The 144,179-nt window shown below is 36.7% G+C and overlaps 1 protein-coding gene across 1 annotated transcript; it reads left to right on the top strand.

Moving 5' to 3' along the window:
• The first annotated feature begins 42,171 nt into the window (after positions 1 to 42,171).
• Positions 42,172 to 98,182, top strand: GNAT3 (G protein subunit alpha transducin 3). Its single transcript, XM_050785228.1, has 8 exons — positions 42,172 to 42,289; positions 61,705 to 61,747; positions 67,768 to 67,909; positions 77,883 to 78,040; positions 82,498 to 82,626; positions 94,211 to 94,340; positions 94,530 to 94,683; positions 97,939 to 98,182. Exons 1-8 carry the CDS (start codon positions 42,172 to 42,174, stop codon positions 98,127 to 98,129), a joined length of 1,065 nt encoding a protein of 354 aa, XP_050641185.1. The 3' UTR covers positions 98,130 to 98,182.
• Positions 98,183 to 144,179: the final 45,997 nt, after the last annotated feature.

Raw genomic sequence — 144,179 nt, 5'->3', positions numbered from 1 at the left:
GAAACAAATGAGAACAAAGATACAACATACCAGAATCTCTGGGACACAGCCAAGGCAGTGTTAAGAGGGAAATTTATAGCACTAAATGCCCATATCAAAAAGTTAGAAAGATCTCAAGTTAACAATCTAATATCACAACTAAAAGAACTAGAGAACCATGAACAAACAAATCCCAAAGCTAGCAGGAGACAAAAAATAACCAAAATCAGAGTTAAATTGAAGAATATAGAGACACAATAAACACCACTCAACAGATCAATGAATCCAGGGGCTGCTTTTTTGGTGCAAAAATTAATAAAATAGACTGCTAACTAGACTAACAAAAGAAGAAAATAGAGAAGATTCAAATAAGCACAATCAGAAACAACAAGGGGGATATTACCACTCACCCCATGGAAATACAAACAGCCATCAGAGAATATTACGAACACCTCTGTGTATATAAACTAGGAAATTTAGAAGAAATAGATAAATTCCTGGATATATCCATCCTTCTAAGATGGAACCAGGAAGAAACTGAATCCTTGAACAGAACAATAAAGTACTATGAATAAATAACCTACCAACCAAAAAAAGCTGAGGACCAGACAGATTCACAGCTAATAAATTCAGATGTGCAAAGAAGAGATGATACCAGTTTTACGGAAACTATTCCCAAAAATTGAGGAGGAAGGACTTCTCCCTAACTCATTCTGTGAGGCCAGCATCATCCTGAAACCAAGAGCTGGCAGAGATACAACAAAGAAAGAAAATTTCAGGCTAATATCCTTGATGAACATCATTGTAAAAATCCTCATCAAAATGCTTCAAACTGAATCCAGCTGCACATCAAAAAGCTTATCTACCACAATCAAGTAGGCTTTATCCCTGGGATGTAAGGTTGGTTCAACATACATAAATCAATAAATGTGATTCATCACAGAAATAGAACTGAAGACAAAAACCACCTGATTGTCTCAATCGATGTGGAAAAGGCTTTTGATAAAAGTCAACAGCTATTCATGTTAAAAACTCTCAATAAACTTGGTATTAAAGGAACATACCTCAAAATAATAAGAGCAATATATGACAAAGCCACAGCCAACATTATACTGAAGGGGCAAAAACTGGAAGCATTCCCCTTGAAAACTGTCACAAGACAAGTATGTCCTCTCTCACCACTCCTATTCAGCATAGTGTTGGAAGTTCTGGCCAGGGCAATCAGGCAACAAAAAAAAGACATCCAAATAGGAAGAGAGGAAGTCAAACCATCTCTGTTTGCAGATGACATGATCCTATATCTAGAAAAGCCCATAGTCTCAGCCCAAAAGCTTCTTAAGCTGATAAGCAACTTCAGCAATATCTCAGGATACAAAATAAATGTGCAAAAATCATTAGCATTTCTATACACCAAAAACAGTCAAGCTGACAGGCATATCAGGAATGAACTCCCAGTCACAACTGCCACACACACAGAAAAACAAAATAAAATACCTAGAAAAACTAGGGAGGTGAAAGATCTCTACGCCTATTAAACTACCATTGGCATTCTCCACAGAACTAGAAAAAGCTATTTTAACATTCATATGGAGAATAAAAAGCCTGAATAGCCAAAGCAATCCTAAGCAAAAAGAACAAAGTTGGAGGCATCATGCTACCCAGCTTCAAACTATACTACAGGTCTACAGTAACCAAAACAGCATGGTACTGGTACAAAACAGGCACACACTCCTAAAGCTATTGAAATAGAAATAAAATAAAATAATGAAAGGAAAAAAAAGAATTAGTGAAGCTAAATAAAAACATTAGTAAACAGGCCAGGTGCGGTGGCTCATGCCTATAATCCCAGCACTTTGGGAGGCCGAGGGAGGTGGATCATGAGGTCAAGAGATTGAGACCATCCTGGCCAACCTGGTGAAACCCCATCTCTACTAAAAATACAAAAAATTGGCCAGGTGTGGTGGCAGGCGCCTGTAGTCCCAGCTACTCGGGAGGCTGAGGTGGGAGAATCACTTGAACCCAGGAGGCGAAGGTTGCAGCAAGCCAAGATTGCACCACTGCACTCCAGCCTGGCAACAGAACAAGATTCTGTCTCAAAAAACAAACAAACAAACAACAACAACAAAATCAGTCAACAGCAAAAGCAAAAACATAACACTATTAGAAAATATTTTTCGACATGAGAAACAAGTGAAAAAAATGGAAAGAAAAATAAAAAATTTTTACAAATTTTTGATAATTTTCTAGAGAATTGATAAATTTCTAGAGAATTGAAAAAAATTTGGCAGTTAGCATTATTCCCTAGCAGATTACTTTGTTATCCAAAAAGTATCTATTGAGATTTGAATATGAATTTTCAGCCAAGTGGAATCAACATTTATATATCCTCAAACTCCAAAGCCACATAGATCACATGTTTCAACATGTGCATGTCATAGGACTCTGAGTCACATGCAGAGAATTGGTCATAAAATTTGGTAAATTGAGCAAAATGAAAAGTTTTTATTGGAGATGTGGAAATTGAACAGAAGAGACATGGATGGATAGGAAAAACAGTGTTTAGATAAATTACTAAGTTATATAAGAATACATTTGGTCTCATAAATCAAAGTTACCATGGAAGAAGTATTGAAAGTTGAATTAGAACTTTATTTTTGTAGTCCCAGTTACTCGGGACGCTGAGGCAGGAGAATGGCGTAAACCCGGGAGGCGGAGCTTGCAGTGAGCTGAGATCCGGCCACTGCACTCCAGCCTGGGCGACAGAGCGAGACTCCGTCTCAAAAAAAAAAAAAAAAAAAAGAACTTTATTTTTGTACTTTTGTTTGCATGAAAACTATTCCTAAGTTCTACAAAATGCTTATTTCAAACTAAGTGTTCAGTCACCCTGAAGAACTAATTGACTCCTTGAATTAGTCCCAAGTTAGCCATACTGTCAGCTTGACCTGACGAAATTATTCAAGGATTTGTGACCCAGAGTTGGTGACAGCAGTAAAAACAGATCTCTTACTATATTATGGAACCATATTGATTTTTGGATGTCTTATACATTATAAATATAAGTTATATGTCCTGATAGATTATTTAGCATATTTAAAGCATTAAACTATTGAAAGTCAGCATTTTAGAGTAGTATTTTGAGAAATATCAATACCAGTAGCCCCCATTTCCATAGCAACTCAGTCCTTATATGAGAAATTGTTACTGAATTATTCTTGCTGGAAAAACTTATTATCAGGAAAGGTTATCTCTGGGCCAGTGGGATGAAGGCTAATTCTAAGAGAACAGGAAGAGAAACAGAAGGTCTTTCTATATTCCTAATTGAAAGGCAGGAAGTAGCAGAGTGACTTTTCCACTTGATTTTTATCCCAGTAATTACATGTTTACAATTGTTCAGCTGTTCGTTAAAGATGCAGAAAGTTCTCTTGACCTAGAGAGCAAATATTTCTATACCATCGAAGATGAAAATTAATACTCAAACGGGGTTTTTAAAAATCTCTCCCTGATTTGTGGGGTTTTGCCTACAAATTACACCTTTCTGCCTGGTTTTACTTTTACAAAGTTCATGTGATGCATCAAGCAGTGAAATGAAATACTTTTCTGTCAGCTGTCCTGGGGAGGAATGAGGCCTTTCTCCTCAATAGTAATCATGTGTTGCTTGATTCTGAGCACCAGATTCACTAAAAATGCTTTAGTGTTTCATTTCTTCGATATAAATTTACACAGTAGCTTAAAGAAGTCTTAAAAAGATATAAATCTTTTAAGAGCCATTTGAGGTATTCCCAACCTCTCTTAAAATTGCAAACTAAATTAAGAAGGGGTTTTGAGACTACATGAAGCAAGCACTGTGCTATGCCTATGAAGCTGTAGCGGGAAAACTTTCTGGTTTTCACTATGAGAGACCGAATGGCTTTACTTTAAAAGAGTATCCTTCTTCCTGTAAGCTTGCAGATGAAAGACACAATAGTAAGGAGAATGGAGCAGGAGAGTCAGAAAGCAACAAACCTGAAACAAGTGAGACTTGAAAAGAGGAGCGGCATCCACTAATCACAAAATGGAATGAAACATCCCATGTGTGGATGGGATGTGCTTCAGACAAGTGCTTCATGTGTGAAGATGTAGTGTCTTCCTCACATTCATGTTGTACATATGCTAGGAGATGGTATGTGGGGTGGAGAATACTAAAGCAAAAGGAGACAGATTACAAACTTGGACTTTGGAGTTAGAGAGACATGATTTCTAATTTTGGCTCCTCTACTTACTTCGTAAAATTGAGCAAGTTACTTAAACTGCTTAGCTTCAATTTCCTCAGTATTTAAATGTTAAGAATTACCTACCTCATAGGACAACTCTATTAAGTAATATATTGATGTGTAATTTTAAGTAATATTTAATGCATAGAAATTACTAGTCAGTACCATTCAAAATGCTTTATTTCACACAACAAAATAATGAGGAAAATACCTCTATTATCCCCTTTGTATATGAGAAAACTCTAAGTTGAGGATAGCGTATCCAAAGTTCTTAGCATAGTAACTTATACACAAGTGGTCTCAATAAATAAGAACAATTGCTACTTAAAATAATGTCTATGTATTTTACATTATATAGGGAAGAAAAGTTTCTTAAACGATGCAATAATCTAATTGCTGAAATTATTTGGAAAGAGAATGTGACCAGTGACAAAACATTTGGATAGAATGAAAGTATCTCAACAAATAATTGAGGAAAACAATAATTGTATCTGCCTTAAGACTTATTGAACTAGGAATTGATGTAAATTGATCAAGTCTTCGTTGGAAAAAAAAACAAAAAACAAACAGAGACTCAAAAGAGATTACTCACTAAAAGAATAGAATCATAGAAAGGTAAAACTTCCTTCTCTTACATTTAGCATAGTTTTTCCCCTCTAAGATTAAAGAATGAAAACCTTTGTTTTTAATTTTGATGTCAATAAAATGTAGAACCATTAAGTATAAACACTATAGGGAGTAAATATCTAGACAATACCATTTCACACATAATCAGAATGGAGCAATAGATATTTAATGATTTTTGCTTTTTTTTTTTAACAAATCAAAGAAATGAGTCAACTTTTTGAGATATATAGATTTTCAGAAGTCCTTCTTTCTTTTTCTCCCAGGAAGCAAGAGAAACGGCTCAGAAAAATTAGTGGGCTTCTTACAATTCTCTGGCAACTTCCCTTTCCAACTTAACATCCTCGTAATTGTTCAGAAAATATTCTGAAATGCAAATCCCAGTTTTTGATATCTAAACAATGCTCTGCGAATTTCAATCTTCTGTGTGTAATTAATTTTTTCTTCTGGGTTACATTGCAGGTGAAATGTCAAACAGTTCTTTTTTTTGACACAGCTGTTGTACTCTAAAGTTGAATTGTGAATCCTATGATTAGCCTTAGAGAAGTATTTAGCCATTTGGCTGTCCTGTGCTTGGTAAAAATACTTACCAAGTTGCTCATAGGAGTCAGCATGATTTAAATTTTGCCATTAAAGGCAGGTATCTGGAATCTGACTATCACTGGGGAAATGGAGGAGGATATCACTCCCATTGTACAAGGAAGACAAAAAGTGTTTATTTCCTTTCATGTTGATTAAATTTCAAAGGGAAAGGTTAAAATGGAGAATATGAAAAACAGAACTTTGGTCCCATATGTTCTCATTGCCTTGTCCTATAAATTTGAAAACACTGTGTGAACTGGCAGCCTCCAAGACTTCCAATAGCAGGAACTGATATAATCTAAAATTAGATGTTAATGGGGAAAGTTTCTGGGGTTATTCAAAAATGTCCTTTTGTTTGTTTCCTTTTGTGTCACTAAGCAAATGTTATAAATCGCAAGTCAGAGGTTGTGGGATGCTTCCAAAAGACATCTCCCTCTTATACTGAGCACAGATTCCAGGATAATTATGGACAACGAATAGGAGTTCATTATGAAAGAGAAGAAGACTCATCACAGTAAACTAGTTGTGTTAAAGAAACAAGTGAACAGAGAGAATTACCACTTAAGAAAATGAAAATGAGGTTTTGTACAATGATAAGGGGTAAATAGTAACAAACATTAATAGTTGGGAAGCTAATGAAAAAATATGACATTTACCAATTTAAGAATAAGAATGAGAGAAAGCTAAAACTAAGAACCTTAGTGAGTAATTGCTTCTGGACAAAATCCCTAGCCTTCAGTCATAAACTCAAACCTGACTTGTCACTAATTCAATAACACCTCTCCCAAAACTACCACTCATCCTTGTAGAAAAATATACTCTCTGCAGTTCCTCTGCATAGAATATGTATTTCTGTTTCATGTTTATATTATTTGGCTTTATACTAAACAAAGTGGACAAATGCCATTCAATTATGCATATTACAAATAATTATTGGTCACATTCTATTTAGCAGGAAAATGTACCATGGTCTTGGTAAATGCAAGTGCAATGGTACTGCCACGGAGGGTTTTACTAGCTAGTGGGGGAGATGGATAATAAATAAAACAAGAAATTTATGAAGAAAGGGCTTATACGTCTATTAATTTGACAAACTGGCATGGCATTTCAGATAGAATTAGGAGACTTAAGAATGCAAAAATGTATGATTGGGAGAGAAGGGGACAGAGCAGGCTGGTGAGGAGATGGTGCTGGATAGGAAAGCCAAGACCTGATATGAGGGGCCTGAATGCCAGGTCAAGGAATTACACTTGATTTTCTAGGGCAGAATCTCAATTGGTAGGGATTCAGAAATCTCTATTTTAACAAGCTCTCGGGATGATTCGTATGCTAAACTACCCAGCCTAATCAAATAAAATGACCCTTTGGTCATTATCAGAGATTATTATAGATTATTTTCCTAAAATGATACAGCACTATTATTGTCTTCACATTCTTAGAATTATTTGTTGTTAAAGTTATATCAGTGATTTTTAAATTGAAACAAGAAACTGTCATTTTCATATCTCAAACATTAAAATATCAGTACCTAACATGTTTCAAGCTAGTTACTAAACTTTTACACGTATTTAAGGAAAATAACATCACATATTATAGGGCTTTCATACCCCGGACCTTAATTATTTAACATGTGAGCTTTATCACAAACCTGTCAAAAATTAGGTCTTAATGAATCAATGTATTTAGTGCCCATTCATGTATCTTACTAACATTAGCTGAGTGCCCAATACAGGGGTCAGGTCTAGTTCTGGACTCTAGAGATACCACAATGAAGGTGGCAAAATCTCTGTGATCAGAGAGCTTATGTTAATGGCCTGAAAGATCTTTTTAAAGTGATCTTCCACTAGATGTGAAGTAGGAAAACATGGATTCTAATTTTGTCTTGGCCCTAAATTTAATGATTTATTTGAGAAAAAATCCAGATTTTCAATCCATGATATAAAAACGTTTATATGTACTTTTACATAATCTCTATCTCCTAGGCATAAAATTTCAAGCTTCTATTTTTCTGCATATTTCATAAACTTCCAGGCTTTTCTCAGATATTTATACCATTAATTTTAATACCTTACTTCACAATATCTTTACTTCCATTTTGTTCATTCTCCTTATAGCATAGTTCTTATAGTTCTATTTTATTTATTTCTTTTATCACTTTTGTCAATTTTTACAAATTGTCAGATAAAATCATATGTGTTTATCCTGTACAACTGTTTCAAGGTGTATATACATTGTGGAATGAGTAAATCCAGCTAATTAATATACAAATTCATTCACGTAGTTGTAATTTTTGTAGTAAGAACACTTATCCACTCTCTTAGCATTTTTCAAGAATTCTATATATTACTAATCACCATATTGTGATACATAATAGTATCACTATATTGTACAATAGAGCTCTTGAACTTACTCCTCCCATCTAACTGTACTTTTATATCCTTCGACCAGCATCTTCCCAGACCCCTTTCCTCAACTGCCGCAGACCCTGGTAACACCATTCTACCCTCTGCTTATATGACATCAACTTTTTCAGATTCTACATATGAGTAAGATAATGTGGTATTTGCCTTTTGGGCCTTGCTTATTTCACTTAACATTATATCCTCCAGGTTTCATATTTTAAAATGTGTAACCCTGACAAGTATATTTACTGTATTAGTCCATTTTCACATTGCTGATAAAGACATACCTGAGACTGGGCAATTTACAAAAGAAAGAGGTTTATTGGACTTACAGTTCTACGTAGCTAGGGAGGTCACACAATCATTGCCAAAGGCAAGAAGGACCAAGTCACATCTTACATGGATGGAGGCAGGCAAAGACAGAGCCTATGCAGAGAAACTTCTGTTTTTAAAAACATCAGATTTCATGAGACCCAAACACTATCACAAGAACAGCATGGGAAAGACCCACCCTCATGATTCAATCACCTCTCATTGGGTCCCTCACACAACACATGGGAATTATGGGAGCTACAAGATGAGATTTGGGTAGGGACACAGAGCCAAACCGTATGATTTCACCTCTGGCCCCTCCCAAATCTCATATCTTCACGTTTCAAAGCCAATCATGCCTTCCCAACAGTCCTCCAAAGTCTCAACTCGTTTCAGCATTAACTCAAAAGTCCACAGTCCAAAATTTCATATGAGATAAGGCAAGTCCCTTCCGCCTATGAGCCTGTAAAATCAAAAGCAGCTTAGTTACTTTCTAGATAGATACAATAGGGGTACAGGCATTGAGTAAACACAGCCATTCCAGATGGGAGAAATTGACCAAAACAAAGGGCTACAGGCCCCCTGCAAGTATGAAATACAGCAGGGCAGTAAAATCTTAAAGCTCCAAAATGATTTCCTTTGACTCCATGTCTCACATCCAGGTCACGCTAATGCAAAAGGTAGGATCTCAAAGTCTTGGACAGTTCCAGCCATGTGGCTTTGCAGGGTACAGCCTCCCTCCCAGCTGCCTTCCCAAGCAGATGTTGAGTGTCTGTGGCTTTTCCAGGCCCATGGTGCAAGCTGTCAGTGGGTCTACCATTCTTGGGTCAGGAGGATAGTGGCCCTCTTCCTACAGCTCTACTAGGCACTGCCCCAGTAGGGACTCTGTGTGAGGCCTCCCACTCCACCTTGCCCTTCTGCACTGCCTTAGCAGAGATTCTCCATGAGGACCCCACCCCTATAGTAAACTTCTACCTGAGCATTTAGGCATTTTCCTGGTTCTTCTGAAATCTAGGCAGAGGTTCCCAAACCTCAATTCTTGACTTCTGTGCACTCGCAGGCTCAATACCACGTGGAAGTTGCCAAAGCTTGAGGCTTACACCCTCTGAAACCACAGCCCGAGCTCCACATTGGCCCCTTTCAGCCATGGCTGGAACAGCAGGCATGCAGAGCACCAAGTCCCTAGGCTGTACACAACGCAGAGACATTTCCCCCATTGTCTTAAGGATTAATGTTTCGCTCCTCATTACTCATGCAAATTTTTGCAGCTGGCTTGAATTTCTCCCCAGAAAATGGGATTTTCTTTTCTGTTGCATTGTCAGGTAGCAAATTCTCCAAACTTTTATGCTTTGTTTCCCTTTTGAAACTTACTGCCTTTACGAGCACCCAAGTCACCTCTTGAATGCATTGCTGCTTAGAAATTTTTCCACCAAATTCCCTAAATCAGCTCTCCCAAGTTGAAAGTCCCACAAATCCCTAGGGCAGGCACAAATTGTCACCAGTTTCTTTGCTAAGACATAACATGAGTCACCTTTGTTCCAGTTGCCAACAAGTTCATCATCTCCATCTGAGACCACCTCAGTCTGGACCTTATTGTTCATATCACTATCAGCATTTTTGTCAAAGCCATTCACCAAGTCTCTAGGAAGTTCCAAATATTCCCACATTTTCCTCTCTTTTTCTGAACCCTCCGAACTGTTCCAACCACTGCCTATTACCCAGTTCCAAATTTGCTTCCACATTTTTGGGCATCTTTTCAGCCACGCCCCACTCTACTGGTGCCAATTTACTGTATTAGTCCATTTTCACGGTGCTAATAAAGACATACCTGAGACTGGGCAATTTACAAAAGAAAGAGGTTTATTAGACTTACAGTTCCACATGGCTGGGGAGGCCTCACAATCATGGTGGAAGGCAAGGAGGACTAAGTCACATCTTACATGGATGGCAGCAGGCGAAGAGAGAGGTTGTGCAGAGAAACTCCTGTTTTTAAAACCACCATCAGATCTCATGAGACCCATTCACTATCACAAGAAGAGAATGGGAAAGACCTGCCCCCATGATTCAATCATCTCCCACTGGGTCCCTCCCACAACAGGTGGGGATTATGAGAGCTCAAGATGAGATTTGAGTGGGGACACAGAGCCAAACCATATCAATTACCTATTATTTCATTCCTTCTTCTTATAACGGAATTTGTAGACCTTCTATGAGACAGAAAGCGAAATAAAGCATTCCTCAATTGTTTAAGGCTTACAATTTCTGGATGTTCCTTCTTGAAAGTCTTATAGGAGCAGATGAAGAATCATAAGAAACTGTACTCTACTCTCTATGAAAAATATTTCCTTTACTTAAACAAATTGTGTTTTCTTTCAGCATAATATTTCCAAAGTACAAAGGAAATGAGAAAAAAAGAGAGAAAAAGAAAACAATGTTGGTTTCAAATATTTATGAGAGCGTACTAGTTTTGAAACTAGACCAATTGTTCCATAGAATGATGTTTATAATTTCTTGGAGTAAACATAGAAATTAATCCTCCCAGTCTTAAAACTTGAGAGTTACACTGGTCTTACCTGAGTTACCTTCTCAGGAAACCAGCCATCAGGCCTCCCAGATTATATCACGGAGCTGAAACTTACCAGATCACTGCACCTAGACAAAGAGAGGCCAGACTCCTCACTCAACATGACTGTACCACCTGCTGCCTGTTGACCAATTTCTCTGCCTTGTCAATCTCTAATTTCCATTTTCTCACACATGGATTCATGTCTTCCCTGCTATATAAACCTCTAATTTTAGTCAGTGAGGGAGACGGATTTGAGACTGACCTCCCATCTTCTCAGCCACAGCACCCAGTTAAAGCCTTCTTCCCTGGCAATACTCATTGTCTCAGTGATTGGCTTTCTGTGTGGTGAGCAGCAGGACCTAGACCAAATCCCCAGTGTTTTGGTAACTTTTTTTTTTTTTTACCTAGTCGTCAATTTAAGGCATTTAAATTAGCAAGTATTATTAAGTTATAAATTAAAATACTGTTAAGAATATTTTTTAAAATTTAAAATACAGTGAAGAATAAGCAAATAGCTAATTACTGTGACTGTTTTCTTAAAATCACAGGCAATAATATAAGAGAGGGCAAAGTAGGAAATTATCTATAGCAATAAATATGCTCATGCATTCATTTATTTTCTCACTGATATGGACCTTTAGTTAGGAATGCAGTCAGATAGCCAGTAAATATGTTTTAAGGATCTCCTATGCCTTAGGGACTCTGGAGGAGATAAATGTTTAAAAAATATTTTAAATCTTTTTTAAGACTATGTCAGCATGGGCATGGTGGCTCGCTGTTTTAATTCCAGCACTTTGGGAGGCCAAGGCAGGTAGATCACTTGAGCCCAGGAGTTCGTGACCATCCTGGGCAACATGGCTGGGTAACCCCATCTCTACAAAAAGTATAAAAATTAGCCGGTCGTGGTGTAGTCCCAGCTACTAGGGAGGCTGAGGTGGGAGGATCACTGGAGCCCAGGAGGTCAAGGCTGCAGTGAGCTATGAGGGTGCCACTACATTCCAACCTAGGTGACAGAGCAAGACCCTGTATAAAAAAAAAAAAGTTAAAATTAAAATTAAACATGTTTTCTGTTCAGAAGGATCTTCCAGGTAAGTGGCCTGACTTCCATAGTTTGTTATTTGAGAAGTAGGAAAGAAAGAAGACTCTTGGAAGCCAGTGGGAGGGAGAAGGAAGTACAGAAAGGGTAGGTCCTAACAGAAATTACAGCCTTAGGAAGATGTAATGGGTTTCAAAAAATTTATAACCCCAAACCCCCAAATTGCCTGTTCCATACAGTTTTCTATGGATTTTAGCTAAATGAAATCAAGAATAACTTCATACCCAGAAAGGCTTTCCCAAGAGTGTAGAAAAAGCTGACTGTGACTCTTCACTTTGTGTTTGTCTTGAAATTCCTTTTGGCTGGTTGTCAAAGATGAGTCAATAGGCAAAAGCCTTAAGGAAATCAGGCTATAGGCAAATTGCAGATTTCATCAAGGAAAGAAAATGTTTTACAGATACTTATCAGTCCAATAATGCCCAAGTATTGTGCTCTGCATGCCCATTGCCTAATAAGAGAATAAAATGCAAGAAAATTTATGGTCAGGAGTATTCAAAAGGATATAAATGAACAACTTGGGATTTCTCTGCAAAAATTTCAAGCAAATGTTAGCAAAAACAGAATCATTTTTATTCTTATCTGTCTACAACTATTTATATAAGAATGACTAAATCACTGATTGAGGGTGAATTAGCTTAAGGTTTTGGAATCCTTTGGTGTCCTAAACAAAACTGAATTTTTAACTAAATATTATCTTTCATGTGATTCCTTTGCATTTTTCTCTTAGAGATCTAATACTAGTCTGCACCGTAAGGGTTTTTTACGCCTTTGAAGAAAAGCGAAAGAGCATGTTCATAAATACTTTTTGCATTTGTTTACAAAGATAGTTTCAACCATGTTTAAGGGCCCCAGAGTTGATGAATTGAGGACAGTTAAAACTAAATATAGTCATGTTAAAGAAGTAACTGGACAGAGGAATAAAAACAAATAAAATAACATAGCAGATCCAAGGTGGATTGATTCAGTCAGAAACTCATCAGTCATATAATTCTGAAGCTACTGTGATGTCCCTTCAAAAAAGAAGACCTCAAATTAACCTTTATACAAAAAAGCCTCCCGGAAAGTGTGATTAATCTTCCCATGTGAGATTTTTGGTGCCTCCCTTATGGTCTACTTGGATTAATGTGGATGTGATTTGCTTGATGGAATTGGTCAGCAGATTATCTGTACTTTATAGTTGGCATATCATGGCTTATTTGTTGAGATCTTGGAAAACACTTTTTTTAAGGGCAGTTCATTTATTGAGCATGTAGTATCTTTCACAGATAAATACTTTGTTAACCTATATTAAAACATTTATTATTTAAAATTTATTTATTTCTGTTGCTTGTTTATTTTTATTAATTATTACCTTATTGATTACTCACAACAATCTTGTGAATTTATCTGAGTATTTTGAACCATCTGTTTATTGGGAAATCGATTTTAAATCTTTAAAACCACTCAAAAGAACAGATTTTCTATGACTTTCAGAAATCTCTTTTACAACTATATAATGTTTTAAAGTATTCTCATCAATTCATATGTCCATTCATTACTCTAATAAGTCTTATTGAAGGCCTTGATGTGCCAGGTACTATGAAAGTTTTTTAAAAAAACAGAATCACTCTACCCAGGAAGTCCTCAGTTCAATTCAGGAGACATATAATCTTACCCAAGCAGTGTGGTAATAATTTCAGTGGAATAGAGTGGCTTCTACCACCATTTACTTTTTATCGATTAGAGAGTTGAATTATTGGAAGATGCTGAAATAAGTGAATGAAATCAGGAGTAAGAATGAGGAATATATATATATATATAAATTGATACAATATAATTCTGTGTGTGTGTGTATATATATGTGTGTGTATATATATGTGTATATATATATGTGTGTATATATATACACACACATACACACACACACACACACACCACATCGCTTTCATCATAGGAAAGAAGATGTATTTCCAAATCGTGGGAAGAAAAATAGCTTTCCTTGACCCTTTCTGACTGTCCCTTGAGTAGTAATTCCTATGGAACAAGAAAGACAGTGATTGATTTCAGCTGTGCTAATAGCTTTTGGCCTGTGACTGAAGCCTGTCTCTTCCTTTCCTTTCTATTTACAGCTTTAAAATAGCTCAACAATGTGACACTGTTCTTTAAAATTCTGAGAAATAAAAAGTGAAAAGAGGGTAGTAACATAGAGAAACCAATAACATAGAGAAACCAAACACACACATTTATTTAATGAGTTAACTTTGTAAAAGTGCCCAAATAGCTAATTTTTAGAAGTATAGCTAATGTGGGAATGTGAGACACTGGGACAAGTTTGTGGAGAAATTTGAAATCACTTACATTCTATCAGCTATCTATCAATCTGCCTATTCTACTCATTAGCAGAATTGGTCCTGCCTTGAGAATATTGCCTACAGAAGAAGAAAGTCAAGGCTAAACTAGAAAAGAGTTGAGCAATAGTAGGAGATGATTCATATTGTCATTTAACACAATGCTATAATCTGCATTCTCAGTAGTTAAAAGCATTAACAATAAAATTCTGAAAGTAAGACTTTGTCTTTACCTGTGAGAAATAATCTAGAGAATACTAGCACATCAGTTAGGAAGACAAGTCCACAAATATCTGGAAAAAACTGGTAATAAAGAAATATTTCAAAAAATAAAAAAGGTTTTAGAATTTGACTAGCACTAATCTAAAACATAAAACCTGAAATAAATATAGTAACTTGCAAGCAATTTACAAACTGTCATCAAAGCCTCCTGTGAGAAAGATTTCCATTTTCACTAATGCATATACATAAAAAGACTATATCCTTTTATATGGGTTTATTCTAGATGATCACTGGAAATTTAAATAAATAATCACTTCTTTTGAGAAAATAGTTAAATAATGCAAAAGATAAATTACTTAGTTTTATAGAAGAATTTCATTAATGGCAATAGGTTGGATATGCAAATATTATGAAACACCCAATTATTTACTTTTGTTCACATAACTGTATATAAACGCATTTCTGATGTAATTACACTTAAATACACATAATTTCTTATTTACTTTTTAATTATTCCCCAATACTCTATCATCAGCATTCTGTCCTCCTCATTCTAAGAATACTCTCCATGTAATTGTATTCACGTATAATATGTCTTAATCCATTCTGGTTGCTATAAAAAAAAAAACCACCAAAACCTGGTAGATTTATAAAGAGCAAACATCTAATCCTCACAGTTCTGGAAGCTGGGGACCCCAAAATCAGGGCACAGGCGGATTTGATGTCTGGTAAGGTCACTTCCTCGTAAAAGAAGGCTTCTTGCTGTGTCTTCACCTGGTAATAGGGGCAAAGAATCACCCTGGAGCCTCTTTTGTAAAGGCACTAAGGCCATTCATGAAGGCTCCGCCCTCATGACCTAAATACCTCCCAAGGCTCCAACTCCAAATACTCTTGCTTTGGGGATTAGGTTTCAACATATACAATTTGGGGTACATAAATATTTAGACTATAGCAGTGAGCAAGAAATAAATCATTATTTCAAGTCACTGAGTTTTGACATTGTTTGTTAATGCAAGTATGACTTGTTCTATTTTGACAGAGGCAGAGCCATACAATTCTATTAAATCAATAATTTCAAGAGAAAAACATTCCAAAAAGTTAATGTTCATATCTTAGGGCCATGTCTAACCACATTCAAAGCAACAACTTTATTTTTTCAAGAGAGCAAAAAGAATACTCATTTCAACACAGAAACCACTCATTCTTTCAAAAAAAATTTGAATGTCTCTGATATGTCAGGCATTATATCAAGATCCACCACTACAATGGTGAATAATATTTAACATTTCTAGTCCTTTTGGAGCCTAAGTTTGAAGAGTTAAAAATTAAATTACTCAGTTTTATGTATTCATGAATGTTATTAGCATGGTAAGCCAAGAGTTTTAGGGGAAAACATAAGAGAATATTTGACCTAGTCTAGGGTAGAAGAGAGGGTTTTAAATTTTTTATTTTAAGAGGATAAGACGTCAAAGCCGCCACTTGAAAGATTAGAAAGGGCTGTCTAAATTGGGGGAGTTTAAGGCAGTGAGGAAGTACAAGGCATAGGGAACAGTTTGTCCAGCATCCTAGAGTGCAGACAAAAAATGTATATCTGTGAGGCTAAGATGCTTAATGTGTCTAGAGAGGGAGTGTGGTGTTAGAATTTCCTGTTAGTGTCACAACAGGATACTTATGGAGAATTCTAACAAGGTCTCAGCCAACCCTACAAGAAGCTCTGGGATGGTGACCTGAAAAGAGACTAGAAGTTATGCAAGAGCTGGATAATGCAGTAAGTAGTAAGACAAACTGCTGCTGGCTGAATTGAGAAGCCAAGTCAAGCAAGTTTTCAATGTGGCAGCCTGCATGAATGATGTGTGTGTGTGTCTTCCCCAAGGTATGTGTCTGAACACGTGCAGTTAACTTATGATATTCTTCACTTGTGAGTTACTTGGAAAACTGTTAATGCAAGCAAAACCATAGATGTGCTTTTCTCCAAGGACACTGAAGGAGTGTCGTAGTGAAGGAAGATGATGAGAAGAGTGTAACAATAAATAAGATCAATTGGTTTCAGAAGAAAATGAGTGGTAGGAAGGCCACTTCTCAGTAAACTGGACATTTACTGTTGTCAGTTATGACACCAGTTTATTATTCTGCCCAATTGCTCCTATTTCGTGTCCTCCTTTCCATATCTTTACATGCCTCTAAGTCTTTACAGCCTTCTGCTCTAATTTTTAGTAAGACTTGCTTTTAGAAAGTGATCTTTAACCCATTCACTGCCAAGTGGAAACTATAATAACAACACAAATGACTTTGGTTTCTGGAATACAACGTTCATTGGGAAATTTATCTAAGGTTATTTAAAAGTTTATATTTCTCAATACCTTAATGTTTTTTGTGCGTGGAAGAAATGGTGATCCTTTGATCAGACAATCTAATAATCTTCCGTCCTCAAAATTATTGTAAATCACAAGTGTGTCCATGTGGCTTTGGTGAAATCACTGTGTGTTAAATACTCCATGTGAATCAATAATAATATATTTTAAACATATTGAACAGGAACTATAAGAAAATATGAAACCAGTTAATATGTTACTATAGTAAGTCAGGGATGAACTGTCTGAACAAAAGCAGGAGAAATATGAATGGAAATGAGCCTTAGACTGTAGAGAAATTATAGAGTTAAAAATAGAAAGATGGTTTCCTCGAATGTGGGAATGAAGTGAAAATGAATGATACATTGGGCAGTTGAGTCAAAGATAGTACTATTTAACTCATAAAATGCAGTGTGAACATGTTTGGTGGAGGTGGTAGTGGTGGGGTGGTGGTTGTCTGCTTTGGACATACTTGGCTTAAAGTGTGTTTCTGATGTGGTTCTCTGGGAAGCTGACTATAAAACAGGTTAACATGAGGGAAGCTTAGGTTCAGCACCTGTGGGGGGAGTGACAGCAGCAGAATTACACAGAGAAGGGCTGCAAATGGGCTTCAGTGCAGTAGTAACAAAGTCTCAGCCAACTCCACAGGGAGCTCTGAAGCTGGGATGGGCCTTCAGATTTATCCCAATTTGAGGCACCAGTCATTGGATGTAGGCTATCCCTCATAGGAGCATGTGACCACGGGTAAGGTAGATATTTTTAGCTAAGAGAAATTTCTAGAGAGAAATGACAGCTCTCTGCTGTTAGCATTCTAGCAACTAGGGGGTAGGGGAGGTAAGTCCAGTCTTGTTTGGCTGGGCACAGCATCGTGTAACAGGATACTGATGGGAAAGTCTAACAAACCTGTCATTAGGCTACTCAATATAAAAGAACTGTGTTGGAGATATAATCATTGTTAATTATTTAGGCAGGTGCTATCAGGACAACTCTTTTTGGCACAGGACAAGGAAGAATACAACTTTGAACAACTGCCATGTGCCTGTTCACTCACTTGCAACAACAGATTTTGACATCATCATGTGTAGATAAGAAAACTTAAGCCCAACAAGTTCTGTCTGACTTTCTATGACACCATTTTGCTTACTAAGAAAGCTTTGATAACTTCCATTTTCAGGGATAGAATAGGTCTGAGTTACGGTGTTCTGTCTGGTGGAAGAGTTTGGATGAAGTGTATTTTGAAAATGGGAAGTTCTGGGAAGCCTCTGAGTTTTAAGAAAGAATGTGCCAAGAGAGGAGAAGAAAAGAACTCTTAAAATGAGGTAGAATGATGCAAATAACAATTTCGCTCACTTCACATTAGGGTAACTCTCTCTTTAGAGGGATTGGTTTTAGGTAAAATAAAAGCCAATTATGATGCAGTAATGTCAGCTGCCCATTCTAAGCAAACTCCATGGAGGATAACAAAGACTTTCTCTACATTCTCCCAGTGGTTTGCTGTTGCCCATTATAGGAAAAGGTTGAGTTTGCACTACTTCTTGAAGCTAAAACAAAGGAAGGTCAATCTGATTCTTCCATATTTTGCATCTGACTCAAATTGTTTGAGTCAACAAATAACAAAATATAAATTTAATTGACTGCTAGATCCATGCACACGTAGAAGGAATGTTCTATTTCACATTGCACAAATTTTCAATTTTAAAATAAATACACTCTGATATCCTGAAAATGCATGAGATTTATTTTGATATTTCACATTTTAGGACAAAGAGCATGTTTTGATAAATAATTCAAAAGTCCTGGGAGATTTTGCCTAGAACAACAAAGAACATAACAGAAATGTGATAAGATACAGGACAAGGAGGGTGTATTAAAGTCATATAACAGAAAGATGAGAATGTCAACCTCCAAAACCATGGGGATTTTTAAAGGGGGCATAGGAAAATATACTTAGCCGTATTAAGGAGACTGAATGGGAAAAGTGACAGCAGCTGGCTAGAAGCACTATTACCATGATCTAAATAGAGTTCATCATGGTTCAAACCTGAAGATGAAGAGTTCCATATTTATTTACTTTGCAATTTGGTGTCATCCTAGCCTTAATTCTCTCCCCATACTTCTAAAACACACTTCATTTTTAAAATAAAGTAATGATCTCTCCCTTGAGTATTAGTCATGAATTTTCAAATGCCTATTATACGTTTTCTTATGGAGATCCTGCCATCATATCAAATCAAACAAATAAGTGTTAGTCTTATTATTTTGTATTTCGAATGTGTTTCCCTTCACCTCCAATCTTGTTCGTTTATATTAACATTATCCCAATTTAGAATAAAAAAGAGGCCTTACTATTTTATTATATTACAATACCATAGCAAACTCACCAGCATGATTACTTTTGTTTTACAGATGAGCTGAGTATATGATTAAATCCACAAAACCAGGGAAGACATAATTTGAGCCCAAAACTCTCTGACTCCAAAAATAGTGCTCCTTTCACAGCACCAAATTTTCATTCCATGTTCTTTTCCCATGAAGCATCTATTATTATCTTTTTCTTGATATTATTTCTAGTATTTGGACATTTTAAAATTACTTTCCCATATTCAGTTCAGTACCCTAATTCTCATCCTTATTTTCTAATGTTTTAAATATTGTAATAGAACTCTTACTTGATTCTTCATTTCTATTTTCTTTTCTGTCTACCTATGTAGTATGGCACTGGTATATTTTTTTTCTTAAAATGCTGCTTCTACTTGGCCATTCCCTTACTCAAAAATATCTATTAGCTCCTTCCAACCTGTACCATAATCCCTTACTTTGGAATTTGATGCCAGCCACAATCCTATTTGAATTCACTTTTTAAATATGTATTTGTCTTTTATTGCTCTTATACACACACAGTTCTCAAATCAAACTGACCTCTTCATGGTAATTCACCACACTGTCTCTCAATCTCACCTATGTCTGTGGAAATTCCTGCCTCCAGATCTCAGGACATGCAGTTTTCTTCAACTGGAAAAATCATAAATGTTACTCTATATTGGTCTTCCAGGAACCATGCAAGGAGTTTCTAACATTCAAAAGAGCTTTGTAAGTCTCTAATTTTATAAGGAAGGAAAATAAACTTTCACAAGATTACATAATAACCAAGAAAATAGTCTATCCAGGGATGGGTACAGAGGAAAGACCACGTGAGGACACAGCAAGAAAGCAGCTCTCTGCAAGCCATGGAGAGAGGCCTCGGAAGAAATCAAAGCTCCCAACACCTTGAACTTGGATGTCCAGGCTCCAGAACTGTAAGAAAATCAGTCCCCGTTGTTTCAGCTACCCAGTCTGTGGTATTTTGTTATGGCAACTCCAGCAAACTAATATATGCCAGTGTTTTCGGGGGTTTTTTTTGTTTGTTTGTTTGTTTTTTGACAGAGACTCACTCAGTAGCCCAGGCTGTAGTGCAGTGGCGTGATCTCCACTCACTGCAAGCTCCGCCTCCCGGGTACACGTCATTCTCCTGCCTCAGCCTCCGGAGTAGCTGGGATTACAGGTGCCTGCCACCACGCCCGGCTAATTTTTTGTATTTTTAGTAGAAACGGGGTCTCACCGCGTTAGCCAGGATGGTCTCGATCTCCTGACCTTGTGATCCGCCCATCTCAGCCTCCCAAAGTGCTGGGATTACAGGCGTGAGCCACCGTGCCCTACCTTATTTTTGTTTATGTTAAAGTCAATATTAATTGAAGTTGACAGATTAAATTTACCTAAAACAATTTAATTTCCACCAAATATTTTAAGAGCATTCATTTATCCATATCATAACCAGTAACTGAACTTATTAATCCTGCTTTTTGGCAAATGTGGTTGTCCTGCAATTCAAACATCCTCAGTATTGCTGGTAGAAGTATGAACTATGTCTCCTCACAATATTCTCTCCATCTTATTACCTAAGGAAATTCATGAAAGAATCAAACATAAATGGCTATGGACTGACTTACTCCCTTTGTGCTGCTATAACAAAATACCACAGACTGGGGAACTATAAATAAAAGAAATGTATTTTCTCACAACTCTGAAGACTGGCAAGACCAAGATCAAGGTGCCAGTAGGTTTGGTTGTTTGGTGAGGGCTGTGTCCTTTAGAGGGAGGAACATTGTGTCCTTACTTGGCAGAAGGTGGAAGGAAAAGTGAAAGGTGCATGAAGCCTCTTTTATAAGGGCCTTAATCCCGTTTACCAGAGAGGAGCCCTCACTGCCTAATCAGCTCTGTATTGTTGGGAAAAAGCTGAATGTTGGGGAAAAATACTAAGGCAGGGCTTGCATGTCTGACATAGTATCCTCTGGAATGTGTCTGGACTTGCTGACTCCTTGCTTCTAGCCCTCCTAGGCACCTAGATTCATTGTATTCCCGTTATCTCAAGTAGCAGAACATGTTCCATAGAAATGCTAACCCATCGCAACTGTAGATCATGCACCTACCCTTTTGACCCCTACATCCTCATCACCTGTTTCTTTGTTGGATTACCAATAAATAGTGTGGGCTCCCAGAGCTAGGGGCCTTCACAGCCTCCACAATTGCGATGGCCCCCTGGTCCCACTTTACTTCTCAAACTGTCTTTTTCTCAATCCTTTGACTCTGCCAGACGTCGTTGCCCCCACAACCTGGTGTTAGGTCTGATCACCCCAACACTGTATTATTCTATTTTCATGCTACTGATAAAGACACACCCAAGACTGGGCAATTTACAAAAGAAAGAGGTTTATTGGACTCACAGTTCCACATGACTGGGGAGGCCTCTCAATCATGGTAGAAGACAAGGGGGAATAAGTCACATTTTATGTGGATGGCAGTAGGCAAAGAGAGAGCTTATGCAGGGAGACTCCAGCTTTTAAAACTGTGAGATCTCATGAGACCCACTCACTATCACGAGACTAGCATGGGAAAGACCCACCCCCATGATTCAGTAGTCTCCCACCACATCCCTCCCAAAACAAGTGGGAATTATGGGAGCTACAAGATGAGATTTGGGTGGAGACACAGAGCAAAATCATATCATTCTGCCCTGGCCCCTCCCAAATCTCATATATTCACATTTCAACACCAATCATGCCTTCCCAGCAGTCCCCCAAAGTCTCAACTCATTTCAGCATTAACTCAAAAGTCCACAGTCCAGAATCTTATCTGAGACAAGGTAAATCCCTTCTGCCTATGAGCCTGTACAATCAAAAGTAAGTTAGTTATTTCCTAGATACAGTGAGGGTACAGGCATTGGGTAAAGACAGCCATTCCAAATGGGAGAAATTGGCCAAAACAAAGAGGCTACAGGCCCCCTGCCAGTCCAAAATTCAGCAGGGCAGTCACATCTTAATGCTCCAAAGTGATCTCATTTGACTCCATGTCTGACATCCAGGTCACACTGATGCAAGAAATGGGTTCCCATGGTCTTGGGCAGCTCTGCCCCTGTGGCTTGCAGGGTACAGCCTCCTTCCCAGCTGCTTTCATGGGCTGGCATTGAGTGTCTTCAGTTCTTCCAGGCACATGGCACAAGCTGCCAGTGAATCTACCACTCTGGGGTCTGGAGGACGGTGGTCCTCTTCTCACAGCTCCACTAGGCAGTGCCCTAGTAGGGACTTTGTGTGGGGTCTCTGACCCCACATTTCCCTTCTGTACTGCCCTAGCAGAGGTTCTCCATGAGGGCCCTGCCCGTGCAGCAAACTTCTTCCTGGGCATCCAGGCGTTTTCATACATCTTCTGAAATATGAGTGGAGGTTCCCAAACCTCAATTCTTGACTTCTGTCTTGCACTGGCAGGCTCAACACCACATGGAAGCTGCCAAAGTTTGGGGCTTGCACCCTCTGAAGCCATGACCCAAGCTCTGTGTTGGCCCCTTTCAGCCACTGCTGGAACAGCTGAGACACAGGGCACCAAGTCCCTAGGCTGCCCACAGTATGGAGACCCTACCCTGAGTCCGGCCCCCAAAACCACATTTTTTCTCTAGGCCTCTGGGCCTATGATAGAAGGGGCTGCTGTGAAGACCTCTAACATTCCCTGGAGACCTTTTCCTCATTGTCTTGGGGATTAACATTTGGCTCCTTGTTACTTATGCAAATTTCTGCAGCCAGCTTGGATTTCTCCTCAGAAAATGGAATTTTCTTTTCTATTGCATTGTCAGGCTACACATTTTCCAAACTTTTATACTCTGCTTCCCTTATAAAACTGAATGCCTTTAGGAGCACCCAAGTCACCTCTTGAATGCATTGCTGCTTAGAAATTTCTTATACTAGATACTCTAAATCATCCCTTTCAAGTTCAAAGTTCCACAAATATCTAGGGCCAGGGCAAAATGCCACCAGTCTCTTTGCTAAGACATAACAAGAGTCACCTTTACTCCAGTTCCCAACAAGTTTCTCATCTCCATCTGAAACTACCTCAGCCTGGACTTTATTGGCCATATCACTATCAACATTTTGGGCAAAGCCATTCAACAAGTCTCTAGGAAGTTCCAAACTTTCCTACATTTCCTTGTCTTTTTCTGAGCCCCCCAAACCCTTCCAACCTCTGCCTGTTACCTAGTTACAAAGTCGCTTCCACATTTTTGAGTGTCTTTTCAGCAACACCCCGCTCTGCTGGTACCAACTTACTGTATTAGTCCATTTTCACACTGCTGATAAAGACATACCTGAGACCTGGTAATTTACAAAACAAAGAAGTTTAATTGGACTCACAATTCCACATGGCTGGGGAGGCCTCACAGTGACAGTAGAAGGCAAGGAGAAACAAGTCACATCTTACGTGGATGGCAGCAAGCAAACAGAGAGTTTTTACAGGGAGACTCCAGTTTTTAAAACATTGGATCTCATGAGACCCATCAACAATTACGAGAACAGCATGGGAAAGACCCAACTCCTTGATTCAATCTTCTCCCACTGGGTCCCTCCCACAACACATGGGAATTATGGGAGCTACAAAATGAGATCTGGATGGGGACACTAAGCCAAACCATATCAACCTCATAAAGAGCCTGCCTGTTAATACTATCCCATTGGTCAAACCTGAATTCAGGTGGTGACACATTTGAACCATAGCATGGTGTGTGTATTCACTAAGCCACTTATAACTAATGATGTAACCAGGAGTACAATTCAGATTTTTTTGGTTCCAAACTCTACAGTTTATCAATTAGTATGGGTGATAAATGGATATATACATAATTTAAATAAATCAAAATAAGTTTCTTAAACAGATATATTGTTGAGTTTTGAGTCACTCAATTCTGGAGACTAAGAAGTCCTACAATCTGTTGCCTGCAAGGAGGAGATCCAGAAAAACTGGTGATGTAGTTTGTAGGCATGAGAACCAGAAAGCTAGCGGTGTAGATTCTAGACAGAGTCAAGAAAAGATTGATGTTCCAACTCAAACAGTAGGCCAAGATCCCCTTTCTCCTCCTATCAATTCTGTGCTTTGCCATGATGGAACTGTTACACAAGCAAGTTTTTTAATCTCCTGCAAACAGCTGCTGTTAGCAATTCCAATGGGGGAAAAATGGGCGAAGATTTTTGCAGTTCCACACTTCAGCATAGAACTCTAAAAGTCAAACAGTGCTAAATTTCAGCATGGCTCTTCACAGCATTATGAAGTTACTTTTTCTAAGTAAGAGGAAAAAATATATTTCATTAATAGTTTGTTAGCTTGATTAATAACAAATATTTAGACATGTAGTACATGTCCCTCAAATGACACTCTAGCTGAAAATGTTATAGGCCTGGCTGGATTCAAGAATTAATTTTCAATATATTTTTAAGTTGACCAATCACCAGTATTTGACAGACTGAATCACCCCCTTCTTTTAAAACCTTTTCATTATTTGGCTTCTAGGAGAACAATACATTCTCCTGACTTTTTAATTTTCGTATTAGCTGCAACTTCTTAAGCTCCTTTAAGTTATCTTGGACATAGTCTTTGGAATTCTTTTCTTTTCCAGTTTTACATAATCTCTCAATTATTTCAGCTCCTTTTGTAGCTTTAAAGGCCATCAATTCCTGATGACTCCCAAATTAGAGTCATGATTCCGAACTCTAGTCTCATACGTGAGATGGACAGATTGAACACTTAATTTAGCTAATAATTATTTCAAACCTATTATATTCAAAATTAAGGTATTGATTTTCTGCCTTAGTCCATTTTCTGTTGCTATAACTAAATACCGCAAACCACATAATTTGTAAAGAAAATATGTTTATTTAGTTCATGATCCTCAAATCGGAAATTCCAAGAGTGTGGAATCAACATCTGGTGAGTGCCTTCTTGCTGCATCATAACATGGTAGAGGGCATCACATGTGAGACAATAAGAGCAAGGGAGCCAGAGAGAGCTCATTTTGAAGGCAGAGGGATTAAGTTTTCAATACATAAACTTTTGGGGGACACATTCAAACCATAGCAGTTTTTCTTCTCCAAATATGCTTGCTACAGTCTTTCCCATCTCAATTGTTTTGAATTTAAGGCAGTTCATAAATATCTGTGTCTTTAGGGTTAGTTATTGGTGATTTCTTTTGTTCCTTTGTGCCATGTTTCCCTGATTTTTCTTGATCCTTGTGGCTGTGCATTGGTGTCTGCACATTTGAAGAAATAGCGACATTTTTAGTCTTTGCAGACTGGCTTTGTCTGGGAAAATCCTTCACCAGTGAGCCCATCCAGAGATTCTGGGGAAGTGATGTAGTATGGTCTATGGTCAGGCTTACTGCCTGAATGCTTAGTTGATTGGTTCAGCAAGTGAGTGGGCCTGCCAGGTTCTATGGAGACTGGCCTGAAGCTTGGGTTTACAGGGGCTGGCACCAAGATAAGACATGAGCCTGAATCCACAGGGGCTGGCTTGGAGCCTGGCTCTGTATAGGTGATCATGGAGGTTCAGTCCACAGGGACTGACCTGACCCTACAGTCTAGTGGGGTGGGCCAGATCCTTGGTCTACTGGAGCAGGCCTGGACATTGGATCCACAGGAACCTGAGACCAGCCTGGTGCTGGGGCGGGTAAACAGTCTGAATTCTGGGGGCCTGAGATCATGAGTGCCGGCCTGGAGTCTGGGGCTTTTGAGACCTGTCTGGAGATAGATCTGTGAGGGCTAGATTGGAAGGTGGCTGGGTGGGCCCTGGCCTGGAGGCTAGGTTTGTGATAGCTTGCCTGGGTCTGAGGTTGTGAGAGTGGCCTAAAACCTGGGACTGCAGGTTTAGTCTTGGAGCCTGACTTCCTGGGAGCCAGCTCAGTGCTAATACCTACTGGAAGGGGCCTAAACCGTAAGTTTGCTGGGACATGAGGCCACAGGGGCTAGCCTGGAGGGTGGGGCTACAGGAGCTGGCCTGGCACTGGGTAGGCCTGGAGCCTATGTCTATGAGTGCTGGCCTGGTGACTGAGACCAGGAGTGTCAACCTAGACCTGAAGTGGGCCTGAAACCTGGAGCTATGTGAGCTAACTTTGTTCTGGCTTGGTATAAAGGCTGAGATGGGCCTGGAGCTTGAGGCTACAGGGACAGACCTGATGCTTGGGAGGCCTAGAGACTATATAGCAGGCTATGACTAGGACTGCAGGTACTGGCCTGGCGCTGGGGCTGATGGGACCAGCCTAGTGAGTGAATGGACCTGGAGGCTTGGTCTGAGGGCACCAGCCTGGATGGTGGTGGGGGACTGGCCAGTGCTCAGTTTTATTGAAGTGAGCCTGATTTGGGGGTCCAAAGCAAAGCCTTTTGCTTGCTTTTCTTTTCTCCCATTTGGAGGGTATCTCTCTCTACTCTGTACAGCCTGGGGTTAGGGGAGGGGTGGTGATGGGTAATATAAAACTGTGTTTCCTACTCTCTTTGATGTGCCTTTTCTTATTTCTGTGCTATACCCAGGTGCTGTAATCTTTCTACCTGGTTTCTCTAGCTCTTGTGAAGGCATGTTCATTCATGGATAGTTATTCAAATTGATGACTCTGCAGAGGGGTGAGCACAGGAAGTCCTACTCCACCATCTTGCTGCTATCCAGTCTCTTTCCACCCCAATATATAGCACATTCTTCCTTACAATTACTCAGGCTCCTTTCTTTTGCTCAAACTGCACATCTTTTAGCGAATCCTGCCAGTTTTACCTGTCAAAGCTACCAAAAATCTCACCGATTCTTAACATTGTGATCCTCTTGCCTGCATTATGTTGTCTTCACCTGGATTGTTGCAAAATTTTTCTAATTTTTCTGTGTCTGCCCTAGATCACTTCAGGGTATCTTCAACATGTTCATATCAGTTTACTCCCCTCCTCAACACCCTGCAATGTTTTTCAGTCTCTCACAGAGAAAAGCCTTAGTCCTGACCTAATCTAAGAGGCCCTCAGCAATCTGGACAGCCCACACCTGTGCCCACTAATGCTCCTTCCTTCCTTCCTTCCTTCCTTCCGTCCGTCCTTCTGTCCGTCCTTCCTTCCTTCCTTCCTTCCTTCCTTCCTTCCTTCCTTCCTTCCTTCCTTCTTTCCTTCCTTCCTCCTTCCTTTCTTCCTCTTTCTTTTCTTTTCTTTTTTTTTCTGATGGAGTCTTGCTGTTGCCCATGCTAGAGTGCAATGGCATGATCTTGGCTGACTGTAGCCTCCCCCTCCCAGGTCCCAGAGATTCTCCTGCCTCAGCCTCCCAAATAGCTGGGATTACAGGGACCCACCACCATGCTCGGCTAATTTTTATTTTTAATTTTTATTTTTTGTATTTTTGTATTTTTAGTAGAAATGAGGTTTCACCATGTTGGCCAGGCTGTCTCAAACTCCTGACCAAGTGATCTGCCCACATCGGCTTCCCAAAGTGCTGGGATTACAGGCCTGAGCCATTGCACCAAGCCTCTACCTTCCTTGTGTACTACTCTTCCTACACCCACTCTAATCCGAGACACTCGGATTCCCTTGCAGTTCTCCAAACACGCTAGGCAAGTGCCTGCCTCACAGACTTTGCAATTATTATTTTCTTGGCTTAGATTTGTCTTTCTCCTGATGTATGTGTTTTTCATTTCCTAAATTCTTTAGTGTCTTTGCCCAAATGTTACTGGAGTTAATATTCTGCTGTACCACCTAGAACCCCTTTCATGACTAAGACACTCATTCTTACAGCCACTGGAAGTACTAGCAGCTGAGTTCCCCTCCAGAAATTGTCCTTAACCAAAAGGACTTCCCTGGCCAGGGTTATAACTCCTACCTGAGGGCAGCCACATCCAATGACTTGGATAACAGGAGGGTGAGGGTTCACGCTCCTTTCAGTTTTAATGCTGAAGAGTTTTTCCAGTTATAGACTCCCTTTAGAATCAGCAGAGTACTCTCTTGCACCTCCACTGTAGTTCAACTGTTTCCACTGCCCGTCTTTTTCACTCCATGCAGTTATATCGGCTGATGGTGTATCTTATCACTCTCCCATGTTATGCAAATATCTGTCTTAGATTCTGTTTCCAGGAAACCTAATCTAAGAGAGTTGGCGCCAGGAGTGGTCCTAGGATGCAGACTCTAGAAAGGGATATTGAAACCATATTATCCAACCCAAACCCTACCCCTCAGCCAGCTGGGCAATTAGGACCTCATTACTACTCGTAGGTGTGTTACTTGTAGTTCCTGATTTGCAGTAGCAGAACAATTTTTTAAACTTTCATTGATAGTGACCTAAAACAGAATCTGAGTAAGAGGCAATGATGGGGCAAATTTCAGAGTTTGAGAGGTGTAGGAAAAGTGGAAATTGTAAGAACTATAACACTGATGACTGTTGCTGAAAACTATCAATTCACTAGAGAAAGACAACGGAAGGCCAACAGTGGTTAGTCACTAATTTAATATAAAGTATAAAAGCCAATGGGCCTTTTTGGCTGCATAAAAACAAGCACTTATCTCCTTCAGTGGAGAAGAGGTTTGAAAACATAACGATTAGGTGCAGGACTTAATGAGAAAGATAGCAAGTTCCATAGAGGACTGAATTTTCAAGCTTGTTAAATCTACTACAACAAGATCAAGGTCTTCACAGGGAAGGAGTGGGACCTTGAGATTTAGAATAAGGATGCCCTGATGCATCAAAAGATTGAATTCTTAAATTCCCCTGGACCCTTTGGGCTGGAAGACGTGGCATACTTCCTTTTTAAAGGCTAGTAATCCCTCTTGCATGAAGCCAATGCCCAGGCCCTTGTCTCATAAGATAACATGCACTTTAAACCTTAGTGGGGATCCATGTTTTCTTCTCCTTTTGGAGAACAAGTTAATAAGTATAATCTACTTACACTATACCTAGCCAGGGAAGTTCTGGACCTGCTAACAGAAGAAAGAGACCACGTACCACCATATACCAAAAGAGCTGCAGAAGCCAATGTGAAATTTCAGGAAAGATACTGAATTCTAAGAGTGCTAAATTAAAGGAAGGTAACAAATACAGTTGGATAAAGAAGGCATATCAGAGAGAGGCCCTTTTTTTGTATCAGATTCAACACCCTGAGAGATAGCATTAATGTTTTCTAAGATGACTCTTGGAAGCCTGAATATAGTATTATACTATGACAAATGGCAGAAGAAGGTGGCAAAAGACTCAGTTGACATATTAGAAAGAATAATATTAATACGTAAAGCTGGAAAATAAATGACTTCAACAAGTTGCCAGAAAGGTTTATGTGTGCTAAAATTTAAAAGGAATCCACTAGTGAGAGGGGTTGCAGCCAGTGTTGATAATAGAAAAAATAGTAACATACCTCGTCTTGTAACTGAAGGCCGGTTCCACTGATTTTATTCTTGAGCTAACAGTGGGAAAATGGTCAAGTCTCTTGTCTTAAAGAAACCATTTCAGGCCGGGCGCAGTGGCTCTCACCTGTAATACCAGCACTTTGGGAGGCTAAGGGGGGCAGATCACAACGTCAGGAGATCGAGACCATCCTGGCCAACATGGTGAAACCCCATCTCTACAAAAAATACAAAAATTAGCTGGGTATGGTGGCACGTGCCTGTAATCCCAGCTACTTAGGAGGCTGAGGCACAAGAATTCTTGAACCAGGAGGAGGAGGTTGCAGTGAGCCGAGATTGCGCCACTGCACTCCAGCCTGGTGACGGAGCAAGACTCCGTCTCAAAAACACAAACAAAACAAAACAAACCCCTAAAAAACCATTTCAAAAGTTTGGGCTGAGGACAGGGATTAAAAAAGGGGAAGCTGGACATGGGAGGCATGCAGGAGTTGTGTAGAGTATAGGGGCTGTCTGGTTTGCTTCAATGCCTATTTTGAGTTTTTGCCCACCTGGAGTGCAACCTGGTGTCATCTTGACAGCTACCGAGTTGTAGATTATCCAACTTGAGCCAATCTTTATATGGAGGAGAATTCCGCAGCTGGGCCTTCATGCCTGGTTTGTTTTAAATTAGCCCCTGGAATTTCTTAAACATATAGTTAGATGTGTGCATTGTGTAAGTTTAACAAACACACAGTTAGATAAATGTGCATGGGCTAAAGGAGTGTATGGGAAAGAGACAGGAGTGCAGTTTCACAGTACCTTTCAAGGCCATATTTTAAGACTAATGAAAAATATTTTTATAGTTTGTTTCAAGGTTCCATCTTGAGACTGGGGGAAAGGAGGAAAGAAAAAAATAATTTTTAAAATGTGCTTGAAGCTACACTACTTGATGAAAGTGTTTCTGAACACCTAAGCATCATTTCAAAGCATGGGGATAATATGATCTCCAAATAATAGAGGTCAGGTGCCAGCATTTAATTATGATAACTGAAGTAAATATAATGTGGTCATAAGAGTCAAGATCAGAGCAGCAGCCAGGAGATCTGGACTTGCAGAGACCTATGGAAATGATCGGTAGAACTGATCGGTGTTCTTAGAGCCAAAATAAATGAGCTGCTTATATGAGTATTGCTAAATACAAATAATCAGAAGCATCAAGGGTAATCATTAGGGGGCTAACGGTAGCCAATCAATAAAATAGAAGCCATCTACAGGTCAGGAAGAGGTTTCACAAAAAATCAACCCCACTGGTACCTTTATCCCTTACTTTTAGTTTCCAGAGCTGTGAGAAAAAGAAATTTCCGCTGTTTAAGTCACCCAGTATGTGGTATTTTGTTATGGCAACTTTAGCAGACTAATACATCATCCAGTAAAATAAATGAAACCTTGTTACTCCCTAGAGGAAATGACACACATTGTTGTCAGCATAAATATATGAAGGACTCAGGAAGAGTGGACCCCATCATATCTTATTTAATTTAGGAGACTAGCTGTACAAGTCAAACAGGTCCTGGCAGATAACAAAGTACTGCTACAAGTGGAGCTAAGTAGTAACCTTAATTGCAGTTGCTTTGCCCATTGTGGCATCTTTGCTAGAGCAAATTAACAAAATTTCAAGTACATAGTGTGTGGCCACTGATTTAGTGAAAATCTTTTTTTCCACTCCTATCTGGAAGGAGAAACAGAAATAGTTGTATTCATGTGAGATAAATGGCTGAAAGCATTTATGGACTCATCCTGATTTATATTAACATTCTCATACTCTGTCATAAATATTCCAAAGAGTCCTGAACTGTCTTAACATTCCTCAGCACACTGTATAGATCCACTGTATTGATAACATTATGTTAATGAGACAAGATGAGCAAGAACTGACAAGTACATTTGGAAACCTTGGTAAGACACATTAACTCTAGAAGATGGTCAAAAGCCCTAAAGAGATTCAAGGCCTTGCCAGATCAGCAGAGTTTCTAGGAGTCCAGTAGTCTGAAACATGCCAGGACCTTTCTCTGAAATAAAGAACAAATTATTGACTCTTGTACCTAATCAAACACCACTTGTAAGTTTCCTTGAGTTATAAAGACAGCATATTCCAGCTCCACCTTATTGATAAAGGTGACACAAAAGGCTTCCAGAACAAAGACTTCAGCAAGTTTAGGAAGTCATATGAGAAGTTCTGCAATATGAGTGACTATGTCCCAGTAGACTTACAGTACTAGAGCTGGGTTTCTTAACCTCAGTACTATTGACATTTCTGATCAGATAATTCTTTGTTGTATATGGCACAGGGGTGAGGGGGTGGGGTGGAGTGTCCCAGCCATTGTAGAATTAATGGAAAGCTCTACTGGAGAATCATAAGGCAGAACCATAGGGAGCAAAGTAATGCCATCTATAGCAGAAATATATACCATTTGGAAGCACTAGTTTTATGTTACTGAGCTTTGGTGGAATTGGACTATTGGAAAATAGGATATCAGGTGACCATGTGATCAGAGCTACTCATCAGGAGATAGGTTTCATAAGAGCCACTAAATCATAAACTTGGGTGTGCTTAACAGAAATCCATTGTTCAGTCAGAGTATTATACCTGGGATTTGGCCCAACAGAGGGCGCAAGTAATCTGAATAATCAAGTGACACAGTCACCAATGCTCCTCCCTTAGCTGACATTTATAGCCAGGTAATGAAGGAGGAAAAAAGCCAAGCTAAGCTCACAGGTGGCTCAGCTTGAGAGACAAGTATAAACAATAATGAGACAGCTGGTGTGTCATTTGCCTTCTTTGGGTGTAACCGAAAGTCACCTGTGAAAAAGAAAGCCTTCCAATGAGTGGACCTGTGGTAAATACACCTGGTTATGCACTTTGTGTGAAAAGATAAATTACTCTTAAAACAAAATGAGCCTGGGTGGTAGCTCACGCCTGTAATTCCATCACTTTGGGAAGCCAAGGCCGGAGGGTCACTTGAGGCCTGGAATTCAAGACCAGCCGATTAACAGAGCGAGACCCCATCTCTAACAAAAAATTAAAAAGTTAGCCAAATGTGGTGATGCACACCTGTAGTCCTAGCTACTTGGGAGGCCAAGGCTGCGGGGTAACTTGAGCCCAGGAGTTTGAGGCTGCAACAGCCGTGATTGTGCCACTGCACTCCAGGCCGGGCAACACAGCAAGACCCTGTCTTAAAGAAAGAATTAAACAAAGAATACAACGTAAAATGTATGTATGGATAGCTGTGAATGAATTGGCTGGATGCTCTGGATCCTGGAAATGAAATGACTAGAAGGTGAGAGACAAAGAGTTCTGAGGAAGAGAGTGAATGAACCTGCTGAAGGTTTGTAGGGCATGTTAACACCCAGTAATGAGCATCCAGCATGGAAGAGGCTTGGAGTAACCAATAGGCAGACACAAAGATCCCCAGTGCTAGACTAATGGGCTTAGGAATGGAGTAGCCATGGTGGCAGGGATGGAGGTTATGCATGAGCCCGACAGCATGACCTCCCACTTACCAAGGCTGACATAATTACTGCCTCTGCCAAATGTTCTACCTCCCAGCAACAAAAATTAACTGAGTCCCCTATAGAGCACAATCCTGTCAGAATACCAATCATTTGTCTCTACTCTGGAAGAGACAGACATCCACTTTGACTGGTTATAACACTCTCCTGGGGTTTAGAGACTATTTGATCTACTGACCCAGACAATGGACTCAATTTGTAGAAAAGGAGACGTAACAGTGGACCTATAACCAGGGAATCTACTTGTCCTATTTCATGTGGCACCAACCAGAATCTGTCAGCTTGGAGATGACAGTCATCCTGAGGATACCGTATACATTCTAGATGCATTTTAAAAAATGATGCAATGCTTGTGTCCCTAAGGTCACAAAGGACACACCTGAGAATTATGGGATGGAAGTAGAAGTGACCTCACTTACCATCTTTCCCAATGTCCCATGTGGGGAATCTGTGCTTCCTACGTCTACAAAATTCAACTTTGTGGGATCTAGCTCTGGTTTCCAGAAGGGCAATCCTTCCACCAGGTGCACAATAAGGGTCCTATTAAACTATAAATTACAGCTGTCTTTTTATCACTTCAGGTTTCTTTGTGCCAAGAAACCACTAGGCAAGGAAAGGAGTCACCTACCAGGTGTGAACAATTGACCCTAGTCATTAGGAGCAGGACTGACTGCTGTTACACAATCGCATCAGGCCAGCATACACGCGGCACCTAGGTGACCAGGTGAGATGTTTATGGATAATTCCCTGCTCAAACTTAATAGTAAACACCAAAGGCAGCAGCCACAGGCTGATAAGGGTATGATGCTCAGGGGCCTGCAATTCACCATGAAAGAATCTGCATCATCTCAACAGATAAGTCACATACACAAGTACAAGTGTTAGTAAGATGACCACCCTTTCCCCAGTTTTCCATGGCTGTCCTAGATTTAGCACTAAAAATCTCACATCCTGAGAAACTCTGTAGTCCCAGTCCCAGTGTTGATTTGCCCATTTTAAAAGTAAAAGTCCCAAGTTTCAGGGACTCTTTCAGTTCTGGAAAAACTTGGAGAGATGGTCACCTTAGGTGTTAATGTAAGAGAAGGAAACCTCGCATGGGTCGAAGAAGAGGGAGATGATGAATCACAGTCGCAGTTTTGAGACCAGCAGCATTGACAAGGGCTATAGTTTGAGTCACTGAACACCTTCCTGTAAGTTTCCTGAGGAAAAAGAGTAATTGCAGTCTTTGGGCATGCCCAGATGTAGTGAGTACACTCAACTTACTTGCATCCAAGTAATACAGGAGGTGAACTATAACAAAAGCTCAAGTACTTTGCCCATAGTTTCTCTTCAAGATTAAGAAATCACTCCCTTGGCTGACAGGTCACAGCTTAGGCCTTGCTCAGAAATGACCCTCAGAGAAAAGGATCAGTTTTATCCTCTTTCCAGGGCAAACACACATTAAATTTCTGTTTCTTGAAAGAGATACAACAGTCCAGTCTTCTTGTCTCTTTTTAGTATAAATCATACAACTACCTCAGCTTCAGAGCTCCCCACAAGGTTGGCTGAGTTCTCTGTTGCAACTGCTGTGTATCCAACTCCTCCCTCTTCCAATACTGCTTCCCTCACTCACTTATGAGGGTGGTTTCAAAGAACACTTTCTATAAAATTCCTCTATGTGTTTTTCATCTTAAAGCCAGTTTTCAGAGAACGTACTCCAACACGATTATTTTTTTAGTGAGCTTTTTTTCTGGACACGTTATGTGAAATTCTAATCTTTCATCTTCAACTCCATCCCCATGCTCCTTATATCTGTTCTCTGGTTTTCTTAGCAATTGTCACCATCTATAATTCTATACACTTTACAGATGTATCTTATTGTCTGTGTAAATTTTAACCTCACAGACATGTACATACACAGGTACAAATACTAGAAATTAAGCTCTATGAAGGCATGTGTCTAACTATTTTGTTTACTGCTGAAACTCTCATTCCTGACACATAACAGGAGAACATTGTTAGGTAAACAGATTCCTAAAATTCCAGAACTAAAATTTCATACTTGAAATCATTTAGGAAAGAGAATTACACAATTTTAATATGGAGTAAAGAGCTCTTTAATACTATACATCTATTGATCTCCCACCATTCACCATTTCAATAAAAAAATATTTATTTTAAGTACTACTAGCTTAGAACCCACAAATCGAAGAGAACTAGGGAGCAAGGCCACTGGAAAGTGTACTGTCTGGTTGATGAGGAAGGACAAAACAATTGCAGCAGATTCCTTTAGAGATCTGAGAAGTGAAGAATAGCCCAGGCTGGGCCTGGTGGCTCACACCTATAATAACAGCAGCTTGGGAGGCCAAGGCAGGAGGATCCCAGGAGATTGAGACCAGCTTGGGCAATATAGTGAGAACTTGTCTCTACAAAAAATTAAAAAATTAGGCAGAGTGTGGTGGCTCATGCCTATAATCCCAACACTTTAGGAGGCTGAGGTGGGTGGATTGCTTGAGCTCAGGAGTTTGAGAACAGACTGGGCAATATGGCAAAACCCTATCTCTAGCAAACATACAAAAAAATTAGCCAGGCATGGTGGTGCACACCTGTGGTTCCACCTACTTGGGAGGCTAAGGTGGTAGGATCACTGGAGCCTGGGAAGTCAAGGCTGTAGTGAGCTATGATTGTGCCACTGTACTCCAGCCTGGGTGACAGAGCAATACCTTTTCTCTCACACACACACACACACACAAAACTAAAAAATTAAAAATTAGCCAAATGTTGTGACATGTGCCTATAGTCCAAGCTACTTGGGAGGCTGGGGTGGGAGGATCACTTGAACTTAGGAGGCTGAGGCTGTAAGTGAACAGTGATTGTGCCAGCACTACAGCCTGGGTGACAGAGCAAGGCCCTGTCAAAAAAAAAAGAAAGAAAAAAGAATGAAAGAAAGAAAGAAAAGAAAAGAAAAGAAAAGAAAAGAAAAGAAAAGAGAAAAGAAAATATAAAAGATCACCCAATGGATGTTAGTAGATGTGAAGTGTAATGGTAGGTTCTTTCTTAATGAATGAGTACTATAATGGTAGGTTCTTTCTTAATGAATGAGTATTAATATATGAGTACTATATATGACAAAAAAGTCATCTGTGGAAGAGCAAGATATTCCTAGTGAGGAAAAGGAGAATGAGTGAAAACTAAAATGGGACTCCTAGTTCAGAAAGAGTAAAAGCCCACCTGTAATAGAGACTGTTATGAGAAGTACAGATATAACTCATTTTGTTGTGCTTCACTTACTGTGCTTTGCAAATATGGCATTTTTTAAAAGAAATTAAAGGTTTTTGGCATCCCAGATTTCAGCAAGTCTATCAGCACCATTTTTTCAACAGCATGTACTCACTTTGTGTCTGTGTATCACATTTTGGTAACTCTCTCAACATTTCATACCTACAATTATTGTTATATCTATTATGGTGATCTGTGATCTTTGATATTACTATAGTAATCGCTTTGGGGCACCATGAACTGTGTCCATATAAGACAACAAACGTAATACATGTGTGTGTTCTGACTGCTCCACCAACTGGCCGTTCCACTCTCTCTCCCTCTCCTTCAGCATTCCTAGTCCTTGACAGAAAACAACATTAAAATTAGGTCAGTTAATAACCCTACAATGGCCTGTAGGTGTTCAAGTGAAAGGAAGAATCACATGCCTCTCACTTTAAATCAAAATCTGGAAATGATTAAGCTTAGTGAAGAAGGCATGTCGAAAGATGAGATGATAAGCTGAAAGCTAGGCCTCTTGAACAGTTAGCCAAGTTGTGAATATAAACGAAAAGTTTTTGAAATAGATTGAAAGTGCCACTCCAGTGAACACACGAATGATAAGAAAGTGGAACAGGCTTATTGCTGATATGGAGAAAGTTTGAGTGGCCATGGATAGAAGACCAAACCAAACACAACATTCCCTTAAGACAAAGCCTAACCCGGAGTAAGGCTCTAACTCTCTTCAATTCCATGAAGGCGGAAAGAGGTGAGGGAGCTGCAGAAGAAAACTTGGAAGCTAGCAGAGGTGGGTTCATGAGATTTAAGAAAATAAGCTGTTTCCAGAAGATAAAAGCACAAAGCAAAACAGCAAGTGCTGATACAGAAACGGAGGCAAGTTATCCAGAAGATCTAGTTAAGATCATTGATGAAGGTGGCTACACTAAATGCAGATTTTCAATGTCATTAAGTAGTCATATTACAAGAAGATGCTACCTAGGACTTTCAAAGCTAGAGAGGGAAGTTAATATCCAGCTTCAGAGCTTTGAAGGACAGGCTGACACTCTTTTTAGGGGCTAATGCGGCTGGTGACTTTAAGTCAAAACCAATTCTCATTTACCATTCCAAAAATCCTAGGGTCCTTCAAACTGATACTGCTATGCCTGTGCTCTTTCAATGGAAAAACAAAGCCTGGATGACAGCACATTTGTTGGTAGCCTGATTTACGAAATATTTTAAGCCCACTATTGAGACTTACTGCTCAAAATATCCTTTTGAAATATTGAAATTGACAATGCACATGGTAACCCAGAGCTCTGAAGAAGAAGTACAAAAAGATTACTATTTATATACTACTACATAAATACTCCTAAGAAGTTATATAACAAGGACAACAAAAAGTAGCAACTATTTCCTTGTTAGGCTTTATGTAAAACTCAGGTTTGTGTTGTTTTCCAAGTTATCGATATTCCTATACTTTAATTTAAAAAAGTATTGAAACCATGTTCAATGGACAATGAAATTGCACCTCTTGATGTTGAATATATTACATTTATCTGCAAACATTTATTTTGTTAATATTTACAGTGATTTATAAAAGATTATAAATTGCTGAAGGCTCAGAGGATTGTTAGCATTTTTAGCAATTTTTTTTTGTTTAGGTATGCACATTGCTTTTTTAGACACAGTGCTATTGCACACTTAATAGACTGTGGTATAGTATAAACATAACTTTTATATGCCCTGGGAAACTAAAACATTTGTGTGACGCACTTTACTGTAATATTTACTTCATTGCGGTGGTCTGGAACAGAATCTGCAATATCCTTGAGGTCTGCCTGTGATCAGGAAATATATTTGGATAGTTAGATAGTGCTAACTATATTACTGAGTACATGGTATCAGGAGTAACACAGGAGAAGTAGTAAATATAGAATCATTTGTTTTTTCTAGCCAGAAAGGAGTAATAATTAAACTTGCCTTTGGGGAAATTTAGCCTGGCACAATCAGACAGATTGGACTGGGATAGAGTGGAGCCTAGAGCAAGGAAACCTAAGTGAGAGGCTGTTGCAATAATCAGGGCTGAAATTGCTGAGAAATATGATTATGGGAGTTAGTAATAGAAATGTGTTAAAGAGCAATATTTTTAAAATCTTAAAAGAGACAGAATTTGAGACAGGAGCATCCTGGTAAACAGTTGCGACTCTTATCCAATAATCATATATAAAATTCGATCCTAATTCATAAAAAAAAGTAGGAAGGTAGAAATCAACTCCAATGAATACAAATATACATATTTGTGTTACCTATTAGTACATAAGAGCTGTTTAATGTTGGCAATGTAAACTTATTGCACCATCTGAATGGACTCACTTGAAAGAGTAAGGTTTGCTTTATTCCCTCAAGATCAAAAGATTGCTCCTAGGAAGCCCCAAAAGGCAGGAACTCTCTGGAAGAAATACCATGCCCTGAAGCTCCCTGAAGTGTGCCTTTGAGTACCATTAGCAAAGGAGAGATGGTTTGCCTCAAGTTTCATGGGAATATACAAGGAGAAAGGTCATTGCTAAGGCAGCCATGACTCAAACCACCTAGGGATAGAATGCCTGAAATCAACACCTCCTATAAGATTGGAAACAACAGAAAGAGTAACACCAATCACAGCCTGTTTTGGCAATTTCCAGCACTAGCTGAGCCACTGAGACATCCCTAAGATGTAACAACCCCAAGTCATTGAAGTCGACCACATGTAACATCCCCATGAGAAATTCAGCTTGATGACTGTAGAAACACAAGTAATACTGGCAAAAGAGACATCTCCAAAAACATAGATTGAAATCTGGTTATTAAAACCAGGTAGCAAATAACTGCAAGTCACCTCAAGCTATATGTTTAATCATCAAGGTAAAATAGTGGTTACTGAAGCTTTTTAAAGGCTAATGTTCCTTTCTGAAGATTCCACAGAGATCCTAACCAAAAATAGCAAGAGAAAATTTATTCTCATCCTCCATGCTTGTGGTATTTCAGTGGCTATTGGAGCTTAAGTGTGGTTCAATCTCTGTATTTGTTCTCAAATCAATTTTACTGTGATGCAATAAAGAAACGATGTTCTTAAATGTCATTCTCAATGATTATTCTAAAATACCACAGTACTCCAACACAATCTCTGGCTTTTTGTGTGTGTGCATGGGCTTGTGCATTCACGTTTTTGTGTGTGTCTGTGCGTGCAAGTGTGTGTACACGGGGCAACCATCTCTCCTAGCTGGAACATACATTAAGTTGGTACAAAAGTCATTGCAGTTTTTGTAATTACTTTTACAATGGCCAAAAGCACAATTACTTTTGCATGAACCTTATATACACGTGTGCGTCTGTGTGCGTGTATGTATGTATAAAACTCTAACATGATGTTTGTGTTTGGCTAGCTTCACATTTGTTGTTTTCAAGAACAAACAAAACTTGTGGTCACAGCATCTAATTTAGTTTTTTTTTTTTTTTTCTGTTGTCATCTTCTATCAGTTTTCCCTCACTGTAGAAAAGTGAGGAAAAGACTGAGGAAACAAATGTGTGACTGTTGGACTAATAGCTACAATTGTATGTACTGACACTATTTAAAATTAAAATTGGGCTTTTTTTAAATTTTTTTTGAGTCACTCTAAAATTGTAGAAAAGAAATCCTAAGTATACGGTCACTAAGCGCAAGAAAGGGCCTCCAGCCTCTATCAGTTTGTCAGCAAGAAATAATTTTGAACATTTACTATAACTAGTACTGTGCCATATAGCATGTAGGCCATTCAAGCTAGTAAGATATTATCACCATGCTAGCAGAGTTTCCTGTTTTGATTTTCCTCATTTCTTTACATACAGAAAGCTATGTGCCTAAGTGAAGCAGTGCGAACCAATAGCTGTAGTAAGCCCAGCTCATTAATGATGCTGCGTCGCAGGCACCCAGAGGAGAAGGTTGAGAAACGAGTCTTTCTTTCCTCTCTAGCTGTCCTGCTCTCTCTCTCTGTAACACAGACATACCTGGAGTTTTATGTCAATAATATTTTATCACTGATGAAAAATAACATGATAATCTCATAAAGTTGATGAACATTACTGGTTACAACAGAAAAGTGGAAGTTCATCATTTTATACAGTGTAGAAAATGTCTATTTCTACTCCCAAAAGGGTTGGTCAGTTTTAATTAGTAATCCAATTAGGAAGCCCTAGTAAAACACGTATGTTCTTAAGAGCAGGGTACGTCTCTGCCCAAAAGCTATGAGGTATATTTATATTTGAATATAAATTATATGATGTAGCCTGTCAGTTCATTGCTGCCATGGAACATGCAAGAATTCAGTTTATTCAGGATGCTATTATATTCAATTTCTATATAAAAAGCAATAGGCAAAAAGAGATTAAATGTGCTAAGTGTTGCTTTCAGAGCGGGCTTTGTATTCACAGGTGAGCATTAGGCAGTGAAATCTCCTTCCTTTGGGACAGGCCATTTGCATTGTAAAAACACCACCACATGATTTGCACAAATCCTTGCCTACCCACCACTGCACATCTTTATACTATCATAATATGGCTTTGCACGAATGGAACCCAGGAAGTTTTGACTATGTTTATGTATCTTCAGCCTAATATTTTTAATGTGGAAAAAGTAAACAAAGCAGGAATATGTATTTAATCTGGCAGCCTATTTTCTTGTTGTATGATTATGTAAAAATTCACCTGTTCAAACTTTGCACATGATCCCACAAGAAGAGCACCACTGACAGGTTGGTGGACTGGCTGTATTCTAGCATTTTCTGGTTAAGCACATTCACAAATCCCGAAATGTACACTGAAAGACTTACCTGCTACCACAGGCAACCAACTCTAATTATAAGGAAAATATTGATTATCTACCAACCGCTTTATGCTTCATATAAATAAAAAATTGTGCAACATAATCTCTGCCCTCAATCCTGAAGATTTTCAAGTACATGTTATCTGTTGGGGTAGTTGCAAGATATGGAACATATTTAGGTGTAATTACTGTTTTTAGTTTGTAGGAAAAACCAAATTACCTGCTGTTTCAAAGAACATTGGTTTTTATTCCCTTGGTACCAAATCAATAAAAGTCCCTCCAGCACAGCAGCTGTTGCTTAATGGCCCTAAAGAGTTAATGTGCTGCCTAAATTGAACATAGTTCAGTGTCTACACCAAGTGGGCCCTCAATTAGTGTTGATGGATTGACTTTCTTACAGATGGTAAAAGCTCAATTTATAGAGATGGATCCTATGAGACTGAAATCAATAATTTAAGAAAACCGTGTTGAATTCTACATTTGTAGCAATACAATATGTACAAATATAAAAACTATACGTATTTGTATCCATTGTTAAAAAAAGATTATTTTTGTTCCCTGACAGATGCTAATAGATGCTCAATAGCTTTAAGTAACAATCTAAGCATAGGCAGACCATAAAACTTGTATAACTTACATGTATATATTCTGATTGTGATATAGGAGTGATTATAAAGAAATCGAAAAGCCAAATATCTGAAGATGTAAGCATCACTGATTAGTAATAATAACTTTTAATCACAGTAATAAAAATTGCCCAGTAGTGAGAAACATTCTATTTGAATTGCTTATTGTAGATCATCTCTAGTGTATAGATTTTTATAACTTTCTACATTATTTTATACTATTCTTTAAGGCAGATAAGCATGTTTTCAAAGATGTACCCGAAGCAGTCATTTAATTTGAAAGCATAATGAACTTCCTCTCTAGCCTCCATCAGGGTGGTATGGTTTTACCACCTGATCAGGTGACAGATGAGAAAGCATCTCCTTAGTCAAAGCAGAATTTTAGAGCATGAGGGAATGGACTGCTGGGTACTTCAGCAGAGCATTACTCTTGCATCCTATGTCCAAACCAGAGCTGTGCTCAACGTTTGAAAAGTTTGAACATATAAACTGACAAGTATCTACCACCACAAGATGGGAAGTGGAATTAGTTCAGAGAGCAAGGAGTCAGCCAAAAGATCAAAAGAACTGGAGAAAAAGCTTCAGGAGGATGCTGAGCGAGACGCAAGAACTGTAAAGCTGCTACTATTAGGTAATTTCTTTTCCCTTTTGCTTTCAAAAACCTGACTTTTTTTTCAGTTGTGATACATTTACTTTTCTCGAACTTTAATTTCGAGTATATTATCATATGGGAAATTTATTATAAAATGTGTTTGGAAACTTAAGGAAACTTTATTTGTACTCTTACCAATATTTAATAATTTTTCTGTTTAGTATTTTATTACATGTTTTTATTAAGCAAAGAGGTAAATATTTATCAGCTTATTTCTGTCAATAATATGATTTCCTCTTATTAAAAGAAAAATCAGATACATTTATTATTTTGTTGCACCCTAATCATTTTCTGAATGTCAGCTTTTTAATACTGAAAGCAATCCTTTAGTTACAATTTATAAAGAGTTATATTATTTTGTTTAAACAGAAATATGTTGAGTTGTTTGACATTGAAGTTAATGTTTGTTATTTACTTGTGCAGTTAAGAATCAATTAGTCAAGTTAGAGAATAATGATAAGGTACTTCAAATTATATTAATAATATTACTTAGGCTCCTGAATACTGCCTGCAATATTGCCTGTACACTTGATAAATACTCTACCTAAATCCTTTTAGAACATTTATAGATACATTCAGGTCAGGATTTATGTCTCTTATTTTTTTCCTTCTCTCAAAACTCAACACAGTGTTTTACCTTGACTATAAATTCAATAAATGTGCAATTAATTGAAAGAATAAAAATAATCTGTATGCAGATGTTTTCTATAAAGCATAAAACATTTTATATGAAGCATAAAACATTTTACGTACAGTTGTCACTGAAACAGAAATATGTTTTTGAAATAAAAATGATGACCTATGTAAAGAATACAAAACAAGCACTTAATTCTGATTCAGTTATGAGTTGTACGTTCTCCCTGATTTTGGTTATACACAAAAGGACTTCATTTTATTTCAGAATTGTGCATATTTCACATAACACATTTCCTCATATTGTAAGTATTTAAACACTTAAATACTTAATATTAAATGAATTAAATACTTAAATGTATTGAAGTATTCTTTCATTGTGTCTCATTTGCTCCCAGTGGCAAGAGTGTTTCAGAAGCCAACTGTGGGATTCCCAGCATTTGCTCCTTAAAGGAAAGGAAACATTCTTGCCACTTACACACAGGTTCTGTGCCAGCACACAGGCCCAGAGCACTTGTCAGTAACCACCCAGAGATTGGTGACTTAGAAAGATGTAGGTTAAGTGCTAATGACACCAGGAAATATATGCTTCCTAACACATCAGATAATTTTCTTAGTTTCTGAGCAAGAGTGAAAGTAATATGGACACAGGCAAAGCAAATGAAAGGTAAAAGGGAAAGATAAGCATTCCTACAAATGCATTTTTATATTCCTCTTGTACTAAGATCAATGGCATAAGAATGGTGATAGAATGTATTAAAAATCTCCATGTTTAAATAACATTTCAATAGATGTGTGTTTTCAATATACCAATTATCTATTTTGTTACATATTCTCTTATTTTGTAAAAATACAATTGGAAAGCCAAAACAATGAAAGAGCTAATACCACAATTTATACTAAGACAAAAACTATTAAACATGCCAAAAGCAATGACTCTTGAGATAAGCATATCAGAGCTGCCAGTCAACTAGAGATTCAGTTCTGATGGAAAAGAACAAGGTAGAAAGGTGGTTCTAGGGGCAAGGGTGGTTGGGGGGAACAAGGGGAAAGGGAGTTGTTGGTCAAAGGATACAAAATTACAGTTAAATAGTAAGAATAAATTTCAAGAGATCTATTGTACAGCAAGGTGACTAAAGTTAATGATGATATATTGTATTCTTGAAAAATGTAAAGAGAATGGGTGTTATGTGCACTTACCACAAAAATAATAACTGTGAAGTAATATATTTGCTAATTAGCTAGATTTAACTATTCTACAGTGTATTTTTACTTTAACATATTGTGTTGTACACAATACAAGCATGCAATGTTATTTGTCAATTAAAAAATAAATTAAAAATGTTTAAAAAGAATATGTATAGATGACTGAAAATACATCACTGAAAATTGAGTCAAAAAGGTTCAGTGTAATGATGGACAAAATAGAGATTTTTTTTTTTAATTTGGAACTGAAAATCAACAGACTACTGACATATATGGAGTTCCAGAATTAGTAAATTTCACAACTCCACAGAACCATTGACTGGGACCCAACTTATTGTATGCAATGCTATCAAATGAAAAATAAATCAGATCAATTATTTTTAGACTTAAGTGGTGGTTAGATCAAGAAGAAAGAGCAACATTTGTACTGGAAGTATAAAAGAATCATTAGTGGGACTATTACATGTTTTACTTTCCCAAGGTGATTACAATTTTATACATTCAGTTTCATCATTACTATGTAAAATACCTGGATTTATTTGGTTCCAACACGATGTTCACTAAACTCCTTTGTCACATTTTATTTATACAAAATAAACGAAATTCTCTTAAGTTGTTCCTATTTCAATTACATTACAAACATCTGACTAAGTTTCCCTTCTGGAGTCCCATCTGAATTCTACAAATGATGATACAATTATCAAATTCATAACAGTCTTATAACAGCTCTACTTCATTCTCATGTTTGGATTGAATTCAAATCTTGAAACTGTAATTTTCATATTCAATTTGACCTCATTAAGACATTATAAAAGTGTTCAGTTGAACTAAACCAAAACTTCCTACTCTCCCACCCTCAAATCTCCTCACCAGTGAAATCTATTTAATTTTTCCCATAATTGAAATGATGTTCTCATTTATCAGTGTGGTCTGAACGGCACTTTTAAGTTTATCAGTGAGTACATGTCACATGGGACTAATCAGTTTAACCTCAGTAGTGACCAGATCCTGAGTCAATACCTACATTTACAAAAATAAGAAATCTAAAAACCACTTTTGACAGATATTTTTCCTGTATGTTGATCTTCATCTAATGAATTTCTAGAAGTTTAAACTCATAACACCAACTTTCCACATTTAACATGTACTGCAAAGCAGATGTAACCATTTGGTATTATCAAACACAAGATTTCACTGAATCTGAAGAGCTATCAAAGTGCGACTTTACAATTAAAGGATCATCTTGCAGACAGATGCCTTTTTTATTACACCTTTCAGACCTTCAGTAAAATTACAGAACAGATGCCAAATCTGTGTTTTATTTTAGCAAAAAGTAGGCTTTTAGGAAACACTGGAGATGACTCACACATTGCTGAGCACATTTGATAACTGCAATCAAGAAAATAATGTCATATGCTTTAAAAAATTCACTTGCAAAGATATTCCAGAAACAGCACATTTTAATAAGAAAAGCAAATTCTAATGGATAAAATATTCTCATTTGTATCTAAGTACGTTTTTAAAGTTTTATTTATAAATGTTTCATTCAATGGTATTTTTATTCAAAGTAATACCTATTATTTAATTGTAAACTCAATATGGATCATGTTTCCATTTTTCCTTTCTTCTCTCTTTATGCTTATTATATCAAATTTCGGTTTGAGTTTATTTTGCTGCATCAGTTTTGTTTGTGTTTTTGCAAATTTCCATCACATGGGCTGGTTAGATTTGAAGCCCCATGGAAAGTATAGGGAAAAAATTAGCTTTCTTTTTTCTTCATATTCAAAATACCCTCTGTGACATTTATATATATAATTAGTATTTATTCTACAAAGTTTCACTTTTAGCTAGTGATTTCCAGCATTACCATGGGAAGTTCATAATAGATGTTCTTTTCTTTTAGTTCTAAAACCCTTTATTTTTATTTTTTCTTTGTGCTATATTGTAAGCATCACACTATTATTATTTTAACGATGTAATCTGAGTTTACTGTTTTAAAATATTATTCCACTTTTCTGCCTTTTAGAAACATGAATAGGGATGGGGTCTAGAGATCAAAAACTACTTCAAAGGTAATATATTTATTGTAGTTAACATTTTCAAGCTTTTCAAATGGTTTCACTTATTCAACAAATGGATATTCTGGAAGGTATGTAGTAGGAGAATTATGATTTTGATGCTATCTAAAGGCTTGTCACAAAATAATCAATAAAATAAAACTTACACAGCAGAATTAGCTAAATAGGTTTAGCCATGGAGCAGAATGAAGAGAATACAATTTAATACTAGAACAGAATGTATTTTTAAACCACCTGAGGTAGAAATTGATTTATTAATACCTTCATCAGGTGTAATGTGTTTTGTATTTCCCAGAGTGACTTTAGGCTAGTCACATAAACTCAGAGAAATAATGGATGTCAAAGTGTTTTGTAACTTGTAAAGGTCTAGACAAATGTAGTTTATTCTTTGGCATAATAGATTCCCAAATCTGAAATAAATCAAATGTCAATAAATGTGTATCATTATTCTTCCATTGTCTTTCTTTTACATGCAACTAAGAGAAGTGAGGACTCAAGACTCAGGTTAAATTAAAGTGACTATTTTTATCCTATGTGTGCTTTTTAATCAGTCTTTATTCTTTTTAATTATCCCTAGATATAAATGGGAGAGATTCCAGGAAACTAGAGTTGTTTCTGAGTTACTGGTTATACTACAAGTTTATCAACTCTAAGAAATTCTATTTTGAAATTTTATTACACTAACATAGTCCATGCCTGTCCATGGATAAGATCAGATAAACACATTCTTTGGAATAATTACATATTAGGATTAACAAATAAGTCCCCTTCTGGTCACTGGTAATAAAAGAAGAACCTTCTTAACAACATGTAAAACAAATTCCCAATAATGTTTCCAACTTTTTGTTTTGCTTTATGTATCCGAATTAAAACCATTCTTTCCTTACTCCGACAATAGTACGTTTTTATTTTAAACATATTTATAAATACTGCAAAACATTTTTATATAGCATAATGGCTACAGTTAATGACACCATATTGTATTCTTGAAAAATGTTGAGAGTGGATAAGTGTTCTCACCATAAAAATAACTATGCAAGGTAATGCATATGTTAATTAGCTAGATTTAACTATTTCACAATGTATATATATTTCAAAATGCCACGATGTACACAAAAAATACATACCATGTTCTCTGTCAATTTAAATCACCAAATTATTTATTTTATGTTTCTAGAGGTATCCAATCTTTGGGATGCATGAATGTTCTTAATGCAAATCTTTAAAACTGCTTCTCAGTGAAGTGGAAAGAAAACTTTAGGCAGAAAAGACCTACTTGGAGAGTTTAAATTTTTCTCCAAAATGCAAGGGACTGCTTGCACTACAACAATTTGAAAGTTCCAGATATTTACAGTTTACAAAAAAGTTGTCAAATATTTACAATGTTGCATTTATCTATAAGAATGGCCCAGGGCAGCATCAAATCGTTTCCAATAATGTCCCTCCTTTCAAACAAGCAAAAGCACATAGACAAATAATTTGTGTATATTTGACTGATTGCTTTAGATGTATTTATCTCAATTGACCAACACATCTTAAAAACAGGCTCATAATGCACTCACGTAAAAGATGCAAACCATTTAGTAAAACATTCTACACTTCGCCAAATGATTGTATTTGCTAAGGAAGTTGAAAATTCTGTCTTGCTGACAATGACTCTTGCTAACTACAGTTTAACAAGCTCTCTAGTAATATTACAGAACATATTTATATTCATGTATTTTCATTCAAGCATGAATTATTGACTCAAGACAAACATTGTACCTTTAAAAATATTTATATAAGCAACATGAGCAGCTTAAAAAAGTTATTTACTTCTCCATACTGTTAGAAAGGAAAGGTAGCAAAACATTGGAAAGTGTAAGGACTCCATGATCTGTTTCACATAAAATAAAATATACTTCCATTTAACGTATTAGACCCAAGTTCAGAATCCATACCCCTATTTATTAGTTTTGTGCAAAAGTAATTGCAGTTTTTGCCATTACTTTCAATAATTTCCCTCCAAATACTGGTGTGCAAATACATCAATGTAGAATTTGAACCTGAAGAAGTAGGATTAAAGGTGAAACTAAGTTTAAGCATCCATAAGATATGAGAAATATCCATTCTGTTTATTACAAGATGCAGTGCTAATTAAAAAAATGAGGAAGTGATGAGTTTGATTCCTGTCTCAGTATTTTACATTCCAATAGAATAAATTTACTACTTAAAATTGTTAAAGATATCTAGAAATATCACTCTCTAACCAGAATTTTATATTCTATTATCTCTCATACTTTTCCCTATTTAGTGAATTGGTTGCCTGATTTAATCTACTTCCTTTTAAACAGGGCCAGCCATTTCAGCTGTGTTCCTCCTAAAATTCAGGAATATTTCACCTCCTTAATCTATGTTAATTGACATTCAAACCCTCAACCCTGGATAATCCCTCAGAGTTCTCCATTTACCATTGTCCTAATATACTTCTCCCAACTGATTTTCTTGAAAGTAATGCTGTTTAACAGCTTTTTCAGTTCTTAGTGCTGATCTAACCCTGATACCTCTGTAAATTCTTAATTTCCTTCATTCCCAGATGTTGTAGAATAAAACAATATATCATTTTCAGTCTCCTAGCTGACACATATCATGTTTTAAATTTAGCTGGGCCAAAAATTATTTTGCTTATTCTTCATTTTCTTCTAAAATGCTCCAAAGGCAGCCGATCCCACATTTCCAACATCACTTTCATCGTGATTCTGCCCACAACCTCATCCGTGATGCTCACTAATATACAACAAAACAATTCTAAATGATCATCTCCAAATCTCACTAAATATTCATGAATTCTCTTATATTTTCACTACTTTTAAAGAAGGAGTATTCCATTTTCATTTCAGATTAGTTTCAGCCTTTTTGCTAAAAAAGTCTATCACCTTTCATATCTTAAAACTTTTGTTCCATCAATTATTTTTTCATTTTGCCATCTTCAAAATTCTCTACTGGCTTTTTCTTCATGGAAAATACAGATGCTTCCCTTCTTTAGTCTAAGAAATTTTACTTGACTTCAACGCACCCTTGAATTCACCTTATATAGATATCTTTTAAAACGTTTTTATACTGAAACACTTCTCAAAGGATGCTATGCTCACTGCTTCTATTTTCTTATCCTCTTTAGTCTCTTTCATTAATTGCAATGTAAGTTGTATATATGCTCTTCTCTACTAAAAAATTATCTCTCACAGAGTACAGATTATGGCCAATTCACAAAATTCACATCTCAACAATTTTTCCTTTTTCTTCTTTTTTTTTTTTTTTAAGACAGGGTCTTGTCACCTAGGCTGGAGTGCAGTGGTGCAATTACGTCTCACTGCAGCCCCAGCTTCCTGGGCTCAAGTGATCCTCCTACCTCAGCATCCACAGTAGCTGGAACTACAGGCGTGCACCACCGTACCTGGCTAATTCTTGTATTTTTTGTAGACACAGAGTTTCAGCATGTTGCTCAGGCTGGTGTCAAACTCCTGGGCTCAAGCCATCTGCCTGTCTCGGGCTCCGAAAGTGCTGGAATTACAGGTGTGGTGCTGGAATTACAGGGGTGAGCCTCCACCCCCAGCAATAATTTTTAAACTAAGTCAGACCTAAACAGTTCTCAATTTTATATCCCTGTATTCCTCTCCTCACTGAAGCTTGCTTCTTCTTTCCATCCATAAGTGGATTCATCTACCATGGTTTGTTCTTAAACCTTGGTGGGTTTTAGTCTATACTCCGTTATACTCTCTTTTGAGGACCTCACACCAGGACTTAATTGATATGACTCTAAAATTCTTTCATTTGCTCAATTTGTTGACCCTTATTCTCAAATTTCTTGTATTTGTCAGTGACCTGATCACACTTTGGGAGATCTCAAAATAATTTCCCAAGTTTATTTTGCTGCCCATGTATTTTTACGTTTTCCATGAGGTACCTTGTTATGTCCTTTCCCATTATATCCATTTGATATTTCAATCCTCCTTAGCTCCTCTATGACTATTCCCTCTCCATTGTCCAAAGGTCAACGTTGCCACAAGATTTAGTTTTGGTTCTATCTATATTGGCATAAATCTTATATTTTTCTCTTTATCTACTTCTTCTGTTATTGCTTTAATCTAGGAGAAAATTTTATGAAATAGATACTACTTTCATGATATAGATAAAAAGAAAATGACAACTTAAGAATATAGTTTGGTTTCCAAATATCAAATGTTTATCTACAGCCAAGCAAAGCCTTTTATTTGTATGTGTCAGTTTTAAGTTAGTGTCTGCATTCTAATTTCTATGAGAACAAAGAACATATCTGCTTTTGTTCTTTATTGAATTATGGCATAGGAAAGGATGCATGTATGGCAAATGGAAGAATGACAGAATCAGAATCTAAAATATTCTTGTGATTTGTTCATGATGGCTAGAACATAAGTATACCTTTGCATGTAGAAATGAGCAAGAAGAAAGTCATTTATATGTTATTGCATAGGAATTTTATTTTGTATCTGTAGTCAATAAGAAGATATTGAAAGATTTTTTAACTATGTAACTAAAATGATAATACTTGGCTTTTTTAAAAAAAATCAAAGACTACTTTGGGTATACTATGGCTCAAAGATTTAATGAGGAGGATAAATGTAGGTAGGACAGTTAGGAAACTGTTACTACTGTGCAAATTCTTGATGCATTTCTGAATTAATACAGAAATTATAAGTTTGAAAATAAGATTTGAAGAATGTTAGGAGACAAAGTGACAGAACTTGGTGGCAGACTGCATGTGGATGGTAAATGAAGGAGTGATTGGGGTGGAATTGGGTATGGTTGATTATATTACTCACTAGTATGTGAAATGTAGGATAAATATGAGACTGGGGAAAAGGGAAAGGGGTAATAATTTGGGATATTCAACCCTATGTTTTTTTTAGCAGGACCAAATGGAGATATCTACTAGATCAACAGATGGGTCTGAAAATTAGGAGGGATAACTCTAGTAAGAACTACATACTTGATAAATTCAATCCTCCATTTTCCTTATTTTATATTTTCCTTTTTCCAGATATCCTGTGAGTATACGCAAACTACGTGATTAACCAAGGCCTTTTAAAAAATCATTGTTGCAATATGTATTTATACTAAAAAATAATATACATGACTATTCCCACAATTAATGGACACTTAGACAAATATCTATCTACAACAGACCTGTGTGGGAAAAATCATGTAATTCTGTATTTTAGTGTTGTCATTTTTTAGCCTAAAATCTGTGTTAATAAGAAAAGAAAAATGAAATACCTGTTAAAATGCTTCTCAAAATCCAAGAAAGCTCATATAACATTTTTAAAGCACTTTATTGAGGTATGACTGATATGCAAAAGCTATACATATTTAATGTATGCAACTTGATGAGCTTGTAAATAAGTATACACCCGTGAAATCATCACCACAATCCACACAGTAAACTCTGTCACCTATAAAAGTTATTTCCTGTCTTCCTATTTACTATTACTATTATTATTATATAAGAACATTTAACATAAGATCTACCCTCTTAGTGAATTTTTAAGTGTACAGTACAGTATTGGTAACTACAGGCACTATAAATATTATCAGATATTTTTAAAATAAGTATAAAATTGAAATTTGGAATATCTAAATAAAAGATCATTAAAAACAAAAGATAGTACGTAGCCACAATATTCTTTCTCTTAAATGAAACACGCTTAGTTTGACTGATGAGGAATTTTACAGATTCATGATGCTTATTTTATCTATATCACAGAAATAGGTATTTATAGTCATATTAATATATCTGATACGTGTTTACTGATATGACAAACTGAAAATCCGTAATATGTATACAGTATTCATCTAAAATATTTACATTAAATCTAATCATCAGAGAATACAAATAATTGAATATATTTTAAAAATTGTCTTAGAAAAATGCCAATGTCAACAAAACAAAATAACGAAAATATTACAAGGGAAATGTTATAAATTAAAAGACTTTAAATAGCATAACGACAAATGAAAGTGTGAAACTTGATTGGATTATGAATACAAGAAATAAAAAAGGTATGGGAAACATTTTTTTGAAACAATCAGATAAATTTGAATATGGAGTATATAGTATTAGATAACATTTAGAATATATGTTTTCGTAAGCATGGAAATAGTATTTTGGTTTTGTAGAAAAATTGTCTTATTCTTAGAAGATGCATTTTGAAATATTTATGGGTCAAATGTCTCATATTCAGCAAAACAAAAATAAAAATATGTTCATATATATATATGTAAATTTATACATATATGAGAGAACGCAAACAGGACAAATAATTAATTCAGAACAGTGAAGGATATAAAATGCGGGCTTCTATAGTACTATATTCTTCAACTTCTGTAAGTTTTTAAATTAATTATCAAAATAAAAAGTTTGGGGAAAAATAAATGTGTTACTTATTTTTTTGGCAAAAGAAAATGTACAAATTTATCTGCAAATTTATTCATATTGCTTTATAAGGGAATTCTATCTAACAGTCCATGGGCAGAGCATTTCAAAATTACATAAATATTTTTAGAAAATTCTTTTCAATTTATTATTTGACAACCTTGACAACAAAATTTGATAAAGACAATGGCAGGTCAATCATCCTCACAGACATAAATATGAAAAGCAAAGCAAAATATTAGCCAACCGATGCCAGAAACACATAAAATGCAAAAAGGAAAAAGGTCAGGGGGAGTTTTGGGGGAAGAGTGATTATCCCAAAAATGCATTTTTAGAATATGATTAGAACATCAATTAATATTATTCACACTATCAAATTAAAAGAGAAAAATCATAGCAATGGTAGGAGATGCCAAAAAATAATTAAATAAAATTCCTTATCAATTCCTGATTTTAAAAACACCAATTAAAGTAGAAATAGAAGAGAATCTCCTTAGTAGCCGGATAAACTATGGGTAGAAAAACCTTCAGTAATTATCATACCTAACGGCCAACATTTAGCATTGTTGACTATAGATAGTAAACAAGGACTTATGATTAATGGGTTTCCTATTAACAGAACAGACACTAGAGTATGGCATAGTTTCCCCCGTTGACCTTCTTCTCTTCAATACTCTTATCAGGGATTTGGGTGAAGGTGGATAAAGCAGGCATTTCAAACTTGAGATTCAGTTTGAAAGGATATAGTGACAAAACCAAGTTAGAATTCCAAATGACCTCTACTAGCAGAAATGCTTGCCACAAATAAGCAAAATGGAATTTAATAAGTATCTTTGTTGAGGTTCAAAATCAATTAGATATGCATGGTTCGTGGAAGAATCTGGTGGGTAAGAGATGTGAAATAAAACAGAAAAACTTTAATTACCACAAGCTCAATATAGGCAAAAAAAAAAAAAAAAAAAAAAAAAAAAAAGAAAGGAGGCAAACTAATCACGGTCTTTATTAAGAAAATTATTTATTTATAAACAAGCACCAGGAGTGAGGCAGATCTAGGTGACAGAATGCCAGTGCTGTTCATAAATCTGGTATCTATAGCACAATTTTCAGTACCACATTTCAGAAGGACATTGGCTCTTGTATGGGGTAGGTTCAGAGGACAAATAATCTAAAAATCATGTTCCACAAGAAAGGAGGAGTGGATCATATTATACTTGAAATATTTCTTTAAAAGGATATGAGCACATTCTTCAAATAATAGAAAATTCTTAGAGCTCACTATATATTAGTATATGTTCCAGGTAAGTTATATTTGTAATCTAATCCTCCCAAGTCTTAACCCAATTTTGTAATAGAAGAAACTGACTTTCAGAGAGACTGAATTTGATCAAGACACTTAGTCACAGTCAGAAATTAGTGCAAGCTCATATCTATTTAGTTCCAAAACACGATGAATCCAGCTATGTGACGGGCTGTCATGTGGAAAGGACAGAGAATCTTGATGTCACTCCATAAAAAGGAGAAATAATACGCGGAACAAAATTAAGTTGGCCCAAAAGAGACTACCCTAAAAATCTTTTATACCAACAGTCTACCTGTGAATGACAAGCTGACACAGCAATACCAATACGTCTCTGAAAGTACACTGCTTTCAAGGCCAGGTGTAGGGGGCTCATGCTTGTAATTCTAGCAGTTTGTGAGACTGAGGCAGGAGAATTGCTTGAACCCAGGAGGCCAAGTTTGCAGTGAGCCATGATCATGCTACTGCACTCCAGCCTGGCAACAGAGCTAGATTCTGTCTCAAAACAAACAAACCAACAAAAAAAGTACACTGCTCTCATACTAACTTATAAAAAATGCATTTAAAATAATTTCTAAAGTGTTGAAACTATTTTGGTATTTATCAGTGCCTACTTAAAAAAAGAAGCGATATGACATAGCTTTAGTGAGAGTCAGAATACATAGTTTCTTTGTTTGAAGACCTATCTGAAACTTTGCATGATTATCATAATCTCTATTGGATTCATTTTTCTCATGCATAGACTGAAGAGATATACATAGCTGGTTGATTTCTAAGGTTTCTTTCTACTATACAATTATGTGATTTTTAAGATCACCTACAAAAAAAAAATCTTATGTGTGATTACAAGTCACAATGTTGTAATCTCATTTTGCCTGTTTGAACAAGTTATCTGAAATGAACAATCAAGCCTTGTGTGTGTTCAATCGAAGTTCACTTACATGTATAAATATTGGGTAGATTTAAAATTGTTTTTAATATTTTAAGATTTAAAAATGTGGAACAGGATTCCTTATTCTTATTAAAAATAAAATAATTTATGAGTATCTAAGTATGAATTAAGTATAAATGTAAATAATTATTTGTAACATTATCTATTTCAAAGAAACAGATGCATATCTTGTTAAAATTCTCTTGGTACCCCTTGACCCAGAAACTAATATTAGCGATGACCACAATTTGGAAGGAAGAGATTATTTCAGGACACCATCAGCATATGTGAACATGCTGTTACAATGTCTATATTTGGCTCTGTAACATGATCTAATCTTACAAGACTGAAATGACTATTGTGAACTATGACCTAGAATCATTGTGAGAATGGGGCTCAATAATTTATTTTTGAAAGAACTTTGCAATAGAGTTCCAAATAATAAAAGAGATTTTAAGTAGATAGGCTTTTCTTTAGGAATTTTCCTGTTAATGCTGTAATTGACTATACTGGACCTTTACATAGAAGACTGAAGTCACTACATAAAGCAAGGATGGTACAGGCACCTTTTTAAAGACTTTCAAGGGAAAATATCAACTTTTAATATGTAGTTTCATTTAAAAGTACATGCCATTTTTTAAAAAGTGATTGATTATTCTGCTAACCTTGCATACAGCATGAATTACTAGCTAAGTTACAAATAATTGTTATACAATAACATACCCTGTAGCCTTAGAAATACTTTTGGAAATGCCACAACTTAGTGTCATCAGTATGATTACCAAATGGCCATATTTATGAAATACAGAAGACCATTCTGAACGTACATTAACTGACATAGTCTAAAAGTCACTTTTTCAGAAATTTATCATAAATTTAACTAGTCAATAATATAGAGTGAATAAAATAAAATTTGGTTGTGATTTTTTAATCTGCCCAAAGGTGGTTCTCAATCAATAAAATATTTCTCTATAGTACATATACTGGTACAATTCTGGAAAATCATTGACACACTTTTTCTCATTAGGCTCAATATCTCAAGATAGACAATTCATTTAAAAGACAGTGGTCTAAGTTATTTTCACTTCATTGTAGAAATTATATCATCCTTTAAATAAATTTAACTGACATTGAGAAATGAGATTTTTTTCTCATTTCTAGTTGAACACTTTGGTTGAACAAAATACAACATTAAATATACCTGCATGAGCAAGTACTGCAGTACCTACTAAGCCCATTGACTTTTCTTCCACATCCCCACTGCTCTGTGATTTAAGACAGTATATGTATATACACACACACACACACTTATATATATATACACACACACACATACATATATATACACATATATGTGGAGAAAGAAATGAGATATTCTGAGATTCTGTCATTTGTACAGGATGATGCTAGAATTTCTAATATTCAGTTCTATTGTTAGAGGTTTTTAAACAAAATCTATCAAGGACAGTTTTATAATATTATTGGATCACTCTTTTTTCAAAGTGATGCACTTCCTACAGCAAAATAGTGAATTTTTTAAAGCCAGCAAACCAGACTATTGTGCAAAGCTCATTCATTTACTGTTGTCACTCTCACAAACAAATAACTCTCAGCCATGCCAAATTATAGGGTCAGTTGTCTTTGGAAAATGGGCAAGGTAATTTGATTTTATTCTCAACTGTTTCATTCTTGGGCACTGCAGTCTCTAGTAAATGGGATGGTTGTTCCCAATCTGGCAGTTTGTGTTTCATTAAGTAAAGAAATTTTAGCAAGTTACTTTGATTTTTGCATCTATCAACTTTGGTGTCATATTTCACTACCTGTGATGGAGAGCCAACTAGCACAAAATCATGGAGAGGTGTGTTCTAGAGGCTTTCTCAAGGGAAAGAATCTATATATCAATACCCAGCAATGCAACATTATTTCCCATAGCTTTACCACTCTTATTTCCTCACTATCACATAAGGTGGACAGCTGTTTCAGACAACTGCAGAAACTAGATACATTTACATATGGCTATGACAAAAAAAAAAAAAAAAAAAAGTTGTCCTGAATAGAATTAAATTTAGGTGTAGCTACATCTGTTCACGGAGGCTTAAGAAAACATTGTAAATCATGCAGAAACATTTCAGTGAGGAAAAAATGATACACAGTACAAAGGACAAAATCTCATTTCTGAAGTATGAGTCAAAGAATTCATTTTTTTTTTTATTGAGATTCTACTGAGTTAGGCACTGTTCTAGGTGCTTTGGATAAATCAGTGAACGAAGCAGATAAAGATTCTTTGCAATATGAAATTTACTTTGCAGTGATGAAAGACAGAAACATTTTTAAATGATATATGAATTATTCCTAAGCATGTAGAAGAAAAGTGTTAGGAAAAATGTGAAGGTAGAATAGGGAAATGAAGACTGAGTGGGTGAGAGTCGAATTAGAAATTTAAATAGGGTGGGTCGGGTGCGGTGGCTCACGCCTCTAATCCCAGAACTTTGGGAGGCTGAGATGGGCAGATCACTTGAGGCCAAGAGTTTGAGACTAGCCTAGCCAAAATGGTGAAACCCTGTCTCTACTAAAAATACAAAAATTAGCTGGGCGTGGTGGCTCACGCTTGTAATCCCAGCTACTCAGGAAGCTGAGGCAGGAGAATTGCTTGAACCCAGGAGGCAAAGTTTGCAGTGAGCCAAGATCTTGCCACTGCACTCCAGCTTGGGCAACAGAGCAAAACTCCATCTCAAACAACAACAACAACAAAAATCCAAAATAACAACAACAACAATAACAAAAGAAAGGTGGGGATTTGGGGTTACCAAAAGTCATATTAGTTTTGCTTACATAAAATCTTACCAGTTTTAGTAAAACATTCCTGTTGACTACAATGAGTAGTCAAGGATATATCTATGCCTATAATTCCTGAATTTGGGATTTTCCTGGGAAATCTCAAAAATTGGTTTAATTGTGTTACGTTGAAATCTGTCCAAAATTAACAGATATCTTGAGACGTCAAAGATGTCCTGTGACCTAATTTTTGGAACTGCCAGTAATAGATGAAGACCTTTGCCTCTCCTAGAGACATAAAAAATAGTACTCAAAGATCATTATTTTAGATTAGATCCTTGGTCTATGTAGGTCAAGATCACATTTCTGCTGATAAATTTTGGTTGTAGCCTGAGGACACATTCTAAAGATATGATTTCATATCAATTATAAAATGCTGCATTTTTCCACAACAACATTTTATAGAGATTTACAACTAATTTTATCTAAAAATTTTATGAACTAATTTTTATTATCAGACCTTATCTACTTTTGGTGAATTCCTGGTTTTCTCCTACTGTAAAGCCAAAACTTTCAAACTTCAACAAGTTGCCTGAATTTACTCCTTCCCCTCCCCCATCCCCACATGTCCAAGATTCGTAGGTAAGTTGAAATGTTAAGATTTAATTCTTTCCATACCCTACATATTGCAGTAATTTTCAAATTCTCTTTTTTTAATTCTCAAGAACCACAGTCATTTTTAGTGTGTTTTCATATGGAATTCCTGCATTTTTTTTTTTAATTTTTTTGACAGAGTCTCGCTCTGTCACCATGCTGGAGTGCAGCCTGTATTTTTAGTAGAGATGGGGTTTCACCATGTTGGCCAGGATGGTCTCGATCTCCTGATCTCGTGATCTGCCCACCTTGGCCTCCCAAAGTGCTGGGATTACAGGCTTGAGTCATGGTGCCTGGCCACATTCCTGCCCTCTTAATCATTTTAAACATCCCTATATTAATCCTCCCTAGCCCTATTACATTTATACTGCTGGGTCCCTAGCCTATGTCTGATAAACATGTGTTGTTTATGTTTTCTCCTAGTCAGTGGCTTGTCCTTTTACATTCTATTTTGATCAAGTCCAATTTGTTATATTTTTACTTTTTGTTGGTTCAATGTTTCATACACTATCTAAGAAAATTTTGGTGGTTAAAGGTTGCAAAGATTTTTCAACTACATATTTCTCTAGAGATTTTTTGGCATTATTTTTTATATATAAGTTTATGAGCCATTTCTAATTAACTTTTAGTATGTTGTGATATGAGTCAATATTCTTTTTTCATGTAGATATTCAGTTGCTCCAGTATCATTTGCTGAATAAATGTAGGGCATCTACAGTAACATATTAGACTTCTCTTCATGAAAAAACTGCGAAGTGTTCTGGATGCTTGTATTCTCAAATAACATTGCTTTGTGTTTGACTTTGCACTGTAGTCTGCAAACAACTTTATGCTTATTACGTCTTTAGAGTAATCTTGTGAAGTATGTGTTTTCAGTTTGTAGGTGAGGAAATTAAGGAGTTAAAAGACTTACTGAAGATATTACACACACATGCACACACACATACACACACGGACAGAAAAAAATCCTCAAGCCTAGGTCATTACACTTTACTTCAATACTTCTTAGTTTTCATTTCAAAACACATACACACACACACACACACACAAATCTTAACAACAAAGTAGATTCAAAAATGTCCTCAAAACAACTTGAGGCATAGCATGAAGCAACCACTGATTTTTCCCCAAAGATTCATGCTTTTTATTTTATATTACGCATTTTGTATTCCTGTACATGATGTTTGCAAAGTTTACTAGATACAAAATCAAGTGTTATATTGTATATCATCAACTAAAATAGCTGTTTTAGATAAATGCAACCATTTCTCTATAACATTACTGCCAGCTCCTCCTTTGCCCAGGCCCTGCTCCTTCACAGAAATGTGTAACCCATTTTGAAATACTCCCATATTCATTCTTACCTGGAGCCTCCCTAGAATTGCTTAGTGTTATTAGCAATATTCCTTTGTTAAAACAGAAGCAATTATAATATCTATATACCAAGGTAAATGGGATGCTGGAGGCAAGCTCCCATCCTCCAATGACAACAGGTTTTGAACCATTCTGAAAAATCAAAAGTTATTACCTAGTTGTTGGGTGTTTTTTTCTTGCTATTCAATCAATAGTGTATATGAGGAGACATTCTGGAAGAATGAGAGTAATCTAGAGACTATGAAGTTGAGGACCACTTTTTTGGGTTGCAAAGCCAGGAGATACAAGCCTCCCAAATTATATTCAAATGCAATAATATATGTTTTCCTTGACAGTGTATAATGTTTGCTTTAGAAGGTACACTAGGAGAGGTATCTGTTACAGATTTCTCATAATAGGAAATTAGCCATATGCAGAAAAAAAAATGAAACTGGACCTATATCTCTCACCATATACAAAAATTAACTCAAGATGGATTAAAGACTTAAGACCTGAAACTCTAAAAATCCTAGAAGAAAAACTCTTCTGGATATTGGCCTAGGCAAAGAATTTGTGACTAAAACTTCAAAAGCAAATGTAACAAAAACAAAAATAGGCAAATGGGACAAACTAAAAAGCTCTGCACAGAAAAAGAAATAATCAACAGAGGAAACAGACAACCTACAGAACAGGAGAAAACATCTGCAAGCTATGCATCAAACAAAGGACTAATATCCAGAATCTACGAGGAGTTCAAACAACTCAATGAGAAAAAAGCAAATAGCCCCATCAAAAAGTGGGCAAAGGTCATGAACAGACATTTTTCAAAGACAACACACAAATGGCTAACAGTCATGTAAGAAAATGTTCACCACCACTAATTGTAAAAGAGATGTAATTTAAAACTACAGTGAAGGCCGGGCGCAGTGGCTCACACCTGTAATCCAGCACTTTGGGAGGCTGAGGCAGGCGGATCACGAGATCAGCAGATCGAGACCATCCTGGCCAACATGGGGAAACCCGTCTCTACTAAAATACAAAAATTAGCCAGGCATGGTGGCACATGCCTGTAATCCCAGGTACTCGGGAGGCTGAGGCATGAGAATCGCTTGAACCCAGGAGGTGGAGGTTGCAGTGAGCCGAGATCATGCCCCTGCACTCCAGCCTGGTGACAGAGTGAGACTCAGTCTCAAAAAAAAAAAAAAAAACTGCAGTGAGAGACCACCTTACACCAGGTCAAAATGGCTATTATTAACAAGTCAAAAAGCAACAGATACTGGCAGGGATGTAGAGAAAAGGGAACACTTATACAATGTTGGTGGCATGTAAATTAGTACAGCCTCTATGGAAAAACAGTATGGATATTTCTCAGAGTTAAAAATAGGACTACCATTTAATCCAGCAATCTCACTACTGCATATGTACCCAAAGAAAAATATATTATTATTTTTAAAAGACATTTGCACTTGTATGTTTATTGCAACACTATTTATAATAGCAAAGTCATGGAATCTAAGTGTCCATCAATGGAAAATTAGACAAAGAAAATCTGATATATATAATTGAATCCTACTCAGCCATAAAAAAGAACAAAATCATGTCTTTGATGTCTTTGGCAGCAAATGGATGGAACTGTAGACCACTATCTTAAGTGAAACAATTCAGAAACAGAAAGTCAAATACCACATGTTCTCACACATAAGTGGGAGCTAAACAGTGCATACACATGGACATACAGAGTAGAATGATAGACAATGGAGACTTGCAAAGGTGGGAGCACAGGCGGGGGTGAGGAATGAAAAAAAATTACCAGTTGGGTACAATGTACACTTTTCAGATGATGGGTAAACTAAAAGACCAGACTTCACCACTATGCAGTTTATCCATGTAACAACTGCACTTGTACCCCCTAAACCTATGAAAAAAATTAAAGATTATCCATGAAAAGTGATAATCAGTTTTTAATATCTATACAAATTTGGTGTATCAGTTAATAATATTCCTCTTTTTATGTTGCAGGAGCAGGAGAATCTGGCAAAAGTACTATTGTTAAACAAATGAAGTAGGTACACATCTGTCTCAAATGTTTAATATTTGATGTCTGTCCGTGTGTTTGACCATTCTTAAAATACATGCTTTTGTAAATGCTGATTGACAGTCTTTTCTAAATCATGGATTATAACAGAGTGGTCACAGTTCTGTGCAAATATACCTTGTATCCTTTAGCAGAAAGTGTAGCACTTGAATAATATTATAATTTCCATTTTTTTAAATGTGCCTCTCAACAAGACAAATGCTTAAAGCATTATGTATTACTTATATTAATCTGGGTATATCAAGGGCTTTTTAAAGTGATCATTAACTGTAAATATTTTAAAATATGTCAATCAATGATGCATTTGTATTTTTAATCTCATTGGCATTTTTCCTACCTGGGAATAAAATGCTTAATTACTACCATGAATTTTAATGTATTTTTGCATTTGTTTTCTCTACTTTTTCCTTTTTATAATGAAATAACTAGATCTGAATTCCTTAATAAGGAAATAAAGAAAACCAAAAAGAATGCAGTGTGTACCTGAATAAAATGGTAATTGACAAGTAAAGGTAAATGGGTGAAACCTCATGGCTTTGTTACTACTAGAGAATTTTAAAGGATAATTGTTGCTAAAAAGAAGTAAAAGCAGCAGCAGAAGAAACAGAAGCAGAAGCAACAGCAGCGGAAGGAGGAGGAGGAGGAGGAAAGGAGGAGGAGGAGCAGAGAGGAGGAGCGGGGAGGAGGAAAGAGGAAGAGGAGGAAAAAGGAGAATAAAGAGGAGGAGGACCATGTTTGAGTGTATTTTTAAAGTATATGTTAAAGGATCTTGTTGTTTGGGACATATTTTAAGAGGGAGTGATGCCCGCCAGTCAATAATGAAATTGGTTCCAATCTAAGCCACTGTTTTCCTTTTATGTGATAATGTCATGTAAGTTTTATATCAACCAATATTTAAGCTTCACTTATCTGCAACCAAACGTTTGATCTTTCCTACTGTTTCTGAAGAACAGAGCTCCTTTATTCTGTTCCCTGGGATCGTACAATTTTTGAGTTTTTAGGACCATCCTGGCAACTAAGTCATCATTTATAACATTACCACAGTATCTGCCTGCTCTTGCCTCCCAGGCTATGATCATGCTTGAACCTTTCTTATCTTTTTTCATTTCTCCATTCTCTGTGAGCTTAAATAAAGAAAAAAAAAGACCAATTATTTGGCTATGTAAAAATTAAAACTTTTAAATATAGTAAACCATAAATAAAATTAAACCAAAATTAGAGAACTAGAAAATATTTACACTAAATATGATAGATTAATAATTGGTGACTAGTATATAAAGGCCCACAGATTGCTAAGTAAAACAATAAGCCTCCCAATATATATAAATAGGGATAGGCTATGAACAGAGAGTATAGAAATGATAAAATTCAATAGATAAATAATGTATTTTAGTGTAACCTCATTAATTATAAAAATTAAAAATCAAATAAATAATGAGGTAATTTTTCATTGTAGTAAATTGACAAACAATAATTAAAAAATAATGTTACCCAATAAGAATGAGATTTTGAGAAATGGATATTTTTAATTGCTACTTGTAAAATTATATATTACAGAAAATTTATAAAAATAATTTTTTTTTTTTTTTTTTTTTTTTTTTTTTTTTGAGACGGAGTCTCGCTCTGTCGCCCGGGCTGGAGTGCAGTGGCCGGATCTCAGCTCACTGCAAGCTCCGCTTCCGGGGTTCACGCCATTCTCCTGCCTCAGCCTCCCGAGTAGCTGGGACTACAGGCGCCCGCCACCTCGCCCGGCTAGTTTTTTGTATTTTTTAGTAGAGACGGGGTTTCACTGTGTTCGCCAGGATGGTCTCGATCTCCTGACCTCGTGATCCACCCATCTCGGCCTCCCAAAGTGCTGGGATTACAGGCTTGAGCCACCGCGCCCGGCCAAAAATAATTTTAATATACATAGTAAGCTGGGAAAATTAAAATTATTGATCTAAATATGTTTCTGAGAATTGTCAAAAATGATAAAATATGCAAAAATGTGAAAATAATTCAAAAATATAAAATATGAAAGCCTGTATAAAAGGCTTATATCACTAAGATAATGAAATATGGGATAGAATAAAGTACCACAAATTAAAATAAAACATAAGCAATTAGGTTGCAAAGTTACAGGAGTATTCATTCTTCAATTGCAATATTATATAACTATTACAAATCATGTATTAATCTCATGTATATGAGAAGGTTTAAATATGTGGAAATGCTATGTTAACTAAAAAAACAGGTTACAAAATTGCATGAACATTTTAAATTTTATTTTATTGATTTAATTTATTTATTTGGGAAAGGGTCGCACTCTGTCACCTAGGCTGGAGTGCAGTGGCACAATCTTGGCTCACTGCAATCTCCACCTCTCAGGTTCAAGCAATTCTCCTGCCTCAGACTTCTGAGTAGCTGGGATTACAGGCACCTGCCACAATGCCCGGCTAATTTTTTTTTTCTTTTGGATATTTTTACTAGAGTTGGGATTTCACTATGTTGGCCAGGCTGGTCTCGAAATCCTAACCTCAAGTGATCCACCTGCCTTAGCCTCCCAAAGTGCTGGGATTACAGGCATGAGCCACTGTGCCCGGTGCATGAACATTTTAACCTCAAGTATGATCAAATAGATAATTTTTTTTAAATGAAAGAACATATACCAGTGTTCAAATAAATTTTCTCTCAATAGTGGAATTTAAAATTCAAAGCACCTTTGCTTTTAATATTGTTAGGCTTTTCACATTTTCTACAGTGAGCACTTCTTTTATTATTTAAAAAGAGCAAATTTCCTTGTTCTGCTTTATCTTTCCTTTTTTCAGTAGAATTTCTGTAAAAAAATAATCAAAATTTGCTTTCTTTACTTTCCACTTTCCATTTTCAGCCATTTTCATCACACTTTCACCTCTGGTAAGCTGCAGAAGTTGCCCTTACAAAGATTATTTATCATGTCATCTTTGAATAGTAATTTTATTTGAAGTCTCCTTAAGTCCTTATGTTAATTCCATATTACATTACTGTTCCCTCTTAATATTTTTCTTCAGCTTCTTTAGAACTCTTTCCCAGTTCATCTATCTCCTTTATTCTTCTAACTCTATCTCTGACTACACTTAAAATGTTAGTGTCTCTACTGTACCGGGAGACACTGGCACTTCTCTACTTACTCTGCACCTTCAAACGAAAACTTCCAGAGTTCTGTGATTTTCACCGGAATCTTCAAGCTGACTGTTTCAGAGTATTTCTTTCAAACTCGCACACTTTGTCTAAACTAGGGAGGCAGATACATCTACTGCTATATTGTCTGGCTAGGTCCAAATCAGAATAAACATTAAACCTATCTCCCATCTGGCCTCTATTGCCCTAAAATTGATTACAACACCACCAGCCTACAACGCAATAAATCTCAGCGTAGTTATACTAAGCCTTCACCCTTTCACTAAGTCATGCCACATCTACACAATTGGTCTCCAAACACATCATTGATCTCCATTGGTCATCATTTCTGACCTAGATTAATTCAGTATCTTCCTCAGGAGCTACTACCTCCCTGCCCTTCCCTTCATTACATTATCCACACTGCCATGAACTGATCCATTTAAAGCTGATTGTATCTCCTGAATTCAACTCTTCACTCGTGCTATCGAGATCAATCTCCTTGCCATGGCACACAAGACACTGGAGTCCAGTTCTTGCTGATGTCTTCATCCTCCTATCCTATAATTTCTCCCCTCTTACTTCCTGCTTCACTAATGCTGACCTTTTGTAAGTCTGTAGACTAGCACACTATAGAAGGCTGAGCTTCATGGCTAAGATCATGGACTGTAAATCAGATTGTGTTTGTGGTCCAGCTGTACCACACACTAGCTGAATAAGTTGGGGATATTTGCTTAATTTATCTGTGCTGATATTTCTTATTTATAGAATGTAGAACATAATTGTATCTACTTTAAAGGGCTTATTGTCAGAAATATGAAGACAGATGAAGTGCTTACAACAGTGCTTGGCACATATTGAATGCTTGAAAATTGTGAGCATCTACTTGTTCATATTGATCTTTCTGCCTAGAATGATTCTCTGCCCTTTTGATCATCTAGTAATAACTATCCTTGAACAATTAGCTGATTATCACTGCTTCCAAGATGTCTTCTTTGATACCTTACACCAACTCCTAGTAGAGTTTATCACTTTTTATTTTCTATAGCATCTTACTATATGTAGCGTTTGGTCCTATACATTATCATAATGTTCAAAAATCTCTTTATATGCTCTGCCTTCTTATAACTCAGTACTCTTCAACCGAACTTTGTGTGATGATAGGAAAGTTATCTATCTTGCCTTAAAATATGGCAGCTGCTAGCCACGTGTGGCCTTAGTAGCCACTTGAAATGTTGATAGTGTGATGGAGAAATTAAATTTTTAATTTTATTTAATTTTAATTAATCATCTAGTGACTAACATATTATACAGCAGTGCTGTAGTCTATGGTTTGGGAAGGAGGGACTTATATAATGTATTCTCTTTACCACATAACACAGTATGTCACAGAAAATGCCCCGTGAAAGCTTATGAATTTCAACAGACCTAGGAACCAACTCTGCAGTTGGAGTGCTCTGTCTCACAGAAATTGATATATGCAGCTCCTGGAAAAATGATGTTGTTTAAAGTCCCACTTCAACTGGACATTTTAACATCTGTTTTTATAATTTTTCTTTGTGATAAATGTTTCTTCACTTCTGATAGCAGTCAGAACTTGTTTCATGAAGAACACCTAAGTACCCCACGTTTATTCACAGTTGCCATTTTAATAATTAAAATAATTTTCCAAGTTCGATTTGACAGAAAACTGGGATTTCTTTAGTAAACTTTTTCTTGATCTATCCATAAAGACATTTTACTGCATTTTTTCTACAGTCTTTGTCTACTTTATTTACTTATTTAATGATTCAATGCAGCAAGATAGACATGACCATGTTTAACATAGAAGTTCAGCAATGATTTGTAATCAAATAAAAAAAACAACAAATAACAAATATAGGCCCTGCTTTTACTTCTTTCAGTTGAGATTTCTTGTATATGAAGGTTCTAATATCTTCAAAGACATTAAAGAGGCATTTGTGCTCTTTTCCCCTCTATGCTAAAGCCTTTATACGTGTAGACACAATATAAACATTTAGTAATATGACATTCAAAAAGACGCCTAACGAATACAAAGCACTTCAAGACAATTAAAACATTATAGAAAGGAACAAAAACAATTCTACAATAAAGATGCAAAAATACGTAACTGGCACATGTAATGACTTTAGCTTTTGATAGGTAAATCTATTTTAAGCTATTATTCCAAAACTTCTAGTAAAATCTTGAGTTTGGCTGAATGAGTGGAAGGTAGAGAAGAGTTCAGCCAAATAAAATGTCAGGCATTTCAACTTTTATAACTCAGTGGCACGTACACAGATGGAGAACTGACAAGAGATTTAACACAGGGCAATTACCTGTACTAAAAAAGATGCCTTTGTTGATGCTGTAAATAGAAAGAAGGCACTCCTATTTTCCAGCATGATAGGAAAAGTCATGAATGTTCTAAATGACTTAACTTCCTCTAGACATCAGGTTGTGGACACAAGGCCAAGTTTCAAAACTGTGAATATATCTTTGTCCTGAGAATCTGTAATTTTTTTTTTCTTAAAAACAAAAACAAAAACAAAAAACAGGCTTTCTAAGTATAATGCTTATGATTTACTCGTTTCAGAAAAGTATGTTAAAATAACAAATCCTAAGTCCTTTTGTATTTATCTGGTAGCCCAGAAAGAAAATATTGTATGAATGACAATGATAATGAAAGTCCAAAGGCATAAAATTGTTTAGATTTAGCATATACATATGGTCAAAATTCCTTTTTAATGAAAATATACTATAATTGTATTCAAGTAACTTATTTTGATGTGCTTTAGTGTTACAATCAATTATTCAACTCACAGAAACTTTTCATGTTTAAATTATAGGATCATCCATAAGAATGGTTACAGTGAGCAAGAATGCATGGAGTTCAAAGCAGTAATTTACAGTAATACATTGCAATCCATCCTAGCTATTGTGAAAGCCATGACTACCCTTGGAATTGATTATGTAAATCCCAGAAGTGCAGTAAGTATGCAAATAATGACAGCTGTATGTCCTGCAATAGAGTTTGAGCCACAAAATAAGAGGACTTAATAAGTTCATAGTATTAATCTATACCCAAAATTTAAAAATATGAAACATGAATTTTGAAACATTAATTATGTTTTGTGTAAGATTTCTTATTTTCCTTGAAGTGAAACTTTTTTACTGTATACTGTTATTCAACATTAGTTGTTTTCCTGAGGATTAAACTTAATATCAAATAATACACCATAAGAAACAAAAATATTGTTTACGATTGCTAAATGCAAAAGTTTATGGCATAAACACAATTTGCAATATCTCTACATTAATTTTTTAGTTATGTCATTTCAAAGAGACTAACAATGTTTAATAATAACGCAATAATTATAATTAATGTTTGATGATGATTACAAAGTCTGCGTGGCAACAGGGAAATGATTATAATGCTGAGTTTTTTAAAAAAGAATTCAAATTGTAGGAGCAAGCAAATGGTTGTATATTAAGTATATTCAAGTAGTCATAGTTCTGTTTGTAAGGTAACAACAAAATTATTTTCTCCCTACTTTATATTTTGCTATATAGTTATTTTATATTAAAATATATTTGAAATCCACTTACTTTAAAAGTTTATAGGCAAATATATAAAAATATTTGGCAAATGAAACTTATAGTATTATCCAAAGAACCATAGTTGACCCCACCCAAAAAAGAGAAACTGAGTAGAATCCACAAGAAGAACTCACCTATTTCCATATGTCCCCTCCAGGAGCAGCTGGGCATCTGGTTACCTCCAGAGGATGCCAGTTGAATGCCTACCAATGTAATTCTTGGAAACCTTGCTATAGAAACAATAAAAATAGAGAACAAAAGCGTAGTAAGGATAAAGAAAGAGGAGTCATTTGAACTCCCTCAACCAGCTTAGTGGACCTTGTAAATGGCCACTGAATCTTGTAAATGACCACTAGAAATCATTACAATTAAAACAAACAAACAAAGGCGGCTTTTCCATGCTCTTAATGTAAAGAAAGGGGAAATCCCCCTTTTTCTTGTCACTTTTCTTCAAAGAACAAAGAAATGCTAAGTATGGTCTTCAGGCAGATAGTTTATAAAGCGAGGAGTCAGATATTTTACTGATTCCCATTTCTAGTTTTCTCCACAGTTTGCTCCAATCTATCTCTCTGGCTACAGTTTCCCACTCATGTGTAAAAGGGGAACTTGATGCTCCCCTTCCCGAGTCCAAGTGATCTCATTGTTCAGTTCCCACCTATGATGGGTGCTGACGAGTTGATGGGTGCAGCACACCAACATGGCACAAGTATACATATGTAACAAACCTGCACGTTATGCACATGTACCCTAGAACTTAAAGTATAATAAAATAAATAAATAAATAAATAAGGGGAACTTGGAGGAGGTGAACTCCAAGATCCTTTTATTCTTTATCTCTCTATGACTTAGTGATCATGTTCTTATTTAAGTGTAGTTCAGTTATGGATCTGAACCTTGGCTTTTTCTAAGATACTAGGATTTTAAATTGACTCTTAAGAGACAACATAGTATAACCACCTTAATTTAAAAAACAAGGATCAAAGAAGATTAGTTGGTTTACATTAAGTAGCTAGAGTTCATGGCAAAACCCACTTCTCCTGGATTCCATTATAGTGCTTTTTGCTTTTAAGGGATTTAATGATTAGAAATATTTTATCTTTTTATCTTAGGCAATAATAGTCACTAAAATAGATGTACCTTCTTAATTCCTTTGAGAATGATTTAATGATGTTTAAATTTGTAGATGCAATATGGTATTCCATGCATTTGTGTCAGAGAAGTTGGAAATCACCTTGCCTATTGCTACTTATTTAATTATACTGTATCCTTCATATGACCCAGAGTTTGTGAAACAGTGATGCTCTGATCACTAAAGACCTGAGCTTTGACCTGGTGTGGTGGCTCACGCCTATAATCTCAACACTTTGAGAGGGTGAGGCAAGAAGATTGCTTGAGCCTGGGAGTTCCAGACCAGTCTGAAAAATATAACCAGATCTTGTCTCTATAAAAAAAAAAAAGGAGAAGAAGAAAAAAAGGAAAAAAAAAAAGCTAGGCATGGTGGTGTGTACCTGTAGTCCCAGCTACTTGGGAGGCTGAGGTGGGAGTTTCACTTGAGCTTGGGAGGTCGAGGTTGTAGTAGAGCTGTGATGTTGCCACTGCACTCCAGCCTGGGCAACAGAGCAAGACCCTGTCTTGAAAAAAAAACAGAGAGAGAGAAACGTGAGATTTATTAGTAAAAGTCTTAGTGGTTTGACATACAGGGGAAGTGAAAATAATAAACTATACACATTGCTGCCATCATGCTAATTAAAAATAAAAGTACAGTTTATTCAAACTGTACATTGAATGGTGTAAATAGAGCAACTTAAGCAGCACCTAGCCATTGCCATAACTTCTCAGGAGTACCTATGTCCTCAACTATCAGAACATCACAATTGTCAGGCACAACATAGTTCATATTTTTATTTCAACTGATGTAAACTCTAGCAGTTTCAACTGCATTCTAGTACTTGATTTTGAGATTAATATACTATGACCTGTTTAAAATTGTTTATTTAATAGATTGATTGCTAAGCACTACCTACATGTGACTTTCAGAGTTCTGATTAGCTCTCAATTATTTATACAAGTACATATGCTTTTATACAACCATCTGCACATCACCACACAGATTGCCAAGGAGAGGAAGTTCTGATAGAAAATTTATGTGAGCTTTATTAGTCACTGGGTCTATAAGTTTGGACAAGTTAACCTCTCTAAACTTCAGTGTCTGCTTCCACAGAATATTATGGTTTTCCTCCTTGAGTTACAATCACTATTAAAAAAGGAAGCAAAAACATAAGAAATCCACTATAATACAGAGTATTATAGAATGAAAATTTTCAATAAATATTAGGTATTATTTTTTCAATACTTGTTTTGAATATAGGCTCATTAAAATTTATGTAGTGAAATCTATGCATCCAACATCATTAGAAAATATTATTTTTTATTAAACTATGTATGTGGTAGACATTTAGTTGGATACTGGGGATGTAGTAAGGGCTCAGCAGTAACTGAGATGGAAATAATATTTGTCATCAGGAGAGGAGAGTTTGATGTTTAACAAATAATTACAAATGATATGCTATTTCAAAAAGGCTGTGCAACTAAATGTGGAGCTCCATCCTTGCTGAAAGAAGGTATTACTAAGAAGGGGAACACTAACATTAAATGCGGATAGAAAAGAACTAATTAGTTTGGCTTTGGAAATGAGTTTGTAAGTTCTATTTGATATCTACATATGTAAGCAATTACAAATGTGCATTTGAAGCCCAAAATAGACACTTTGTCTAGAGATCTAAATCTAGGTGTTATTGGCATGCCATTATACTATGGCATATAATTCATACTAAGAAAGTAGGATGGAATAGATGAAGCACTTAGATTAAGAAGGGAAAGGTATTAGGGATAACAGAGTCTAGGGAAGAGTGTTAAAAAACAAAAACAAAAAAGCCACCACAATATTTTCTGCTCACTTGTTAGGAAAAGAAAACTTCAGGGGAGAGGATAGAGGAGTAAATGGAAGTCAGAAGTATGAAATCGCAGAATTCAAGAGAAGTGTTCCAAAGGGAATTATCGACACTGAAAGGTCTTCAGAAGTCAAGAAAGGAGACTATTAAATAGAATCTATTGGATTTAGAAATATGGAGCCATTGGGAATATAGTGAGAGAGATTTCAGAAGAATGGTGGACTCCTACTCCTGTGGAGAATGTGGAAAAATTAGAATAGGCTATTGGAACAGTTAAGGGCAATATTTTTAGGACCTATAGCCAAGGAGTAGGAGAGAGATGGGATATGTAGTTAGAGGGGAAGCAGCTAAATGGGGCTTGTTCTCATTGGTTGTGGCTTCGTATTTGATAGACTTATATTTCATAAGCATAAAACTTGAAAAGAGGGTTAAACTGAAGAAACAGGAAAGGAGAAATAATGAAGATACTTAGTAAATAACTACTTATCATTTTGCATATTATTATATCCTATTTTGGAGCATATAGAATCCACTCAACTGACATAAAAGAATGCTGAAAATTATAACACTTTTACTACATAATTTGAGTGGTGTTGTAATCATCTTGGACATAGAACCCTACAAAGTAAACTCTACAATATGAACCAAAAAGCAGCACTGATTCCTCAAGATGTTCTACAATTGAAGTTCTGTGATCAAATCCATTTGGTATATATGCATACAATAACAACTTGGAAATTTGCGACCAATATTACTACTCAAAGATTCTGAAAACCCAGTAGCAACAAAACATGGCATTTTTAACTTAGCGTTTCTCACAATTACTAAGTAAACGACATAGCCTTCCTTTCTTTTGATGTTTTTTCCATGATCTTTGGAAATACGACTGTAGGGTTCAGAATAAGTTCCACAAAGTTCTAAGACCACCTGGGATACCTAATATTAATGATGAAGGTCTGAGTAATCTGCCGGGAAAACACATATTTTATTTTCTATACCATGTAATCCCAAAGTTACACAATCTTAAGAGAATGAAGATGGGTTGACAGGTGCAGCAAACCACCATAGCACATGTATACTTATGTAACAAACCTTCATGTTCTGCACATGTATCCCAGAACTTAAAGTAAAATAAGAAATGAATTAATAAATAAAAGAAATATTCTTAAAAAAAAAAAAAAAGAGAGAGAGAGAGAGAATGAGCCATTCCAGGCCCACTGTAATTCCCAAGCCTTTCCAAATACCTCATAGGGAAATAAAACTTATTTGGGATGCCACTCAAATCCACAGGTTGTTATTTGAAAAATGTAGCAGACAGGATGATTAGAGAAGGCTTCATTGAGGAGGTGGTATTGGGAAGAGACTTGAGTGAAAAAGGAAGTGAACCACAGGAAGGACATGGAGGGAACAACCGTTGAAATGCGCTGAAATGGGGGCTTGGTGAGTTCAAGAAGCAACAAGTTGTTCAGTGCATCTTGAGTCTTGGGGTCAGGGAGAGAAAGGGAGAAAGAAGGGAAAGAGGGGGTCAAAACATATAGAGCCTTGTGAGTCACAGTAAGGGATAAGGGATTTGGGTTTTCAGTTTTGAGTTTGGTGAGAAATTACTAGAGTTTTAAAAATATAACAATAAAATAGTAGGACTTAAGTGTTCAATCAGTTTGGCCATTATAAGGAAGATAACTTTTCGTAATACCTATACATTTTGGTGTTATATATTTTAAAAATTCACATTTGATGGATAGGCTCAAACCCTGAAAAGCTTTAAAGAATTTTAAATTTAAAGAATTATTTAAATTAAATTATACCAGCTTTTCAATAAGCACAGAAGAACATCAAGAATTGAAATACACTATGTTCAATAAAGTGTTATTTATGGTTAAAAAAATAACAACTGTATATTGCCAGAGATTCTTAATGCAGTCAGAACAGTTGCATCACCTTGAAGCTTTTAAAAGCTACCTTTGCAGAGCCTGACATGCAGATTCTGATTCATTTTGTTTAGGTTGCAGTTCTGCTATCAGCATTGTTAAGGGTACACCATATGCTGATGATGTGCAGCCGGGATTGAAAGTCCTCTCCATGGGCTCCACCTATGCATGCACAAATTTAAAAGTAAAAGGTCTGGAGACACAAAAACCAACCTGATAGGATAACTTGCCTTTGTGGGAGGTAGTAGGATTGAAGTGGTCAAGGGAGACTTTGTAACATTTAAGTGTTTAGAACTATATTCATCATACCTCTACAAATAAAGTATATTGAAATTTAAAATAGAACATTTTTTTAAAAAAGGAAGTCCAGATGTGGTGGTTCACACCTGTAATCTCAGCACTTTGGGAGGCCGAGGTGGGCTGATCACGAGGTCAAGAGATCGAGACCATCCTGGCCAACATGGTGATACACTGTCCCTACAAAAAAAAAAAAAAAAAAAAAAAAAAACCGAAAAAAAAATCAGCTGGGTGTGGTGGCAGACATCTGTAGTCTCAGCTACTTGGGAGTCTGAGGCAGGAGAATCACTTGAAAGTGGCAGGTGGAGGTTGAAGTGAGCCTAGGTTATGCCACTGCACTCTAGCCTGGGTGACAGAGAAGACTACGTCTAAAAATAAAATAAAATAAAAAAATAAAAAAGTAAAAAAGAAAAGAAGAGAAAAAGAAAAAAGAAAGAAATGAAACAGTGTGTTTAGTTTGTAAAGCTATGCTGACAAGATGTATAATTTTTCTTCTTAGGGATAAAACTGTGTAGTGGTTGTTTTATTGAATCATTTGTTCTAAATAGCACTTTAATAGTGGAAGGAGCCGATAGCATGACGCTAGCAAAAGTGACCAGAGCATATTTCACTAAACTTGCAGTATTTTTTCATATCCATTTAATAGAGAAATGGGGTTTTAAAAATCTATCCTGTGCTGATGCAGGAAAACCAGGTTGAGACTTGATTTGGCCATTTGTTGACAAAAAAGCCAAACTCTGTAAAACACTTGAAGAGATTTATTTTGAGCCAAATGTGAGTGCCATGACCCATGGCACAGCCTCAGGAGATCCTGAGAACATATGCCCAAGGTAGTTAAGTCATAGCCTGATTTTATACATTCTATGGGGATAAAAGTTACAGGCAGATATCAGTCAATACATGCAAGGACCAGAAAGGTAGGATAACTTGAAGCAGGACCTTCCAGTCATAGGTGGATTCAAACATTTTCTGATTGGTAATTGGTCGAAAGAATTAAGTCATTGTCTAAAGGCCTAGAATGAATAGAAAGGAATCTCTGGGTTAAGAGATTGTGGAGACCAAAGTTCTTATTATATAGATGAAGTCTCATAGGTGGCACCCTTAGAGGCAATAGATGGCAAATATTTCCTATTTAGACCTTTAAAAAGTGCTAGACTCTCAGCTAATCTCACAAGGATCAGAAAAGGACTTGAAAAAGGAAGTGGATTCTCTACACAGTGTAAGTTTCCCCCACAAAAGACAGCTTTTATTTTATTGTTATTTTCTTTTATTCTTTTATATATGCCAAAAAATATATATTTGGCAATAAAATAATTTATTTCAGGGCCTGCTCTATACTGGAGTCAGGTTGGATTTTGGAATCTTATTGCTATAAAGAGTCAGTTTTATCAGTCCTAAGATATCTGTTTTAATGTTAATGCTGATGAGTTGTGCCTGAATTCCAAAGGGAGGAGGGCCTCATGAGGCACGTCTGACCCCACCCTTCCTATCAGGCCTGACCTAGTTTTTCAGGTTTCCCTTGGAATTCTCTTGGCCAAGAGGGATTTCTAGGTTGCAGGGCTTAGAATTCTGTTGCTTGGGGGACTCAGAATTTTGTTTTGGGTTTACACATTGAATATGTGGACCAATGATCATCTGATCAGCTTACTTTTAACAATAAAAGCTGATTGTGAAGAAAGATAGAATACTTTTTTTTGTTTGTTTGTTTTTTTCCCCCTTACCTGTGTCTCTTTAACAATAAGTGACCAATGACTGTGGTAACAGCAGAATCTCCTATTAACACCTCACTAAAGTGGATGAAAAAATCAAAGGTATCACAAATTTTTAACATATATTTTAGCTTTTCTTATGTGATCTATTCAGTAAATAAGGTACTGAGTTAATCATTTCTATCTGTAGACTGTTAAGCACGTAGTCTGTATTTAAATTATACATTTTTAAGGCTGTGAATAAAATGTGATCAAATCTGCTTAGCATCAATTATGATACTGAACGTGAAAAAAAAAACCAATAAGTGACATACCCTTATTTTTTATACAAAGAGCAAGCAGATTCTTGATAAAATGGTAGAATAAAACTGTAGTCAGTTCAAAATAATAATAATCTGAATTGTATCAGAAAAGCAGCAAGTTCTTATTGAACATACTTCATTGGTAGTGTCAGAGACATTTGAAGTAGAGCAACTTCATCTTAAATAGGAGCTGAGGAAAATGAGACTCAGACCCACTGGGCTTCATTCCCAGACAGTTAAGACATTCTAAGTTACAGGGTGAGAGAAGAGGTCGGCACAAGATGCCGACGTAACGACGTTGCTGATAAAACAGGCTGCAGTAAAGAAGCTGGCCCAAACCCACCAAAACCAAGATGGCCATGAGAGTGACCTCAGCTTGTCCTCACCGCTGTACTCCCACCAGCACCATGACAGTTTATAAATGCCATGGCAATGTCAGGAAGTTACCCTACATGCTCTATCAAGGGGAGGCATGAATAATCCACCCCCTGTTTAGCATATCATCAAGAAATCATAAAAATGAGCAACCAGCAGCCCTCGGGGCTGCTCTGTATATGGAGTAGTCATTCTTTCATTCCTTTACTTTCTGAATAAACTTGCTTTCACTTTACTCTGTGGACTCGTCCTGAATTCTTTCTTGTGTGAGATCCAAGAACCTACTCTTGGGATCTGGACTGGGACCACTTTCCTGTCACAGTAACAGCCTGACATGGCACAAAAGGTGCTTGTGTTTGACTCATATTCTGATGCTTATTGTATATACTGGTTTACTGGTTTCTAAAAGTTTGAGCATTTTAGATTCCTTACATGTAAAATGGAGAAAATATAGTGTCTATCTCACAGTTGTGAGGATTATGTGAGATATTTTATGTATAGTTTTGTAAACTGTAATAATATGCACCAAGAGGATTATGAACTAAAAAGGATATCAGCTTTGGAGGCTGACAACAAGGTTAAGTTCAGACTTCTCCATTTGCCTGGACTATTACCACAGTCAATTTAATTATTCTGAAACTCAACCTCTTAATCTTTAAAAAAAAAAAAATTTGTCATAAAGCTATTTAGATTATTAGTTAAAATAAATTACAGACTATAGTATTTATACTATAAACTCAATATATATTTGACTATAGTATTTATACTTAAACTCAATAAACTTCTCTTTCCTTCTTCCCTGGTAAGCTCCAGATCTTATCCCAACAGGACTAAGACAATAATTCCTCGCTTTGCATAAAAAATTCTCACCTCTGCCCTACTGGTTTGTTCCAAAGGCATGCAACCAACAATAGCTACAGGAATGTTCAAAAATATTATAGGGATCCAAATGTTTGCCATTCTTTATTTGTATGATTAAGAGGAGGTAACATGATGACCAAAATATTACATATTAATTTTTTGAAAAAATACAATTTTAGAATAATGAATTCATTTCCCATTTTTACTCTAATTTTTTTTTTTTTTTTTTTTTTTTCCTGGAGACAGGGTCTGGCTCTGTCACCTATGCTGGAATGTAGTGGTGCAACCTCTGCTCACTGCAACCTCTGCCTCCCAGGCTCAAGCAATTCTCCCACCACAGTCTCCCTAGTAGCTGGATATGCACTACATCCCTGACTAACTTTTTTGTAGGAAAAATTTTGTCATGTTGCCCAGACTGGTCTCAAACTCCTGGACTCAAGTGATCTGCCCACCTCAGCCTCCCAAAGTGCTGGGATTACAGGTGTTAGCCACCATGCCTGGCCTACTCTAATTTTTACTTGGCTTTTTTTTCTAGAAAAATTCATGGCAATGATTAAAAAAAGAAGAAAATACCAGATTAAATCAGGTTAATTTTTCTTTTACCTTGGTATAATATGTAGACCTTCTGCAAACTCAATATGAATACAGCAAAGTATTATTATCCTTCTTGATATCATATTCAGAAGTCAGTGATATATTTCAAAATATGCTAATTTCTTCACATAATATTTTATAGTTTTTGCAAAGGAGAACTCTTCTGGACATCAACCAGCCATGAGAAACTTTAGTTCTATTTACCTCGATATAGTTTAAAAAGATGTTTGGTGGAATTATTAGCTAAAGGAATAAGATTAAAATCATCCCATTAAAATACTCTATTAGAAAACAGAGTATGTGATTCCAAATGATACATTCTTATTCTCACCAAAACATTGTTCTAGGAGGACCAACGACAACTTTATGCAATGGCAAATACCTTGGAAGATGGTGGCATGACGCCTCAACTGGCTGAGGTAATAAAACGGCTATGGAGAGATCCGGGAATTCAGGCCTGCTTTGAAAGGGCATCTGAGTATCAGCTCAATGACTCAGCAGCTTAGTAAGTGAATTCACTTTAAGGGGAATTGAAGGTAAAACATTTAAAATTAAGAATTATAATTCTGCATACTTTGCATTTGTAAATGCAAATGAAGAAAATAAATGGTGTTACATTTTATTAGAGTAAAATAAAAAGCAATCGAAGAGAAATGAAAATGAACAAGGTGACATAATAAGATGTAAAAAAATATAAGCAGGGGAGCATTTTAAATAACTAAGCTTAAAACTGCCCGAGAAGATACTATGTTGCAAATATCTTCTCTTGATTAAAAAGAGTTAACCATTATGCACAGCCTTTCACACTAACACAGACTGGTGACATGCACACTGAGGTTTTGGGCTATTCATTTCATCTCTATTCATATTAGTAAAATCATCTCCTAGATTAATTTTATTAATGACACATGCCTTGGCTCACTGGGTTGATGACCTTGATACAAAATTCTAGAAGAAATTAATGAATTGATTTCCAAAATACTTGTATACCAGGGGATTCTTCTGGCGTCTCAAAAAATTGTATAAATTTCACTGCTTATATCATCCATTTAGTATTAATTAACCATAAGGAAATTAGGGGCTCGTGACACTATAATTTCATTATCAAAGTGATTTAAAATTTTCTTTTAGTGCTGGGCACAGTGGCTCATGCCTGTAATCCCAGCACTTTGGGAGGCCATGGCAGGCAGACTGCTTGAGCTCAGGAATTTGAAACCAGCCTGGGCAACATAGCAAAGCCAAGTTGCTTCAAAAAAAAAAAAAAAAATACAAAATTAGCCAGGTGTGGGGGCACATGCCTGTAGTCCCAGCTTCTTGGGAAGCTGAGACAGGAGGATTGCTTGAACCCAGGAGGTCAAGGCTTCAGTAAGCAGAGATTGCACCACTGCACTCCAGCCAGGGCAAAAGAGCAAGACCCTGTCACCAAAATAACCCCAAAAAACAATTCTTTTAGCAAGTGATTCCTAAGATAGCCCTGCCACTACATGCCTGCAAGATGTGTGCATATGTAAATATAATCTAATTACTCATTTTCTATTTCCGTTCATGCATATGTGTGAAAAAGTGTAAATATACTTCTTTTGATGAACTCCTCCCACCAACAGAACCTGCTAGCATCATTTAATTAAACAAAAACAAAACAGTAATGTAAAAGTGAAACAAATGAAAAAGATTGGTAAAGACAGAACAACGAAGCTTGCATGACACTTCAGATTTTTAATCACTGATGGACAGAATGATTATGGAGAGAAATAAGCTATATAACAATTTCAAAGGACACATTGCTTTTGGAGGAAAGAGTTTTTCCTAGCTCTCTGATGAAGGAGAGAATGAGTCTCATTTTGTGATTATATCAACTTGAATAACTTTTCGTAAGTGTCTCAGCACCTACCACATTTTAATAGTAAAAAGGATCTCTGCAGTGGAGTAAAACATTGCTTTTCTATACTATTCATTGGTAAGGGTAGTCACAATGAGTAAGAAGCTGAATTGTGGAATATTCCCATAAAATCTTGCTCAGTAAAGCTCTGGGTAGAGAGCCAGAGAGAAAGATAGATTAAAGTGGGCTCTCATTAATATATTTAGTCTTGTACAAACCACATAGTTAAAATGAGCAAATAAATAGCATTTTATTGTATTTTCTAGTATTTAATTTTAATTTTTTCCTTTATTTAAACACTTAAAGTATGTTTTACACTGGGACTATCTACTCCATTATAGAGTCATAGTAAAATTTTAAATCTGTTCATCAAGTTAAAAACAATTAAACAATATCAATTTGCAATCATTTTGTAAATGTTTCCTATATGGTAATAGTTTTCAACCACTCAGATTACTGCAGGTGCAACAGAATAACAGAAAAGCTGATTTTCCCTATTTCAGAGAAATTTCATACATAAGCCAAAAAGTAATAATAATAATAATAAAGTGTTATTTTTTGTTCTGCTCTTAGGTGTCCTTAAAAGGAAAGCTTGCTGAGAAAGTTAGTTGAATGCTCATTGCTTTCTTCCAGCAATTAAGAGCAGATTTTTTTTCAAACACTGAATTACACTGGAAAACTAGATATAAAATGAGATTGGTACTACAATGTGTCTGTTTCATATACATTATATAGAGCAAGGTCTCTAATACTTTTTTTCTTTTCTTTTTTTTGGTATAAGTAAGATACTTCTTGTTTCCTCAAATCTAGAGATCCTTCAAGTTAAGGCTAACAAAAAAGTGAATATAATAAGGGAAAGGAATGCCATCGTTCGCAACATAACCTCATCAGTTCCAGAAAATTGAAAGAAGAGGGGTATGGCAGGGACAATCAGAGGAAACATTTTAGTTGATTGCATGGTTTACTAATTGCAGTAAAGCCATGTAGTGTGCCTTTAAAATTCCATGTGCTTTTAGAATTACCATAGACTTCACCAGGAAAAATCCTAGTTTAAATAATTGGAAAATAATTTAGTACTTTTCAATGATCAGATTCATATACGTTAAGGGCCTCTATTTGGTCAAAGCTTTAGATTATAGGCTTGAACTCCCACATTCTATATTTGTTTATTTAAACAAGCATTTTAAATGCAAATTTATCAGTCTGCTAATGCTTCTGCTTTGCTTGAAATCATTTATACATGCAAATAAATGTGTCCTTACCAAGGCTTTCATTTAGTTATCATGAAATGAATGTAATCTTTATTTTGGTAGGTATATTTTTGGTGTCTTTTTGTTTGTTGTTTTTCTTGCATGAACTGACCAACAATATACCTATCACACATGCAGGCTTAGTTAATAGAAAATTCACAAAGGGATTTGCTTGCCAAAATAGAAAATAAATACACTAGCAAATTCTGCCAGTACTTTCTCTAATACATTTACATCTTGATGTATCACTCTTTTTTCAAAAGAAAACTTAAGCTTTTTTAGAATAAAACAAGGCTATTTTCATATTATATATGTTAATATTTTTCATATTATATATGTTATGTGTTTCTGAGGTGTGATTTTTACTCTTGGCAAAATTCCTTTGGGACACTTGTCCACCCTTAATTTGTTTCAGCTTAAAAGGAAAAAGCTCCTCCAAGAATAAATTACCTACATTAATAATGAATTTTTTAAAATAATAAAATGGTTTTGTTTTTTCAATCTTTGTGCTAGGTGCTAAGGCATAACAGCTTCTCAGCATAATCACTGAACAAACAATTTTTAACACTAACATTCAGCTGGATTCTACCTCACACATTCTCCCTCAATGAAAGCATTCGAATCTTATCTTTCTATAAATGTGGTTCAGTGTAATGGTGAAATGTGTCATAAAAGCATTACCATGCTATTACTATTTGTATCTAAAATTTGTACAGAAATAGTGATATTGCTAAGCCACTAAAAGCTTAATATCTACAGTCTAGACCAGTGGTTTTCAAATTATTTTTAAAGCAATAAAATACTTTTTTTAGTATAAAGACATTATCTGGTTTCAAGAGTTAGGAAGCTGAGAGCAGGAAGCTGAGAGCAGGGTTTTTTCCTCTAATTTAACAGACTGTTATAGCATACACAGTTTAATTAGACTTATTCCTGTTCATCACCACACCTAGATCCTGTGAGGAGAAAAAAACACCATATTCAGCCTGATAATTCTAGGAATTTTTAATACAGCTTCCTGGAAGGGGTAAAGACACAGTGATGCATTGATGGAAGAGGAGGTGGGAGGGGGGATAGTGGGTACGTTCACCCTTCTGTCCCCAGGAGAGCCAGGTCAGGGTGGGTTTGCCAATTCATGAGTCACTTCCAGCATAGACCAGGAAGAGAGACAAATAGTGCTTCTTTTATTGCGCTAACTAGATATTGCAATGGCATGTAATGGAAATGGCTGAGTTTTGATGAGGCAAATCCACGCAAAAATAACAACCAACCTTTGAATTAGTACATTCAAACCAATCACTCTCATAAAACTGAAAATGCCTAAATTCAAAGTACAGAATTTCGAGGATAATCTAGCCACTACCATTACAAGGCAGCTTTTAGCTTTGTAATGATCCAGGTACTATAAAGAAAAATTTTCTTTCATACTTCTATCCATATACCAGCAAATTTATCACATAAACCACATAAAATACAGGTTAAGGCAGTGTTGATTTAGGTGCCTTTAGAAGAGGACGCTGGGGATCAGCTGTGTACCACAGTCAGCACTCTGCGTTCTGCAACATTCCAGCTACCAAACTTGTAATTCTGATGATCAGAGTTTGGAAAGCACGTCTACAATTTATCATTTTTAATAGATCCTACACTAAAAATTCATTTATACTGAATCCTGGTTTCTTCAAATGCAAAGTTAAAAAATACACATATACACACACACATATATGTATGTAATATATATACATATGTATGTGTATATATGCATATATGTATGTATTATATATGTATGTATTTATGTATTATATATACACGTACATAATTTTGTTTTGTCTTTATTAGCTACCTTAATGATTTAGATAGAATAACAGCATCTGGGTATGTGCCAAATGAACAAGATGTTCTCCATTCTCGAGTGAAAACGACTGGAATCATTGAAACTCAATTCTCCTTTAAAGACTTGCACTTCAGGTATGATCAAATATCTTTTCTAACTGTGGACAGAAGTATGCGTCAGGCTTAATATTCCCTCATGGAGAAAAGCTCTAGCCCATGTTCAGGTTCAATAATCCTTGGATGTACTCACTAGCTCCAGTTTACCTTCAGTACCACTGTCCTTTACTGTCCTCCTATAGCCTCTCACCCCAACCTCTCATCCTGAGCCTCATCCCTCCTTCCAGGCTAAGATGCTTCTGGCTTGAGCAGGTGGGGGCTAGATTTTACTTTCCTCATTTTTAAAACTGGCACTGTACTTTGGGGAAAAAAAAGAAAATGTATTTAAATAATATACAAGAAATGAGTGCCAGGAATCCTATTTCCTTTGCCTTTCTATTTTCCTATTTGCTTGAAATATTCCTATTACATCTGTTTCCTTAATTTTAAAAAATGCAAATTACCAAGAAGAGAATTATTTGAATATGATACTATTTACTGCAATAACAAGGCATATTTTATAACCATGTTTTGAGTATGAAAATGAATCATTATTTTCATTGCTGTTATATTATCGAGAGCTTCCTAGAAATTCTACTGCAAAATCACTCATTTACTATAACAAGAAATGGAAACCCATACTGTAATGTTAGAAAATATCCCTTAATATTTAAATACCTTTTTGTATGGATTGTGTACAATATGGAATATTAAACATTAATAGCAGGTTCTAGTTGTATTGTTTACTAATGACAAAAATCAATGAAAATATAACTAATAAGATTATTCATACATCGAATAATGGCAATAATCTTAAAGAGCAAAAAACTGAAGATAGAGTGGCATGAATTATTCATATCCATTTGTGAAGAAAAAGAAAATGGTAATTAATCAACATCATAAATTTATTTTAGTAAGATAAAAGCTTCAAGTATTTTAAAGTATGTGTTATATATAATATCTAAGTAGAATATCTATTATGTAGATAGTATATTTTCAACTAATACAGAAAAAAAACTCTTCAAAATTCCTATCTAAATTTTAGGCCTACAAATAGTTAATTTTCTGAAAGATGAGCCAAAGATTAAACCAGGGTAAAGGGACTGCACCGATTGGGATCAACATCCTGTCTTGGCAAACGCAGGAAAAGTCTGTCATCAGTCCTGGCTTCACTATTGTATAGTTCTTTTTGGCAACTACTTTTTCAGATTCCTCATCTTTGATCCAGTTTCTGGGTTTTCCTCTGGGGCCTTGAGTTCAGTTGTTTGTCCCCCTCTGTCCCTCCCACCCCAGTGAAAGCATTTTTGACACTGTCCCTTTTCTGTCTTACTCTCCTTTCTTTTCTCCAAATGTCGCACTGAAACAGACTAGAACTGAGTGTGGGCCTTGACCAAAGTTCCAATTCCAGATTATCTAATAATTAGCAGTAGGAGTGAAGAAGCACAGTTAACCTTTTCTTTACTTGCTTACCTAATGAGTTTGTTGTAAAGATTAGATGAAGTAAAGTCCTAGCAGAGAGTTATAACTTGATGTAGCTTACCTTTCATAAGCCAGTACAACTCTCTGGGTCCTAGATTGTCTGGACCATAAACCGGTTTTGACAATTAATGCTACCTGTTGAATACCTAAAAGCTCAGCACCCGAGTCACGCCCTACAACACCAACCAATTTGCTATTGTCTCAAAAATGATCACTCTAAAAAATTATCTTGTTTATATATCTGTTCTTTAACATTTCAAGCCTTTGCACTTGCTAGTCTCTTTGCCTAAAGTGCTCTGCCTCTGAATCTGCAAGAAACATCTCCTTCTTATCATTAAGCTCCGAAATCAAATTCATCTCCTCATGGAGGTGTAACCATCTTATCTATGTACCATCCATGCTTATCCCTGTCACTATACACCCTGCAACATGCTAATAATTGTTTAACAGCAGGGTTTCTGAGGCAGTAAAGCAATGGAAGGCTTGCTGATTTGTAGCTCTTGATTTTTCTGGTGCAAATAACCCCACCATGGTCAATTTCAGTCAACCAAGGTGATGTCACTAAATGCAGAGTTGAGGAGAAATGCAGATAAACAGCTCTCACTAATTAAGCCAGGGTGAGCCATAGTCACTGCAATATTGATACATCACACTGCTTTCCTTTTTTTAAGAAAAAATTATCAATATATGAGATTGCCTTGCTTCTGTATTAGTTTTCTCTTTTTGTTTCTGTTTCTGTCTCATATGCCCCTGAGCTCCCGGACGCTAGGGGCCATGTCTATTTATAGCTGTACCTCCAGTGCTTATCATAGTGACTAGCACAGAGTAAGAATGCAGGGAATTTTTGCTGAATGAGTAAAGGCACTATGCCAAGCACTGTATGTACACAATCTTTATACTTACACAGTAGCATCACGAGCTGAGTATTGCTATCCATACTCAGGATAAGCAATCTTGGTTATCCTGAGGCTAACTGGATAGCCTCAAAAACTGGAGGCTAAACTGAGATAAAAGATTTCCCCTCAGGTCTTTCACAGAAGTGCTAGAGATGGAATTAAAATGCATATCTTTCTGTCTTCAAAGACCACTCCTTACATTGTATGGCACTAGTTAGTTGTTAGATAAATTGGGGTGAAAACCATTCTTTTTCTGCAGAGTGTTATTTTCAGTGTTGTTGATTTATAATCTCTTTCAGAGAGAAGGTGGAGGGAGGATAAAATGACAGCCTTTTGGGGAAATATCTTTTAAGTTGGAGGGTCCTGTGGTCCTTTATAAGTCAGTGCTTCTAAAAGCAGGGTACAAGACAACTGTCAAACACATAAACCCTTAGAAAATCATGGTCATTTTCTGAGACATCTATTTTACTCTGAACCAAGTAATATAAACAATCAAACTTTTGAAACAATTATGAATATGTGATGGTTAATAGTATCAACTTAATTGGATTGAAGGATACAAAGTATTGATCCTGGGTGTGTCTGTGAGGGTGTTACCAAAGGAGATTAACATTTGAGTCAGTGGGCTGGGAAAGGCAGACCCACCCTTAATCAGGGTGGGCACAAGCTAACCGGCTGCCAGTGCGGTTAGAATATAGGCAAGCAAAAAAATGTGAAAAGATAGACTGGCCTAGCCTCCCAGCCTACATCTTTCTCCTGCGTCAGTGCCCCTTAGCTGGTACCGCCACCACATCAGCCGCCCTCCCAGAGATAGAAAGACGTAGGCTGGGAGGCTAGGCCAGCCTCTCTTTTCACATTTTTCTGCTTGCTTATATTCTAGCTGTGCTGGCAGCCAGTTAGCTTGTACCCATCCAGATTAAGGGTGGGTCAGCCTTTCCCAGCTCACTGACTCAAATGTTCCTCTCCTTTGGCAACACCCTCACAGACACACCCAGGATCAATACCTCGTATCCTTCAATCCAGTCAAGTTGGCACTCAGTATTAATCATCACAGAGTAGAATATAACATTTGCATTAACGTTTAAAATAAAATATTAATTTTAAAATACATTTTTTTCTTACAATAGGACTCTTCAGTTTAGACCTCCAGACCCCCTTTGGTACATAGTCATTTTCCTCTGTCCTTTTGTAGTTTTGTGGTTTATCTTGTGAGGCACTATCTTAAGTCATATACGAAGGTGAGCTATTTTGCTTTCACATATTATTGATCCTTATGAAGCAATGAGGAGGGTTTCGCTAACTCTCTATTACAGTATCAATGCTAAAATATAAGGTGTTTGTGAACTGGATTGTGAAACCCAGCTAGAAATTATTTTGATATAATATTCTCTTGGCTGGGCATGGTGGCTCACACCTGTAATCCTAGCACTTTGAGAGGCCAAGGCAGGTGGATCACTTGAGGTCAGGAGTTCACACCAGCCTGGCCAACATGGTGAAACCCCATCTCTACTAAAAATACAAACATTAGCCGGGCATGGTGGCACGCCCTGGTAATCCCAGCTCTGCAGGAGGCTGAGGCAGGAGAATCACTTGAATTCAAAAGGCGGCAGTTGCAGTGAGCCAAGATGACGTCACTGCACTCCAGCCTGGGTGACAGAGCAAGACTCTGTCTCAAAAAAAAGGAGAAAACAAAAAAAAGAACATTCTCTTTACTGTGCAACTACCACCTCTTTGTTGTATACTAAAACAGGTTTCAAGATTTTTTGTTTTCTTAAGAGCGTTTGATTTTCCTCTAACTCAAGACAACGTTATTAAAGGCATTTTCAATGGGGAAGAGGTTAGAAGATACAGTACTTCCTTACTCCAGTGCAAGGAATTTTTCTAAAAACAAGTCTTTATTTAAACAATACAATTGGGAAATATTTAAATTTTGTTACAAAATATTTTAAAATATTTTTTTCTTGAGGAGCTATTTAAAATTATTTAAATACAGTTTTAAGTTTAGCTAGAGCAATTAAGATAGATTAATCCTTTAATCAATTCTCACCGTTAAATAGCTTTTCTTTCAAGTGCTACATAGGATAGTCCAAAAGTGCACAGAGTTTTGGAGTGTACAATTCTGTAGTATTTCAAAATAGGATGCATAAAAGTAATGTACCTTCCAACTTTATTTCAGCAAGTACCCAGGTATTAAAATATATTACATTAGCATTGATTTGTATTCACATAGCATAAGACATCTTATGACTATTTAAAACCAAAGGCTCAATTTACATATTAAATTAGAGAACTCTAAACTTTTACATAGGAACACCAAAATGAAAAATTATCTCTGCCAATGTACTGGAACATAATTGTGTATCATCTAATTCAATAGCAATTACTGTAGGGTTCTTATCAAACCAGAACTGCAGCTGTCAAACTGATAAATTATCTTTATAGATATTAATATACTATGTAAGTGGAAAATGCAGAGCAAATGTAAGCCCTCCTATTGTTACAGAATAATTCCTCAGAACAAATAACTTAGACATGTATTTACAGGGATTTAGCAAACAATTACAGAGAAAAAACTTTCTCCCTAATTTTTCCATGATGGAAAAACAGAATTGAAAGGACCTGAAACTATATGGGAGCTAAGGAAAAAGGGTTAACAACTATTACAACACAGAACTTTAGATTTCATAAATTACCATAACTGTTTATAAGAATGTTTGAGCAGATCTATGATATAAAAGAAACTACAGTTTTCCTGAGATATGATGTTGAATTGTGTATATTGTGGTCATTTGTGTGGCATATGCATCATCTCAGATTACAAGTGAATCTGGCTGTCCACACAGCAGCTACATTTCAATTTGGCTTTGCTAGTCTTTATAAGATCTCATAGAGCAATAACTCACATATACTATATATTTGTTTCAGGCATGTTTATGATTCGTATTACCAAAATAATAAGTTATAAAATATGATGTCTAATTGATTCTAGTGACAGAACTTATTTTAATGGCTTTATGAATTACATTATTAAATAATCAGAATTATTTGAAGTTTCAAATGCACACACACACATTTAGTAGAAAGTATATAATGGTATTAATGATTCTGATGATTTGGAGACCTTGGCTCCCTTACAGTTATAAATCCTTTTGATTCTGATTTTTAATTGTGAGGATTTAAGAGATTAGTAAGACATCTGTGCACATCCTTCCTGTCTGCAAGTATCTACCCTTCTCTATTTTCAAGACAAGGGAAAGATTGGTTAGACCATTTGCTATGGATGTGTAGTGAAGACACAGATCCACCTGGTCTCATATGTAACCATGATGAGAAATTATAACAACTGTGATAGAGACTAACATCTTGAATAAATCCCATTCAATAGAATACCTTAAAATAAATTCCTACTCAGATTGGTTTTTATTTTTATGTAATCAAATACATAGTAGAGAGTGTCAGAAAGTGATTTTTCAAAGATAAGTACATGCTTATAGGATAAGCAAAGACATCTAACAAATTAGCTGCAGTAGCGTTGTTGATTTTTAGCTACTCTAGATTCCATACTAATTTTACAAGAATTATAAGGGACAGATTATATTATAATCTATTCTGATATGAAATGTGAATAATCTCATGTGATCCAATATTTACCCAACTGTTTAACATAAACCATAAACCTCAAAGCTTTGCCAACCGCTTACTAAAACTATAAAACACAAATGTTTAGTCAACTGTTTAATATAAAGCCATAAAAATCTGATGGTTTGCCCTGTATTAATGCCTTGGGCAATTTAACAAATAATCAGTATTCAATTGTCACTTAAAAGCCTAGCCTATCAATTTTCAGCTACATCATAAATTTTAGTTATTGAAATTTTTTTAACTTTAAGAATTCCAACCAATGTCAGACTTAATAACAAAATACATATTATCCCTCCTTAAAAAAACTAAATTAAAAAGACCAAAAAACCCCACACAAAATCCCAAATGAGGACTGTAAGTTCCATGTAACATCATGGTAGTTAAGATTTATTATTTTATTCAGGCAGTTGAGAGTATTCAAGCATGTCCATTTCCCTCATTAATAATCTACTGTATTTGACCAATCCAAAACTCCAGGCAGCAAATATACATGTTTTTTCTGATTTTAATTTTGTCTCTCACAGAATGGTCACAATGAAGCTTTTTGTTTTGTTTTGATGTTTATACATAAGGGAGACTATTTCTTCAGCCAAAAAATATAAGCAATTACTTCACTTTGGGGATCTTCAAAATGTTTTCATAGGTAGTAATACTTTACAATTCCACAAAATAAGGACTAAATTAAAATTCAGGGGAAAAGCTAAAACTGAAGAGAGAAGTATGAAAAATAAATGACTACAATATTAGCAAAACAAAATGTCACTATTCTTAGAGCTAACATAGTGTCCAAGAGAATCAATACAAAAACAAAACTCTGGCTATTGGTCTGATTTGCTAATGAGCATTTCAGTTCAATAATAGCAGATGGCATTAGAGAAATGATCAATGCTCCCTGGACCTATGTCTCCTACGTCAATCTGCACACACACAAAAATATTGCTTATCAAATGAGTCCTAAAATGAGAAGATTATATGCATTCAACCTAAGATAGACTTTCCATTTTATCTATATGAACAAAATGCTAAGACTGAGCAATCTTTGTCCTCTCTTCCTTGGGAGAAAGCTAAGCCAATTAAAACATGTTTATTAGAAGCTGCATGATATGCAGAAAGAGCACTAGGCTAAGGGTCATAGTGCACCAGTTCTATCCTTTACTAATTGTGAGTTTAGGAACAAACCACCTTAGCCTTTCAAAGGCCAGTTTCTTCACTTTGGTAAAGAAATGGGTGAATACTATTTTCCCTTCAAAGAATTGTTATGAGAAACAGAAAGCCATGGATTAGAATTTATTTTTCAGGGAGAGCACACAATTCCAATATGACTTTTATTCTACCGTAAGTTATTTTTCCTGCAATTGTTACTTATCACAGTTGTACGTATTTATCAGAAGAGGAGAATAGCTACCTCTTACACCTGTTAACACATCATTAGTAGGCTGCAAAGAAGCTGACTCATCAGAGAAAATTAAGGCATAACCAATGAGTTTGTTGTTACTCTGATTTGCATCTCAGATGCTTCAGATGTTTCAGATTTGGGGAAAAACCATTTGAGGACATTATGTTGTAGAAAATAAATATGTAGGAAGTATATGAGGTTCCTTTTTCTTCCTCCTCCTGGGTAGTTTATGTCCCCCATAGAACCCACAAGTTAGAGTTCCCATATCTTAATAATTCCTACTATTATTTTTGTCATTAACCCCCCACACACCAAAAACAAAACAAAACTATTAACATGAGAGAAATAAGATGATTTTGCTCTGAGATAAAATATTTGGTCACTATGCAGGAAATCTGAGCAATTACAAAGTCACCTTAAAGAGAGGAGTTTCTCAGACTTTTAAGATGTAAATATAATCTGAATATATAATCTAATTGAAAATGTGACTAAAAGAATACAAATATCAATTGGAATGAAACAGAAAGGCATAATTGGGCATAAAAGCAGGAAAAGGAGACTACAAACAAAGGTTGACAAGACTAATGCAAGTTCTGCTTAGTGGAGAAAACTTACCAGAGGCATTCTAGAATTCAATTCCTACAGCACTGCCATCACTGCTGTGGAAGCAGCACATTGGGCTCCCTTAGCACAAACATTCCATGACTCTTTGTCCTGGCTCCATGACTGGTTTGTCATTAAGCAAGGGAAAGGGAGATTTTTTCCCCTGAGGTGGGGATTAGAGTGAAAGAGATTAGGACTATGGAAATCCTTGCGAGTTAAAAAGTCCGTGGGTGGGGTTAAGAAGGGTGGTTTCACTTTGAAAAGCCCACCAGGAGTTTAAACCTAGTAATGGATACTCTACCCTCAGGTCCCCCAAATCTGTAAGTTAATCATCATTGTTCAATCACAGCGTCACATTTCTTTGCCAAAAAATGATCCACAATATATTCATATATGACCAAATGGAGCATATATGTACAACATCTGAAACACATTAGGTGATTATCTTCATTAAAAGAACGAAATCTCCCAGAGGAAGGGAGTTTAAATTTTTTGCCCAGTGACCTGTTTGACAACATAGAACTACTGCCCGGCCTGGGAGAAGGATAGACTGCACAGTGAAGATAATTTCCGTCCACTAGTGAGGGTTTGAGCGCTAACTGCAGGCACGAGTACTAGTTGTGCACCTCTGTTCTAAGTAAATACTTATATTTAGCAAGTTAACAACTTTCACTGCATAGCTGTCATAGCCACAGAACCTATTGAACCTATCATGGTGCCACATACATAGCAGCCTCAACAAATATTAGTTGAAATATAATTCTTAGGCAATTTGCTTAAGGGCTCCTCTGAAAAAACAAGAACGCTAAATGTACCTCCTTGTAAGTTCCTGAAGAGGTTTAAATGAGTTAACTGCTGTAAGGTGCTTATATGCCTGACAAATAGTAAACTCTTATTAGGTGTGTTAAATTAAGATTAATTCATTACAACTGGTGATGTGGAAATGAACGTCATGATCTCAACGATTTCTATTTCCACCACATTTTATAGTTTAAATATAATTTATACTTTAAAAGTAATTTCAACAAAGAAATAAATAAAACTCCTGTTTATGAAGTCTGAAAAAAACTAAGGTATTTTGTGGATTAACAAAACAGTTGATGAACAATTTAAATGTCTGAATGCATATTTATCATCCTTGTTTCTGTAAGAATGTCATTTAATTTTTTAACATTAAATGCATTGGTCAATTTTCACATAATGTAACTGTAAAGTCAAAATTTGGTCCCCTTCCTCCATTTATTTTGCAAGCCTGAAACTGCAATTTGGTAATTAGTAGCACACACAATATTCTTTATAAACACCAAATTTAAATTTCCACACTATTAACTATTGAATGCTTAACTATTATCTTCAATATTGTGAGCAACTTCTCTTTTAGTCTACTGCTTAATGGAGTGATTTTGCATTGGTACATTATTTGAGGAATATTAGTTCTATATATCTTTACTGGGTTCATATATGAAATATGAAGTATAATATATTATACTTTTGATTATTTTCAATAAGCAGATCGGTTGACATTTATTACTCCAAGTATAACTATTACCCTTGAAGTCTGTACAATTTGGATGCTTTTTGGTACTTAACACCTTGAGTTTAAACTATTATGATAGCCCCATAATTTATTTCTTTGCTTCTTATCTCTTCCTCATTAAGTCCAACTTCTGGACTCAGATCAAAGTGATCTAACACAACAACAACAGACAAAAAATGTCAATTCCCTATCTGAAAATCACCCATAGTCCTCTATGGTCTGTAATATTAAATCTTCATTTCTCATGTAACATGAAAGGACCAGTAAATCCACTGCTGGCTGATCATGTGAGGCTCACTCCTGAAGTCCTTTGCTCTTGCTGTTTCCTCTGTCACTTTTGCCTGTAACATTGTTTGCTCCAGATATCCAGTTGGCTTAACCCCTCATCTCCTTAGGTTTTTACACTTCTGTCATCTTCTACAGTTTCTGATCACTCCATTTCAAAGGACAACCCACCCCCTACACTTCTTATACGGATATCTGAAGTCTATTTTCATATGGATATTTCCTATTAAGTCTATTTTCAGATATTCATGTGGGATATGAATACACATCAGATATCCTATATGGATATCTGAAATCTATTTTGAAACATACACACCAATCACTATTACCACCACCACCAGTTTAAAAGCTTAAGGCTGAATCCTTGGTGCCTGGCATATAATAAGTGCTTAGTAATTATTTGTTGAACAAAAGATGAATAAGTGGATAAATGGATAATTATTAGACCATATAGCTCAGTGTTTTTACCTTATTCTTTATGTTCCCAAAACTATAAATAACTTGCTTACCCCAAGCATTCTATGTTCTATCATGCCTTAGTAACTTATACATATTTATAAAAAACGTGTAAGTTATCAAGGCATGAGAGAACACAGCATGTTTGCTGTGTTTCCTGCCTGTCTATTCAGTTAACATGGAATCTATTCATTTATTTAGCAAATATTTTTTGCGTGCCTGTTATGTGTTGGGCATGGTGCCAGGAACTAGGAATACAGCAGTTACTAATACAGATAATGTTCCTGACCTCATTAGGCTGTTATTCTACTATGGGGATGATAGATATTGATGATTACCATAAAGGAAAGAAAGTGATGCTATAGAAGGTAAATGGAGGATTGAGAGAGGTGCAATTTACATGGACGCTCCAGGAGGCTTCTTTTTGGAGGAGATACTGATGCTAAGACTTCATAGTTGAGAAAAAAAGCAGGCATGGAAGGAAGAAAGAAATCTTTGTCACAGGAAAAGGAAAGAGACTGTGTGTGAAAGCCCTGAGGCAGCAAACATTAAACAGTTCCTTTGATATAAGCCTAACTTTTTGCTGCCTAGCTCCTAGTTTTTAAAATTGAGCCCTCTGTCCACAATGATCTCTCACCAAAATACACAAGTAGAGGAAGGGCTGAGTTTTCAAACACCTTCTCTAAGAGTCATGATCCCTCAGGCTAACTTACGTCTTCCTGTATGCTCACATTTTACCTTGTACATTAGAATATTTTTAAATAATATTATAGTAACTTATTTGTTTTTTTCTCTACAAGACAGAACGTTCTTTGAAGATACAGACCATATCTTTTCATCTTTGTGCTAGTAGACCTAGCACAGTGTCTAGTACATAGAATGCAAAGAATAATTGTCTGAGTAAACAAATGAATGTAGAAAGATGTAAGAAAATAGGCAAGAATCACAGCATCAGAACTATAGTAACTTCCAATCTTCTTGCAGTTTCTTTTCATTCAAGAGAATATGTCTAAACTTTGATCAAAATCTTCTATGGCTAATGAATGTTTTACTAAAACTCGAAACTCTTTTAAATTTCCCAGTTTCCCAAAGTCAGTGTGTAAATCATTTTACTCTAGTTTGCATGGAGACACTTTTAAAAAACTGTTTTTTCTCTGTGGTCCTTGAGCAGCCATTTGACCAAATACATTTTATTTTTTAATCAATAAAAGTCAAAGGAATACCTTTTGAATATACGGGATCACCCATTTATACCTCTAAATGTTAACCTCAATGCACATTTTGGAGGATATTTGTAAGATTTATTATTCATTTGATGTTTTCTTAAAGGATGTTTGATGTAGGTGGACAGAGATCTGAGAGAAAGAAGTGGATTCATTGCTTTGAAGGAGTTACATGCATTATATTTTGTGCTGCACTTAGTGCCTATGACATGGTCCTCGTGGAAGATGAAGAAGTGGTAAGTCTAAAAGAAAAACAAAGCCAGGGTTAAAAGTAATCTTTGTGCTTTTCAGTAGTACTACCACATTGCCCAACTCCTGAAGGTTTGCCAAAGATTTATGTTAGTTCTACATCCTTGTTCACGATGCTCAACATTCACATTTTGCAAATAATAATCCTACCCATTCTCATTTCTGATACCTAACAGAATAGAATGCATGAAAGTCTTCACCTGTTCAACAGTATCTGTAATCACAAGTATTTTTCAACAACCTCCATCGTCCTGTTCCTCAACAAAAAAGATATCTTTCAAGAAAAGGTAACCAAGGTGCATCTTAGTATCTGCTTTCCAGAATATACCGGTAAGATTCTTTTCTTTTAGTTTCATAGTAATATATTTTTGTATAAACATACATTTCCTATCTGGATCTTGGCATTTAACACTTATGAGGATGAAGCTTATGATCATTTTTGAGTCATCTTTATGATCCAAACTGGAAAAAAAAAAATCCTTACAATAAAGAAGAACCCTCTCTACATTGTCTACATTAAAGTAAAACCCTAGTAAAATAAACTGGAAGGGGTTAGATGGACCAGGGTTGCTACTCTATAGAATTTATCAAATGACATTGGAACCTGAATTGTCTTCAAAATTGTAACAGGAATGCAAATCTTATTCCAAATTGACATTTTTGATGTATTTCCTACTGAAACCTTGTAATGCTATAGTAAATCTCAAAGGCCCTTCAATGTCTGAGTTGTTTCTAGAGATATAGCGTGAATGAATTTGAGAATGAATAATGACATCTTCATTTTTTTCTGGTTTTCTTGGATCCTGGAATTTTAGTGCTAATCCTGTTAGTCAGCGATTGTAAATGTGAAATCCCACAGAACGGCTGTTTCTCCTGCAGAAAGAGTTTTTTTCCTTTTTTGTAAATAGTTGGATGTTCCATTGGTAATAAAATTACATTAAAAAAATTTATTTTTTTGAGATGGAGTCTCACTCTGTTGCTTAGGCTGTAGCCTTTGCCTCCTGGGTTCAAATGATTCTCCTGCTTCAGCCTCCCAAGTAGCTGGGACCACTGGTGCACGCCACCACGACCAGTTAATTTTCGTATTTTCAGTAGTGATGGGGTTTCACCATGTTTGCCAAGGCTGGTCTCGAACTCTTGACCTCAAGTGATCTGTCCACCTTGGCCTACCAAAGTGCTGGGATTACAAGTGTGAACCATCGCACCTAGCCATTTTTATGATTTAAACAAAATACAAATCCAGTTTAGATGTTACTAGGAGCATGGCATTCTGTCAAAACAAATACTTATATTGGTCAATCTACAGTTAGGGCTTATATCTTTTTTCTATAATTATAAATATTTATAATATATCATACATTTATCATGTGATTAAATATATTTTTCATATTACAAATAATATTCAAATACATTGAATATTACTAATTAAATATAAACTCATAATTAAAGGTTTTATATTATATAATATAATAGGACTTATTTCTTAGAGCAGTTTCTAGTTTATAGAGAAATGAAATGTTTCAACAGAAAGTATGAAGAGTTCCCACGTACTTTCTTTCTCATCCCCTCCTACAGTTTCTCTATTTGGAGAACTGCTTTGGTGTGGTACCATTTGTTAAAATTGATGAATTATATTGATGAATTGATATTAACACATTTTACATTATTAACTAAAGTCCACTTTTTTTTTTTTTTCCTTGAGACAGAGTCTTACTCTGTCGCCCAGGTTGGAGTACAGTGGCGCGATCTCAGCTCCCTGCTACATCTGCCTCCTGGGCTCAAGCTATTCTTCTGCCTCAGCCTCCCAACTAGCTGAGACTACAGGCGCCCACCATCATGCCTGGCTAATTTTTGTATTTTTAGTAGAGATGGGATTTCACCATGTTGACCAGACTGGTCTTGAACTCCTGACCTCAGAGGATCCACCCACCCTCCCAAAGTATTAGGATTACAGGTGTGAGCCACCGTGCCCGACCAAGTCCATCATTTAATTAGGGTTCACTCTTTTTGTCACACAGTTCTGTGTGTTTTGCCAAATGCAGGTCATGTATCCAGCATTACAGTATTATACAGAACAGCTTCACTGCCTTAAAAATTCCCTGTGTTCTCCCATTCATGGCTCCTCCCTCCTCACACTCCTGGCAATCACTAATCTTTTTATTGTTTCTATCCTTTTGCCCTTTCCAGAATGTAATATAACTGGAATCATATAACATGTAGCATTTTCTGTCTTTTTTCACTTAGCAATATACATTTAAGTTTCCTCCATGTCTTTTTATGGATTGATATCTAATTTTTTTATTTCTAAATTAATATTCTGTTCCTTAAATGAACCACAGTTTATCCTTTCAGCTACAGAAGGACATCTTGGTTCCTCCCAATTTTTGGCAATTATGGAAAAAGATGCTATAAACATCCATGTGCAGGCTTCTGTGTAGACATAAGTTTCTAGGTAAATGCCTAAAAGTGTGATTGCTGGATTGCATGGTAAGACTATGTTTAGCTTTGTAAGAAACTGCCAAATTGCCTTTCAAAGTGACTGCACTATTTTGCATTTCCACAAGCAATTAACTCCTATAACTCCATGCACTTACCAGCATTTGGTATTGCCAGTGTTTTGGATTTTAGCCATGTTATATGGCTTCAAAGCTTGTCCCTCATGGAATTTTGCTTCCAGTTACAATAAAGTAGGAAACAAAGATTTATTTCTTTAGAAAGTTTTTATGCTACTGCTCTATCCTGTGTCAAGTCCCCATAAAGCATATTCTGTTATAAAGCCCATCAACAGGTCATTTTTAGTTGTCCTGTATTTTTTAGCCTACTTGTTTTATGTCTGCCTTTTCTCAACTGATTCATTGTACATCCTGCTATTGGACTAAAGTTTCTCAAGCAGGGCCTTCATCGTACTACTGCTATATAACACATCAGTCAAGAGTACCTCTATAGCCTTTTATATCTCATCCTAACTCCTGTTTTGTTAGTAACATAGTCTATAATGTAGCCCATAACATCTATTCTACTTGATTTCCTACAATTCCTCTACAAAAATCTTTCATTTCTATCAAAGTAGATTCTTCAAAGCTCAATCTGTTTCCTGACCCTACCCTCAAGTCTAGTGGTACAATTCTCACTTCCACTTTTTTGCTTGCACTTACTTTCCTCTTCTCTGTTGTAGGTACCTCTCAAAGTCCAGCTCAAATACCATCTCCTTCTGTACCCTAGTCATCCACCTTTTCCATTCGTTTTCTCTTTTAGTGTGTATAAAAACGCCCACACCCATACCCACAAACACACACACAGTATTTGATGTATATGTAAGTTTGTATCACTCACTTTGTTTTAGAAATATTTTGGGATTTCTTCTGTATTGTGAGCTTTTTTGATGCAAAGTTTACCTTTTAGCCACCGGGAGCTCCCAATGGGGTGAGCATAGTTCCCAGCACCCTGATAATTGAACCTTGCCTTTATGATTTTGCAATACTTAGTATATCAAAGTAAAATCCTAAAACTTACTGATATTATTTATAGCCTATTCTTTGTAACATACGATTAATCTTTACCTCTTTAAATATTTTGTTTAACAAGGGCCAAATACATTTGAAGATGCAGGAAACTACATCAAGAACCAGTTTCTAGACCTGAATTTAAAAAAAGAAGATAAGGAAATTTATTCCCACATGACCTGTGCTACTGATACCCAAAATGTCAAGTTTGTGTTTGATGCAGTTACAGATATAATAATCAAAGAGAATCTAAAAGACTGTGGGCTTTTCTAATCAACCATTTTCTGTTCCACTCTTGCTCATGTATGCTTTTCAAAATATAAAAGAAAAGGTGCTGTGTGATGTGTTTAGTTTGAATAGACAGTAACTTATTTAGACATATAACTAGCATTGTAAAGCAAAAAGTTTTCCCACAAAAAGGTTTATATATTATCATCTGTATCTGGATAAGTTTAAATTTCTTTGGAACATGGGGAATGGGAGGGCCTTCGATGTCCTTATATCTAAAAACTGATATGTTTTGGTAACTGTAAGAGTACATATCAATGACACTGAATTTTCTTGGAAATAAACTTCTACATGTGGACTATTTTTACTCATAGAATAATGAAGAAATATGGAATAATATTATTTCCATTGGCCAGATTTTGAGAGGCATTCATTTTTGTTGATAATGTAACATGCCAGTAATGTAGAGATTTTTTTTTTAAGATACAGGGTCTCCTTGTGTTGCCCAGACTGGAGTACAGTGCCACAATCATAGCTCACTATGGCTTCTAACTCCTCGGCTCAAGTGATCCTCTCACCACAACCTCCTGAGTAACTAGATCTACAGGTGCATGCCACCATGCCCAGCTAAGTTTGTGTTTTTGTTTTTTTGTGAGTTTTTTTTTTTTTTTTGTAGTAACAGTGTCTCACTATGTTGCCCAGCCTGGCTTGAACTCCTGGCCTCAGGTGATCCTCTCTTCTTGGCCTCCCAAAGCCCTGGAATTACAGGCTTGAACCACGGCTCTTGGCCTGGAAAGACTATTGTAAAAGGGCATGAGACATTTATTAGTCAACTACCCTCTGTTAGGCAGCTGCAAGTGAAATGTTCTGTATGCATTTCTTTGTTAATAGGAAATTACATTTACAAAATAAATATATTCAATTTTATCTCCTACATTAGTTTCTTTAAAAAAAATCATTAATGCTGAATTTACTCTTAGAGTTGAAAATTTCAATAATTTGTTTTTTTTTTTTGCACTAGCCTGGTTGAATAGAGGGTGAAGTGTATGGTCAAATACACAATGTAAGGCTTTATAAGTGAATAACAGTTTTTAATGGAACACCAATTCCCCACATTTTATTCCAGATTGTCATGGAACATTATTACAATTGATGACCACATGGGCTTTGGGATGATAACTCTGGACTTCAAGAGAGAAAAATAATGTTTTAGTACTCGTATGTTTTGTGTTTTGTGAATAAGAAGTGGGAAGGAAGAACAAGCAGATTTTTAGAAGATAAATGTTGAGCTCCTCCACTGGTACTGTATGGTCTATTCTAACTATCATATTTTATCCTAATGGTCAAAGTCTACTTTTTAACAAACCAAGTTGGTGCTTTAGAAACTAAATCATATTATTTATGAAGATTACAGGTGTTTTTTTCTTTTTATAAATTGTCTACCATTTGCAAAACATTTTTTTTTTTTTTTCTTTTGAGACAGGTTCTCACTCTCTCTCTCAGACTGGAGAGCAGTGGCCCAATCTCAGCTCACTTAAACCTCTGCCTCCCAGGCTCAAAGGATTCTCTCACCTCAGCCTCCTGAGTAGCTGGGATTATAGGTACATGCCACTACTGCCTGGCCAGTTTTTGTATTTTTAGTAGAGACAAGGTTTCACTATGTTGGTTAGGCTGGTCTCAAACTCCTAACCTCAAATGATCCACCCACGTCGGCCTTCCAAAGTGCTGGGATTACAGGCTTGAGCCACCGTTCCTGGCCCTGCAAAACATACTTTTAAAACATGTCTTGGCCAGGCGCGGTGGCTAACGCCTGTAATCCCAACATTTTGGGAGGCCAAGGCTGGTGGATCACGAGGTCAAGAGATGAAGATCATCCTGGCCAATATGGTGAAACTCCGTCTCTACTAAAAATACAAACATTAGCTGGGTGTGGTGGTGTGCGCCTATAGTCCCAGCTACTCGGGAGGCTGATGTAGGAGAATTACTTGAATCCGGGAGGCAGAGGTTGCAGTGAACTGAAATCACACCACTGCACTACAGCATGGGCAACAGAGTGAGACTCCGTCTCAAAAAAAAAAAAAAAGTATGTCTCACTATCATTTATCCTTCTATACTTCTGGAAAATAATATATAGTCAGACTATTAGGTCAGCTTATTAGATTTATAATGACTCTTTTAAAATATTTAATTAAATTCTTATAAGCTAGGTGAGTTGCAGGGAACATAAATTAACAATTTGCCAGTCTGCGGTTTAGGTGGATTTAGATAATTCTGTCTCTCAGTGTTGCTACTTCATTTTTCTATGACATGTTTTCCTTCTAAACACATAAAGATAATCATAACTCATTGAATAATCTTCACTAAAGTGCCTGTGGCTTTTTTTCCCAAAAACACAAAGCAATTATCAACAAATACAGTCAAATTTTTAAAATTATATTAAAAAATTAATTTGAAATTCCAAGATATCAAGCACACATGAAGAAAAGCATGAGCAATCATTTAGTTCAGACATTCCATAAAGTTTTCTAGCTGAGAATCACCATCTGTATGACAACCATCCAACAGTTTGTTGGAGACGTTCAATACTATGAGATTTTAAATAAATATTACTATATTTGATTCATTGCTTTGTCTTTCCTCCCTTCCCACTCTACTTCAACCTGTTCTCTTCCGTAAGTGTGAAGAGACGCTTCCATGAAGGAAAATATATCATTTGAAATGTTACTGACTTAAGTTTAGGATTCATTTTTCAGACAATGTAGGTGGAAAGGATGGGGTCAGAAATGGTTCAATTTGCCTTTCAAAAGTACATAACTCTTGACCTCATGATCTGTCCACCTCAGCCTCCCAAAGTGCTGGGATTACAGGTGTGAACCACCACATATCTACTAAAAATACAAAAATTAGCTGGGTGTGGTGGTGCATGCCCCGTAGTCCCAGCTGCTTGGGAGGCTGAGGCAGGAGAATCACTTGAACCCGGAAGGTGGAGCTTGCAGTGAGCAGAGATTATGCAACTGCACTCCAGGCTGGCGACAAAGCGAGACTCCGTCTCAAACAAACAAAGTACGTAACTCATTTTGCCCTGTGCACAAAGTGACAGGCATAAATATTAATTTCTGAATATTGTTCTCTGAGAACACTAAACAGTATGTTAAATGACCAAAATGAACATGGAACTTATCTTGACTTATTATTTTTAAAAAGAAAACTGTTAAATTCCTCCCAATATTATGATTTAACTTAAAGAAGTTTTCTTCATCATTGCAAATATTGCGATACTAAACAATGAATTCTAATTAAGAAAAGAAAATTTTTAGTAAAGAAAAAAATTAAATAGATATTTGTATTAATTCTTTAATGATTGCAACCTTTAAAATTTAATTATTTCAGTTTTCACTTTCAAAAGTTTAATATAAAAAGTTAGAATAGAAACACAGCATTTAGGGCTAGTTTTTAAATATAACAAAATAAAATAAGGACAAGTTTGCTTCTACCCTGAAGAAACTTCCACTGAGAACAGTAATGTTGGTTAAAAGGAAAACACGCATTTCAAGCTGAAGCTCAGGCTTCTGTCTGCGCAGTCAGTGCCCTTGCTTTTTGTGGTTGCCGCCCAGTCACATGCTCAAACAAACAAACAAAATGAATGCCACTCAAACTCGCTCAAACATGATTATAATGCCAACACACTGCACTACCTCAGACACAAGATGTGGGCTTGTATACAATGGGGTCATTACCAACCAACCCTCACAGTGATTTTCCAGAAGCGTCAACTGGCCAATAGGTTAGGCTTTGCATCCTGGACTAGTGACTAGAGAGTTAAATAAAGATATACTTTTGTGTCAAAATATGGAAGTGGCCGGGAGTGGTGGCTCACGCGTGCAATCCCAGTACTTTGGGGGGCTGAGGTGGGCAGATAACCTGAGATCAGGAGTTCCAGACCAGCCTGGCTAATATGGCAAAACACTGTCTCTACTAAAAATACAAAAAAATTAGTTGGTCATGGTGACACACATCTGTAATTCCAGCTACTTGGGAGGCTGAGGCAGGAAAATCACTTGAATCCTGGAGATGGAGGTTGCGGTAAGCCAAGATTGTGCCACTGCATTCAAGCCTAGGTGACCGAGTAAGACTCTGTCTCAAATATATATATACACATACACACACACACACACACACACACATACACACACACACGTTATGGAAGTAATCAACTCCACAAAGATGCTGTACAGAAAACGGGTTTCAAATTCTGTGGAATCGCCGACATTGATTATGAATATCCAATATCCTGTTGGTTAAAAGAATTATGAACAAATATACTCTTAATAATAGACTTAATAATAGTCTTATTAAAATATCACATAAATGGGCGAACTATTTTCTCAGGCTATAGGCCTGTCCTAATAAAAATTTCCTACCGGATGTATCATCCTATTTAATTACAAAATGTATTTTTAAACACTTGCAGAGAATGACTTAGGCTTGACTTAACCAAATACTTTAGACATGGAGAAAAATACATCTTTTGTGTTGATTTATGTGTCTTTACTATGTTATACACTTCAGAATTAGAAGTAGACACATTGGTTAAAATGTATGACTACTAAAAATAATATGTTTGTAAGAATTATGGAAGAAACTGAGAATCCTCTATCTTAGAAAAAGAGAAACAACTCTCTGCTTGGGAAGGAGTAAATATTAACAAGATAATATTAATATAACCTATTGAAGCCCCCTTTCCATTAATGCCTTTCTGACATTCTTACAAACCAATCTATAACCACATGGGGGCACACTTACATCACGGGTTTGTCCCTCCAACTATTAAAAACAATACATCTAGATGACCAATAACTTTAGTGAAACAATTAATAAAATCTTGTTAAGAATCATAGTATATTTTTTGCCTTTAACTCAGTAGTATATGATAGCATTCTGAAAACATAATGTATAACATTTTAGTCAAGTTTATGATTAACAAAGCTACTGAAGCTGCTCCAAATCTGTAGAGTGTTACACAGATATATAGTTCTTTTCACGATCTTGTTACTTTTTTGGTCATTTTCTAACTGCTGTTTTAGTCTAAGTAATTATTAATTTTGTAAAGTGTGTCATTCAATTTATCTGTATTGTGTTTAAAATCTTGATTTGCTCACAGGGACTAGTAGGAGAAATATAATTTGATGCCTGACAACTGTGTTTTGTGAGTTGTAATCAATTGACTGCTTATTAATGTATATCTTTTCAGCAAATCAAAGTAAAATCCCATTCTGCTAAAACATTAACCATTGTATTATTCTGTTTATCACAACTTTTTCCCAACGACCACTCCACCAAATCATGAGGAAAATGAATGCTTTATGACATTTTTCTTTATCACCACTGCTGCGGCCAGCACATTTTTCATTAATAATGACACAATTTTTATTTTAAGCCACATTTGTCACACTAGTTAAGTAATAAATAGAGTCAAATGAAAGAAAAAGGAAATAAAAAGACTCTAATTTAATTCATGGAGGACAGTAATGGCCTTCTAATTATTACACCTTTCAGATAAGGAATAATATATGAGACACAGGCAAAGCCAGTATTTTATGTGAAAGACATTTATATTTTCTAGAGTGGTCAGATTGGAACAAAACCAATCACACAAATGTGATTGAAAAAATTTTTTTCAAAGTATACTGCTGTAAGTTTTCTCCTCTGAAAAAGAAAAATGATCAAGCATTAATTGCATTACAATATCAAAAATAATGAAGAATATTTATATTGAATACATTAAAAGCCTTACCTGGGAGAAAAGAACTAGATGATTGCACTTAGAGTTAGCATAAGAAAGTCTGTCATATAAAGCACCCCATCCTGAATGCCAAAGAAAAAGATGACCTGGGCTATACTCATCTTATTCATTAAAAGTGAATATTTTATTACACTTAAAATATTGGTATACAAGTGTACATTTATATAAAGCACAATGTAGGTGAGATAACTTACCAGCAAAAGAAACAGTTTCATTTCCCTAGGAGTTAGAGGTCTGTGAGTATGTCAGTCCACCTGAATCCACAAATGCTTAGCCTCTATTCAAGAAATAATCCCTTAACATTTTTATTCCCATATATGGTGTGCGCTACAATGATACATGTGGCAGAATAGCATAATCACCTACACTTTTGGAAACAAAAGGCAGATAATTTTATTTAAAAAAACGTACATAGGCCAGGTGCAATGGCACGCACCTGTAATCCCAGCACTTTGGGAGGCCGAGGCGGGAGGACTGCATGGGCCCAGGAGTTCCAGACCAGCCTGGGCAACATAGTAAGACACTGTCTCTATTAAAAATATAAAAACTTAGCAGAGCATGTTGGAATGTGCCTGTTGTCTTCAGCTACTTGGGAGGCTGAGGTGGGAGGATAGCTTGAGCCCTGGAGTTTGAGGTAGCAGTAAGCTATGATGGTGCCACCACACTCCAGTCTGGGAGACACAGTGAGACCCTGTCTTAAAAATAAATAAATAAAAGTGCATAAAAAAACAGACACAAATGCTTATTTCATCTTCACAATTGTGTTCCTTTTCATATTTAAAAAAGAACAAATGATACTGTGACAGCATTCAGCACATGCACCCACAATGTAGCACTTGGCATTTGAGAAGAGAGATTGAATAAGAAAGTCTCTCTGACTTTCTCTCACCATTCTTCCCTGAAGCAGGCCATAAAAGAATTCTCTGATCTTCCTTCTTAGTAGGATCAGAAATTCCTCATTCTAGAGAGATACTTCCTACACCAAAAGGAAAGAAATAAAGACACAGAGACACTGAGAATAATTTGAACAGGCCTTGCTAACGTCCCTCTTGCTTATTACCATTAGATCACGCCCTCTTTCATTCAATCATACTTCCACATGACTGTTGTACTAGTCCATTTTTCATACTGCTATGAAGAAATACCCAAGACTGGGTAATTTATAAAGAAAAAGAGGTTTAATGGACTCACAGTTCCACATAGCCGGGGAGCCCTCACAGTCATGGCAGAAGGTTAAGGAGGAGCAAAGGCACGTCTTACATGGCAGCAGGCAAGAGAGCATGTGCAGGGGAACTGCTTTTTATACAGCCATCAGATCTCATGAGACTTATTTACTATCAGGAGAAGAACAGCATGGGAAAAACCCACTCCCATGATTCAATTACCTCCCACCAGGTCCTTCCCATGATACCGCAGGGATTATGGGAGCTACAATTCAAGATGTGATTTGGGTGGGGACACAGCCAAACCATATCAACTGTCCAACCTTCATTCAATGTAAGCATTAAAACACACAGTTTTCCCTGCTTCTTTGGGTCTTAATTTCTGAAGACTCCTGTGTCACATAAATCTTGTACTAAATTTGCATGCCTTTCTCTTGTTACCCTGTCTTTTGTAATAAGGGTTTCAGCCTTGAACCTAGTCATGGATGAGGAAAAGATACTGCTTTTCTCCCCTACAACTGCTTGATGATCTAAAGCCACAGTGATGCTGCTTTGCTATGTTTTTCCTAAGATGTTTTTTACCTTAAAATAGTAGTGGAAGCACATATGCAGTTATATTTTGGACTGCACTCCTGGAAGTCTTCATTAAACTTAGATTCCAACAGCAAATCACTAATCCGGTATTTCATTGTGAATTTGTGGCAAAAAGTTTCCCTGAACTAGGCCAGGCACAGTGGCTCACACCTGTAATCCTGGCACTTTGGGAGGCCGAGGCGGGTGGATCACGAGGTCAGGAGATCGAGACCATCCTCATGGTGAAACCCCGTCTCTACTAAAAAATACAAAACATTAGCCAGGCGTGGTGGCGGGCGCCTGTAGTCCCAGCTTCTTGGGAGGCTGAGGCAGGAGAATAGTGTGAACCAGGGAACCAGAGCTTGCAGTGAGCCGAGATTGCACCACAGCACTCCAGCCTGGGAGACAGAGCAAGACTCCGTCTCAAAAAAAAAATCAAAAATCAAAAAACAAAAACAAACAAACAAAAAAAGTTCCCCTGAACTATATTTTCCCTCTTGGGACAGGTGACACAGTCACTGTAGGGAAGCCTGGGCTATGTTTAAGGACTTAATTTTAAATCTCAGTTTGAGCACCAACCCACTGTGAGACATTGAACAGTTGTTTATTTGAGGTGGTAATTTTTCTTACCCATGAACAGAGAGATTAAACAACCACCACAGACCACAGACCAACATAAACTCAGCCTCTGACTCAGCAATTTATTTTGAAAACTGATACCAGAGTAAGCTTGTCTTAACTCTTATTAAAAGAAAACAAAAGAGGAAGAGGAACGGTATGCAAAAGATTTTTAATGAACATTTAAAATATGACCTTTATGTTTAAAAATTGTGATTTCCTTTTCATTTTAGGTTTAAATTGAAGGCTTAAAAGTGTTATTTATTCCTGGGGAAAAGAACCAGATATCTAATGTTGCCCCTAGTAAAGATTTCACAAGGGCAACATTTCATTATTAAGCCTGGAAGATCATCTCTTGTCATCCAAGAGAGGGAAAATGAATTAATGTATAAAAATTTTATTAAAGAATAATGTAAAAGCTTGGTAAGTTACCAAACATCACTGAATTGAACACATAAAATGGGCCAATATCTGTTAGCTCCCAAAAATCATAACAAAAATAATAAAGGTGATTTTTAAAGGAATAATGTGGCATTCATTCATACCCATAGTGTCTCACCTATGTAAGAGAATTAAAAAGTATTTCATAAATTAATAAATATTGAGTCCATATTTTCCACAGTGACCTCTCAGCCTGAAATGGAAATGTTCCAAACTTCAACATCCCTGTCAATATAGGTCTACATTCCCTGCATAGCTGGTTGCCTAAAAGTAATAGTTAAATTTTGCTTTTTAAAACACCTAGAAGGTGAGATCATTCCTGGGTTAAAACAAAGTTTCAGAAGTGCAGGTACTCAAGGAAAGTGGCCCTGACGTCACATGTTCGGTCCTTTGCAGGATCAAAGTCCACTTGCAGGATTATCTGCCAGGACTGCCCTCTGCCCTACAAGCCCTGTTGGTGCCTACTCATTCTTTAAATCTTAGGTTAGAGTTCACTTCTTAAGACAGGGTTCTCAAACGTCACGGAATAGAAGTTCATTCGCCTGTATGTACTTCTACAGGTCTTCATAATTTTACTCTTTTTTTTTTTTTTCTTTTAAGAAGAGTCTCGTTTTGTCACCCAGTCTGGAGTGAAGTCTTGGCTTTACTGCAACCTCTACCTCCTGGATTAAAGTGATTTTTGTGCCTCACTCTCCTGAGTAGCTGGAACCACAGGCACACACAACCATGCCCAGCTAATTTTAGTATTTTTAGTAGAGATAGGGTTTTGCCATAATGGCCAGGCTGGTCTCGAACTCCTGGCCTCAAGTGATCTGTCCCTGTCAACCTCCCAAAATGCTGGGATTATAGGCATAAGCCACCGTATCTAGCCCATAATTTTACTCTTTACTACTTATTAAAGTTTACAAAGAGATATTTATGTGAATAATTTTTCAACTTATATTTATTTCTCCATATTACTATACACTCCCTGAGATCAGAGACCAGATACGGGTTTTTCCCCTACTGCTGTTTACACAAAATAGAAACTTAATGAATGAATGTGAATTAATAAACAAATTAGCTAATGATTGTTTACCAAGGTCTCCTAGACAGCTTCCCTATTACTCTTGACTTCCAGAATGCCATACTTCCCTGGTTTTTCTCCTGTATCTCATGTTTCTTCTCCTCAAGCTTCCCTGATCATCATGTAAATGTTAGTATTACTAAAAATATTCACTAGACCATCTTCTCTTCTCATTCTATATATTCTGAGAAATCTTAAGTCTTTCATGGCTTCGTTTTTTTTAGACAAGGTTAGTCTCTTGATCCCTACATGCATATCTTAACTGTCTCTTCAAACATATACAGACAAATAAAACTCAACATTTCAAAAAAAAAAAAAAAAAAGCCCACGATTTATTGCCTCCACCAAGTCTATCCCTCCTCTGAGTTATTCAAGCTGGATTAGTTGTTGTTCTACTTGTTCTTGTCCTCCTCCTCCTCCTCCTCCTTCTTCTTCCTCTTCCTCTTCTTCTTCTTCTTTTTATTTTTTAATTGACACGGTTTCACTCCTGTTGCCCAGGCTGGAGTTCAGTTGCACAATCACTGTTCACTACAGCCTCAACTTCTCGAGTTCAGGTGATCCACCTTAGCCTCCCAAGTAGCTGGGACTATGGGTGTGCACCACCACGCCTGGCTAATTTTTTTTTTTTTTTTTTTTGTATTTTTAGTAGAGACTGTGTTTCAGGCTGTTCTTGAACTCCTGGGCTCAAATGATCCACCCACCTTCGCCTCCCAAAGTGCTGGGATTAGAGACATGAGTCACTGCCTCTGGCCTATCTTTTCTTTCACATTTCAAACTCTTCAACATGTTTTGTTTATTCTGCGTTCTCATTCTAAATTTTTTTTAATGATCTGCTTTTCTCCATCATCACTGCCCCTTGTCTTGTTCATCTCTCTTGCAGAGATTACTGAAACACCTTCTTAAACTGTCCGGCGGCCTCCACTCTTGCCACTTCCAGTGTTTTCACCCAACTACCAGATGCTCTTTCTAAAATGCAGAGCAATTACATGACACAACTTCAAATGCTTCCATGATTCTCTAATGCCTGTAAGAACAATGTCCAGCTCCCAAACCATTTAAATGTTCTTAATGACCTGGCATCTTTTTACCTGGCTAGACCAATCTTTTACCTTTATAAATACAATGACAAACACCCTCTCTCCCAGAACATTCTTCTTCTCCCTGTTGGTTAACTAACTAACTCAACCTTTAGGTTTTTACTTTTTTAAGAAGTGCTCCCTTTACCAGCCAGTTCTTGGCTGCCCGTCTGTCCTATGTGATCTCTGACCAACTTGTACTTTTTCTTCATAGGCCCTCATCACTATAACAAAGTCAAGTAAATCTCTGTGAATAGTACACAAAACAGACAATCACATTTAAATAAGCATAGTTATGTGTATGCTCTGTTACTCTGTGAGTGACAGAGCATGTGTATGTATGTACATGTATGTCGGTGTTAAGGTTTCCAGTTCTGTATTAATGCTCTTGGTGGGAAAGGGAGGAATAATAAAAATGTCTAAGGAAAATGAGGTATTATGAGTAAAAGGCCATCATTTTTTTTCTACCCAATTCAGACTTTTAAATCTTGAGTACATTTGGTAAAATTTCCAATTGGTAAGCTTTACACATTAATTTTATATTCCAAATAAGGCTACATAAAGGTCAGCAATCTCTGTTCTCCCAAAGCCATTTACCTAACTTCATTGGTTTCAACAAAAGTTATACATGCTTCTAGAGAGGAAACCAGACCCTTCACTATTCAAAGTAATGGTAGAATCTTAAAGTCATGTTAAAGAAAGCAACACAACCCTTGCCTTTGCCACCTGATAGATGTTTCTGTAAACAGAGATCCACCTTAGTGTCTCAGAAGGCTTGAGGTAAGATTGCTGAACTAAGGGCAGACATACAAGTCAAATGGATTTTTAGTCTTTTGATAACAAAGCACAGCACATCCGAAAGGTCTGTAACTATTTATCTGTCCATTATATAAGAAACATGAGACTGGGCGTGCTGGCTCACGCCTGTAATCCCAACACTTTGGGAGGCCAAGGTGGGCGGATCACAAGGTCAGGAGATAGAGAACATCCTGGCCAACATGGTGAAACCCTGTCTTTACTAAAACACACAAAAAATTAGTCAGGCATGCTGGTGAGTTCCTGTAGTCCCAGCTACTTGGGAGACTGAGGCACGGGAATCGCTTTAACCTGGGAGGTGGAGATTGCAGTGCGCCGAGATCACACCACTGAACTCTAGTGCCTGGCAACAGAGCAAGACTCCGTCTCAAAAAAAAAAAAAAAAAAAGAAAAGAAACATGAATCTTGAAATGTGTTTAGGAGTATTTTTGTTTAGGAGCATTTTTTCAGTCTAACTGCTTGCAAAAGCAGATTTATGACATATGAAGCACTGTCCTTGGAGCAATAAAACACAATAGTAAAGGAGTCAACCTTCAAAATCCTTAAACATTTTGTTTTATAACTTTTAAATTATATTTTTACAATAAATACAGTGTAACCTATTTAAATACACCACTATATTTTTAATAGTCTTTTTCCCTTACTATCTCTGAGCCTTCCAAGGATAGCCTTTGTCTCTTTAATGTCAGTACAGATTCTGAACTGTTTACTCAACCACTTCACAAACCTAAAACATATTTTCACCAAAATATCAGTACTAAATTAAAGCTAGTAACAACCTCTACTATAAACGACCACTGTCTGTAACCTTCCAAGAGATAACAAGGCATATATACCTGATTAAAGTTTTATCACAGAGCTTTGGAAAATGCTTACACTTCAAACCTTGCAATATAACTTGGATAACTAATAAATAGGTTAATGACTTTCTAATGCCTACAATTACAAGTAGATAATAGGGGAACTCTTATTTGTAGTTTTTTGTAATATGAATGTATTTTTCCTTTGAATTTCTCACATTTATATTACATATTTTTTATATCTATTTATCTACCTACCTATCTATCTATCCATCTATCTATCTATATTTTTTAAGACAGAGCCTCACTCTGTCACCCAGGCTGGAGTACAGTAGTGCGATCTAGGCTCGCTGCAACCTCCGCCTCCCAGGTTCAAGTGATTCTCCTGTCACAGCCTCCCAAATAGCTGGGACTACAGGTGTGTGCCACCATGCCTGGCTAATTTTTGTATTTTTTCTTTTTAGTAGAGATGGGGTTTCACCATGTTGGCCAGCTGGTCTCGAACTGCTGACCTCAAATGATCCACCCACCTTGGCCTCCCAAAGTGCTGGGATTACAGACAGGCATGAGCCACCATGCCCGGCCTAAAATATTTTTGCATAAAAGAGTTTTCCTCAATGAAATGTACAAGAATATACTTAGCCATTTATGAGAGACTTCTATTGAAATTCAATAGATTCTTGGGGAAGTTTAGCAACTATGATTTTAATACTAAAATTATGAATGAATATTCATGGTTTCATGCTAAGGGAAGTAAAAAAGTCAAGTTCAATAAGAATTTCTTGTGCACCGATTTTTTAGATGTATGTATCTGAAGAGTATGATCATTTTTATTAAGTAAAACATTATATATATGTACATATATAGATATATGTGTGTATGAGTGCACACTATGCCTGTGTGTGTAACTTAGGGAAGTCATCATAACATTTTCAAGTTTCTTCTATTATCCTTCCTTAAACTTATAAATTCATCAGGCCTAGCTACTTCAAGGGTTTTGTCTTCTAGCTGTAAAGCATCAAGTTGCCGAATATAGTCAACTACGTCAGCTCATGCTTCATGAAAATCTAAAACATTTTTTTGCCAAATATATAAGTGTTTTCTAAAAAATTAACTAGTGAAACCTAGCATTTACTTAGTCCTTTTCAAGCTCACAAATTTAAGTCCAACTGATTGAGGGTTGTACCTTTTTTCGCACAGAATTCATGGAGTTTCATTACTGAAAAATTGCATTAAAAACTTCTCACAGATTCAATAAATTTCTACAGTTCTTACACTTAGCTTATGCTATTTCTTAGTTGTATTTAAATTCCAAAAATGTGGTTAGTGTCACTTTCTATTTTAAAAGAGGTTTGAAGAGGGAAATTTTTTCCCATGCATAATGACCAGACCAAATTGCAACCAGTTTGGAATTGATTAAACTCAGAACAAGAATGGTGAATGTACACAATTTGACTTTCTGATGATCATGTAATAGTCTACAAAATGCATTGTGATGTTTACCTGCTGAAACAATGTTTCCACTTTGAAAGTCCATTTTTTAGCCTAAATAAAATCTTACTCGATGAGAGGACTATCTTCAAACTCTGTCTCGGCAGAGGCCCAGCAGATGTCTGTTTATATTACCTTTGTGACTTATGATAACAAAATGCCCAGCTGAGCTCATAGCATTTTATGAGTGTTCCAAACCCAGGAGGTTGGAATATTAAATACCCACATGCTAACTGTGACATTAATCTCTAACCATCAACTGACGAAGGATGTTAGGGTTGCATGGGAAACATGTTTTAGTTTAAATCACTTCATCAAGTAGCTCATGTAGGACCATATTTTATTAAGATTCCAACAAGAGATGTCATGAAGCGAGGAAGTATAACTGAGTATAAATTTTGACAGTAAAAACTCTGTGTAGATATGCAAGTTGTGTGAGCAGAATATAATAAAACTGGGATCCAGAACTCAAAGGACATTATTTATTTTTAACACCTAGCTACATAGAGGATTTTTTACTAAATAGAATGTTTTTAGACTATAAGGGCATTTGTTCCTTTTAAACCCTGGTATCTTAAAGCATAATGAATAGTTAAACTGTGTTATAGACTATTCTGTCTTCTGAGGCAGAATATTTTCAACATAGTTTATCCCTTTCTTAGTGTCTTGTAATCATTATGATGAACAATAGTTACTATGTAATACAATAATAGTCGGAGTTTCAATTTAGGCATGTGGGTTTCATTTTGTTCACTGTTATAGGAACTTGTGTATATGAGGAGCTAATGTTAGTCAACAGGAGCAAAAAAACCCTTGCTTTTAAAGACAAAAAATAAGAGGAACATCCTCCCCAGTGTGGAGAAATTATAAATAGAGAAGAGTAGTGACAAGTAAGGGTTCTTCAGTTAGACATCTGGGCTGATATCTTAGCATTCTCACTTACTAGCTGTGCAGCTTAGAGTGAGGCCCTTAACTCTTCAGTATCTGCATCTATAAAATAAGGAAAATAATAACAGCTACTGCTGTTATTATGAATGAGAAATGAATGAGATAATATGTGTGGAATGCTCAGAAGAGTGCCTGGCACCTGGTACGTGGTAAAGATGAATAATTATTAATGCAGGGGGCAGTTAACATGTAATTATTATATTGTATGATAAAAATATAAAGAGGTTTGTTGGGGGGGGGTGTTTTCCGTTTTTTTGTTTATTTTGAGATGGAGTCTCGCTCTGTTGCCCAGGCTGGAGTGCAGTAGTGTGATCTTGGCTCACTACAACCTCTTCTGGGTTCAAGCAATTCTTGTGCCTCAGCCTCCTGAGTGGATTACAAGTGCACACCACCACACCCAGTTAATCTTTTGTATTTCTAGTAAAGATGGGGTTTCACCAGGTTGGCCAGGCTGGTCTCAAACTCCTAACCTCAGTTATCTGCCGATCTCAGCCTCCCAAAGTGTTGGGATTACAGGCATGGGCCACCACTCCCAGCCAAAATATAGAGAGGTTTTGTAGTATACCTCTTTGTAGTATACCTCTGGTTGGGGAAGGGGAAGGGATTTGAAGAAAGTAGAGGTAAAATGGAAACAGATTCGGAAGCAACATCCTCTAAGAGGTAGCATATTAATTAAAAGAATGATCTGACAGAACTTTTTTATATCTATTGCAAATATTGGTCATCTTACCAGTAACACATGACTTTAGCAACTCTTCTTCCATCCTTACCATAATTATATTTGATAATTATATTCATTGTGTTAGGTCTATGGATTATTTTTATTCATTTATTTGTTCATCTATCTTCTATCCATCCATCCACTAATCCATTCACTTATTCATTCATGTTTTTAACAAATAACTATATGAATGGGCACCTTAAAAGTTACTGTGTAATGATTAAGGTTCAATATGAGGTGTCTGTGTCTGTCCTCATATTGAGACAACAAACACTCAACCTAACATGCTGTAGACTGAGTGCTTGTGTTCCCCAGAAATTCATATGCTGAAGCCTAATCCCCACTGAGATAGTATTTGGAGGTGAGGTCTTTGGGAGGTGATGAGGTCATGAGGGTGGAGGCTTCACGAATGGGATTAATGCCATTATAAAAGAGTCCCCAGAGAGATTCCTCATCCCTTCCACCATGTGAGGACACAGAGAGCAGGCAGTGTAGTATGAACCAGGAAGTGGGCGGTACCAAATCTGCCAGTACCTCGATCTTGAACTTCCCAGCCTCCAAACCTGTGAGAAATCAACCTCTGCTACTTATACCACCCAGTCTATGGTAATCTGCAAGGGATTAGTGTCCTTAAACAAGATTTTGACATACAAGGTTAAATAAGGTTCAACATATTTCTTTACTGCTATGCATCTTCAAAAAAGGAACACAGTATAAGAATGCTTTCTTTTTGAACTCGTACTTATACAACTCTTATTTTAGAAAATTTAGTTTGGGAAATACTACGCAAGTTAACATCAATAACATTATTCCATGGACTTTGTGAGTGGTTTTTGGAAATGACTTTTTCTACTTCCTCATTTTCAATTCTGTTCAGCATAAAGTGATCCCAAAGCAAATTTCAATGAAATAGGGGACGACTTGTGTCCCTTTAGATAAATCACATACATTGGAAACAGACTTTCTCACAGTTAAGGGCAGCTTTGATGACTGACAAAGGCCAGTTCACAGGGAGGGAGTATTGTCCTGAACCTGGTAAGGCTGCCTTCTGGATAATGGGCTTCTGCCAGCAGCCAGCACTCTTCTTTTTTGAATAGAACTTAGATAATATAGGAAGAAATTTTGTACTGCAATTTTCTTTATGGAAAAAAAAAGCACTGGGTAAGAAGAAGTCCTTAGTGTTCTTCAGGGACTTGAATTTTATCCTGACTCTACATGGTGAATTGAGCATGAAAAAAAGATGGCTATCTTTAAGTTATGAAAAATAAAGATGGCTATGTTTAAAATATGAAATTGTAATGTTTAAACCCAAATCCCACACAGGCAGAAATCTTGATTGTTCCAAAATTGGAACCATTAGAATGTTATTAATCTGATTTATCAGCATTTTAACATGCCAAACAAAAGACAAGATTCTCTCTCCCTTTTACTTGGTAACCACTTGTCCCTTTGTAAAAAAATCAATATGAGGTTATTCATCTGAGCAAATTTCTTCCTTAATACTCTAATTTTTCACTAAAATGCTGTTGTAATAATCTTAACATTGGCTTCCTCAGCCTAGCTATTTTCCAGACAATTTAGTCCACACAATTGAACCTAGAAAAACGTTAGCACTTAGGTTAAGATTTCCCAAAAGAATATGCGGTCAAATATATGAGACACAGTTGCACCATTGTGGATTAGGATAAATCATATATTATCAGGTATAACCACGCTATTAGCATTCAACCTTAACTAGTGTCTCTCCTACCTCAAGATGTAAGTAACAATTTCCTTATCACACAGGAGGACAAACATGTTTCTGTCCTTAGCAAAAAATTTGCCAGATAAAATACAAAATGTATATATGAATCAGGAAAAAAGAAGAGAACATTTATAAGTCTATCATAAATAAACTTTATTTTTGGACTGTGTCAATATAAACTAATGGATAGAAGCAAGAAAGGAAGGTAAGAAGAAAAGAAGAACATAACTTCCTTAAGGCATGTGTGAACGATATCAAGTTTTTTCTAATCACTATGTCTATAATTAATATAAATATATAGCAGTATTAAACTGCTGTTTCTCAAATTTACAGATTCAGATTCACTGGGTTTCTACCCTGATTCTGTTGCTCTGAAGAACATCCAAGAATTTGTGATTCTTATGATTAGGCAGTAGGGGAGACATTGCTTTAAACCTAAATATCTAAACAAAACACTGATTTGTGTTGTTTTATTTCCACTTATATTTTTTTTCAGTTTATATGTGAACAAAGCACTTACTATATTCAAACTTATGCAGTTGCAGGAAATATGAGTGGATAAAACTAGTGTCTGTTCTTAAAATAGTTACTGTAGTAAGGGGTATACACTATGTATCTCAAGTGGAATTGTAGGGTAGAGGTTATGTTTCCAACTTTGACTATGTTAAGTCATTCAATTATTCATTCTAGACTTAATATACATTATACACTATACAGAATAGGCACCATGCCAAATTAGAGGGCTGCAATGATGAGCAAAAACAAGTATGAGTTCTCCCTTCATGGAACTTCTAGTCTAAGAGGAAGAAAGCCTTTGCATAAATTAATGACATAATACATATAAAATGCACTATCTGCTATGAAAGCAATAGATATTATCCTATATGTACATAGTAAATAAATGATGATCTAGTCAAAGGGGTTAGGAAGTTTTCTTTGAGTAAGTAAATTTGAATTGGGAATGAGGCTTCAGTTAGGACATCAAAGAAGAGAACTATTCAAGGCTCTAAGAAATGCATGTGCCAAGGCCCTGAGGTGAGAAAAATGACAGAGCATGTAAAAATCTGTGGTGGCTAGAGCTCAAAGAGGAATGGAGAGAATAGAGTGAGGTGAAGTTGGAAATATTAGACTATGCAGGGCCTTTTAAGATATATTAGAAATTTTGTCTTTAGTTTAAAAACAAGTGCTCAGCGGATAGAATAATGAGATTTGAAATTTGAGAAGATAACTTTGTCCTGTGGAAAAATGACTAAAGGGAGAAAGAATATGGTTGTACTGGGAAACTATTCAAAATGCTTCTAAAGGATATAATAATAACTTGAATGAGAGCACTAAGGGAGGAGAATAAGAAAAGCAGACAGAAGTATGATGTATTCTGGAGGCCAAATTAACATATCTTGCTGATAGTTCATTACCATAAGATGTGGTAGAGGATGGTGGGCTGTTGTGGAGATGGTCGTGACTTGCTGAGGTAGGGAATAGGAAAAGAGGATCAGGTTTGAGGAAGGGAGGAAGAGAACAATGAGAATGGTTTTGAACATGATTAATTTGAGGGGCCTTCAATATATCCCAGTGGAGTTGTGCAGGCAATTGGAAATTCTGGTTTGGAGCTCAGAGGAGAAATCTGGACAGATTTCTCAGAGGAGAAATCACAGACAGACATCTGTGAATCATCAAGGGTAGATAGTAATAAAAACTGGTGCAAATGAGATTGTCTAAGGATAGAGAATAGGAAGCAAAAAGAGCATGGGATATAACCTTGAAGAACTGTAATACTTACTTGGCAAAGAGGAGGATAGTGCAAAGGAAACCGAAAAGAAAAGAACAATAAAAGAAATAAGATTTGGACTATGGGATGTGAAGTGATGCAAAACAGGGGAGAATTTTTCGAAATCAGAGAAGAGCAATTAATTGTAGTAAGTATGGAAAAAGCTCAACTCAGATGAGGTCTGGAAAATATCCATTGGAATTGATGATGCAGATATCACTGACAAAGCTTTGGCAAAGCAATGCAGCTGACAGTAATGGCAAAATAATAGTCACGAGTTAATTAAGTTAAGGAATAAGAGGCTAATGGTGGCAGTGAGTGGCACCTTTTCCTTTTTAGATGAGAGAGATAAAGGCAGTGTTGAATTCAAATGACATTCAACATTTCAACTATTATATGTCCCAAATTTAAAATAGCAATCACCTCTTTCTTACTTGTCCTTTTAAATTTCTGTTATGTTTATTTATTTTCTGTTAAATACACCCTGAGCCTCTCCATCAATGAAGTTAGTGGTCCTGCTGTAACACACCCTCTTTAGCAAGACTTCAGAAGTCCCGTCCCTTCCCGCAGCATGTTTAAAGTTGTCTCTCCTTCCCCCTCTACTCAATAAGTACGTGACGTAATTTCACCAGATGATTCACCTAGTTCTCCCACTTAGTTGAAAACTTAACCACCAATAAATAATTTACCTTTTTTTAAACAGAATTTGCTCAACTAAAATGGAAGAGTATACCTTCCTTCATGGATTTCCATGAAAGGTGAATGAAGCAGTGAATCCAAAGTGCTCATTAGAGTTCCTGAACATCACAATTCTCAATGATTATCAAATAAATTTGACTGAGACTTATCTGAGCATAATGGCTTTATACTCCATATCTACATGTAAAAATTAATAAGAATGACATAAAATGCAGAGACAGAATTAACATTTGAATAGAAATTCAGATTAGCTCAAAATCATGAAGATATAGTGCTCTAAACTTTATAATCATCCCCATCAGATTACTATAAAAAGATACATGGTGTGCTGTTTTAACCCAAGTAAAGGTACACTAGTTCAAGTAACATGCCATAACATTCCTATCATTATTTACTGAAAGATGGAGTGTACTGGCTTTAAAATAATATCGGTGTTAAATTAGTTAATAATATTTTTCATTTAAGAAGGGTTTAAAAATAGTTTTTCAAGCAGAGATGCATAACAAGGCTTATAATGCCTTTATCACTTCTGCTTTTTATATTAAGGATGGACAAAAATATTCTACTCATAGGAAAGGAGATAAAATTGTGACTCACTCCTTTGAGTTTGCTAATTAAAAGAGAAAAACAAGCATATAGCTGGAGGATAGATGAATGGCAGAAGAAAAAAATCCAAGAGCCATTATACCAAAGAAGGGTGAAGACTTATTAATGAATTTTAAAACCCAGTGTATACCTTTTGCATTGCTGTGTATAATATATACTTTTGATATCTCAGAATTAAACAAGAAGGAGGTGACCTGTCAAAATGAATTGAATGAAAGTGAGAGGTAACAATGTGCTTGTGGCCCTCGCTCGCTCTCAGAACCTCCTCAGCCTGGGTGTCCACACTGGCCACACCTGAGGAGCCCTTCAGTCCACTGCTGCACTGTGGGAGCCCCTCACTGGGCTGGCCAAGGCGGGAGCTGGCTCCCTCTGCTTGTGGGAAGGTGTGGAGGGAGAGGCGCCGGCAGGAACTGGGGCTATGCCTGACGCTCGCGGGCCACCCAGAGTTCCGGGTGGGTGTGGACTTGGCGGGCCCGCACTTGGAGCCGCAGGCTGGTGGCACTCCCCGGGCAGTGAGGGGTTTAGTACCCGGACCAGCAGCTGTGGAGGTTGCGCAGGGTCCCCCAGCACTGCCGGCCCTCTCGCACTGCGCTCAGAATTCTCACTGGGCCTCAGCCGCCACCCAGCAGGGCAGGACTTGGGACCTGCAGCCCGCCATGTCCAAGCCCATCCCCCCAGCCTCGTGGGCTCCCGCGTGGCCCGAGCCCCTCAAAGGGCACCACCCACTGCTCCGTATTGCTTGGTTCCATCCACCGCCCATGGGCCGAGGAGTGCAGGCCCTGTGCCAGACTGGACTAGCAAGGGATCCACTAGGCAAGCCAGCTGGGCTCCTGAGTTGGATGGGGAGTTGGAGAAATTTTATGTCTAGCCGGAGGATTGTATATGCACCAATCAGCCCTCTGTGTCTAGCTCTGGGTTTGTGGATGCATCAATCAGCAGTCTGTATATAGCTAATCTGGTGGGGACTTGGAGAACGTTTACCTCTAGCTGGAGGATTGTAAATGCACCAATCAGCACTTTGTGTCTAGCTCAAGGATTGTAAATGCACCAATCAGTGCTCTGTGTCTAGCTAATCTAGTGGGGACTTGGAGAACTTTTATGTCTAGCTGGAGGATTGTAAATGCACCAATCAGCACTTTGTGTCTAGTTCAAGGATTGTAAATGCACCAATCAGCCCTCTGTGTCTAGCTCAGGGATTGTAAACGCACCAATCAACACCCTGTCAAAACAGACCAATCAGCGCGCTGTAAAATGGACCAATCAGCAGGATGTGGGTGAGGCCAGATAATGGAATAAAAGCAGGCTGCCCAAGCCAGCCTTGGCAACCCAGGTGGGTCCCCATCCACTCTATGGAGGCTTTGTTCTTTCACTCTTTGCAAAAAATCTTGCTGCAGCTCACTCTTTGGGTCAGCACTGCCATTATGAGCTTTAACACTCACCACGAAGGTCTGCAGCCTCACTCCTGAGGTCAGAGAGACCACGAACCCACCAGAAGGAAGAAACTCTGAACACGTCCAAACATCAGAAGGAACAAGCTCCAAACACACCATCTTTAAAAACTGTAACACTCATCACGAGGGTCCGCTGCTTCATTCTTGAAGTTAGTGAGACCAAGAACCCACTAATTCCAGACACAAAAGAAACATCTCTTTATACTCTTATTTATTTATTTTTTGAGATGCAGTCTTGCTCTGTCGCCCAGGCTGGAGTGCAGTGGTGCGATCTTGGCTCACTGCAAGCTCTGCCTCCCAGGTTCTCACCATTCTCCTGCCTCAGCCTCCCTAGTAGCTGGGACTACAGGTGCCCACCACCACACCCAGCTAATTTTTTGTTTTTTAGTAGAGACAGGGTTTCACTGTGTTAGCCAGGATGGTCTCGATCTCCTGACCTTGTGATCTACCCGCCTTGGCCTCCCAAAGTGCTGGACTTACAGGCATGAGCCACCAACTCTCATTTATTTTTTGCTATAAATTTGTAAGTTTTTTTAAGATGGCAGCAATGATTTCAGAAAAAAAAAATTGCTGAGGCAGGAGTAATAAATGAAAGTGATTTTAATACTCTGCAGATTAGTACAACATGATATAAATAAGAATAAGGAGAAAAATTATGAAATTCTGCTTATGATGAATAAACTGCAACTTCCTATAAGAGAGGTGCCTTTATTCAGTGAAACCATTAGAGGAATCATAGACACTATTAAGTGAGAGAAATCCTGTTATTTACTCCTTCCTTCTCCCACCTGCTACCTTTGAAAGAAGTAATATTGTGTGATATGAATCAACAAAGTCTATTGCTCAGGAATATAAGATCTGAAGCCAGACTCCTTGGGTTCAAACCCAGGCTGTACTACAAGTTCAAACCTAAGCTCTACTGCTTGCTAACTCTGTGACTTAAATGCTGAGCTTCAGTTTCTTTATTGTTTGAGACAGGGTCTCACTCTTTCACTCATGCTGTAGTGCAGTGGTGCAAACATGGCTTACTGCAGCCTTGATATTCTAGACTCAAGCAATCATCTTGGCTCAGCCTCCTGAGTAGCTGGAGCCACAAGCACACAGCACTATGCATAGCTAATGTTTTAATTTTTTGTAAAGAGGAGGTCCCATCATGTTGCCCAGGCTGGTCTCAAACTCCTGGGCTCAAGCAATTGTCTTGTCTTGTCTTCCTAATGCAGCTAGGATTACAGGTGTGAGCCACCATGATAGTTTCCTCATTGTTAATATGACCATAATAATGGTTTCCTAATCCATTGATTTATTACAAGTAGTACACTAATGTGTATGAAGTACATAGCACAATGTCTGGTACATATTAAACATCAAACAGGTACTAGCTGCTATTTCTGTGACTGCAGCTTTTTTACAAATACAGAAGTGACAAAAAGTACACTGAAAAGCCTCTGAAAGACTCCCAGTTTCCAGTCTGACATTGAAGGAACTTGGATGAGGTCACTCTGTCCTAAGAAGTAAAGTTTCAGTTGGCTATTCTGAGACTTTTTCCTCTCCATATACATTTTAGAATCTGTTGTTATTCACAAAATAACTCACTAGGGTTTTTATTGGAATTGTGTTTAATCTATAAAGCAAGCTAGGAAGAACTGACATCTTGATAATATTGAGTACACCTATCCATGAACATGGAATGTCTTATTATTTATTTAGTTATTTGGTTATTTCATCAGAGTTCTTATGTGTGGACATAAGTACCTGTACACAAATGTACTTTTACGTGTGGGCATAAGTAACTATACACAAGTGTTTTGTTTGTTTGCTTGTTTGTTTTTGAGATGGAGTCTCAATTTGTTGCACAGGCTGGAGTGCAGTGACACAATCTCGGCTCGCTGCAACCTCCGCCTTCTGGGTTCAAGTGATTCTCCTCCCTCAGCCTCCCAAGTAGCTGGGATTATAGGTGCCTGCCACCACACCCAGCTAATTTTTGTATTTTGGTAGAGACAGGGTTTCACCATGTTGGCCAGGATGGTCTTAATCTCTTGACCTCGTGATCTGTCTACCTCGATCTCCCAAAGTGTGGGGATTACAGGCATGCATCACCACTCCCAGCCCCATACACAAGTGTTTATAGCAGCTTTATTCATAATTGTCAAAACTTGAAAGCAACCAAGATGTCCTTCAGTAGATGAATGAATAAGCAAACTGAGGTACAATGGAATATTATTCAGCTCTTAAAAATAAGGCCATAAAGCTATGATAAGTCATGGAGGAAACTTAAATCCATATTACTAAATGAAACAAGCCAATCTAAGAAGACTATATTCCGGCCGGGCGCAGTGGCTCACGCCTGTAATCCCTGCACTTTGGGAGGCTGAGGCGAGCGGATCACGAGGTCAGGAGATCGAGACCATCCTGACTAACACGGTGAAACCCCGTCTCTACTAAAATACAAAAAATTAGCCGGGCACGGTGGCGGGCGCCTGTAGTCTCAGCTACTCGGGAGGCTGAGGCAGGAGAATGGCGCGAACCCGGGAGGCGGAGCTTGCAGTGAGCCGAGATGGTGCCACTGCACTCCAGCCTGGGCGACAGAGTGAAGACTCCGCCTCAAAAAAAAAAAAAAAAAAAAAAAAAAAAAAAAAAAAAAGACTATATTCAGTATGATTCCAAGTATATGGCATTCTGGAAAAGGCAAAACTCTGGAGCCAGTAAAAGAATCCATGGTTGCCAGGTTGAGGGGAGGGAAAGATGAACAGGCAAAACACAGAAGATTTTTAGGGTCGTAGAGCTACTTCGTATATTATAATCATGGACACGAGTCATTCATTTGTCAAAACTCATAGAATGTACAACACCAAAACTCATAGAATGTACAACACCAAGAGTTCGGCCAGCCCTGCGTGAATTAAACTTTTCTCTATTGCAATTTCCTTGTCTTAATAAATTAGTTGTAGCTGGGCAGCGGGCAAAATTAACCCATTGGGTGTTTATGCTACCTTTTCTCCCTCTCTGTCTCTTTCTCCTTCTTTTTCCTCCACTTCCTCCTCCCTCTCTTGTTTTGTGTTCCTTCTTTTGGAAGACACATCTTTTATTTATTTTCTTCTTGTAGGCTTCATGAAATACCTACCCTTCTTGTAATATCTGAAAACTGGCAATCTCCTCAGTATCACCTGAACTGGTCTTCATATCTCTTAATACTCCAATGTCCTGCAACCAGTGCTGCTAAATTCTCAAAACTATCACCTTGAGCCTATTATACATTTTTAAGGGTAACTCTCAGATAACGGAAACTATGTTAGGTGGTTCTTGCATTGCTATAAAGAAGTACCTCAGACTAGGTAATTTATAAAGAAAAAGGTTTAATTGCCTCATGGTTCTGCAAGCTTTACAGGAAGCAGCATGGTGCTGGCATCTGCTAAGCTTCTAGGGAGACCTCAGGAAACTTACAATCATGGTGGAAGGCAAACCTGGAGGGAGTGGACATATCACATGGCAAAAGCAGGAACAAGAAAGAGAGAAGGTGGGGGTGGTGGATGCCACACACTTTTAAACAACCAGATCTCATGTGAACTCAGGGCAAGATCTCACTTATCACCAAAGGGATATCCCAAGCCATTCATGAGGGATCTGCCTGCATGACCCAAACACCTCCCACCCAGCCCTACCTCCAACACTGGAGATTACATCTCAACATGAGATTTGGTTGGGGACAAATATCCAAACTATATCACAAACTCTACAAACTTCCTTAGTTTTCTGAACTTAGTCACGTTTATAGATACATTGAGGATAGTCCAATTGCTTTTTGTTGAGAGACAATTCTCCATTAAACTCTTATGTTATTCCACATTCAGGCAAAACAGCCAATTTGCTCTACAACTACCTTTTTAGGAAGGCTTTTATAAACAGAGAGCCAGGGAAAGATGGAGACTTCCTCTGAAGAAAATTTATACACTTTAATTTACTTCCATGGATGGAGAAATCTTTCTTCCAAGAAACATTCCAGAAAAATAATTTAGAGACATTTCTCTCCCCTTCTAGGAGGGGATTTGCATTGTTATGCATTTGATTGCATAATACTCTCATAATGAATTTTTGTTGTTGCTTTATCTTGTTTATATTTTCCAATTTACTTTATCTTTTCTGAGCTTCAGTCTCCTATGTGTAGATTTCTAATAATACTAGAATCTGTATTTGTGGATTGTGTGAAAGATTGAGTCATTATGGCTATTAATAGTAATCAATGTATTACTATAATTGAAATATATTAATTCATACACTAAAATTACTGACTTTTTTGCATTAATTGGATTTGATTACAGATATTTAAAAGCTTAATTTTTAACTCTAAATTACAAATTTGTGATAGTATGTTTTACAGAAATAAATACTTCAATAAAATTAAAATGCTTCCCACATTAAAAAAAATGTAAAATATAATTATCTTCCTATTTGTTGCAAAGTTTATGAAGCTGCTTGTTTTTCTTCTACTTTTCATTAAATTTCTACAATTGCTAACATGTCTTTCAGTTTATGATATGTATATGCTGATCATGATTTTCCCAAAAATCTGCTGTCTTCAAGTTTGGAGGAAGATTCTGATCCTATTATTATCTAAGAGGTTTTGCTTGTCATATGTTGGTCTAGTTGATCCAAGCAGAAGATTGCTTTTAATTACTATTATGGGGGGTCTTCTTTTGTAAGAGAGACAATGGAAGCAATTATAAAACATCTGGAGAAAACAAAAATATAGGAATAAGACATAGGGAATGCATGCAAATGTGGAAGGTCAGTTTGAAGGACAGGGGCCCTTGTCTAGGTCATACATAGAGCTATGGGATTCGCTGAATATGTGTCATATTATCAACTTGAAAAATAATAGCAGATTTGTTTATTGGAACAATGAAAGATGAAATTGAAATGGGAAAAGGAAAAGGGTAAAGAAAAACATAGGTTTTTTAATGACTGTAATTACAAACCTGAGATGAGTGGGAGATTGCTATTGGGGAGAAAAAATAAAGGTCACAGTAGTCATGAGCCAGTTGGAAGCACCTAGACAAACATACCACACTGAAATCCAAATCAAGAACTTTCCATAATAACAAGAACAGCAATCATTTCATTCAGAATGAATAGCAAAAAGAAAAATTATGACTGAATATATAGTAAGAGGATATCTGAAATTGGAAGAGCTTTATGAAAGAGTTGATGCAGGAATTTTCTTAGTCCCTTTGCTGGACTCATGGCAGGGGCACCTCCTCTACTCGGCCCACTGCACTCCAACCCTTGAGGGAGGGAACATGAGAGTGAGTCAGTGCAGGATCTGGCTGGCTGCACAGGGTGCCAACACAGGAACAAGCTCCGTGTAGGGCCCTTAGCCGGACCAGGCATGTCGCCTCAAGGGGAATGTGGCAGTGCCCATGTGAGGGTGCCTGTGACCCTCATTTGGCTCTTTACCTCAGCCCATGGGGCAGTTGCCCTCCACCAATGAGGACAAAGGGCTGGTGTGACAGCCTTTCTGGGTACCCACACTCAGTGGGTCCTGAGCTCTTGTCCACATCCAAGAATATTGAAGTCACATAGATGGTTGAAAGAAGGTGAAGGTAGAGAATTTTATTGACCAATGAAAATGGCTCTCAGAGGAGGGGGAGCTACAGAAGGGACAGGAAGGGTATATTGGTCATCTTCCAAAAAATCAGGTTGTGTTTTCCCAAAGTCAGTTCATTTCCCCCTCTATTGACTGAGTCTGGAGTCTTTATAGGCACAGGATGGGGTGTGTATGCTGATTGATTTGTGAGTATGTAACAAAGGTTAAAGTGAAAACACCACTCAAAGACTCAAAGGTGGGCACAATAGCATAGAAAACCAATTAGGAAAGGGTAGGTGTACATAAAATAGGTGAAGGGTGGGGATCAATCAGAGGAAAGCACACCAAACAATAGGACAAGTTCTCAATCTAATCCCAGGATTTAGCTTGTAGCTTGGCTTTCAAGTTTAAACTGTCTTCAGCTTGGAGGTGAGGTTTCACCAGATACCTGCCCCTATCTGCCTGGGCATTTGATTGTCTCCTGTCACTATCAGGATGACCAATTATAAAGAAATTAGGCTATAGTGAAGTAAAAGTCTTAATAAAAAGACTAGAATGATTTTCTTATCCCTTAGATAGCTCATATTTTGCATTAACTCATGATGTTTCTTCTTTTTTCTTTTGGGCAATATTAAACACCTACAAAGTAATATTACCCAAAAGAAAATGGACTGTGGCTCTCAGTTTTGCTTAGTCTCTATGTGGGCCTGGAAATTCTAGTAGATCTGTTTGCTCAAAAGGGTTTCCTATCTGTCATTCATCATGAGTCTCTCCTATTTTGGAGAAATACTTAAAAGTCATGGATATTTTCATGCTGTCAATATCTAGGATTCATTTGGCCTAAGAAAAGCTGAAAGCTGTGTAGTTTGACAAAAGACATGCCAAGAAAGTTAAATATATCTAGTTCTCCTTTTCCCATGTTTGACATTTCCGTGGAGGAAGGGAGACAAGGAAAGAAGTTGCAAATATATTAGGCTTCTTTCTGTTTTTCTCTGCCTGATATACTCCATGGAATTGATCTGGTGTGTACATTTAGGGAAAAAGTCTTTACATGATTACAATAAGCCAGATCTCCCTTCTTCCTTTTTTGCCTCCTCACTCTCCCTCACTGAGAACCCCTGATTTAAAGGCAGGGAAGTGGCTTTAAAAATGTACACCCTTTGGGATTCAGCCCTGTTGCTGCATGTGTCAATAGTTCATTCTTTTGATTACTGTGTAATATTCCACTGTGTTGATATGTCATAATTTGTTTATCCATGCACATACTGATGGACATCTGAGTTGTTTCAAGTTTGGGGCTACTACAAATAAAGCTGCTATGAATATCCATGTGAAAGTATTGGCATGGACATGTTTTCACTTATCTTGAGTAAATGTCCTGGAGTGGAGTGACTGGGTCATATGACAGGTGTATCTAACTTTTGAAGAAATGGTCAAACTGTTTTCCAAAGTGGCTGTACCATTTTACATTCCCACACCCATGTATGAAAATTTCAATTGCTTCACCCTGCCAACACATGGTTTGGTCATCAACCTTTTACGTTTTATTAATTCAAATAAGTATATATTAGTACCATTGTAGTTTTAGTTTTCATTTGCCTAATGACTACAAACATTGAAATTTTCATCTGCTCATTCACCATTCTTATACCTTCTACAAATGGTGTGAGTCTACTTAAAAATTCTTGTAAAGAAAGTGGTAATGACTGAAATCAAGTTAGTGATTGCGTTGGGACAAAGTAGAAGAAGGGACGAGTTGCAAGGGGAACAAGGAAACTTTTCAGGGTTATGGAAATTCTTGTTATCCTCATTAAGGTGAGGGTTATACAGATATACACAGATGTCACAACAAATTAAATTATATACTTTAAATATATGCAACTTATTGTATTACAATTCAGTTATACCTCAACTAAATTATAAAAAATCCAAAAACTTTATTAGAAGTAAACCAAAAGTAAAACTGTAAGCCTCCCAACCAACTGAACAGACTCCTCCTCACAGCCAAAGGTATTCTAAAGTTAATTTGAAAAACTAGTTCAGGCTGTGATGGGAAGTGAGGGTCTGACATGCCTCATTATACTCTCCTCCCTTTGGAATTCAAGCACATTTGACCAACATTAACATGTAAACAGAGACCTTAAGTCTGGTAAGAAACATTCCCTTCTATGGATTCTATCTGCATAATGGGAACCTTCGTCTCCACAACCTCGTATCTCAACCCGGACATTCCTTCCTATTGATTCTAGACAATAACTTAACTCTTTCAACCAATTGCCAATTAGAAAATTCTTGAATCCACCTATGACCTGGAAGTCCTTGCTTCTAGTTGTCTTGCATTCCTGGACTGAACCAATATACATCTTACATGTATTAACTGATATCTCATATCTCCCTACAATGTGTAAAACCAAGCTGTAGCCCAATTACCTTGAGCACATCTCCTGAGGCTGTGTCACTGGTGCCAGGTGAGGTGTTAGAGCCTCAGCAACAGAAAGTGGTTACCTCATAGGTAGTAAGAAGTATTTACCAACAATGTTACCAGCAGTGAATCCATACAGGTCTGCAGCAACCTCAATTCTTGCCTCCTCAGAAGAAAGAATTTGACTGAGGGGCATAAGACAGAGAAAGAGACTGAGGTGAGTTTTAGAAGAGAAGTGAAAGTTTATTAAAAAGTTTAGAGCAGGAATGAAAGTACACTTGAAAGAGGGCCATGCAGGTGACTTGAGAGAGTCAAGGGCCCTGTATGACCTTTGACTTGGGTTTTATATGTTGGCATACATCTGGGGTCATGTGTCCCTTCTCCCCTGATTCTTCCCTTAGGGTGGGCTGTCCACATGTACAGTGTCCTGCCAGTACTTGGGAGAGGAGCATGCACAATGTGTTTAGTGAAACTACATGCATGCTCATTTGAGGCGTTCTTCCCTTACCAGCTGAATATCCCTAGAAGGCCATATACCATTTAAACTCCACCATTTTGCCTCTTAATGTGCATACTTGGACCCACTTGCCCAACTCCTAAGATCTTATCAGGAAGTTGCTGATCCCCAGTTTCAGGTTTTTTGTATTAATTGGGAGACTGCCTTTTCCTGGTGCTGGCTGTGACCAGTTATTATTTTAGAGAGACAGTTAACAACCACTTCACCATCACCTGATGGTCACCTGACATTCCTGGTGGGGGGTGGGGAGCTCCCTCTCCTGCCATGCTCATGTGTGACTAGCTACCTACTCTAGCAATAATATACATAAAACTCATGTTTGGTTACCAAACTAAAGGAAGTCATAATTTATTTTGAAATGGTTGCCACAGGGCCAGCCAACTGAAGTGGCCCTGCAAAGCAGTCTTTTGTGGCAGAAATTTGCATCTGCAGAGAATCTCCATTAATGCAGCTAATCTTTCCTAGATCCCTTTCTAGGCCCTTTCCTGGATCTAGGATAGATTAGCCAAGAATGGGACACCTTTAGTGTTCCAAAAAGAGACACTTACCACCTAATCTTTCTGAGGGCTGCTATCTCTGAGGTTTTGTCCGAAGCATGTGAATCAGAGCAACTCCATCTTGAATAGCAGCTGGGTAAAATGAGGCTAAGACCTACTGGGCTGCATTCCCAGAGAGTTAAGGCATTCTAAGTCACACGATGAGATAGGAGGTCAGCACTATATACAGGTCACAAAGACCTTGATGATAAAACAAGTTGCAGTAAAGAAGTCGGCCAAAACCCGCCAAAACCCAGATGGCCAGGAGAGTGACCTCTGGTCATCCTTACTGCTACACTCCCACCAGCACCATGGGAGTTTACAAATGCCATGGCAACATCAGGAAGTTACCCTATATGGTCTAAAAAGAGGAGGCATGAATAATCCACCCCTTGTTTAGCATGTCATCAAGAAATAACCATAAAAAATGGGCAACCAACAGCCTTTGGGGCTGCTTTGTCTGTGGAGTAGCCATTCTTTTACTCCTTTACTTTCTTAATAAACTTCCTTTCACTTTACAGACTTGGCCTAACTTCTTTCTTGTGTGAGATCCAAGAACCCTCTCTTGGGGTCTGGATCGGACCTCTTTCCCCTAACAGTTTCATCGACATAACAAGACCACCTTTGCCAGGCAAGCCTCCTATTTTGCCTCTCCCATCACCTATCTTGCCACAAAATCCTGATTTAACAGCATAATCTGTTTCTTCCCATGCTCTGAACCAACTGTCTTTCTACAACCTCAAGATGGTATATAAGCTTCAGTACCTTAGTGGGGGTTGAGTGTTCATTCTGAAGGCTCCTCTGTATACATGTCAAATAAACGTGTCGCCTTTTCTCCTATTAATCTGCCTCATGTCAGATTTTTGAACCTCCAGAGGGCCAAAGGCCTTGACACCTACACAACAAAGCTTACTTCTTATGGTTAATTTTGAGCGTTCTAAAGCTAGAACTAGTGTATTTAATTTTAAAATGTTGTGTTCATTGAGTAAAAAAATCTAAGATTGCCCAGAAACATAATATTTATCTTTAACCAAAAAGCTTAGTCACTAGATTTGAATTTCTCTTCCATTTTTACATTTCTGGCCTGCGTCTTCAGCAACAACCATGATTTTTCTTCTGTTTGGTAATAATTATACCTTCAACACCCCAAAATTATTTTTGAAACAAAGTATTTAATGTAATAGCAGTGTTATGAACCAAATTCATAAAATCACAAACATAGGATGTATCATACTTATAACAAAAACTTGGCATGGCCCAGTAGCCTTCTAACAAAAAAAAAAATAAATAAATAAAAATAAAACCTTCATTTTGTAGTATTATTATGTCCTTTTTAATTCAATCAATGACAAATAGTACTTTCTTATTTATACTCCAAAGTTTTAAATGCTGAAATATCTTTTATGCATCAATGTCCAAGCACTGATTTTACAATATTTTTCTCATTACTCTGAATTTTAAGAATTATGTTTGATATCAGGTTAAAATTTATTTGCTCTTTACATTAATCTATAATCAAGAGTATTTCTAGGAAGCTCTCTTACGATTCTCAAATAGGAGTGACAAAATAGCTCTTTTAACTAATGCATATATAATCCAATAAAGGGTAAATCTATAATCTACGTACTTCATTAAAAGCTTTCTGAAGGCAGGACCCAATTATCAGAGGTTCGGTTTCTTCACTACTTATAGTGGAATCTTCAAAAGGTTTTCTTTGTCTTGTATTATTCGCAACAGAGTAAATGGTTGCATAGGTGGTTGTGTGCTGCTCCCTACTGGAGAATAGCAAAGCCATGAATTCACCGGTAAGGCAACAATGAGCCTTAGTATCATTGTTTTCCCAGCTCTGTTCAAGGTAGAAATTTAGGGCTCAGATATATTTAAGCTTTCATATTTTATGTCCACCCTAGACTATGTTTCTAAGTAATAAAATAGGTTACAAATCTAGTCCACAAACATATGCCACACTCACGCTGAATGTCAGCAGATGATGTCCTCTTTTATTGTATTTATTTATTTTTTTTGAGACGGGCTCTCACTGTCACCCAGGCTGGAGTGCAGTGGCATGATCTTGGCTTGCTGCAGCCTCGAGCCCCGGAGCTCAAGCAATTCTCCCATCTTTGCCTCCCTCGTAGTTGAACTACAGGCACATGCCATTACGCCTGGCTAATTTTTGTTATTTTTGTAGAGACAAATTTTTGCCGTGTTGGCCAGGCTGGTCTCAAACTCTTAGGCTCAAGTGATCCTCCCACCTTAGCCTCCCAAAATGCTGGGAGCCACTGCCCCCGGCTGATGTTCTCTTTTAATTTATGAAAAAGATTGAGGCCAACATAACAGAAGGACATGGATAATGGTTGAAAGCAGAGTTAGACAGGTTTGGTTTTACATCGTACCTTGATTGTCCTGTGATATTAGGTAAGTTGCCTAAACATTAAGCCTTACGTTTTATCATCTATAAAATGTCAGTTATCCCATGAAATCTTAATTATCTCATAAGATTGTTGTGATCATTAAATTCCATGCAGAAAGCACTTACCATGGTTCCTGGAATATAATACATGCTTAATAGGTGTCAAAGTAATAATGAAAATTCAATTCGCTACTCGGTATTTTCTGCAACCCAAACCAAAATTTCTCCAAAGGCAACTTCCCTCCCTACCTCAGTGTATACGTATGAGAATGGTGTCAGGTTCTCTTGAAGGGTCCACCCACACTTGTGTTCTTCGTCTTAAGCTCTATCACATCACCTGCTCCTTTTCTCTATTAATGATTCCCTCTTTTAAACTTCTTTTCCTATGTACCGAATTTTCCTCCCTGAGCACAAACAAACATGCTTTTCTGTTTTGAGATGTAGCCCTATCACAGCCTTTTTTTTGCAAAACCAAAGTTTCTAAATATGAGTCTGCCCTGGCCCCTTTCCTGTCTCTCACTCCTTGTTACATAGTACTACTTTTCTCACCCTACCCAAACTCTTATTTTCAAGGTCACCAATGTTTGGTCTCCTTTTTGCCACATTTAATATCCACGTCTCTATTCTTGCTCTCCGTGAGCTATTTGCAGCCTCGACTTGGTTTTCTTCAGTTTCAGAACACAGCTCTCTTTTCCTCCCTTCTTAAATTTCCCCTTCACATTGACTGCTTCAAAATGGACATACCCTTGAATCATCATGTTGCCTCTTTCCATTTTGTTCATTTTGTTTTGTTTCTGATCTTATCTTTATTTTTATCTTATCACTCATTGCCCCTCTGTGAATGAGTCTCATATCCACCATTCTCAGCCACATTTCAGCATGTGTTCTAAAGTCCGATGGCCGTCTTTATTTAGAGAGCTCAGTGATATCTTTTCCCCGAACCGTCTCCTGCTCTTAATTTCCTTATTTTTTACCTTTTATACCTTACTCAGGCTAATGTTCCTAGATTGACCCTGATTTATTTCACCTTCCTATTCCCTATCATCAAGCTTGTCAAAAGTCTTAAATCTCCAAAAATGTTTTCTTTTCAAAATCAACTATTCTTTTGTTTCTATTCCTAGAGCTTCAGTTCTAGTTAGGGCTCTTATCACATGACCCCAAACAATAATTGTCTCCTACCTGAACCCCCTGAAGCTACATCCTTTACATTCAAAGTGGTTCAAACACTTTCGTAAGTTCTGCCTTTCTAATCCAGTGCTTTCTGTATTCCTCCTTTGCTGAACAACTTTCACATTGATGTCGTTTCAGAGTTTTATAGAGTCAAAAGGAAATAAAGTTTGGAAAGTAAATTAGGAATCACATATTCCAACCTAGTCATTTGATTAATGAGAAAATTTAAACCTAGGCAATTTACGCGGTTTACCAGAGGTTGCAAACTTAGTAGCAAACTAGAATTTAGGCCTCAGATGGCATCAATTGATTTTTCTGTACAATTGTATAATTTGCTGTCAAAAGATTAATACTAATTCCTCAAACTAGTATAAGACCTTTTGTAATCCGGGTTCTGTCAAATGCTCCACACATGGTGTTCAGACAATCGGGTTTATTCATTGTTTCTTAAACACATCTGTGCAAGGCTGTCTCTGTGTCTTTGCTCAGGAGATATATATATATATATATATATGAAATTCTCTCTTTTCTAACGCTTACCTTTACTGTAACAGTTTCACATACACCTTCCGTTAAGACTTCCCATTAATTCCAAATCTGTTAATTATTTTCTCTGAGTTATTGTAGTAATAATTGTGTTTTCCTTAAATTTGGCACACATGATTTGTGTTTTTATATTTATTAAGAAAATTGATGCTTTTTCCATAGTAACTCATTCTTCTCCCTTCTTATTGTACAGCAACCTTGTGGTTTCAGAGATTGTTTTTAGTTTCAATGACAGGTACTATCCAAGACTCTGACATGGAAGGCTAAAACTTAGAATTATAGGATTCTCCTTCTTCTAAAAGTCATAAACCTTGGATGAGGTCCACACCACTGCCACATAAGAACAAGCAAAGTGAAGAAAGTCAAGGGAAGCAGAGGCAAGACTTGCCAATTAGGTTATCCTTATCCTCCCTACCTTAGGATGTGACATTGTGATATACTTATTTTTTATTTAACTCAAAGTGATTTGGATGTGTGGCTACTTGTAGAGTAAAGCAGACTGATGGAAATAATGCTTCTGCTGTCTGTTTCAACAAGACTTTTACATCTGTGGGAGATGTCATCGGTCTCATGTACCTTTTTATCCTAAGTGCCAAACACAAAGCATTGCCCATAATGGGAATTCAATAAAATTTATTGTAATTTGCATAGGTTTACATGCTATGCTTTATTATTCCTATATTTCCATATTTCTTGGTACCGTCTAGAAATGCTTCTGAACGTGTCCACCTAGCACTTGCCAGATCCCATTAGACTCAGACCAAATGTGTGTATATGTTTATGTGTACGTATGTATACTGATACTTAGTAGATAAGCTCCTAGTTATTTTTAGAGAATAACTATTGCAATGTCTAATACATTCAAATCCTGGGATTCACTGGGAATCTGTACAACTATAAAATAAATGGAAACCTTTGTGAGATTGGTATTAGAGAAGTATTTGACTGCTCCTTGTCGCTACTTCTCTCTGTATGCCTATATTTACTTTAACCCCAGACTTCTCGCTCTGGGCAACATCTATGAAGTGCTTATACCCAAATTCATAGATCTGACATGCACCATAATCATTTTATACATTAAAACATATTTGTTCTATGCCATCCAATGACTTCGTTTCTTCAAAAATGTTCAAGATGGAAAATAAGTAACATATGCTAATAATATCTTAATAGAGCAGAGAAAGAAAATATAACATATTAATCAGAGCTCTCTTCCACCTTCTAAAAGATACTTGTGTTGGCCAGGCATGGGGGCTCACACCTGTAATCCAGCACTTTGGGAGGCTGAGGTGGGCAGATCACCTGAGGTCAGGAGTTTGAGACCAACCTGACCAATGTGGTGAAAGTCCCTCTCTAGTAAAAATACAAAAGTTAGCCAGGGGTGGTGGCAGGTGCCTGTAATCCTAGCTACTAGGGAGGCTGAGTCAGGAAAATCATTTGAACCCTGGAGGCAGAGGTTGCAGTGAGCCAAAATCACACCACTGCACTCCAGCCTGGGTGAGAGAGTGAGACCTCATCTCAAAAAAATAAAATATTTGTGTTATTATTGTGCATATTAATATAGAAAGTGACATTGCAAGTGAACTTTTCAGAGCAAGTTGGATATTAGATTAAAACATTAGAAGATTTTCAGTAGTATCCACATTTATTTTGTCATCCAACACATATTTTGTATCTCTTGTCCTTCTTACCAGAACCTTGATGTCTTGTGTGAAACCACGTCTCCCTCAATCTTAAATCGTGTGGTATATTAGACAGGACTCTTTAGAGAAACAGGTCAGGAGGATGGATACATATCCAGAGATATTTATTTTAAGAAATTGGTTTATATGAGTGTGGGACCTGGCAAGTTGAAAATCTGCGAGTAGGCTGGTAGGCTGAAAAGTCTGAGAGTCAGTGTTGCAGTCTTGAGTCCAAAGGCTGGAAACTCACACAGAATTCCTTCCTATTTGGGCAACCTCGGTCTTTGCTCTTAAAGCCTTCAACTGATTACATGAGACCCATTCATAGTATGAAGGGCAATCCGCTTTACTCAAAGTCAACCGATTAACATGTTCATCACATCTAACAAGTACAATATAGAAACATTTAGACTTTTGTTTGACCAGAGCCTAGCTAGGTTGACACGTAAAAGTAACCATCATGTGAGCTTGGTATAGAATGGACTCGCCAGTTGATTCCAAGAGTCAATTTGTGACTTGATCCTGTAACAATAATGTCACTACATCCTTCCTGGGAATTAAACATAGAGTTACTATATGATGCAGCAATTCCACTCCTATTTACATACTCAAGAGAACAGAAAACACAAAAACGTGTGCATAAATGTTTACAGCAGCAACACAATCTAATATTAAAACATTTTCTTCCCTGCTTAAAGAAAACCTACACTGATCAGCAGTCAATCAGCATTATCACCCACTCCCATCTTCCAGCAGGATCAATTGTAAATCTGCATTCTGTCTCCATAGATTTGCCTATTGTGGAGATAGGTAGCTGTTTACAGCAGCATTATTCCCAGTAGCCAAAAAGTAGAAGCAATGCAAATGTCCATCAACTGATGAATGGAGCAGTAAAATGTGGCACATCCATACAATGAAGTATTATTTAACAATGAAAAGAAATGGCATATTGGTACATGGAATGACTTTTGTGTTCAATGTATGAACCTTGAAAAACATTATGGTAAATAAAGAAGCCAATCACAAAAGGCCACATATTGTATGATTCATATACATAAAATATCCACAATAGGCAAATCTATGGAGATAGAATGCAGATTAACAATTGATCTTGTTGGACAATAGGAGTGTGTGATAATGCTGATTGACTGCTAATCCATGCAAGGTTTCTTTTAGCAGTAAAGAAATTGTTCTAAAATTAGATTGTGATGATGGTTGTGAAAGCATGAATATATGAAAAAATACTGCATACTTTTTAATTTAATTTGATTTGATTTGATTTTGAGACAGGGTCTCACTCTGTTGCCCAGGCTAGAGTGCAGTGGCATGAACTTGGCTCACTGCAACCTCAACCTCCTGGGCTCGAGCTATCCTCCCACCTCAGTTTCCTGAGTATCTGGGAGTGTAGGTACACAACATCACACCTGATTTATTTTTAAATTTTTTGTAGGGTCTCACTGTGTTGCCTAGGCTGGTCTTGAACCCCTGACCTCAGATGATTCTCCTGCCTCAGCCTCCCTAAGTGTTGAGATTACAGGCATGAGCCACCAGGCTCGGCTTGCTATGGTGCACTTTAAATGGGTGAATTATATGGTATGTGAATTATCTCTTAATACAAATATCAAAATAAAATTAAACACACTTAAATAAATCCACTAAGCATTCAAATAACCTTTTCGAAAATTGTTTTTTCTTAAAGCATTTTCATTTTGAAAGTATAACACTCTGGTTTAACTCCATTTTCATTTCTAAATTATCAGTTTAGACTTTCACATCTTCCTTTTTTTTTTTTTTTCTGAAAACTATTCTTGGCACATTCTTGTTTTACAGAAGTCCCGTATGACATTGCATTTTACTAAATAAGGTTAATTAATACATCACACTCAGGAAATTTGTATGGTAGTAGAACCATTCTCTTTTTTTTATTATTATACTTTAAGTTTTGGGATACATGTGCAGAACGTGCAGCTTTGTTACATAGGTATACAAGTGCCATGGTGGTTTGCTGCACCCATCAACCTGTCATCTACATTAGGTATTTCTCCTAATGCTATCCTTCCCCTAGCCCCCACCCCTCAACAGGCCCTGGTGTGTGATGTTCCCCTCTCTGGGTCCATGTGTTCTCATTTTTCAACTCCCACTTATAAGTGAGAACATGCAGTGTTTGGTTTTCTGTCCCCGTGACAGTTTGCTGAGAATTATGGTTTCCAGCTTCGTCCATGTCCCTGCAAAAGACCTGAACTCATCTTTTTTATGACTGCATAGTATTCCATGGTATATATATGCCACATTTTCTTCATCCAGTCTATCATTGATGGGCATTTGGGTTGGTTCCAAGTTTTTGCTATTGTGTAATTTATAGATTCACTGCTATCCCCAACAAGGTACCCTTGACTTCCTTCACAGAATTAGAAAAAACTACTTTAAATTTCAAACGGAATCTGTGTTTTATATATTTACTTCTTGTCTAGTTAATTTGGCACTGTCAGTTAATCCGGAATGTAGAGAACCTAGAGAGAGAATTCTGCCCTTATTTACTTTTTTCTAAAAGAAGCATAGACTAAAGAAATTTCATAGAATACCAGATCTACTTTATACTTTAATGTGAAACAGTGCATGCTTCTTTTTAAACCTGCAGGCCAGGTGTGGTGGGTCATACCTGTAATCCCAGCACTTTGGGAGACTGAGTCGGGTGGATCACTTGAGGTCAGGAGTTTGAAATGAGCGTGGCCAACATGGTGAAACACCGTTTCTACTAAAAATACAAAAATTAACTGGGCGTGATGGTGTGCACCTGTAATGCCAGTTTTTTGGGAGGCTGAGGCATGAGAATCGCTTGAACCTTGGAGGCAGAGATTGCAGTGAGCCAAGATCGCACCACTGCACTCCAGCCTGGGTGACAGAGCGAGACTCCATCTCAAAAAACAAACAAACAAACAAACAAACTGCAGTGACAACTCAAAGCCTGTAACATTAAATTTTCTTTATTGGAAATTTTCTATCCTAATCTGCAAATGGAAAATATGAAGTTTTAGATGTTTGTGATCATGTACATATGACAGAGTATCCATACATCTTCTAACAAGGTGATTTATTTACTTGTTGAGTAAAAGATGACACCAAGAACAGATTTACTTTTAGCTGTGGTTGCCAGTTATTCCATAGAAAACTTGTCCTCTAAGATAGCAATGTCACATTTTTTTAAATTTAATACTATATATGACCTTGGTTTCATCAAGCTTTTTACTCCCACAATACAATGAAGGTAAGTGACAGGAAAATGGGACTACTTTTTTCAAAGTGAATGATCTGTCAAATACACAGTGAAGCCACTCAAAGTCAAACTTAGCCTGTTTTTGCAGGCACTGCTAAAGTTACTTCAGCATCAATCAAGACAGCGGACAGAAATGAGTCATTTGTTTGGTTTTAGTAGCACATATTATTTTTTATAGGAAAACTCTGAGTATTGTTTTTGGTCAATAGGTCTTACTGAACTATTGAAAGTAATGAGGAAACATAGACCTTGAATTAGTCTAGTCTGATCAGAGCTAAGGATGTTAACTCTCAATTTTGTGAAATACACATTCAAAGACAGAAATGCAGAGAAATTGGAAAGAAGAAAAAAAGATAAGCTTAGCAGACGGAGAATATCAGAATAATGCTTTTTTTTAAAAAAAAAAAAAAGATAAGAACCTTATCATTGGAAATATGTGACATCTCAGAATAATAGGCCAGTTCTCTTTGTTCCCAGACATGGTTAGCAATGTTAACAGTTTCAATTTCCACTCCTTTTCATATGGATGAATAAGATTTTTAAAAGCATCTTTGTGTATTGCTAGCTAGTTCTTAAAGTTCTCATGTCTAGAGGCTTTTATTTTCTCTTTCTTATTCAGAAATATGTTTCCTTTAGAAATTTAAGGACTAACTTATTTACAATAAGTTATAAAAAGTACTTCCATGGTTTTTAATTTTTTTCTTATGTTTTATCTCTCACAAAATTTCCCCACAAAATTTGCAGACCTTGGGTATGGCAAATATTGTTATATATAATTTATGAAGGGATTGAGGTTTATGAAACTTGAGTATCTTTGCCTATATAGTTTTTAAGCAAAACGATCAAGAAAAATATCAGTCATTTGACTCTAAACTTAAGTGTTCTTTCTAAGATTTTATTCTTATTTTTTTCTTAAAGTATCTTTTTCTCTTTTTTAAATCAGAAGGGTATTACATGCTTATTAAAATATTACTATAATACACAAATTTATAGTGTAAAATGTGAAGAACCCTGAATTCTTATATTCTAGTGCTAATCATTGTTAGAAGATTGGTGTCTATTCTTCCTTTTGTTTTCTTAGTACACACATATTAGGATATTTAACAAAATACAGTTACATAAGTGTCTTAGCTCAGGTTGCTGTAGTAAAATATCACAGACAACAGAAATGTATTTCTCACAGTTTTGGAGCCTGTAAAGTCAAAAATCAAGGTGCCAACAAGGTGGGTTTCATTCTAAGGCCTCTTCTCTTGACTTGTAGGCAGCTTCTATCTTACTGTGTGCTCATGTGACATCCTTGTGACTGTATAGAGAGAGAGAAAGAAAGACAGCAAGCTCTTGGTGTCTCTTCTTGTAAAGACTCATCGGTAATGAGGGTCCTACCCTCATGAGTTTATCTAAACCTAATTACCTACCAAAGACCCCATCTCCACATTCAACTGTTTTGGAGGTTAAGACTTCAACATATAAATTGGAGTTGGAGGAACAAACATTCAGTCCATAACAATAGCATATACTTTACTGCAAACTATTTTTATAAAGTATATTTGTAAAATATTCTCTGTTTAGTACAAAAGTAATATATCATTAATTGAATATCCACCCACTAGCTCACCATATAGACTCAGTAAAACAGTTCATTTATTGAAATATTGATGGGCCAGGCACAGTGGCTCATGCCTGTAATCCCAGCACTTTGGGAGGCCGAGGCCGGCAGATTGCCTCAGCTCAGGAGTTCGAGACCACCCTGGGCAACATGGTGAAACCTCGTCTCTACTAAAGTACAAAAAAATTAGCTGGGTGTGGTGGCGGGTGCCTGTAGTCCCAGCTACGTGGGAGGCTGAGGCAGGAAAATTGCTTGAACTCAGAAAGTGGAGGTTGTAGTGAGCCAAGATTGTGCCATTGCACTCCAGCCTGGTTGACAGAGGGAGATCCTGTCTCCAAAAAAAAAAAAAAGAATTATTGATAAAACAACAACAAAAATGTTGTTACTTATATCATTATTCACTGGACTTGGCAGTTCTGGCAGTTCTTATAGATATAAATATATTAGCGGACATAAAAATTTAACAATTTAAATTTGAATTGAATGTTTCTTCAGAGAAATTCTATGAAGGAATGTCAATCTTGGACTTATATAAGTTAATCGTATAAAGAACTTTTATATCTATCATCTTATTTGATTCTTCCAAGGACTATGTAATCAGAGTAAACATATTTAAACCTATTTTTACATATTAGAAAATTAAAGCCCAGAGAGTTAAAAATACTTGTCTAAAGTCACATTCAAGTAAGAAACAGAGTTAAAATTCAGGCCCAGTCATGGGTAATATACTTTACTTTCTTTGATGCACTTAAAAAGCAAGAAAGAAACAGGTAGGCTTGTAAAGTAGAAACTGTACATTATTCACTTGCAACCTAGAGCTTTTGCTTCCAGAATTCTTTTCAGGCTGCTTCTATACCTGTTTGCCCAGTGTCACCTCTTCTCTCCAGGGCATCTTTCCCAATGCACTTTAAATTCACATATAGTAACTTTCCAATTTTGTGTCCATTTCCTTGGACTTGACACTCTCGACTGTGCCTTTATTCCTAGCAAAAGATTAACTTGGAGAACAAGAGATATCAGCAGGAAACATCTCACCTCTGCTGCGTACTAGAGTTTCTTCATAATTTAGTGGGGGGTGTTCAAAGATTAGAAATAAATATGTATATTAAATATCTGCATATTATAACCTTCAGTCAATAAAAGGTATACAAACATATATCTTTCCTAAAAGGGGGATAGTTTTGTTGATGGTTTTGTTTGTTTCATCTAAAGAGGTCATTTAACCCTTGTTTATAGCTGTCCATTTAACAAAATAGAACTTGTTCTACCAAAAAGTCAAAAACAACCAATTGCTCTAATGAGCAAGAATTCAATTCTTTTTTTTTTTTTTTTTTTGCATACAATTTGCTTTTTATTGATTGTTACTTCATTTTATCCTTTTAACTTTCATGTAAAATATTATTCCTGCTTTTATTTTAATAGAGAAAAAAACAGATTAAAAATGTGCCCATGGACGTCGAACTGGTGCATTCAGTGGCAAAGCTGGAATTCAAATATCAGGACTCCTGCTCTGGGCTTCTTCTCCATGAAACTTGGAGGTAAGATGGAGGTCTTCTTCCACTTGGTTCCCTAAGCTCCTGACATCCTGGAAGTCTAAGGGTTGCTGGTGGGCCTAGTTTTGTTTTGTTTTGTTTTGTTTTTTTGAGACGGAGTCTCGCTTTGTCGCCCAGGCTGGAGTGCAGTGGCGTGATCTCGGCTCACTGCAAGCTCCGCCTCCCGGCTTCACGCCATTCTCCTGCCTCAGCCTCCCGAGTTGCTGGGACTACAGGTGTCCGCCACCACGCCTGGCTAATTTTTTGTATTTTTAGTAGAGATGGGATTTCACCGTGTTAGCCAGAATGGTCTCGATCTCCTGACCTCATGATCCGCCCTCCTCGGGGTCCCAAAGTGCTGGGATTACAGGCATGAGCCACCGCGCCCAGCCGGGCTTGGATTCTTAGCTATCTTAGCTGCTTTATGAATGGGGACTTCGGGTTCCACCACTGTTCTGAGTGACTCTGCAGTCAGGTCTGGAAATTATAGTTACTCCTTAAAAGCCACTCCCCAGGGTGGGCTGAGGAGTTGGGCTAAAGGCCTAAATATACGACTTGTGCACCTGCTATAGGACAAAATCTCCCGTAAGCAAACGACTTAGACTTCTGCCTTGAGGAGAGAGAGTAGGTGGGGTTGGGAGAGTACCTTGACATTGCTTCAAGAAGCTGTATTCCCTAACAAACAGGTCAAAGATTGAATCTGAATATTTTTCACTTTCCTAGAGTATCATGCATTGAATAAGTGTTCAATAACTACTAATTGAATTGAATTCATTTGACAAAATAAAAGAAAAAAGTATGGGTCCAGAAATTTTCTTAGGTTAAGGAGCAATCTTGAATTCACAGCTTAATCAATAATGATTTGCAGATTCATTATTCCCCAACTCTCGGTCGGTACTTCTGGCTGCTTATTTATTTATTTATTTATTTATTTATTTATTTATTTATACTTTAAGTTCTAGGGTATATGTAAACTAGTTCAACCATTGTGGAAAACAGTGCGGCGATTCCTTGGGGATCTAGAACTAGAAATACCATTTGACCCAGCCATCCCATTACTGGGTATGTACCCAAAGGATTATAAATCATGCTGCTATAAAGATACATGCACACGTATGTTTATTGCGGCACTATTCACAATAGCAAAGACTTGGAATCAACCCAAATGTCCATCAGTGACAGACTGGATTAAGAAAATGTGGCACATATACACCATGGAATACTATGCAGCCATAAAAAAGGATGAGTTCGTGTCCTTTGTAAGGACATGGATGCAGCTGGAAACCATCATTCTCAGCAAACTATCGCAAGAACAGAAAAACAAACACCACATGTTCTCACCCATAGGTGTGAATTGAACAATGAGATCACTTGGACACAGGAAGGGGAACATCACACACTGGGTCCTATTGTGGGGAGGGGGTGGGGGGAGGGATAGCATTAGGAGATACACCTAATGTAAATGACAAGATAATGGGTGCAGCACACCAACATGGCACATGTATACATATGTAAGAATTCAATTGTTATGACTTAGAAAGAAACTGGAGCAGGACAAGGATTTTACTAATAGTTTGTGTTGTCAAAAAGCACTAAAACTTTCATCAAGGAAGTAACCAAGATGGATCTGGTACCTAAAACATTACACTAATTAATACACAGAAAGGTGGAAAAATCACAGACCATATTTGACCAGGCACTAAAAAGTATATCCCAGGATTCAAGAATAGAATTTGGAAATAAAGTATATAAACACTTAGAAGTCATTAAATATGTTCCTTCTCCCCACAAATTTTTTTGCAATCCCAGACTTTTCAAAAATCTTTTTCTTACTTTCTCATATTGACTGAACTATTAATTGAACATTTATTAGGATTAACATGTCTTATTTTACAATGCAAATTTTTCTTAAAGTGATTGGAAGTGGGTGGGGTTATCAGTTATTCACACGTCTGGTATGAATTAGTATAATCTAATTGCTTTTCTTTACAATCCAGTTGACATCAGATTCAGTTTAAGACTGGGAATCTGAGCAGAGATCAAATATTTAGCACATGGTGCTTTGAAGGGAGCAGAGAAGTTGGTTGTGTGTGTGTGGGTTCTTGGTGCATCAGGAGGCTGTGGACAGTAAAAAGACATGGAGCACCAAGGCAGGGAGAGGAGAGTGTTATAAACAGAACTTGGCTACAGAAAAGCAGGATAAAGCCAAAGCCACTCTGTCCCCTCCTGATGTCTCTCTAGGGGACAGGTCCTTGGGGGGACAACTGAAGTGTAAAATAGGCATTTTCATCTACAATTCTTCATCTTCTATAGAACAACATTGAAGTTTCCCTATTACCAGTTCCTGGATCCCCACCTCTCATGCTTCAGACATCTGCTCATTCTGTGTCCCCAGCTAAACCCCAGAGCCTCTTCACCTGTGACTCAACCTACTATTCCTTCTGCTGTCTCTTTAGGTTTGACTCTTGTGTGGACAAAATAATGTAGGTATTAATAGCACACACAGACTCATTCTCCTACCTTCTCAAGGCTGTTTGCCATATCATTCTCCTCTGCTGAACTAAAAACTAAAGGAAGGCTAAATTTGGAATTCAGAAATTACTTAGCTGGCCTATTTATTCTTTATCCAGAAAAGGACATCACACCAGCATCAGGACCAAACAGACGAAAAGGTCATATCATAATAAAAACGTTCATTTGTTTGACTCACAGCGTTCATTATTTTAGTTCTTGAAGACTATTCTTGGTTTCTAAAACAGAATCATAAAAAAAAATTCCAAACTGAGATAGTTTATCTTGATGTGGGTAATCATTCGTTTATACTTCACTTTATACTAAAATGGAAATAATGTTTTTCTTTCCACTCCACTGTAAGAGTTTATAAAGATTTTTTTTTCTAAGTAGTTCCAAATGTTAACCTTTAAAATATAGACAGATACGTGTATTCAGATAGGTATAAAGTAGTTTCTTCTTTCATGGAATTAGTAATTTCTACCATAAAGAATTATTTTGATCGCCATACTAAGGTCATGCCG

The sequence above is a fragment of the Macaca thibetana genome, chromosome 3 (genome assembly GCF_024542745.1).
Source record: "Macaca thibetana thibetana isolate TM-01 chromosome 3, ASM2454274v1, whole genome shotgun sequence".
In the NCBI taxonomy this organism is placed as follows: domain Eukaryota; kingdom Metazoa; phylum Chordata; class Mammalia; order Primates; family Cercopithecidae; genus Macaca; species Macaca thibetana.
The sequence above is the reverse complement of the archived record's forward strand: the minus strand, read 5'-3'. Positions and strand labels throughout refer to the sequence as shown.

What these genes read in the sequence shown, in the direction of transcription:
- GNAT3 (XM_050785228.1), top strand. Translation starts at nt 42,172, where the DNA reads ATGGGAAGTGGAATTAGTTCAGAGAGCAAGGAGTCAGCCAAAAGATCA. An exon ending in ACTATTGTTAAACAAATGAA is followed by an intron (nt 61,748 to 67,767) that starts GTAGGTACACAT and finishes TTTAAATTATAG; the next exon opens with GATCATCCATAAGAATGGTT. An exon ending in ATGTAAATCCCAGAAGTGCA is followed by an intron (nt 67,910 to 77,882) that starts GTAAGTATGCAA and finishes ACATTGTTCTAG; the next exon opens with GAGGACCAACGACAACTTTA.